Genomic DNA, 144,179 nt, shown 5'->3' on the forward strand with positions numbered 1-144,179 from the left:
GAACACACTGTTTGCATCGGAAGATGATCCAACATGTGATTTACACACAAAAAAACTATTCACATGAAAGTTTCATGTCTCTTGGTTGGACTCACACTGTAAGCTTCCCCTGCTGAGTATTACCCAGATCTTCAATGCACTCCTCATGAAAGAACATGGGCTGTGATGGAGAGGGAGTGATGGGTTGGTCACTTTTTCAACTTATTGCAAATGTGAAAAACCTTCCTTTGAATTCAGAGCACCACATCTGAATTCTGCTGGTTATCCTGAATGCAGCAGACTGAAGCCTTCATTCAATAAATCTGAATTTAGATATTTATTCATTTATCTATTAAACTACTTATTTATTCATTTTCATTAAACCTGCAATAACTGTTTTTAGGCCAGTTTGGAGCAGACCAACATCCACATATCACCTTTTACCTTTTAAGCTGATGTGACTTGACCCTGTTGTCTGTGCTTGCATATTTCTGCATTGTGTCAGCATCTCATTATCAGCACCCAGAAAAACAAACTTCTGTTTATCATGAGTCACAGCAACTGCAACGTGTTTACGTCAAGTCTTTATTGACTCTCCTGCATGCAAATCCCCTTAATGAAACACCCTGAACCTCAGGAGTAATAATGAGTCACCAAAGCGAGTTTTCAATTTAAATGCAGATGATGTTTTCAGGTGACTGGAGGCCAAACGTTTGGCCGGCTGTGCAGGTTCACAGTTTATTGCCGAGAGGCGGAGGGAGGGATGGAGGCTGCAGCAGCGTGTGGCAGGTGGTCAGGCCTGATGCAGGTTGCAGTGTTGGCATGTCTGAAGGGGAAGTGGGAGAGCTGCGGGGACGAAATGATAGTTTTTAAATGAGGTTTCCTGGCCGCTGCACAGCTGGCCGTTCCTCAGAGACTCATTACGAGTTCCAGCGGGGTCCTGGTGTACGGTGGCTCCACCGAGTTCAACTGACAAACACCAGAGAAACAAAGCAAACCCCCGACTGCTGCTTCACCGACAGGAAAACTGCTCTGTGCACATGTGTTTATGCACAGAGGATAATATCTGTGCATTAATGTGTGTTTGTGTATTGAACGAGTGCAAGGTGGACGCCGCTCTTCTGTTTGAGCTTTAAAAGAGGACAAGTCTGTCCTTTAGTGAGGACATCTTTGAAAAGGTGAAGACATTTTGCAGCTATGGTGTGTGTGTGTGTGTGTGTGTGTGTGTGTGTGTGTGTGTAGCAGATAAAGCTTTATTGTCCTCTTTTAATCACCACCCTCCCTCTAATTGGCAGCTCTCTCACTGAGGGCTTTTTAAGGGCCATCATCAGCATTTTATCACCATTATGGCTAATTCACAGCGCCGCACAGAGCGAGACGTGTTCTGCCCCCGTGCAGTTAAACGTCCTGAATAAATGGAGACAGAAGAAAGAAAGTCTGGGTTTATAAATAACCTCGCAGTCAGCCGGGAGCAGCCGGTGCAGGTAAAGTGAGAAAACTGGTACCGGCTCTGAAAGCAGCATAATGTTTAATAAGCACACACTCTGCAGAGGAGCATGCTGCTGTTTGACTCTAAAGAAATACCTGACGTCAGCAAAGACACCTTCTCCTGTTTCTTCAGTGATTTGACACTTTCACACAGTAAATGCTGCTTCCAACTGATCACGTGTAATTAAAACACAAAACTTTGAGTTTGAATGAACTTGCATTAAGCTCATGGCCTCGTTGGCTGTCCTGCCTCTTCCACCTCCCCTCGGCAAAGACGTGGACCTGAGGCGGGTCGGATGACCGGGCCATGGGGGTTAACACTTGGTTCAGCATCAAGCTGCCTCTAACATATTTTGTGTTTTGCTTTAATTTCTAATAACTTCTTTGTTTGCGGCTGAACATGTTTCTCTTCTTTGGGACGGCACTGCTTCTTCGTCCTCTCACGTTAAGCTGGTATATATATTAATTACATGATAGGATTGTCCAGAATCTGTTGGTAATTTTAGTTATTTTTAGAATGTCTCACATGTAGCTCCTTTAAATAATGAAGGAAATGAAATGTTTGCTGTAATGGAGTCGATGTTTTTAAGCAGAGTTTGAAGTCACAGCCAGTTGTTTTTCAGAGTTTACTGAAATGAAATGAACTCGGATGGCTCGGCATCAAAAATGTATTTGAAGTTCTGATTTTTTTTTTTTTTTTAAGTTTCAACTGAGGGAATATTTTGTTTTTATGTTTTTATGCTTTTTCCTGAAACTCAAGTTCATCCAGTCGAGTCTCAGGGACACAGAGAGGTCAAAGTTGAGATTCAGAGACATTTTTATGACGCCAGTCTCCGTCACTGCCAGTAGCCGCCTCAGGTAGGAAAAAAACAAAAAACGTAATGATTTGTGGATAATGAGTGTAAATGTGCAAAACCGCCAGCATGACGCTTTAAAGTGGCATCCAGCGAGCCAGGAAACGTGCCATGGTTTCTTTCCCATTTGGAACGTCGCACCACATTTGCTCTAAAAGACCAAATCTGGTCCCTCTCCAACAGTTTCCCATCGTGATAAGATGCTCTCCATGTTCCTCTATGCTCATGCTCCAGGTTCATCATCCAGTTTAGGCCGCGGCAGCATCATGAAGACTGCTCTCAAGGTAATCAGCAGAGATATGATGGAGTTCATACAGAGCTGCAGAATCCAGTTAGAAAGCAGCCTCTCTTTTACAGCACACACACACACCCACATCTCTCCCTCCTTAAAACCACACTACAGATGTGGTGGGAGCTCTGCTGTGGGAGAAGGGGGGAGAAATAAAAGCAACTAAATAAGACGGCTTGAAAGAGGAAGAACGCACCGACGCGCTGCCAAGAGGATATTTCCATCTTTCTTAAAAGCGTCTCTGTTAAATGGAAAACAAATGTGTGATTGATGTGTTCGACTTTGGCGATCACGTCAGACCAAAGAGAAGCGAGGCCGTCCCCCATCTCTAAACACTCACTTTGAAATTAGAGAGCGGCGGAGGGGAAAGCGAGAGTGAAAAGTTATATGAAGTAACAGTGGGGATGGAGAGGAATGTGAGGTCGCTTTGATGGAGAAAGACAGATCTGTTTAAAGCTCGTGATAAAAAAAAAATGCATCAGACATAAACAAAAGGTGTGAAAGTGAGACAAAGAAGATTTAATTAGTGTAGCCAACCTTGACGAAGAAGCACTTAAAGTACTTTGAATACATAAACAAATTGACCTTGATGGAACGGCTGCTAGTAACAGACTTAGAGACATTAAGGTCCATAATCCAGAGAAACGGAGACACCGGAGTCTGAATCCACAAATTAAGCCTCCAGAAATAACTCAACTCTAACTACTTATGCTAAACAAATCATTAGCTTTCTGTCACAGCCAAAAGCATCTCAGCCGTCACTCACAACGCCACGAAAACCTCCCTCTGGATTTGGAATCCAGCCTTTATTTTCCATTAGTTGCATAATTATGGCTGAAGAACGACAATCATCTTGTTGGTGGAAATTCCTGATCACCAGCAGAAACTGTTCTTTGACCCAAGTCTGTCCATCAAACGTCACGGGAATGTGTTGATCAGGTATCGAGACAAACACACTAATAAGGGTGAAAGATGAAACCTTTTTGGCAGCGGCAAAAAACACGTTTCACCCCCTTTTGCCAACGGATAAAGAGATTATGTTCGTACAATGGTTCCTTTCAGTATTTCCAAAGATATAACAACAAGTCCAACAGCTGAATTTGATCCGTGAGTCATTTTTAGGATTAGTGGTCACCTTTTTTCTAAATAAATAGCTTCCAATTTCAAAACAAAACCCAGTAAACTTCAAAAATATGCAGAGAGGGGACCTTGGTGCCAGAATATAATGGGAACGCATGCTTGATTTAGCTTCTTCTTCATCAGCATCTCCTCGTTTTTCCTCATTTTCTATCGTTGCATAATATTATTTTCTCCAACCATTGCAATTATTTCAGTGCCAAAAGTTTCTTAATCATAATGATGCCTGTAACTGCTGCAAAGGCTGATTCCTCTGTCCCATATGACAGTAATTCTGCTGCACTACAAGACCACGGCCTTATCACAGTCTTGAAATGGGAACATTAGTTTTTCGTACATGTTTTACAAAACGACCCATGAGGGGTTTTTTTTGCTTAGGTAGGACAACACTGTTTGTTTGTGCTTTTCCAAAATGCACGACCAAGAAAGTTTTATCACGTAGTTAACATGAGAGGAAGCGTTTACAAAGACAGATTTAAATAACGTTTTCTGTTTTAAAGGTTTGGTTTGGTCACCTGAAACAAAAAAGCAGCGTGAGGGTTCACGGCGTCTGAATCTCATGTGACAGTTGTGTGGACACGCTTTCCCAGCTGTCCAGCCAGAGGACATTCAGAGAACAGATGACTGAGCCAAGACTTCCTCTTCATACCAAGCAGCAGCCTCCATGACTGGGAAATGAAGCCAATGCCGAAGTGCTAAAAACTGCAGTTCCTCTAACGTCCACCTGAGGCTGGCTCCAGAAGTGAGTCAGTCTCCATAAGTCCCCATGTCCAAATGTCCAACTTCACAGCAGAAATAAACATGTTTACAGCCTGGTACAAAAAACAGTTTTGGTCTCTGTAGCTAATTTCCCCGTTCATGACAACTGTACTGAGGGTGAATTTATATACAACTCACCTGTTCACATTATATTAAGGCTTAAAGTTATGCAGGGTTAAGAGCGTGGACGCTTTGACTGACAGGTGGGTGTGGTTACAGATGGCTTGTTTGAGTCATTCAGCTCCACGTCTTTGCTGATTTTTATATATTCAGCTTAAAAACAGAAACCTGTGGGTGACGTCCCTCATGCTCTTTCTATTGTCATTGTTCATGAACATCTCATTGACATGAGACTGGATTGTTTCACAGGATACATCTTAAAACAGCCGATAAAAACTTAAATCTTTCAGGTGGTTGCTGAAGGATTGTACTTTGGTGTTCCACCTTTTTTGCTCTTCATGACTGTTTAACATGCGTGAAACTAAAAACTGCTCAGACATCAATCAATGATCAATACTAAACCAGAACGCAGAAACAAACTGAACCATCACATGACAACAAACTTTGTGATGAGCGCTTTCCTTTTTTAGGTTCACGAGGGGTTGGTGGGTAAAGTAAATATAAATGTTGGTTCTTAGTCAGACCAGTGTATGAATGTATGTGCATGAACCTCCACCTGCTCCAACTGCTGCCACACCTTTCCCAGGTGCTGCTCAGCACCGCCCTCTGCAGGCAGGTGACCAAAGGACACACGGCTGAGGACCTGGCCGAGCTTCACCTGGATGACCTGCTGCTGCCTTGGCATTCAAATAAACGAGACCTTCTGAGTGCTGATTTTAGGTGGAGGTGGAGGAGCACACACACACACACACACACACACACACACACACAGTGGAGCTCTCCTCCTGCCGTCGACCACCTTAACAGCAAAGAGGGAGGGTGGCAGGGTGGAGGCGCTTCTCCTTTGGCATCCCCACCCACCCAGCAACCACGAATTCACCCTCCAGTCTAAGACTCTGGTAGGATGGAGGAGAGGAAGCAGAGTGGGAGGAGAAATGGGAAGATGGAAAGGAGATTGGAGGAGGTGGAGGGGTGGAGCTCACCTTGTTTAGAAGGAGACTCCCCCCCAAACCCAACCCCCACCTCCACCTCATCCATTACTCTCACCCCCCTACACCAACACACCCACCCTGGCAGAGAGGGAAGACAGGTGGAGTTCCCTCCTTCTCTGCTCTGTGTAACTGCATTTTCATTCATACAGCCAAGTGCAGTGTGTTTGAAGGGCGACACACACACACACACACACACACACACACACACACACACACAAGTCTGCCAGGTTACTGCTGCTGTTGTTGGGTGGGGTGTGGGGGGCTTCTTTACAGTGACTGATGTAGTCCTGAGCCAGCTCTCATCTCCACCCACCCACAGCAGCACCGCTCTTTGTTTACCGCCTTGGACTCGGAGGCAAACAAAAGAATCAGATTTTCAGTTTAATGTCACGATCTGCACATCGAGCGGTGTCGAGAGTGACTGAGGTGCACGTCAGTGTCTGTTGTTGTATGCAGACTCTCGTCTTTCCTTCATGCTTTGGTCTGTTTTGCATGGACGACGCCCGTCACTCAGTTGATTGGTAATTTTAAGGCCCCAGCAGGTAAAAATCTGAGTCTAAGCAGCAAATGAAGCAATTTGCACCTCTCCTCAGGCTGTAATGGAGTCAGACGAACGCTCTATGTGCAGGAGAAGCTCATTCTTCTGTAATATATCAGATCCAGGTCGGAGCGATTGAATTTCATTAGGAAACCTTCCTGCTGTTGTGTTGCCGTGTTGTACTTTCTGATCTGGAATGATGCAGTGATGCAAGTTTTCACAGTGAAGTAGTAACACTGCTGTCAGATCGCTGCGTACGCAGGAAAGCTGCCACCATCTCATGCAAAGAAGGAGGGAGAATTTCCTCTTGATCATTTTGAATAGTTCAATTAATCCAACACTACGCTTATGTCATGAAGGAGCGTTTGAGAACCCTGGAAATATGAAAATTAATCAGCAATTTGCAAACAGCAGTCCGTTATAATATTTTTTGTACTGAAACTGTGGGGTCACTTTAAAGAATGTGTCAGTCACAAGATAAGGTCAGACCTGCTGTCTGCAATTTGAAAATAAAGCGTCTAGATAATGCATGATTGGATTTGAAAATGAACATTTGTTGAGCTCTCGAATATGTCTAGGTAGAGCTATTAGACGAGGGCACTGATGGGATCTTCTTTCTTCTTTTTGGAGCTTGTGTTTTGAATATTCCAGCTGATCATTTTGCTTTGAAGAAGAGCAGCAGACCTGCTGATGTGGACACACATCATTTGAATTTCTCTGGCACAACTCTGAGGGTTAGTACAAAGTCCTCAGATCAATTGAATTAAACACAGTGAGGAACCTGAGGCCAGTGTGGAGGTGTAGCTGCAGTGATGGGGCTGAGCTCTGCATCCTCTCTCCTCGATGGTGGATAGATCTTCAGATGGGGATGGATGAGGCTGCGTGCGGTCGCGGTGGCACGGCTACATCACCATTTATTTTCATTACGCAGCCAAAACAACCCCACCGGATGGAGACAGAGAAGACCACAGTATAGATTTTATAGAGTGCGTCATTGTTCACGTGGGAAAAGCAAAGGACAAAAACAGAAAACAAAGCTGCTTTCAGACTTCAGATTTCACACGCACATTGCTTGCAGGTTAGACTGAGACTTCAGCATGAACGGCACGACTCGACAGACAGCTGAGAGTCCATCTGAACCACCTCTGATTTCATCCCAGGCTCCTCACAGTAATGTGTTCTGTTTTCTGTGGACAGGCCGTGATAGACTTTCATTCTCCAAGGACGAATCTTCTCTCATCCAAAGACAGAAAGACTCGAATACAAGTGAAAAAACATGGACCACAAATTACAACTGGTTTTATTTTGGCACACGGCACAACACAAAGACATTTTGAAGCCTTCAGTAACGTCGAGACGATGCTCCCGGAGGTACTTCAGTGTCAGCTCCCTCGAAATAGATTACATTAAAACGCCTGTTTCTCCCTCTCATAAAAGTGTGACATTGTGTAAAGTGGAGAGACAGAAAGACTCGGGTGGAGGTTGGTATAACCACAGCCATAAAAAAAAGAAGTCTTGGATGTGGCAACAAAGTTTTATCCTGCAGTTAACAACAAAAGAACCGAGGCTAAACAAGGACAGAATACTAAAAAGGACAAAATAATTAAAACTTCTATAGTAAAGGTTTGTCAGCTTCCCAAGGTCAAGCGTTCAGACAGGTTGATTTCCAACACCTCCAACCGTTCAACACCTAAACGTCTCTGATGGTGCACCTTCAGGACAGAACGCATACCAGAGAAGAAGTTCACATGGGAACCAAACGTTTAACTGCATCTGATGAAGGCATCTAAACTTGAGGAGCTCTGTGAACACCACCCAACATTTATTTAACCTATAAAATGTATTTTCATTCACTTTGAAGTGTCTTTGCTTTGGTTTGGTCTTTTTGAAAGAGTCATCCATGATCCGTCCACACAGGTCTGACGTAACTGTACTCACGTTAGTTTGCATCATGTTTCCTGCACTGCTTTTCCAAATGGAGGATCTGCATCGGATAAACATTGTTTACTGATACATTTGGATGGAAACATGATTTTGTTTTAGCAGACTGTGTTTTGTCTAAAAAGTTTCATTCACAGGCTCCAGGAGCTGCGTGATCCGCACATCAACAAATCGACGTCGACAGCAACAATGCAGCAAACCAGCAGAGAGCCAGATGATTTGAAACCAATTAAAAAGTTTGTAGTTCTCACCTGTTCACATTATATTAAGGCTTAAAGTGATGCAGGATTAAGAGCGTGGACGCTTTGACTGACAGGTGGGTGTGGTTACAGGTGGCTTGTTTGAGCATCCAGGCGTCATTCAGCTCCGCCCACGGTCCACATCAGCCAGGAGGCAGCAGAAGCAGGACTGCCGAGGTGGAGACCAGCAGAGACACTGCGTCTGCACTGATGATACATTTTTCTGCATCGAGTAGTTGAATACTTTAATACTGGTAACAGTATTTTTACAGCGTGGCATTAACACTTTCACTTCCTTCACTGCTGAGAGCATTTAAACCATCTAACAGCACGGTGATCGGCCGACTACAGTAGATTTATTCTCTTAGTACACTTGACTGAAAATACTCACAAGGCCACACGAGAGTCTCAAAAGATTTCAGCTGAAATAAGAATTAAAGCCCAAGGCTTAACTTATTTGCCATGACATTATGCAGAACTGCTGGGCTAGCTATGATTGATTGACTCAGGCTTATCCTTTCAAGTGCGTGGGCACTTACGAATCTCGAATATTGGTTGATTTCACGGATAACTCCGACGCTCTGGCTTCACGTCACGCTCAGCTTTATCTCTCTCTGTGGATTTGTGCTACTACAGGTCAAAAAACCTCAAGGAGCAGTTGATGAAATTTCATGAAAGAACAACAAGGAGTTAGTCACACTGCTATACTGGGACACGTGGGAAAGTTGATGTGTTCCCCCCCTTGGCACTCCCCCTCCGGTTAGCTCATACTGTCTCAGTGTGAGAGAGAGACCCCCCAGATGTCTCATTAGGTATATCATTAGGGAGACAGCTGGAAGGGGGTGCAGACAGCTGACACGGGGCCGCCGGGGCAGGATTAGCTGTGACTTTTTGGAGGGGTGGGGTATATTCAGATCTCATGTCCAGTGTTTCAGGGTCTGACACGGAGCCAGTGAGGTAAAAGTGCTCAGAGCTTTTAGTGAAAATGACCCGAGACTACAAATCATATTCAGATTTTTGGTGAAATGTTTCAGTGGAAAGAGACACAAAGAACGTCCAAACCTCTGCTGCAGCATAGCACGCTCCTCAGCCACTGATCCGTCTGTTCTGTTCCTTACTCTATAGACCTATACTATGAATCCTTCATTGTTAACATCCACGTGTACTAGCCTGCAGTGTTCCCACTTTCTTTGCATTACTTGTCACGTTACTGCCGCAAACCGAGACCCACATGTGACTCCACAATGATCAAAAACTCTATTCTACTCTGTAGGGCATCTTTAAATATCTTTTTAGTTTGTCATTACTTAAGGCTGAAACATGCTTCTTTAAGCTTTAGGCGTGCACACAATGTTATCGAGGAGTTTAACCAACTAATCCAGCTGACTTCATCTGCTCCTCTGCGTGATGTTTGCTTAAACAGATATGCAGCACAAAGCAGAGACAAACCAGCATCAGCTCGGCATCGTTTGAGGAAGGAAATGGATTCAACACATGAGTTTTGGTGAATGTAAAGAGAATATTTGTTCCACGGTGCAGTGCTTTCTGTGCGGTGGTCCAATAAAGTTTAAATCAACTGTGGTCCCGTGCATTCAGGATCCTCCTCCCAGTCGATTCAGAAAGACCTTCAGGCTGCAGGCGTCCGGTCGATGGAGAAGGAATAAATAAAATAGTGAAAACAGCGTTTAGAGAAGTCACGATGGACAAATGAGGCGCTTGAAAGTACGTCGTGATAAATGAACAGGACGGGTAAACACTCAGTGGGTCATGTTGAGCGGGCTCTCGCTCTCACTGAGGCCTCAATGCTTCACCCAGTAATGCGCTGTGCGCTGACTCATGGATCACTCATGGCTAAATTATAGGTTTGCCTTTGCTTATACAGTCGATGGAGAAATTAATGACGTAGCAAGCCACAGTTAAGGCGTTTTTTACTGATGATCCGTTTACAGCTTAATATGCTTTTCACATTAGAACATGAAAAGTTGCTCCATTGCAAAGCCGAGGGATAAAAGCCTTGCTGTGTGTATGTTACTGCGTATAGAGTGATATATGAAATCTAACTGCTGCGTCTGAGATCCAAGTTTTCTGTGTGGCAGGTTTGTAAAAGTAAATATGTCAGAATTTCTCTTCATTAAGCTCAACAAGTGTGCACACATGATGAATGAACAAGCATTCTGGATTCTACATGGCTCCTCCAGACTGTGGCCCTATACATGTACATATGGGGCCCCATTCACCCTTTAATACATCCATTGTGATGCCTGTGCATGTAAATGAAACATGCAAGCGTGTGAAGATTACTGGTTATTCGGTAATGTGCATTATATTCCATTTAAGTCTGCAGAATTTGAAATCTCAGCGTAGTTCAGGCCTCATTGATTACTGTGTGAAGAACAACCACAGTTTGTAACTCTTATTATGGAATAAACTAATAATCAAAAAGGACAGCACGAGTACATCAGGACAGCTGACAGTCTGTACTTTGGATATATCAAACATGCTCCATTGCAAAATTACCTTAAACTCCTGAAAACAATCCACAAAGGTTTGATTTTTATTTCCTACAAAAATCAAGAAAGGTCAGTAAAATCCAGGTTACCAGTAAAATGTTTCAGGTTGTTTCAGTGCAAGCACCTAAACTTAGAGTTAATGTCCTTGTTGCAACAGATTCAGGCATCGCCCACAGATTAACTCCACTTTTAATCTCATATTTTTAGGACTCTCGCAGCTCTCTGTACAGTTATGTTGTTTTGAAGAAACCCCCCAAGCACAAATGCATGTGATGAACATGGGAGCGTGATTATTGTAAGAGCAGCGCTCGGCGGGGGCAGGGAGGAGGAGGGTTTGAGGGGGTTTACATTCTTGGGGTATTGCATTTTGCAGCACTTATGCTCCCTCAACAATGTCGTGCCTCATCGGGGCCACAATCCTCAGCGACCACAGGGCTGAACGGGGCGACAGCTGCCAAGCCAGAAAAACAACGGACGCCATTTTACTCCACGAGAAGCCATGAGAAATTCCTGGAATGGCCGTGATTGTAATGTGGTCCTATAAGGTTACATAACGAGGGCGCTTCATAAACATAATCTCCGCTTCCTTTTTGCTTCCTCCTCCCTCGATTTCACCTTCTCATCTCCTGCCCGTCGACAGGCTCACGTTCTCACGGCGTTGGATCCATTCCCCCCTCTGTCTTTTACATATTTCACATTATGAATTTGGATTTACACAACTGTGCTTACACAGCTGTTGTTTGATTGCAGTTGTGATTTTTCTTATGCACAGTGTTTTCTTTTTTTTAATTTCAGGCCCCCTGACATCAGCTCACTCGAGCCATGAAACAGTAAATATCTATAATCCAGTGTTCCTGGACTGAATGATGATTTCTGACTGTAGTCTATAGACAAATGATTTCTGGATTATTTTATGTGGCTGTTTATCTTGTGCCACCATGAAACAACAAACTGTAAATCTCAGAAAACATTTGTATTCCGCCTGCGTTCTGCATTTATGACAGTGAAGTCAACTCACTTTGATGAGTCTCTGTTATTGGCCTCCAGTGAAGTAAATGCAGATCTGTTAAAACTGAGTTTAACGTCAGAAGCAGCAGTGAGTGGTGACATATTGTCACTTTCAGTCCATACAGTAGCTGGATGCCTCAGTGCTGTGTCCCATTTGTTCCAGTTGCCACATGGCGAGAGAGACGTCTGTAAAGCTGCTGACAGACCTCCGTCATTTTTAAACTATGAAAGTTTCACGTTTGTAAAAACATGAGAACCATCGTGGAGTTCGGTAACCAGTTCTTGTAATGCATCCATTGGTAGCAGTTGATAGACGTGCATTAATCAAAGAAACGTCTGTTTGTGGACTTACAGCAGCGTTTACCACCTGCACCCATGTCAAGGATGTGTCAGAGCTTCCACCACCGCCACCTCTTACCCGGATGCACAGATTGGGGTATTGGGTCACTTTCAGTTCTGACCAGGCAAACGCTGGTTTGAAGATGTTTTGGTTCATAAGAACTGGTCAGTTTTATCTCAGACTGTCCCCCATTTAGTTCCAAGAAGTATTCATCACATTGGTCTTTAGGGGACTGAAAAGTTTTCAGCATTCGGAGAAAGATTCCCATGAACGTTCCTGAGCACCACGCTGAAGATCCAGCAGTGTTTCTTCAGATTTCACAATTTTGGCGTCCATGAGAAAACAGCTTTTTGTTTTCTGTCTCCGATGTAAACATGAAGTCTTTTAGGTCATTAGACCCTGAACTCATGTCTCGGGTTTACACAACATGTCATGGTTACATTCAGTAAAAAACATAAGTCATAACGGTTATGTATCAAATTTTTGGTCTCAGGACGTCAAACTATAAAAACAAAACGTATCAAAAACCTCCAGTTGAGTCTAACGCTCTCTCCTCCCATCCAACGTGGTATATCGTACTGAAAACCACTTGACCAACAGTGTTGACAGCATGAAATAACAATCATGTAACCGTGCACTTTTTCCACAACAGTTGGACCTACGGTTTATATCTGCGCTCCATAAACAAGCGAGCCCGGCCTCGACACAGAGATTTGTTTATGGTGCACTCGTCGTCCTCTTTGGCCCGGCTCCTCTCCCTCCTCTTTGTTTCTTGGAGTACTTGGAGTGGGTGTTGTATGAAAAGGCCTATTTAAAAAGGACCTGAGGGACCCTTGGCTCTCCCCAACAGCTGCCCAGCTGTGCCCCTTGTCGCCCGCCCCCACCAGCCCCACCACCCCCACCCCTCAAACCCCAGCCACTCACCAAAGCCTTGACATCACAGCAGAAACGCGTACAACAGCGCCAGCAGCTACTGTCCAGCTGTAATGAAAGGAGCTTTTTTTTCCTGGGTTCTCAGGGTGATGCGAGGGTCAGTTTTCAATCTGTGTGAGGTTATCAGCTCCGTCTCATAAAAATACACTTAGACACTTTCTGTCTGCTGCTGGAAATAAATAAATAAATAAAAATCCCTTTGAATGTGATGCAATGTGTAATGAATGTTAAAAATCTGCAGAGTGCATCTCAAAGCAGAAAGATTAACATTGATTTAATACCACTCTGCCTCGCTCTCCCTGCATGCATTGTGTCACTCCTCCTGCCTCACCCCAGAGATCCTCCCCCACCCTCCCTCACCCCCTGTTTCCTCAGGCAGGAGCGGCAGATGAAAGGAGCCCGAGCGAGCATGAAAGCAGCGTCTTGGCAGTCAAGTTGACCTCCAGGCTTTTCTCCTCTCCTGCGTTTTTTTAATCCGTACCCTCCTACCCATTCACCTGTAAAGCCCTCCACCTCTCCTTCCTAATGCCTGTCGGCTGCTCCAACAATCCTCAAAAACCTCTCCTCTATGTCCGTGGGTGGGATTGAGACATTTGAAGGAGGGTGATCAAGACTTCAACATCCCATTATTCCTTGTTTTTGCACCAGAGGCAGAGCCTTAAAAATCTGCCTGCAGAGGCCAGGTTTTATTTTTTAAAGCACAGCTGTGTTAACTGCACGGGGATGTGAAAGTGTTCCGGTTAGTCTCACCTTATGTTAGCACTCATCCTTTTGCTGATAAGGAAAGAGGATCAGGGAATAAAGATTAGTGTTTCTAAGAGGGTTGAGCGAAACTTGCTGATCTGGGGCGGTTTCCTTTGGACACGCCGTGAAAGGCAGCGTGCAGAGTAAGCAGGAACTCATTGTGTGCAGGTGTGAGTATTACCAAAGGTGAATGATGGAGAGCTTATTTATGGATATGAAACGGGGCCAGACGCTGTCTAACAATGAGATCTGTTTCACAGCATCACCATTCATGCAGAGAGTGCTTTTGGTAGATGCTGCCAGCATCACAAAGCTCTGTTAGTACTATCAGTACATTTAGGAGAAGTATAGTTAATTTAATTTGGTTTCACGCTGATAGTCTCAAGATCTGTGTGTTTCTTTTCCAAAGAGTCCACGATGAAAACACAATTTGAAGATTAAAAAAAAAAACCCAAACAGCAAGATACCAGAATTATTAATACTTATGCTGGAGGTTTGTCAGAATAATGAAAATTACAGCAGGTGATGTTAGAAAAGTCGACAATTCCCTTTATGTTTTGTTGTGTTATTGGTTTCATTTGCTCCTCGTGTGAGTCGTATGTGGGTTTGTCATCGTGAGGAATTATTTTAACGTCTTTTATCTCATTGTTTTGGTTTTTATGTCTCATAACTCACTTACGTTTTGCACACTCAGGCTCTGATAAACCTGCTGTGCACCAACTGCCCACGACCAAACAGCCAAACATCGACAGATACTTCATTCACGAGTTGGTGGAAACCAAAACAGAGCTGAAAGGAGAGTGAATATTAAACTTGTACACACGTTCACATGAGTCAAACTCATTGCTAAAGTGTCTCTTAGATGAACAACAGCTTTTATAATGTAGGTGATGTCAGTGTTTGCTGTACCGTGTGGTTTAAAAAGAAAGTGTGTGTTATATTTATAATAATCTGAATGAATAAAAAAATAAAGTCCTTGACTTTGAGACAAAGGCGTTTCCATGTGAGAACAGATGCTGAACTTTAAAGGGGGAAGAAATAACTGGATGAACTCGACATCCCATCCCTACAAAGCACCTGTCAGGCCTGCTGGTTGCTAGGCAACAGCTCCCTTCCCTCTCCTCCTCTTCTTTATTCTGAGTCGGTTTTGTTTTTTTTCCTCCCTCTTGCAGCACACACCCTGAAAAAGCCGGTGTTCTGCTTAGCAGAGAGGTTTTTATTACCTCGGGGATGGGGATCACTTTACCACAGCGAGACGGGGAGCTGCTGTGTGCTGCCGTGGTGTGGACAGGTTTAGCGCTGAGACTAACTAGGTTTGGGACCAGAGTGTTTCTCTCTCTCTCTCCGTCTCGCTCTCCCCTCTGCTTCCTTTCATAGAGATGAACAGCAAGGCGCTAACAGCCATAGGAAATCAGGCATGGAATTATTCAAAAAGCAATTCAGTCCAAACAGTGGGGAAGATGGGGAGCAGGCCTTTCACTGAAGCAGGCACCTACTGGAAAACACCCACTGCCCCCCTCTTCATTTCACCCTGTGAGTGATTAAATGTTGGAGCAACACGCTTGAACACTCAGTCTGTGACTTTACAGCACATCATTCATTCTGTTAACAAGCAATCATAACAGAATACATGCAGCAAGCTCTGACCAAACTGAGGTCAGACTTCCAGTTTTTTATCTAAACTTTCTTAAAAAGATCAGAGCGTATTAAACTGAAGCTGTAGACTCATTAAATACGAGTTCATCAGCTCTTATCAGTTTGTCTTGGACGTCACAGGCCAATTAAGACGAGCAGATTTAATGTAATAAAACGAGGTTTGTCGATGTGCATTTATGAAGCCCTCTAACTGAACTTTAACAGGCAGGTTAAACAACAGGCTGGCGGTCAGATAAGAGCTGCAGTAACTGGAGATGTCCGTGGCGATCTGACGAGGCTTAGAGAGGGAGAGAGCTGCCTTTATGCACTGTGCATGATGAGCCAACGAGGAACAGCTGAGCAGACAGCCGCTCAGAGGCATGATCAGCTGATGAGAGGCAGGTGTGCAGGAGCAGGACGCCTGAACTTTGAACACTGCATCTTGTTGGTTGTTGATATGACAAACGTTATGTGCTGCTATGCATAACTTTGTACGGCTGATAATGAACTTTAAGCAAACTCTGGTACGATACATACAGCAGCAAATAAAAGTTAATTATTATATAAGTTCTGCAGATTAAATTAAATAAATGATCAGGTGAGTTGACAGCAGGATCTATTCTTCATTATTAGTTTATTGCGATGAATGTGAGGTCAAATATATAGAAGTAATATATTAAAGTAAATATGGTATAAATATATATACACTATACGTTTGAACTTATGAACACCTTGTGCATCCTCTTCGTCATTGCATGTATAGCACAGCTGCTGTCTCTCAATACTTTTTAACCTCTGCAAACTAAAAACACAGTGAAGACGTTGGTTACAAAAGCTTCTCCATCAAGAACCGTAACAACTTTCCAAACACATCCCGTCTCCAAACATGCTTCTATACTTCTCATTTGGGATATATCAAATATGTTGTGGCAGAAATGTAATTATCTTATTTATTATGGAAATGGAATGGAAATTTCTGAAATACAGCAAGTGTGGCAAATATTGAAAAATTGTGTCTCGTGCTTGAGTCACTTTCAGTTTCCTTAATTTACATCAGGGTGTGTTGATGAAAAGTAGAATTCATGTGGCGTTACGTTTCCCACAGAACATGAGCTGTTATTCATACAGATGTTTAATGATTTAGCATTAACTAAAGCCACTTTGGACTTTGACAGGAAACTGCAGACACATCCTGAACGTACACATGTCCAGAGAAGGCTCCGGCATGTATCAGCATCTCCATCCATCCATCTTCCATAATCCTGGAATGCCCGGAGAGAACCAAACCTAAAACCAGGAACCTTCTTCCTGTTACATGACCGAGTTGTCTTTAGTTTGTATATTTTCTACAAAGCTCAGCTTTAGGTACAAAACAACAGCACACAGACTGCTACAGTTGCTCACGTGTCATGGCGTCTTGTACCCTGTATCTCATGTGTTTGTTACTAATGGCTGTATTTCTGCAAACTGCAGATAGACTCAAATTGCTGTTTCTGTTTCTGGAGATGTGACCTCATCCCTGCTGGTTTTGAGCCTCGTGTCCCCCCCAGAAATGTTTTTGTCTGACTCGACTAATACGCTAATGTAGTCTAAAGCCTGGTGACTTTCTTTCAACTGCCAGGTTTTTATAATCCCTACCACAAGATTTGAAACTAGTTTCAGTGTTTATACAGCCAGGAATGCAAAAACACTGCAGAAATCTGAAATATGTCATTTTCTTCCCAGACATGAATTTCAAATAAAAAAGCAAATTGCCGAGGGAGACGACGCTTTGTAGGAGAAACAAATGATGCAACACAGGAAAGCAGCTACGCAACATTTGGTGTTCGCTCTGCTGCTGATAAACAAAAGCAAGAAGGACAAACTCTGATTTGTTTGCACATCTTTGCACATAATCACCCTCAAAGATTTTCTGCATCAGTTAAGCTAAAGGTTCCAGATGCCGACATGACGGGGACCCAGATTAAAGGTGGAGCAGGTGGTGCAGGTTTGTTGATGCAGGAGCGAGGACGTCTGGAGGAATGTTCCAGATGTGATGATAGCTCACAGTCGAACGGGAGGAAAAAAGGAAGAGAAGCAGAAAAGCAACAAGCAGAGGAAGAAATGAAGGAGGTGAAGAGAGAGAGGAGGAGGAGAGGAAACCTGTGTGTGATATACTCTCTTGAGTTTGTGTGTGTCCTGTTACAGGTCTGCAGTGAATCCTCCAAACTTTCTTCATCTCACATATTCTCAGCTCTTCCTTTTCTCCCTCTCGTCTCGCTCTTCTGCCTGCTTTCATCTCTTCACGTCCTTCTTTGTCCCTTTCTTCTTCTTCACTGTCCCCACCTGTCGTCTCAGCCTTTCTTGTCCTCTCTTTACTTGTCTTCCTCTCCTTCCTGGTTTTTCTTTGATCTATATGTCTTAACAACTATTGGATAGGTATTCTTCAGACTGACTTCTCCTCCAGTGCAGGTCAGTGATTCATGTTTTCATATCTCAGCTGATGAAGAATGCGTCCAACATGGATCTACAGGTGTTCATGCAGACGATGAACCTTAATGGCTGTAGACTTTCCTCCTCCTTCCTTTATTTATTTCTTCATTCTTTCACTCCACACTCTCCTCCTCCTCCTCCTCCTCCTCCTCCTCCTCCTCCTCCTCCATCCTAGCATTCAGTCTGTCTCGTCGTCTTCATCTCGTCCTTTCTTTTCTTCATCATCATCTTGTCTCTTCTCTTCTTGCCGTATATCTGAACTCCTCTTCTCCTTCAGCTTTCCGCCTTTTGTCTGTTTTGACATCCTTCTAATTCCTCTCCCTCCTCCCTCCTCCCTCTCTCCCCTCTCTTTCCGTCCTTCCTCTTCTCTTCCTCTCTCACATCCTCTTCGTCTTCTCTGCTTATTTCTCTGTGCACTGCTGCCTCCAGGAAGTTCCTTGTCAATAGGAACTATTGAGCGTGGCCGGCCCCGGCCCAGTTGGGTCTCTCTGGGCCCGTCAACAGTTGTCTTGGAGAGGGACAGCAGCGGCCAGAGCTGGCGGTCCTCCCGCTGCGCTCCTTTGACCCGGCCCGGGCCTGAAGCTGCTGGGCTGCCCAGGCTTCCAGACCAAACAAGCCGGTCCAGAGCCAGCAGTGGTGGTGGTGCTGGTGGAGGATGTGTACGAGTGTGTGTGTGTGTGTGTGTGTGTGTGTGTGTGTGTGTGTGGGCTGTTTAGTTGGCTGAGCTCAGTGTCACAGCACAATGAATCGTCTGGCTCGGTCTGACAGTCACTGGCTGACCAACATTTCTGCGATTCCTGGCTTCATTCTTGACACGATGGGGACAAAAAGAAAAAATTGTTTGTTATATACACAAGTGCAGATTCTTTAAATGACTGCACAGAGTGTCAGGAGGCAGAATGTGGAAAATATCAAGGGGAAAAAAGACTTTTGAAGCCAAATAAAACAATCTAATACATGGTATGGAAAATATAAAACACAGAGTGCACAAACGAGCGGCGTGTCATGCAGCGTTCACCAAATATAGATGCAGACACGTTTGAATGAGACCTGAACGCCTGCACTTTAATCTCAGCTCTCTTTGTTCAGATCCAGCGTTGGAGCACAAAGAGAAAAGAAAACATATCATGCCCCCCCTCCTTGCTATAATTACACATTGAATATACAGTGTATGTATGTACTGTCTGGCTTCAGCCCTCTGTGACCCTGGATAGAATAAACAGAAGGATGGATGCACAGATCTACTATGTAATTATACTAATCAGTCACAGCCTCTGTTTCTGAGAGGGTCAGAAATATGAGATTTATGTGATTTTATTTTGCTCTCCTTTTAAACGCCACACAAAGACACAGTCTATCTGTACATGTGCACGCAGTCCTGAAGTTACACCATATAGAAACTATGTTCGCAGCCACAGTCTGTGGAGAGAGAGGGAGGGAGGGAGATCTCTGTGATTTTATTTGGCTCCTCTTTGGCGTGATGTAGGAAAACACACTGCAACTGTATGGGTGCATGTGATACTATAATTACACAATGTACATACTACAGTATGTAATTATACTATAAACCACAGTCTGTGGTTTCTTTCAACAAGGGAGGCTGTTGTTGAGAAAAAAGGGAAAAAGTACGAGTGCCTTCTTTTTGCTTTTCTTTGCCATGCAGCTGCAGGGACGAGACAACTTTACTACCAATGCTGACATGTCAGTGAAAAGCTTTCTTCTGAATATCTACATGTATGTATTTATTTACAGGGGTCGGGCTCTGTGGCTCGCTTCAGGATATTTAGACCTTCCTGGGAACGTGGAGCTCATGCAGCTGTGATGTACTGAAGGTAAATGTGACAGCCTGCCTTTGTTGTCAAGGAACAAAGATGCTTTGCGTTGCTTTATATACATGCAGAAAACCACACTGTGAATGTGAGCGTATAATAAGCATGTATATATGTACTGTATGATTATATACACCACAGTTGTGCTGTCTCTGTTGTTTACAGAAAAAAGAAGCCGGCTTTCTTTCTGCTCACGCTCATGTTGTAGCAGAGTGTGTAACACTATACGGTATTTACACAGTGTGTTGTTGCGTGCTTTTATTTTGCAAGAATGAGAGGACTACAAATGTACGAGAGCTCGTAAATCTCTGTTTGTTTACAGCAGGGGAAGCCTGTGATATCGAAACCAAAGAAAATCCTTCCTCTGCTTTTGTTTGCTTTGTCATGGTGAAAGAACAAGAATGAAGACACTTCACTGTAGTCACTCTAAGACATGAGAGAGATAATGTACAGTGAGCCACAAAATAAACCCCGGCTTGACGGAACATTATCCTGCTTCTTATACAGCTAATTACCAAAAAATAATAAAATATTGATTTAAAAATGATCTTATTGCATCTGTTGTGTCCTCCAGAGTGACCTGACCTGTGTCCAGAGCAGAGGTCTCACATAGAGAAGTGACAGACTGCTGTAATCGACCAACACGATATCTAGGAAAACAAGACGAGTGGAACATATTTGAAACTTTTCTCTCTATAATCACAGAAACGCTGAGTAAATAAAACCAACCAAACACTGTGGAGACACCTGCAGCCTGCGACCAAGGTGACGTAAGAAAAAAACAACATGGAAAGTATGAAACCGGCCGTAAATATGCCGCTGTGTAATCACTACGTATAAACACATTACGAGTATGAGTATATGTTTTATGGATTGTATGTATAATGATGCTAAATTACAGCCTCTGCGACTCAGACACGAGAAGATTACATGAAATCTGTAGTTTTTTGTGTACAACAGAGAAAATAACTTCATATGGCCAAAAGTATGCAGACAGTTTTGTGTACTTTTCATGTACGTCTCCTTTTCATAGACTCCATCCATCTTCTCCAACCACTAACACTCATCAGCTGACTCAAGCCGACCTGGACGGAAGTCTCCAGCTTATCACATGACACACAGAGACACACAAACATTCACACCTATGGCCTATTCACCTGTTCAGTGCATGAGTTTGGACTGTGGGAGGAAGCTGGAGTACCTGGAGAGAACCCATGCAGACTCTGTGAGAACATGCAGACTCCCCGAGCTGAGGTCCAAACCAGAAACCTTCTTGCTGTGAGGTGCTAACCGCTGCTCCACCGTGCCGCCCTTTCAAAGATTCCATTTAAGGTAGATCTTACTGCTGGAACACGGAATGATATTTTAAAGTATTTAATAGTGTACTTCCAATGTTGTGGCAGTTCAGGGAACTAGTTCCTGTTCCAACATGACAGTGCCACCGTGCACAAAACCACGTCCGTGCAGAAATGGTTTTCCCAGTTTAGTTTGGAAGAACTTGACTGGTTTTTGCAGAGAGCCCACACCTGAACCCCGTCCAACACTGACTGCGAGCCAGAACCTTTATCAGGTCCAACATCAGTGTTGGACCTCACTGATGCTCTTGTGGCTGAACGCGACCCAATCCCCGCAGCCAGGTTCCAAAATATGACGGAAAGCCTGAAACCAGAAAAGCTGAGGCTGGTTTAGCAGCAAATTAATGGTTTAGATGCATGGTCCGACACTACTCCAGAATATTCCATCACTGTAAAAAAAAGTAAAATGAAAGTAAAATATCATCAGATAAATCTGAAAAACTATAAATTTTCAGTCAGGATTTTCTCTACCTCGTGAAAAAAAGTCGAATATCGTGTCATTTTTGCTCTTTTCTGACATTATGTAAAAAGAAAAAGGTTTAAATTACATAATTAGACATTAGACTATCATAAATTGATAAATATTGGTGTATAAAAGCAGTTTGAAGTACAATAAATATAGAGTTACTTCAAACAAAGACAGATTCATGGGTTATTCTTCATCGTATATGTTCTGGGTATTCATATCATATAGTCATATTTATGTGGGTAACTGTGACTGATAAAAATAATGAAAATGACAAAATAAATGAATTGATTTTACAATAATTATGTCTTTTCTTATGAATTTGACATTTTTCATATTTTACTGCACTGTTCTTTTCTTTCCTCCAGCTGCTGAAATAATGTTAAAAAACACTGTATTATATGTTAAATCATTTTCAGACCATAAAATCACTCCACTGTGACACACTACATTTTGCCATCATTTTAATTGAACTCCCCTAACGGTGCTCGCGGTGTTCCTAACACTGTAACTCCATATTGATTGCAGAGAACAATGGAGGCCTGAAGGGCCTTTTGTAGTCCGGCTCTTGACAAAGGGCCTCGTGCCGCTCAGAGACGGAGAGAAATCCGGCGTGGAGCACGGCGCCGCCGGACTCGCCTGTCACTGCACACTGAGGAGCGTTTAATCTCCCTCACAGCTCATCCATCACAGCCTGACAGGACGCAGCAGCTACGCTCACATGCACAGAGCGCTCACACCGTAACCTGGTTATTCCAGTGTTATCACTTTTTAGTAAATAAAACTGAGATTCACCTGCAGATTCAGCTTGATTTTAGTCAGCGTGCATAAATGTCATAACCCTGAATAACCTTGCCAAGCTCATCATTTAATTTTGGGTCGCAGGTAGATTTGGATGTCAATAAAACAGCATGGCACGCGAGCAGTACACCTCCGATCACTGCCGCCATGGGAATCCTCATTTATTTTCCCTGTAGGCCATCAGAGGAAGCCGAACCCTTTCAGAAATTTTATGGGGCAGACTCGGAGTAGACTGGAATATTCTATTAATTTTTTTTGGACAGGAAGGAAACTCGATCCCACATTATCAAAGGTTCTGGCAGCTTAACCTGACTAATAGTTAAAGTATGAGCAGTACCACGGTGCCTCTGTTTCGAGGTATTCATTCTTAACCTGCTACATGAAGATGACGTTTTCCTCTCTGCTGCTCACTGGCCTTACACATCCTGAAGCTACTGTAAAATCCTGAGGAGCAAAAGATTTCATGTAATATAGAGAATAACTATTCTATTCATGCAAAACAAGGTAAACAGACAAGCATGAGTGCAGTAGGTGCAGAGCAGTAAACTTTCAGACATAACGTGGCAGCACTACGCTCTGAAACACATTTTCAGCGACTTGCACAGGTTGAACTGTGGGCGCAAAGTGAGCTGAACCCAGCAGTGAGCTGAACCCAGCAGTGAGCTGAACCCAACAGTGAGCTGAACCCAGCAGCGAGCTGAACCCAGCAGCGAGCTGAACCCAGCAGTGAGCGCACCACAAATCACATTCTGTCTGAAGGAGCCATAATAACTTAAAATCTAAGCTTGAAACCAGTCTGAGCTGACTCCTCAGTGCCTCTATAAAATGCACAGAAATGATCTTACATTTTGGAAGTGCCTGCTAGGTCGATCCAATAAAAGTAGAAACACGGAGATGTTTTCAACGTGTCTGATGACTTTAATGAAGTCGCACCTGTAGATGAATCTTTGCTACTGCTCAGCTGTGGTGGAAGAAGTACTCAGCTCTTTTACATAAGTGACAACAGCAACACCAGAGTGCAAAAAATATAAAAGCACTGCATTCAAAATCTTAATATACAGAATTCTACATTCATATTCATTCACTGAACTATAAGTATTGATGCATTCATCCTGTAAATCTGCATCAAATGGAAATACTCAAGTAAAGTACAAATCCTTCAGAATTGTACAGTACTCGAGTAAAGCTGCTGCTTCCCATTCTTCTCTGCATAAAATCTGAATGTGAAAGTGTGACCTGATCCGTCGAGGCTCCTGCTTCACGTTCGTACACCAGAGTGAGGACAGGAACGAAAAAGAAGAGATGCAAAGAGCTGATTTGCAAAGTTGCACATGTTGAAAAATACATGAGCCGTGCAGCTATTTTACAGAATAAATAAGTGTATTTCATCATGCTTACAGTGAGAACTCCAGGAGGTGATGTTTACATCCCGTTCTTTTATTGATCTGTTTGCGGGATGAGATCTGATTTGGTGAACAGATGCCCTCGGTCGGATAATTAGTCAAGTTTAATTTGGCCGTGATGCATACGTTTCCAAAAGAGATAAGAAAACATGAAAGTAGCATATAAAATATGAAAATACTCTCATGAAATCAAAACTTAAAGATGAGAACTTTTTGATAGTAATCAGAGCGCAACTAGGTCAGACTGTAGAAGTGGAGACGGACAACAAGCTGTGAGGCATCAGCAGGAAAGAAAGAGAAATCTGTGAGATGCTGACACTCAATATGTTTCCTGACAACCTGTAGAGGCTGAAGCTAATCTCGTTCACTTAAATCATTAATCACATCAGACATTTTGAAGTTCTGTTGCCATGTTGGCTCTCCTGACTCTTCAGCCTTGTGGCTAATCTAAATATCTGATCATCATAAATCCTGCATAACTTTAAGCCTTAGTATAATGTGAACAGGTGAGTTGTATATAAATTCACCCTCAGTACAGTTGTCATGAACGGGGAAATTAGCTACAGAGACCAAAACAGTTTTTTGTACCAGGCTGTAAACATGTTTATTTCTGCTGTGAAGTTGGACATTTGGACATGTGGACTTATGGACACTGACTCACTTCTGGAGCCAGCCTCAAGTGGACGATAGAGGAACTGCAGTTCTGCATTGGCTTCACTTCACTTGCTTGGTCTGTGTGTCAGTGAACTGGTCATCGGAAACTGATGGATGCATGGTAATTCATATGAATAATTTGGACATGGTAAGTCCATTTGTTACCACTAAGGTAAGCTCAAGATCATTAGAGAGTGAATAAAAAGCCCAAAGTTTGACAGTCATTTTGATTTATTATCTCATAATCAGTATTTTTATTTATAACTTATTTTTTCTAATTTTCTGGGTTTGGACATTGCTCACAGACAGTTTCTGGTGATGATCTATGAAGACGATGAATCTGAATGACCTCAAACTTCATTCAAGCGATGCCATGATGTCGCGTCTACTTTCCCACTCTTCACCTTCTCTCTGTGTCAAAAATCCCACATGACAACCAGCCACACCGAGGTCCTGCTATTTAACCCGATGACGCCGTCGTGCGTCAGCCTCTGTGAAAAACATCCTCCGTCGCCGTCTGCGTCTTCCTGTTCACACCTTCTGTCCATCGCGGCGCCCGACCCTGAGCACACGGGCCGGGCCGCATGAGCTCTTGTCTTGACGGTAGCAGCTAAGTTTCACAGGCCTGCTTTAAATTCCACAACGGCAGCATTGTGTTACCTCAGTGTCATCAGTCATGTTCATTTGTGGCTGACAGAAGTGGAAGAAGGAAGTGTGTTTGTTGTGTGTGTGTGTGTGTGAGCAGAACACTCTGCAAGGTCAAACACAAGTGTGAAAAGTGAGAGAGTGAGAAAAAGAGATGTAGAGTTTGTCGTTGATGCTCTTTTCTAGGTCAGATGTGTGGTGAAAGAGAGATTTGTCCTCTCAGCACGGCGACTGCAACTGGCTTAAGGTTATAAAAATAAAAGAGAGAGAGAGAGAGAGAGAGAGAGAGAGAGAGAGAGAGAGCTGTCTTTCTTTCTTTGTTGTTTACCTTGAACGTGAGATGGAAGACAGTTTTCGCATGTGGAACGACTTTCCCTCGAGCCTTAATGACTCCTAATTTCATGGCAAATAAACTAAACAATGATGCCTTTGAGTCTCGCTCCATTTGTGAAGCGACGAGACAAAATCAAATTCTTTTCCAGTTAAAGTGCAGCTCAAATGTTCCTTTCTTATCAAGCAGTCGACCTGCGAGTGCACTCTGTTGTGATGTTGTTTTTCTATCCAGGTCTGTTTAAGGTCCGCTGGAGGTCACGCCAACACTTCTTTCACTCAGTGATTTATTTAATTATCAGCACAGCGGCTCCTGCAGAGCACACACAGTCAGCAGTTCGTTTTACGTGCTGAAAGTTGTTGCTTTGACTCCTCAGACTTTTTCCAATTAACTGAGGACGAATGACAAATCTTTACAGTAATATATCACTATAGTGGGTATGTTGTTGGTTAGTAACATGGACTGATTAATTCACAACGGCGCCCAGGAGTTAAAATTAGCTCTCAATAAATTTGAACTTTACCGACTTTAGTGCTGAAGTTAATTTTCTGCTTTAGTAGTGCACATTCCCTAAACAGCAGTTTTACGTCACATTTGCAATTTGCAATTAATCAAACCACAAACCAGCTGACACACAGTGAATACACGGCTCACAGGTCCACACCACTGCATGCAGCTCATCCTGCTTTTGGCTTCCAGGACTGGCAACATGTAACATTTTTTTAAACGTTGGAGCAGTACCGTCGATGGAAATGTCATGTGATTTTAAGACACGCTGCACGCCGTGAGTTATGATTTGTTTGCACGACCTTTCTCTCTGTAAATCACTAAGAATACGACCAGAGGGGATTGTAAACACGCCCCGTCCTCCTTAAATCGTCCTGTAAAACACTATTGAACGCTCGGATACGGTGACCTACACCAACATTTTTCCCTCATGATTGCACATCATGGGTGAACATGTCAAAACAGCTCAGAGATGACTCTCAACAACCAGGGCCTTCCCGTCACCCTCTAATCCAGCAATTAGAGACAAGGCCAGAGAGATGGAACAGATGTTCCATAAATGGGAATGGCAGAGGGAGTTCTGGCCCGCCGATGGTATTCCTAATCTCTCCAAGGAGGACGACCAAGCAGGGAAAGGGAGCAGCCACCCTGCAGCAGCACAGACACACAGGTCACACAGTACTCTGAGTAATTCATGGGGCTTGTTTTAGGCACCATCAGTTGTCAGAGGGGTCACAATGCTTCAAGTAAAGTGATCTGACAATCACCTTATACCTACAATGCTTCAAGTAAAGTGATCTGACAATCACCTTATACCTCAGGGGGATGCGTACATTAATTTCTGTAACTTTGCTAAACCATCTGACGAGCAGAAGTGAGAGAGGAGGCAAAGAAAGCAGAATGTGAACGTCTGAAAGTTCTTTTAGTTCTTCATAATCATGTTTCTGACGTACAAAGCTGCTAACTGTCCAAAGACCATGACGGACTTTAAGTGTGCATAGTTATCTTCATTTAAACAATCACTGATGGCAGAATATTCACCTTAATATACAGCTGTATCCCAGTGATGGCAGAATATTCACCTTAATATACAGCTGTATCCCAGCTGTTTGCATGTGTGATGTGTCTGCTGCAGTGCTAGGACCCAAATGCAGACTTCAGTTCAGGGATTTATTGACCAAGATGGGGGTAAAGAAGAATATTGAGGCAGGTGAAGATCAAAACCAGACAAACAAATCCAGAGGAGCAGGCTCAGTTTCAGTGATCCGCGACACAGAGTCCAGACACATCGCAACTTAACAATCTGGCAGGGACTTAAAGGTAACGGGCTGGTTAAGTGCTGCAGGCTGACGAGGGAAAATGGAAACAGGTGAGGGCAGGAAGGTAAAGGTGTGGCTGGATGGTCGAGAGGCCATCTGGTGGATCAACCCAATATCACGCCAAGCCAACCTTAAACGTGGAATCAACACGTTTAATTCCTCCTCCTAAGGTCCAGATTTAAAGTCCTTTTTTAGACTTAATTTGTACGTGATATTTGAAGGCTAGTGGTCAAGAATCACTTAGAGCAGCTTTAAATTGTAGATTAGTGGTCAAGAATCACTTAGAGCAGCTTTAAATTGTAGATTCTGATGAGTCACTAACCAAAATTACAAAATATTGCAGCCCATACTTGTTGTTACTGTTATTGTGAGTGTATTTCCTTTAAAAACATGAAAATAATTTGAATGTTTTGGCATTAAAACAACTAAATGTATATACAATACAATACAAACCAGTAAATGTCCCATCGGCCTGTTGAATCTTCGTCCACCTGTTTTTCCGTTTTTTGTTGGATTCAGGTTTAAAACAGAAAGGAGCTTGTCTGCATGACACTGTTGCAGATGGAGCGAAACTGATTTTTACAGTCAGGGTCCAGTCCAGACTCTTCATGCTGCATTCTGAAGTCGTGTCCAGCACTTTGACAGTCCGTGCTGCTTTTGGCTGCACAGTCAAACAGTTTTATGTGTTGGTGCCGTCCAGAAGAACAAACGCTGTGAGATCAGTTACAGCAGTAAACCGCTGTGAACACAGAGGAGGAGTATCGTGAAATGTGTCGATGTTTTTATTTCATTGTTCATGTTTTCTTTGATTAATATGATAAAGTTATTTTACTCTTTGAGTATTTTGTCTCCTGTGAGCTGCAGCTGACGCCTTGTTGCCGCGGTGTTCCTTCACCTGTCAATCAAACAGTATGGGCAGGGCTGTGAAGTCTTTTCTCCTTAAATGGACTTCCTGTCGATGAGCTTCTATAGGTGGCAGTCTTTTCTTTGTTTTCCTGTCGTGCTCATAAATGATGATCAGCTGTACGGTAACAAATCACAATCACTCTGTTGCTTTTCTACTTTCTACTTTGAAAATAGTGCAAACCAATTGTTGAAGGATCCTGCTGTCAGATGGGCATCCACAACCTAAGCAAGCAAACAAACCTATGTTGGTCCCTAAACTATCATCAGGTCTATTCCTGCTGCTCAGTGGGTCCGGCGTTCTCCAAGGAGCGCTGAAAACCGGATTGTTTTACACACACCTGTTCCTGAACGTCACTCGGCTACACGCCTGTCTCAGAGGGAGCGCAGTTAATCGCTGATTTGGCACACTTACAGTGACAACATACCAAGGTCCAGTTTCAGGAACTTAGTACACACACACACACACACACACACACACACACACACACACACAAATAGATGGACAGTGCTGCGTACAACCTCTAAACAGACACAGCTCTACACACAGTAAAACACACACTTTCACTGACACATGCACACACACACACACCCACACACACACACACACACACTGGCACAATGGCCTCATGATGAGACAAACAGTCGGGCCTCTCTGCAGCCATCTTTGATTCTTTCCTCTGTTGACTCACCAGAATAACTTCAGCCTGTGCAGCTCACACGAGGCTTCGCTCTCAGAGCTCAAACGTGCAATTATTTTCAGTTGTGTGCAAAAAAAAAAAAAGAGGGTGATAGTTTGTGTATACTGGAACGCTCAAAGCTTTGTGGCTTTGCCTGAATGGGAAACAATTAAAGTGCTTCTTGGCAGCACATGAAGCCAGACGGTGATAAAAATGGCTTTTCAGCACGGACCGGGCCGCTCGGCTCGGCCTGTCTGCACTCAGGAGAATCTTCGAGAAAACTTTCTTCATGGAGTTTCTGCTCCTTTTTTTTGTTTTTTCATATTTCCTCCTCACAGTAAATTTGTACACACACACACTCTGAAACTATCTAACCGTCTAACTCAGCAGGGTTTCCTTCAGTCTGTGTGCTGCTTAAAGAGAGACTGTCCGACTTCTGATAACCAGGGCGTGCCGAGCCAGCACCACAACTAACTGTACCAGGCTGTAAACATGTTTATTTCTGCTGTGAAGTTGGACATTTGGACATGGGGACTTATGGAGACGGACTCACTTCTGGAGCCAGCCTCAAGTGGACGTTAGAGGAACTGCAGTTTGTGTCACATTCTGGAGAGGAGTTGGCCTCATCACTTTATAGACCTCCTCCTCTCCAGCTCCTCCTCCTCCTCTGGTAGGCCGGGCGAGAGGTGATTTAAAGGTTGTATAGCAGCCTGGACAGGACTGCTTAGCAGAGAGGGGAGAGGGGAGCAGGAATGGGGGGAAAGGAGAGGGAGAAGAAGTGGGAATGAGATGGAGAGAGGAGGAGGAGGAGGAGGAGGAATGGAAAGCGTCCACCAGCGCAAACACCTCTGAAACAGAAACATCCATTTAGCAGCGAAAACAAGCCCCCCTCACAAGACCTCCGTGAATGGGCCACTTCAGCCGGCCGAGGAAGTTCCATCGAGGGGCAGGATGTTCCCCTCAGGACGCACTTGAGACGGGCTGAGGGCCAAAAGCCTGAATACATAGACCCCTCTCTCTCCCTCTGTCACTGTCCAGCTTTGCCCTCCCACCCGGGCCGAGTGGCTTCAGAACCCCCCGAAAAAAAAACCTCCCCGTCCTCCCCAGCCTGCCCGCCTGCCCCTTCCCCTCCTACCAGCCGTTTACTGAGCTGCAGCCAGCAAGGCGGCGAGGGAGGGCGTGGAACTGTACTCAGCAAACAAAGACAGAGGGGCAAAGACTTTCCGTGATTAAAGAGCCGTTAAGATGCTATGAGAGGCTAATTTGTTCACTGTGTGACAGAATCAACAGGAACTGGGAGCAGAAATCTGCTGCCTGCATTTCCTGCAGCCATTTAAAAGAGAATACCGCTTTGATTTAGATGTAGAGCTCGTTCACTGATGTCAGCACAGGTTTACTTTACCTCACTGCATCCTTTATGCTCCTAATGTCGTTAGAGTTTTTAAGTTTCGATTTTAAACGTCGGTTCTGTCTTCAATGAAATAAAACGTTCTCATGCACACAGTTAATCGGATCAGATGAAGAAATGTGATCATGTATTTAATGCACTGCGATCACAGTTCACATGCAGGTGGCCTGTGATTCTGCTTCTTTGTATGCACACACACACACTTTATAACCCACTTCATCACGTGACTTAATTATCGTCATGTGATGACACCTGGGCCGACTCGCTGGAGACAGGAGGACGCAGTTAAAAGCTCTGAAAGCGATGAAGTGGACCTCTCCTGAGCACAGAGTGTTTTAGCCATGGCTGGTCTGATGGTCTGGTGGTCTGTTGGTAATTGCTCCAACACTTTGTTCCAGACTGAAATATCTCAGGTGGATTTCCATGAAACTTTGAACACATTTTGGTTTCTAGAAGATGAATCACCTGAGTTAACATTAATGAAACTTGGTACATAACTAACTGTGGTTTGACCTGTGTCGACACCTCGAAACTTCCCCAGTAACACCTGAAGGTTTGATAATACCTGAACAGTCGTTACCCCATAAGATCCCTGTGAGTCAGACACAAATGTAGAAACCAACCAGAGCATCATGATGGTTTAGTCCATGAACTCCACCTGGATCACGCTTTGTTTCAGAGACATTTCAGTTTGACTGGTTTGATCGTTGGACTGAGCCACGATCTCAGCTTCTCCACCGCAGGTTGCTGCATTTTAAAAAAAATCAGCATACCCTGCCGTCTGCAGCACCGCGTTTGTTTCGAACGATGGTGAAAACCTGCTGCATTTGGTCTGACTCGGGCCTGACATCATCCTCCAGAGTCACGAATTGTTCTGCAGACAAGCAGATTGGAGCATCGCTCAGGCCGCGGTGGCTCTCATGTGTGCCGTCCAAAAAGCTTGTTTGTGTTCGGTGAAATGACGGTAAGTTAGTTTGCAGAAGGATCTCTGTGACTGCGCTAACAAAGAGTTCAGACAAAACAAACTCAGACACTCTGCAAACAAATTGACTGTGCTGTGTATTCTGCGGTAACATCCGAACCTCTGATCCGCTCACCATGAATCACAAAGTCTGCTTTGTTTGACTTGTTTGTGCCACAGGACCTGTTTGTTTTCCCAAAAATATGCTCCCAGTGACAGAAACACCAGTGACGAACGCTATTATAACATGTTTATTGAAAACCTTTTTTGACAGCATAGTTTGTCAGGCACAGAGAGAGAGAGAGACAGAGAGAGAGAGAGAGAGAGAGAGAGGTGAAATACTTGTTTGCCTCGAGGGGTTGTTGTTTGTTGTGGTGGAATGTTACAGAGGATTCATGATCAAAACAGGTACATTGCAACAAACAAGCTATGAATTAAAAATAAAAAAACATCACATAATGCCAAATGGTTAGTTTCCACCGTTCTATGTTAGAAACATGAATACAGAGGGAGGACAAATAAATTATGTGGGACTGAAAAAAAAAAAACAAAAAACCTTTTGTGGAATGAAAACGTGACGTAACGGAAAGAGAACCAAATAAACGGTAAATGAAAGTCGCTTCCTCTCTAAGATTCGTACAAAACAGCTCACAGCTACATAAAACTCTACCCATGTACATCAGCAACGTAAAAGCAAAACTATAAATTAATCTGGACTAAATGTCAGGTTAGAACTGCGGCAGAAAAAATGAACACGGGATGAAAAAGCTGCGTGAAAACTAACCTGGATAAAACAAATGAAATAAATGTGGATTATTTGGATTTCTCTGGAAGAGACGGAGTGACACGCACGGCTCTCCTCCAGCTTCATCTTCACTCCTGATTCTTTTTGTCCAACAGAAAATCAGAATAAATTAGTCAGTCAGAGTAAAGACGACAGGTGGTTCAAGGCCGATGTGTGGCTGTACATACAGTAAGAGTCCCTCCCTGCTGAGGCTGTGCTGTTCATTCATCGATAGCAAAGAAAGCGTGTTCACCCTGCAAACCATTTGTTTTCAACATCTGTCTGTTCAGCAGCTTTTAAAGGCCATGGCTCATGTTTTTGCACCAGAGCTGATGATAATGTTCATTCTGAAATGACTCCTGTGTTTTGGCTCCTCCCGAATGTTTTGCAGTTAATTAGTTGTACATAACGAATGCTACACGAGCGAGTTAGCTCGCTGCGGTAATTGACAGCGTGGCCCTTAGCAACGCTGGCCCTTAGCAACGCCGGCCCTCAAATGTCAAGTCAACGGTTGCCGTGGGAAACGCCTCACAAGCTCGAAGCCTTGGATGATTTGGCAAATTGGCACAATTAAAAGTTATATAACTATTAGTGTTACGTCAATACTGAAGAAGCTTAATTCTAGGCAAGTCCTGGTATTATAACAATCATATTTTACTCTGATGTTTGAATATATGTTGATTATGTCTGTGTGTGTTCAGATTTAACTGAGTTATGACTCAGGAAAGGAGCGATGCTTGGACACAACGTGTTTTTAATCCATGAGCTGACTGCACTCATCAGGCCACACTTTGCTTTAGTTGCCATAAACAAGACAGATATTAAAAACAACACATCATTTTTTGATCTAAGAGACAGAGGCTGTCAGTATCAGAGCAGAGAGCGAAGAGGATACAGAAGAAAAGGCGAGGGAGGGCATCCAGATAAAATAAAGGATAAATTAAGCCGGGGCGAAGCCTGATGGGGCATCAGTATCTATTAAAATGACTACATCATCATCGTCATCATCATCGTCATCATCATCTTGTGGCTCTTTAATGAAAACAACACTGAAAAGCAGATAGCTATGAATAAAAACACTCTCACCATAGGGAAAGCTTTTACCCAGCATGGAAGAATAAATAAAACAGCATCCGTTTCATTAGATCCATCCAACCTTTACACAAGTGCCTTTCTGTCTGCCTTGTTAAAAAAAATCGAAATCGGGCTAATATGTACACATAGCCTGCTTCTAGTGAGAACTGCTGTTTTTTAAATTTTATTTTTGCACTTATACATTCAGAACGTGATCAGAATCAATCCATCAATCTCCTTTTTGTTCGCTAAATTATTCCAGGCACTTCATCGGGGGCCGACTGAAAACAGAAATATCAGTAAGTGTGTGTCACCTTTCACTTTACAGAGTTTGTGTGCATAAACCAATCACAGAGTTCATAACCTGGTGCTAAAAACACACAAAACTCTCCCAGTGTAGCAACAGAATTAAATACAAACGTTCACGCTTTAAGTACTTTAAATATTGGGGAGATTTCTCTAAGTACTGACACAGTCTTGTTGGGTAGATACAGATTCAGTTCACACACTGGAGTAAGGCCATCGCACAGCAAAGTGTTAGCACGGTTTTCCATTTAGCAGCGAGCGAATCACGTTTCCGAACTTTGCTACGAACGGACTGTAAACATTTCAACCCTTCGCTCTTTTTTCGGGGCTCAGCTGGAGAGACGACTGCATAAACGAAGGGGGAAATATCCGTGTGGCGATCCTGCACGTGCATCCTCCGCCCACCCGCCTACATTCCACAGTGCAGTATTTGGTTCAGAGATCTGGAGAACTCGGTGAAGGAGACTTGTAAGACTAATTTGGCACTTTAAAAAAAAAAAAAAAAGTTTTATTTTAGCACACTAAGCTTGAAGAAGGATCCACCACAGACTTCAGAGTCTCCTTTAACAAACCCATATATATATACTGTATATATACTTTATTTGCTGTGTGGTCTGTCAGCCTCACAGCATGCCTTCATTTATTTCAGTATTAATACTATAGAGCAGCGATAAAACCTCAAACGTCTGGGCAGTTTTTTTGTTTTTTAGTAACACTCAAGCACAAAAGGACATTGCAGCATTTCGGCCTTCAAGCTGAGTGTGCACACAGCTTGTTAGCATCGACCCTGTGACCTTTCTGTTACAATATGAGAGTCTGAAGCCTTTACAGAGAACGCTTTAACACACCAGATAACTGACTGATAGACTGTGTGACTGTGTTAACTTTCTTTGCATTCTGAGTCTGAAATTGCTCTTGTGCACTAGCTGACGATAATTTACATTGCATTGTGGGATTTGGAGTACAGTCGCGTACGTGCCATGGACATTTTCTGTTCCATCGTGGCCATTCTGGATATTTGAAATGAATATTCTGCACATGCCGTGCACGTATGAAGTGTTTAAAGTGTGAAAGCATGAGGGGGATGTTTCCTCGAACATGCTGCTGAGGTTCTCTGAAGGCGTTTTTATGATTCACAGCTCGTTGTTGTTGGTGTTCAACGTGTCTTTAAGTACTTCAGTTATACTAAAAGGCCTCTCTGGTACATATCAACCAAGCGCTGCCATTTTCTTGCCCAGCAAGAGTTAATCGTTGCTTTGATATCGCAAACGTCAACTTTTCAAACCAGAATTTGAACTCAGCGGATAAAAAAACATAAAAAAACGTCCGGCTCCTTTTCTGGAGGAGCGTTCGGTTCACGCGTCCTCCTCACGCCGCGCTCTCTAAAAAAATCATCTCCGCGTCTGTCATACATTCTAATTTCTTGAAACTGTAAACGAACAAACGAACAAACGACAAAAAAAAAAGATGAATCAAAAACCGGAAGAGTCTGCCAGCTGTGAAAAATAACGTCGCAGTTCTGTTGTAAAATAAGTTACAAAAAAAAATTGAAATAAAAATCTTTGCGTACAGTACTAAAATCCTAAACTAGACCTTTCGAACTTAAGAACCACATGTTAAGTCTATAAATATCTTTACAAATATACACGTTAATTATTCAAATAAACCTTTTCTTGATTAAATGATTTACACTTTCATGACAGTGTCTTCTAGATTGCAATGCTTCCATCCTAAAACAATACTTTAAAAAATGTAATTTTTTGTCTTTTAAGTACATGGCTGTGGACAGCAATATGATACATATTTGCATTTATATATTTACAATAAATCATTTTCTAGATACATAAAAAAAATCCCAACAACAACCTCTGAACCTTACTGTATTAATTATGAACAGCCCTGAAGCTTCGCCTCACGTCTGATGAGGAATTTGTTCCATGATTAACACAAAACTGTTTCTTTTGTTTTCGGGATGCGAAAAAAACGTGACGATGGCGTATGAATCATGAGAAAACATTAATATGCTCATGTTGATCCTCTCTGTTGTTGTTGAACGTCTCCTGTAAAAGCTGAGACAAGTTATCGAGTGTCTTCGGAAGAACGAGTCCCATCGTGGAGTTGATTCTGGCTTTGCTGGTATCTTGTCAGCGGATTTTTCTTGAAGACCTCGAGCGCTTATCGCGATCCTAAAGGTCCTCGCCTACTGGATCACCAACCAGTCACTGACCAATGCCCTTCATTCCCTCCACCTACGTCCCTTTTTTTCAGTCTCAGGAGGTTTTTTTATCCCAGTAGGCACGGAATGGTTTCCCCCCACAGATTGTCCGTAACAAAAGACTGGCCCAAGTACAAAAATATAATTTCATTTCTGAAAAGAACACAAACATGGTTCAACGGCAAAAAATAATCCTTCAATGTTTCAAGAGTCCCTTGGGAGGAGGAGGAGGAAGAAAACTCAGTCAAAGAGGATTTTCGACCGAGACTTTAAGACGAATCGAAGAGCTGAAGCACTGTGGAAGTATTGCATGCAGACTTTTCATTTCCATATCTTGAGGAGCTTGAGTCACTGAGAGGTGTATGTTAGTCACACAAACTGTGAGGGGAGGAGGTTAAAGTCCGACCGACCCCCCGGCCGCCCTCCACAGTTCCGGTTTTATGTCCTAATCACCCCGTTACTGGGGAGCTGTTTGGGAAGACAGGGCTCGTCAGGCAGCGGGTCGTGGGCGAAAACCGAGTCGTCTCCTGAGGAGCAGGTGCTGTTGGAGTCCTGACAGGTGGGTGAGTACTGCTCGAAGGGCACCGCCAGGTCCAGGTACTCCTGTCAGGGGAGAGGTCAGAGGTTAAGATAATCAAGTGAGGAGTTTTATTGTATTTGTAGTTCTACTGTTATTATCAGAGCTGAATGTTTCCGTCTCACATAATGAACATTTTTAAATTTTAAATAAATCCTGCATCCTCTTGTTATATGCTGAATATGTGACACAAACTTCTGATCTGTAAAACATTAAAACATGTTCGATGACTCTGGTGACTGCTAACGTCTCTTTCGTCCTCCAACTTCTGATTTAACAATGTGGGTAAAGTTTCTCAGCCACGTCTGATCAGACCTAAAGGAACTGATTTAAATCCCACTTGTGACTGAACTCCATCCATATATTCTGTCTCACTCAGAGATGTGTCACATTACAGAAGATGAAGTCGCTGTAAGTGTCTGTGTTTTCCAGTTTAGGTGAGTTACAGCGGTCCAAGGTGGACCTGAAGCATCCTGATGTTTCCATATTATCAATGAGCAGCAGCTGTGCGGGGAGGGACTCACATCGGTGGAGGTCATTGATAAAACCCGGTCGTGATCTTCTACCAGCTGTCTGAAGGTCGGCCTCTGTGATGGCACCGCATGCCAGCACTCCCTCATGATCATGTACCTGAAACACCCACATGAAGGTCACTCTGCGTCTCAGACATTCAAATCAAAACGTACATTTGCAATAAATATCTTCAGATCTTGGATGGACTGTTTCCAGAGATTCGTATTGGTCTACTTGATCTGCAGCTGGACTGCGATGGTCTGTAATTAAAGTTAAAGCTCGTCGTTTCAGTTTTTTCTTTAACCAGTTTTCATCTGTTGTGTTTCCAGCTGCAAGAAGACACTTCTGACCACAGCTTACAGTGATGGAAGTCTTCAACAACCACAGAAAGGAGGAAACCCAAAGGAGCTGCTGATCATGTACGATAAGTTAAAGTGTTTCCAATCAGAATCAGTATTTTTTAAAGTTCTAAATTAATGCCGATTGACTTTTTAATGATTTAATTCTATTTAACATTCACTAAACTTCAGTGACTACATCAATTTAAGGCCCTGGCTGCAGAACAGTGAATGTTTTTTTTAATATGCATGAAAGAAAAAGGTCACGGATGACACATTTAATTAATAAGAGTAACATTATGTAATTACTATCATATTCTATCAATAGGTCTACTGTTTTATCACTTTTCTAACAAAACAAACTATAATAACATCCAAGAATCCAAACACAAACTGAACTGTGACTCGTGGAGACACCTACAGTTCATGGGTGCAGTTGGCAGGTTTGTCCATCCGATGTCCCTCCTTCAGCAGCTTAAAGAGTTCCTCTACTGGGATTCCTGGGTACGGCGAACCTCCCAGGGTGAAGATCTCCCACAACAACACCCCATAAGACCACCTGAACACACACACACACACACACACACAATGAATACATTAGAGGTCAAACAGCACTCACGGCCTGAAGCAGCTCCACAGATAAACCAATGAGACCGGATGGGGAAATATTATATATTGACTGTGTGTGCCGCACCCACTTTAAGAATCAATCTGACATTCTTATTGTCGGGGTCAGTCAGTCGATCAACAACTTTTCCTTCGAGCCAAAAAACAGACGAGTGAAGACAGAGGAGAGATTTCAGGAGCTGAATAAAGATATTTAATCACACGGACAGAACTTCCTCTGCGGCAGATTCACTCATTGATGATTCAACCCAGTGATACAGATTTGTTATTTATTTCATTTTACAGACAATCCATCAAATCTAATCAATCATCTGCAAGTTAGAGTCATCTTTTCTGCACTAAAGGATTAATCTTTAAATAAGTTTGTGTTTTGGGTGTTACACCGTTTCCAAAGAAATCCGCCCTCTCTTCTTTCTTTCTTTCTTTCTGAGTTTACTTCTCCTGCATTATTCTTAAGCGGCTAAACGAAGGACGGTAATCAGATAATGGCGGTCTGTAAGCCAGTGTACTATTGTTGGGCCGTTTGTCCAGTGAATCAGAATCGGACCCCTCCTCCTCCCACTGCAGCTCAGCTGGCTTAATCTAATTATCCACGCTCCGGTCCAGAGGGCTGAAAAACAGCCGCTGCTGGCCGAGCCGGCTAGTCCTCCGAGCAAACAGTGAAAACGTGAAAGGAGACTGTGGTGAAAGAGAAACGTCTATATCCAGAGGGAGGGAAGGGGAAACACAGACAAACTGTTGTAGTGGAGTTCAGTTGTCTCGCCAGTTATCACAGTTTGTGTTCTGGACGCTCAGGCTCTTATTATTCAGTGCTCGTCAGAAGCTATGAGCTGGTTAATAGGAGGAGGCAAACACCTGCAGCAATAAGAGCTGAAAAGAATGTGAATGAAGTTTGATTCTGTGTACGAGAGACGCTGGGTAGAATTCAAAGAATACTGGTTTCTTAAAGGCTATCATCTTATTTATCTTCAGAATTTAACGTGTTGAACCAGCTCCTGCTTTAAAAATCCCACAAAGACTCATCTATCTATCATCGTATCCTACGAAGTCTTCCCTGGTGATCAGGCCGAAGGTTCTCTTGACATGGCACCACCCTCACCGAGTAACTAAAGACGGCAGCTAGCCTCCGTCTTTTTTTGTACTTGGTGTCAGTGAACAGATGTTTTGACGTGTCAGCCAATCAAATCAGCTGTATTACTGTAGTAATCGACTATCGTGAAGTTTGGCAGCTGATCCTGCTTCACGACAGACATCGCTGGATTTTTCCATCTCTGTTTGGACATATCTGGATTTTTAGGTATTTTTATCACTCGACTGGTAAAAACATCTGGTTGAAATATATCACAACATATGTTGAAGCTGTGATGCACGGATGCTTGTGCTCATAATGCCATGTGGTTGGTTAGTTATGCCATAGTTTTAGAGCTTCCCTAAACCTCCCAGCATCGAGATCTATTGTTCTACTGATGCATTTATTCGTGGTGTGACTTTGGTTTTTACTCTTAAAGTGTGCGGTCAGGTTTGTTCTGCACAGACTTCCACCTCTGAAGCTGCTCAGGATAAAATCCTCACCTCCATGATACCAAAAACCTAAATTTCTTAGCAGAAACTGTGACTTGGAATCACAACATGTTGCAAATGACTTGCAGGCTCGCTGTTTGTGTGAATCCACACTGTGAAGTTCAAAATGGCTCCCTGAGTGTTCTCACCGCCTGTTCTGCCTTCAGAGCAGTAAATGTTTGGAAGGCTGCTCGAACTGTCACGCCAACTGTGCCGTGTGAGCTGCAGCGCAAAACTTTCCCTTAAATTCATCCCTTCTCTCGCTGTTTGCTGGTTTGACAGCGAGCGTGTGACAGGTTTGCTTTAATGTGTTTTAATGTCCCCCCGTCTGTCCCGGCGTAACATATACCAGTAAAAACCATCACAGGTCAAAAGTCAAAGTCCCCCCGGGTGTGGAGAGTAAACTGGCTGCAGAGCGACTACTGTATAAAGGGAGGAGGAGGTTTGGCGGGAGGATCGACTCTGTAATCCAGACCTGCTGAAATAACAGAGCAGGCTGATTCTGCTCTCGGCCCGTTCCCAGTCTAGTGTAATCACACGGCGAGCCAGTGTTGACAGGGGCCCGTGTTTGGCTTGGATGGCTGTGCTGGGGACACAGCGTCTGGCTGCAGCCGCCGGGGGTGGATGGGTGGAGGGGGTGGAGGGAGGAGCAGTTTACAGGGGTGGGTGGGTGGATGGGGGGCTTCAGCTACCGCAACACAGATTGACTTTGTGACCTCCTTGTTTAAACCTGCCTTTCTTCTCCTGATCGCAGCCAACACAGGAGCAATCAGAGGTCGCAGAGGCTGCGTTTATTTCCACCGCCCCATTTACTTCAGTTGTTGTGGCGAAGCTCCCGGAGGGGAACACCGTGTGATGAATCCACTGACCCTCTTATCTCTCGTCTGTTCTGGGGCAGGTTGGATTTACGCTGATGAAACGAGTAAGATGTTGGAGCTCCGCTGTGTTTCTGTCTCTCTCTGATGTCGTGTCGGGAGATTAAAGAACAAACGCAGCGAGGAATGTGGAGCCGCTGATACACAAGGAGCTCGGGATTATCAAGCGAGCGCAGACGACAGCGAGCGGGAGATGTTTGGTGAGGGAACGCTCGGATTCCATATTCGCACGCACAAACTCCAGCTTTTGATGCTAACGCGCTCAGTCACGATATTTCAACACCCGGATTCCTGCGCCGTACAGCGGCTCCACATGAGTGCGCAGTTGGCATGCAACGGTCGGTTTGTGCAAACTCACACATCGCTCTGGTGCGTGTAGACCCGGTCGAACAGAGCCTCCGGAGCCATCCATTTCACGGGCAGACGGCCCTGCAACAATAGAGACACAACAGAACCGCTTCAGTCAGCGGAACCATTCTGTACAGAGCAGACAGCAAAGCATGGACACAAACACAGTTCACCCTGTCCTGCCATGACTGTCTCAACCACATCCACAAAGTATTCTGTCTATAATCTTTAAATACAGTTCTAAAAGTTTCATTACTGCAAGAAAAATCTATTAAAGATTCATCATATTGATGGTATAAGTATGAATCTTCTGAAGTTCTTTCAATGACAAAATCTCATTTTCACAGGTAAGAAACTCACTCAAGCAGAATATTTAATGTCCATACCATCCCTTCATGCAAGTCTAACATCATTAACCATACAAAGACTCCTGATGGAGTGAGACTCACGTTCGTGGTCTTTTTGTAGTAGTCTATATTGTGCACGTCTCTGGCGAGACCGAAGTCGGCGATCTTCATAACGTTGTCCTCCGTCACAAGGACGTTCCTGGCAGCCAAGTCTCTGTGGATGCACTGAGGGAAGAAATACAGACGCATCAAACACACGTCGACACAATGCACTGCACCGCGCAGAGGGCTGACAGCTTTCATTTGCATTTTACATGGTGACCTTTACTCAAACTCTAGACGCTCATTCTATCTTCTTATTGCAATCCATTGACTAACATTATAACTTGACTCCTGTCCACACTGAGGTGGTAAGTTTAAACATTTATTCAGCAGACAGTTCGCTGGCTGGTCTGAAATGCCCCAATTCATTCCCATATTTTCTTAGGAAGTTTAGAAAGGTGAGCACTGGCCAAAGCATTCTTATCTTGGACGTCTTTTTATTTCCTTTGGGATAATAATTAAGTTAGGGCAACTAAATTCCTCCAAAATCACACATGCATCCACACACAGAAGCGTTTTGAGCTGTAGCGACAGCGTCTCGGCGGCTGACCTTCTGCGAGGCGAGGTACTCCATGCCTCTGGCAACCTGGTAGGCGCAGGACACCAGATCTTTGAAGGTGAGCTGCTCGTCTGGGATCTTACAGGTGTCGAAGGAGTAGTCCATGCCCGGCGGCCGGCGCGCCCGCAGGTACTCCCTCAGGTTGCCTTTGGAGGCGTATTCCACAAGGACATACAGAGGACCTGCACGCAATACAGAGCACAGTCACTCTCACAGCACGTCGTTAATTATCATGCTAATCATCTCCGTAATGAACCGCGGCCTCACCGTCCTGCGTGCACGCTCCCAGCAGGTTGATAATGTTTTTGTGTTTTCCAATCATCTTCATCATCTCCATCTCTGACACCAGGTCTGACAAATCCTTATCTGTGGCATCGTCTGAGACAAACAAAACAGAACCAAACAGTGATGAAGCACAAAGATAAAAATACTTCAGTCTGAACATAGGACTGTAAATTATTTTGTGTACAGGGAAGTGGAAGGTATGTGGAAAAAGAACGACAGATTGTTTCTGATTTCCTTCATGAATCACGAAGCAGCATACCATCACTGTCACCGTCAGGGTCGTGCATTCCTTCCTTCAGCCACAACAGTCACTAACCTTTCAGCATTTTCACAGCAACAGTGAGCGGCTTGTTGGGCTTCTCCTTGTCGATGCCGACAGCCTCGGCCATCACCACCTGACCGAAGCAACCCTCGCCCAGAGGTTTACCCAGAGTCAGCCTGGAAACAAAAAGCAAGACAGTCTCAGAGCTTTGAATTTCTCTGTGAGCACTGTTGAGGGCTGTTCTTAATTTCTCTGTACAGTTTTAAACGAGACTGATTGACTGCCAAGTGCAGTAAGCGTGGAGGAGGGTGTCGCGGTGCCCTTGATGTATTGATGGCTCACATGTTTTCGCAGCACAGAGCGGGTACAAGGACAACAAGCTCAGTATCTGTCAATTCTGAAATATGTTTCTTGGCAGCATGAAAAAAAAAAGAAAAACAGACCGCCATGTTTTCCTGACAGGAGTTTAAACTGCGGTGATGAATTTAGATCTGAAAGAGATTTTTCAGGGTTTCCTACCGTGTTCGAGGAAACTCCCATTTGGGGTCAGAGGGCAGTTCCAGCTCCGAGACGTTGGCGAGCATCGGTCCGTCGCTGGACGACAAGCGGGCGATCCGGACCAACGGGGTGTTGGAGTTCATGGAGGAGTTGGAATCCAAGGACACCTGCTTGGGTGCAAAAAACAAACTGTTATAGTCTCTGAAAAGGACGAGATGATGTTTGAAACAAGCAGACAGAGAGAAGAGAGAGAGCCCAACGTGACCTTTGACCCAACAGCTACCAGTCCACGCTCCATACTGTGATCTGCGCTCATCATAATTAAAAAAAATATCAATTTTATACTGAAAACTCTGACTGCAGCTGTTTTTAAGAATCTAAATTCATGTCCTGTCATTGCCAGATCACTTAACTGTAAAAAGTCTGATTGATTTTAAAAATAAAAGACATGGCCAATAAAACAGAAACTGAAACTGTGAATGGAATTAAAACAAAGATTTCCTCTTCAGATGTCTGCAGAGAAACTGGAGGACCTTCACGTACAGAACACCAGCTGACCTGAGTTAGTTTCCTGATGTAAAAACAACATCGGAGGACTGAATAAATGACTGAATAACTCGTTGAGATGGATTTGCTTTTTGGCAGTCACACATCTCGGGACCAACGTCAGAGCTGTTTCGGCAGCTCAGGGTTTCTCTGAAAAACAGCCCGACTTCTGACGCCAGCGGTGACTTTTACAAACAGCCGGCCTGTGGCTGTGCACAGGAGGAAGCAGGCAGTAACAAAGACAAATGAAGGAGGATGCAGAGGTGGCGAGCACACGGCGAGGTGGGATGGACGTCTCTATCCATCAGCCAGTTCCATTCCCAGACCGGCGGTCCTGTCGCCGAGCCGCAGGCTCGACGTCCTCCCACCATTTATCTGACTGCTGTGGGGAGCTGATGGCTCCGGCCCTGCTTCTGATGAATCTGTTTGTGTCACAGTCTGCCAGCTCAGGCCCTTCAGGTGGGGTCCTGAAACAAACATGTCCACTTACCAGACTTCCCTCCTCAACTCCTCGACTGGAGGAAAATGAGAAAAAACAGCCCTGACCACAATTTCAGAGGCATGAAAAGTAATATCTGATAGAACATGCCAGGGGTTTATGGGAGATTTACTGAGAGTTATGAAAACGAAAGGAGAGAACCACGAGATTAGCTTTACAAAAACTAAGCAAAGATTAGAGAAAAATGCAATAAGATCTTTCTTTGTGTTCCTTATAAGAGCATTTATGTGAAAGTATTCAGAGGCTACAATTATCTTTCAAAAGACGAGCTTCATACCTGATACAAGCCTGCTGTTATGCAACAAGGACTAATTAGAAAAAAGACATCATCCAGCTAAATCCCGACATTGGTTTGATTTGTTTTCCAAGAACTGAATTGTGACTCTCGAGTCATAGTTTTCTTTTTCTAAAAATGCATCTTTTTGCATTTTTAGGATCACAACCCTTCAATTAGGAAGCTGGAAAGCTGGAGCTCGCAGAACAACCACACAGCGGCTGTGTCCTGCAACACACCGGCGGGAGTCTGGCGGGGCGGGGCGAGACGGATCTACATTCTAGACATTGGGACGATCTCTGCGTTCTGGGACCAGAAACCAAAAGAAAGAGAACAACACGGCACTGTGTGGTTGTTTTCTGAAGATTATATAAGACAGAAGTAATAAGAAAAGAAACAGAAGGTCTGGAGCTCAGATAGAAGTCGTTTGATGAGAGAAAAGCCAGTGAATAGAGCCGGAGACGAGGAGAGGGCAAACTAATTAGTGTGGAGAGGGAAAACCTGCAGAAGGAAAGGTACTCTGGCCTGGTCTTCAGAAGACTTTTTCCCTCCTTGGACATGTCTGATTCTCATTCCTGTTTTGACTCAGACGTGTCCAGGTCCAGCCACTGATGGATGTTGACTCAACTTTTCTTTTTTCCTGCCCGTCTAGAGAGCGCGACCCCCCTGAACAATCTTGCAAAGCCAAAGCTTTTCCTAAAAAACATCATTCCTACCATCAGTGGGACGGAGAATTAAATTGATTTCTTCATCTGACAAAGCTGCAGGTGCAGAATTTATTCTACGCTTCTACGTGTCAACTACCAGGATCCTCAGATCTGCATCAAATTATAATCAGCTCTACCTACCCAAGGAAAATCTTTCCATAGAAATTCAGCCTTCCTGATTTTTTTCATGCTCGGTTCAGTTTAGTCCAGGGATTTCAAGCTGTAGCAAATATATAGACATGAAGTGGTTCAGTCCGGGAGCTACAGCTTCCATCCATCTATTGTCTGTACCCGCTTGTCCTCATTAGAGGAGCTGGAGCCTCTCCCAGCTGACTTTCTGCCCCCCTACATTAAACTCCCATTAGATGAGGAGATTGATAGTTTGCTTAGCTTAGCATAAAGACTGAGAGCAGGGAACAGAGCTGATACCTGTCCCTCCTGTCTTTATGTTGAGCTAACTATCTCCTGGCTCCAGCTTCGTTTAGAATCTAGAAAGCAAGAAAACAAATGTGCATATTTCTATTTTCCTCTTAAATACGACTTCTCCTGCTCTGCATCCTGTTTGACCTCTGCTCTTGGACTTGACTGAGGCCTTGAGACACGATGACGTGAGGAGCTGTGCAGACTGCAGGCGGTGGCCATGCAGCTGCTCCACTTCATGTTCCTCTCCAAACAGTTGAGGGGCGAGTGTGCGTTACACAGAGAGTGAAATCTAAGACTAACACTGACAGTCACAGGAGGGCATAAATATCCCTGCACTGACTGTGCTCCAAGATAAATGTGAACACATGTCACCAGTGTGATGCCTTCCAGCGTCCGCACAGCGTCATCCAAACAGCAGGACGAGATGCACGGCAGATAGGCGCACAGTAACGTCTCTCTTAGCTCGCGTGAGTTCTTTCTCATCGTGGCACTGACGCAGAAAAACTGCACCATTTTTCCATGACTCTCCATAACTAATTCATGGTACTTCCTCCAGTTAATAATATTTCTCCATCCTCAACTGTTGAAGGTTGTTTTTCAGAAAGAGTCAAAATTCTGCTGAAAACTGCTGCAATCAAAGTGTTGAACAAGTTCCTGATATGTTTCTGATAATTTATGATTTTTCCCAACTCTGGGATGTGCGTCTGGAATACTTGCTGGAAATTTAAAGGTTTTCCAGGAATTCCAGGACTCTCAACAACCTGTAATGTCTCCAAAACCTCCTGATGAAGCCAAGTGAGTTCACTGAAATGTTGATGAATTAAGAAACACTGACAGAAGTACCTCAGTGCCTTCGCTTTTTCCAACACAGTTTTATAGGAAAAAAACACAGTGACACGACTTCAACACGTTGGATCAGAATTATTATCCGTGCACTAAAAGCTAAACTAAACAGACAGACAGAGAAAGGAAAGGGGGGAAAGTGTTTATACGAATCTTGTATCTACTTTCTGTTACCTGTCTCTTGAGGGGGAACTTTGACAGTTTCTGCACGGGCGGCGTCGGCAGTGTCTTCTGCGTGGTCATCCTCATGCGGCAGAGGACGACGATGACCACGGCGAGGATGAAGAGCACGCAGCCGGTCACGTAGATCAGGATGTCAGCATAGTAGTCCTCCTTCTCCGGGCTCACTGCTTTAAGGAGGAGGCGGTCAGAAAACATGAGACATGAGACAACAACATATTAAAAGAATGATTTTTTCTAAATAATTAAAATGAAATATTGCTTTGCTCAGTAGCACGTAGCAGTTTTCTGAAGAACATCTATGAATCAAAACAGAACGCAGTTTTATCCTGCAGCAGGTAATTGCACCTGTGACATGCTTCTCCCCAGGGAGGTAATTATTGTGTTGAACACCTAACACACAGAAACATCTTTAAATTGCTTCGTAGCCTTGAGACATTTGAAACAGACGATCTGCTCTGATTAAAAAGTGTCTTTCGATGCAGGCTGGATTGCATGTTTGGTTCGTCCAATTAAAGGGGTGATAACAGCGCCGCCGCGCACTTAAAACGTGTTAACAAGTAGCAATCTACGATAATGTACGATAATTAGGTTTAAAAATGAACGGCAAAGATCGTGCTGCAGAGCAAAACATGACAGAACAGTGGCAATCATGGTTTCATGGAGTGTGATGACATCTGAGGGGGAAGAAAAGGACGATGAGAGTCCAGAGACCCACAGAGAGAAGAGGAATATACCTGGAAGCACCGTCAGCCAGGCAGAGTGGTAAGTATAGCCGATAGAGTTCCCTGCCAGACAAGTGTACTCGCCCGCATCCTCAAAAGACACATTGGTCAAGAAGAGAACCTCTAGCTCCTTATCTGTAGTGTTAATACCAGCCGTCTGTGGAGGATGAGAAGGGGATGAGATGGAGGAGGGAGGAAAGAGAGAGAGAGAGAGAGAGAAGAGATATTGTGATCCCAAAGCTTCTTAGAGGAAACACCAAATGTACCCTGAAGGAAAGGACAGGAGTGAGCTCTGGTTTTATTCACCAACACCTGGAAACACCCAAGCAGCACCTTCACCACGCTGTGAAAGAAGCTCGCCGGTTTAATCTAAAAACACACAACCCAGAAACTTTTCACACTGCAAAGAATTATTTCTTATCTCAGTTTGACCTGTTATGTTCTCAAAGTCTCAAAAAAAAAAGACCAACTGTATTAAAATCAGATTCTTTGAGCTCTCTGAGGGACAAAAATGATTTGATAAGATGAAAATAAGTTTTTGCAGTGGCATTTTTTCAGGTTGCTTCTACGACACGTTTAAATTAAACCAGCGTAAAGTTTACCTGATAAAAGCAAAGCCGATCCCTTCACCTTCACCTTCACGAGCGATCCTCTCAAACATTCTCATCTTTGAGCTTCATGTGGAGCGTGGCATGTTTTCAAATGTTTCGTGGCCGTATGTCTTGACAGAAAGCTGCTTTTATATTTTCGGTGTGCCTCAAGGATCCGTTAGGGAGCCGCTGCTTTTCTAAAATAAACTTGTTTGTAAAAATCTTTTCCCCTTGTTGTAGAATCCACATGAAGATATTAGTTCCCTAAACCAAGATAGAATTTAAGAAGTACATCATAAAGACAAGATTTATACACTGCTGAGATTTGTGGTTACATATATGTATAATTTTGAAATTACTTAAAAAGGGACATCGCTGCAGTTGTGGCTTTTCGCCTTTGACTAATGGTCGGTGTGATGACCAGTGGGGGAGTTTGTTTCAAACCCGCTGTCTGATGTGGCTTGGCGGGGGTGGGGGTGGCGTACTCTCTTTCCCCAGGCCTCAGTAATGAACAGTGACATCCAGACCAGCCATGAATCAGAGTCCTGCTGCATGCTTTCATATAAAAGAACATTAATACAGCTGGAGAATGCACTCCCAGGGAAATCAATACCGGTCTGTGTGTGTGTGAGGCATTATTTGATCGGTGGGGGGTATATGTGGGCTTTTATATGTGTGTGTGTGTGTGTGTGTGTGTGTGTGTGTGTGTGTGAAGGTGGTTTGTGGGAGAGTGAGGGTGAGATCTCAGAAGTCGTTGCAGTAATTGAAGGTGTGAAATTGTGTTTGTTATCGATCGGGAAGGAAGACAAAGTGGCACCGGGCGTTAAAATGGATGAACAGAATGTGAGCATTTAAATCCAAGCCAAGGGATGGGTGTGTGTGTGTGTGTGTGTGTGTGTGTGTGTGTGTGTGTGTGCGTTTGACCTATTAGCAAGCCAGTGAGCCAATCAAACCAAAGTGAAACCAAGAGGAGCAGGAGGAGGCGTGGCAGAGGATCAGGTGTGGCCCTGACTCAGGATTTACCTGCTCTGTGCACCTTAAGCCAGAAAGCGTTTTCCGACTTGCCTACAAAGTTGGAGGCTCGACACCAGTACTTCCCAGCGTCTTTCTCTGTCACGTTGGACAGTTTCAACTTACTGCTGGCCTCAGTGTGTTTACTGACAACACTCTGTGAAGGGAAAGTTGAGAGGCACAGTGAGGCCTTTACAGCGAGGACACACACTCACACACACTGCGAGCAGACACACACACGGTTTGTGTTTCCAGTAAGCATTCAGTGCAGTTTGTTGCGTTGAGAGCTTTTACATATGAGCTTTAAAGCATTACAACGGCAAAGCTTTAATATTGCAAACACACACAGTAACACAGGCTGTCTGATGGGAGATTAAAGCCATTACAGTGTGTCAATCAGTGTGTGCACAGACACACACACACCGCTCGTGACAGGCTCTCCAGCAGAGAAACTGCCGATGAATAATTAAACGTGCAAAGCGCATAAAGGAGAAAACATATCATGTTTTATGATTGCTTAATGAACATCCAGGGCCCGGCTCCAGACGCCGCCTCCCTCCCCTCTCACGCCGGGGCGAGTCGCTCATCGTTAACTTTTTTTTTTTTCCAGGCATCAAAAGAGCGATTCAGGCAAGAAAAAGAAAATCCTGCATGACCCCCCCACCTCCCACCCACAGCTGTATTTAACTCCTGCAGTATATGCCACACATGAGATGTCGCAGAGTCTGAATGAACTGTGGTGGGGCCAGAGAGAGGCACACACACATCTCAGTAAATACTGTTTCAATTATGTGGTAGTCGAAAATAGAGCATGGAGCCGCGGTCTGGGCTTACAGGCTGCTTCTCCCCCCCTCTCGCTCTCTTCGGTTGGCCTGTCTTTCTCCTCTTTCTCTTCATCTCTCCATCTTACCCCTCTTTCTCTTTGCGTGTCCTCTCGTTCTCTGACTCCAGATCAGTTTAATGCAAGTGAAGGCTACGGCACGCAAAAGGTTAAATGAACCGAGGGAGATATTAGATCATAAATCCATTGTTTTATTTAACTAGGACACAGAAAATAAAGTTTCGTGTCTGTCTGAGTCGGCGTAATGAATCAGCTTTGTTTTGTTACTTCACAAAGAGCTAGGCTAGCTGTTCCCTCTGCTTCCAGTCTTTATGCTAAGCTAAGAGCAGATCACAGCAGTGTCAGTCTTCTCAACAATAATCATCAGTCTGAACTTTCATGCCAGCTGTTCACAGTATGAATGTATTCTTCTATTTTTTAATTTAATAAATGATTAGAACTGATCAGACGCCGGGTGATGAGCGTCCCTCCTGCAGGTTCATTAATTAAGGCTTCACTGACTGAAGTAAGAGCCTGAGGACGCTGCTCCACCTTCATATCTTTATTTCTTTGCTGAATAACGTAGAAATAAAAGCGTGAATCACTTTAAGGAACAGATGAACCCGGCGATGTTGCAGATTCCACGTCTGAAAATACTTTTTCTGTCTCCTGTCACTCTCTTTCTCTCTCGTCTCTTGTTTCAGTTTCACCTCTTATTTCTTCCTTCTGCCTCCCTCGCTCCCCCTCCCACTCATTCTCTAAGTCTCTCGCCCTCCATCTTTACCCACCACTCTGTCACACATTCTCTCTCTCTCTCTCCCTGCTGACTTTGCCCTTCCTTGTGTTCCTCCACTCATTTTTTCCATGGCTTTTTTGGGTGCCTCTTCCCTCTCTTTCCTCTCTCCTCCTCCTCCTCAAACCACGCGACGCAGCACATCTGACGGCAGCGGCGGTTAACAGAGCCCGTCTCTCTCCCTGCGTTGCCGCCACCGCGGCAGTTAACTTAGTCCAAACCAGATGTTTGTTTTATTCCCTCGCTCTCTCTAGAGGCAGAAAAAAGAGAAAAGGGAGAGGCCAAATAAGAAAGCAAACAGGCCTTCTCGGTGCTTTGGATGGGAGTCTTCCTCTCTTCACTCCAAATAAAAAAACACGCCTCACAGTGGGTTCAGGGTGTTGTCCTCCTCGGCGAGGAATGATTTCTATATTCTCTATTCCTGAACGCCAACGCAGCACGGGGAGACGGTGACACCTCCAGGAGTTTCTCTTTAACACTGTCTGACGCCTTCCCGCTGCTCTTATTTAACCGTTATTTCATGAGGGAGTCTCTGTGATTGAGAAATGCCTTTTAAAGAGCGACCACATGACACAGGACAAACACACGCAACACGGGAGAGCCAAGTCAGGTGGACTCTGAGAGTTCATTCCAGCCAGGCGAGACAGAAACAAAGCACATCATCGATTTAAGCAGGTGTCTAAAATACGACCTTTAAGGTGGATTTATGTGTTCGTCAGGGTGCTGCTATCTCATATACCTGTTTTTGTTTATTTGCTCTTCTTATCTCTCAGAAAGCAAAATGAAGCCGTCCCTTCTTATCGTTATCATCTGTTATTGGTGTGAAAGTTCAATAAATAAAGTTCAGGGAGGAATATATATATATATATATACGCATGCCGCCCAATAACTGATGAGATCAGCCTCGTGTTTGGTCCTGCATGTACAGATTGTTGATAGAGAAAACAACGTGGAGCCAAATGAAAAAACGCTCGGCGATTCTAAAAGTAGCTTCAGCAATAAGCCTGGAAGGTGTGACCTCGATGGAATAATCCGGGCGTGTGCTTCCAGCAGGACCAGCTAAAGACACTGGGCTGCTGCCTGACTGGTCTGATTATCATTATCAGAACAATATGAATACATTTAGGTTGGCAAGTGATTTATACTGTTGGTATTTTGGATCATGGACAACACAAACCTGTTGTCTGGAAGTGAAGGAAGGAAAGACAAAGATCCACCTTTAATTATGATTTAATTGACTTTAATCTACCTTCGCCACGCTAGAATTAAGAAAATGCTTCATCTCAGCAGCAGCACAGGTGTCACATATAAGACCAGAAAGCCCGGATGTAATTCACACTGATATTATTTGCTTAATGAGTGTGTATTTATATAAGCTGCAGCATGTAGGAAAGTGCAGGTGAAGCTTTTCTTTTCCGTAATGAAGGTGTAGTGTTCGAGGAACGAGCTCGTCAATTACACGCCGCAGTGAAAAGAGCCCGCGGGCCCTGCAGACCCACCTACTGTAAAAACTCATTAAACAATACATTTAGGGGAGATTAATTATGAGTGAAATTATCACAGGTTGAAGTCGACTCCAGGCTTGAGCTCATTAGAGCGTCGGGCCCCAGACCCACCTTCAGGATGTTGACGTAGGGAACGCCGTCGGGGCTGTAGCGGCTGCCGTTGACCTCGATGTGTTTGAGCCACTGGATGTGCGGCTGGGCGTCGCTGTACACCTTACAGTGGAACTCCACGTCACTGCCCACCACCACCGTCTGATTGGCCGGCAGCCCCGCCTGGAGGATGGGCCTGTGAGGGGAACGCTCTAGAGGAGAAAACACGTGGTCAACCGCACGACAACGTGGACGTGAGCTTCAAAAATGTTCCATCAACAAGTCTTGTGGTTTTATTTTTTTCAACCGCTTGTGAGCGTTAATGAATTCATCGTTTACCGAGCACATCCAGCTGGTACGTGTGGGTGATGGCGCCATACTTGTTCTGCACCACGCAGGTGTAGTTTCCCCGGTCTGACGGCACGGCGCTCTCCATCACCAGACTCCACTGCTGGTGTCTCAGCTGGAGGGAGGAAAGAGAGCAGAGAGAATATTCAGGAAATCTGTTTGAAGAAATCTCAGGTTGAGTTTGGAGCCTGACAGACGTCACTCAATGATAAGACGCAGAGTGAAGTCAAGTATATGTTTCATATCGCACTTTAAGAACATTTTGGAAGCAAAGCAGACGCCTCACTAACAAAGAAGTCCTCTCGTCTGTCCCCTCCAGCTGCTTTCATATCCTCTGGTGTAACACATCACAGAGCGTCCAGGCTGGTGAACAAGAGCGCTGCCGTGTGCAGCACGTGTTTACCGAGGTGCAAACATTTCTAACTTTAAACCTCCTTTTATTAATCGCACGCCGGTTGATGCAGAGCAGATGTGATTAGCAGAAAACAATGTGAATGCCTTGACGGGAAACAGTTCTTCATGCCCACAGCGGTCGGATTAGTCGTCTGGTGCAGGCTCTGGGGTCATATTTTATACGAGATGTTTTTACACTGAAGATGACAGGAAGAAATGAGACATGCCTAATAATTCTCAAGACGCGTGATTGCTTAACGAATTGCTAAACAATGATGGCAAGGGGATTAAAAACAGAATGCCACAAAGCCCAAAATGTTTGAGCAATCAGTTCAACTAATTGAAGTAATGATACACAGAACATTTCATATGGGATCATTTTCATAAGAGAGCGCTCAGTAAAGTCTCTGCAGAGAGAGCAGGCAGATTTTTCTTTTTTGCACCTCTGAAATTGGTTCCACTCTGCCAGTCAAGAGCAATCCATCCCTGGAGAGTCGAAGGGTAAATTTTGCGTAGTAATTCAAAGCAGGTGTGGCTGCATGGCAGCAGCAGCAGACAGATACTAACTTGACAGATTCAGAAGCTGCCCAGAGGCTGAGCGAGCAGCCCAGCACAGCGAGGCGAGAACAGAGAACCTGCTACGCATCGATAGGCAGAGTCTCCACGGGCCAACGGGGGACGACCTCCGCAGTAAGTGGAAACATGCGGCGCAGATGCCTCCGCCTCCGCCGCCGCTGCTGCCGCCGTGCGACATGCATGGAGTGAAGTGAAGGAGGTCAGACTTACTAAAGATGGGAGTGAGTGATGTCAACAAAGAGGCTTTTCAGGGTGGAACACTTAACATCACCTGCGTAGGAAAATGTGTCGACCCAGAGAGCGCTTAGTGTTTTCACAAACGTTTAACCCCACGCGATCAGCCGAGCGTGCCAGCCATTCACAGGACGTATAGAATGGCAGATACTCTCCTCCCTCCTTCTTCTCCTTCTGTCTTACAGTTTACACTCCTCCACTCTCTCCCCTCTTGGAGGTGCATGCGGAAAATAATGTAGCAGTGTAAATATTATGCCTGTGTGTGCTTTTTGCAGTTGCGTGGTAACATAGACCAGGCAGCCCGCTCGACGCTGGCAAATGGTTTTTCAGAGCTGGCTGGCTCCACCCCGTCTACCCCCTCTCAGAGCCGAGGAGTCAAACTGAAGTCAATGGCTGCTCTCATGAGCAGATGAGTGACGCCTTCTGCTGCGGTCGCTGAGCCCAAAGAGGAGGCTGGGAGGAGGGGGATGAAAAAAACACAGCGATGCATGGGGAGGGAAGCTAAAAGGTGGTAAAATAAGAGCTGAAGCTGATGCACAGACGAGGCCAAGACCACCAACAGAAACTGCGATCAGAGTCTTATTCAGGTCTTCATTTCATAACAACTCAAAGCCTCAAAAGTAGCTTCTAAGTACTGCTGCTTTGAAGTACTTTCATTTTGGACGCAGGCTTCACTTGTACTTTTGACCCCTCTGCATTTATCTGACAGCTGGAGTTACCGTGCACGTTCTGGTTTTCACATTCAGCTTCGGGCAGCCATGGCTGCCGTCAAGGAAAAAGTCTTGCACGTTGCCACTCGGGGCTTAGCTTCAGCTCAATAAAACACAAATGTTTGACACAATCTGTGGAGTGGCATGTAATCCTTTAATTTAATCTGACAGCATGAAAATCCCCCCAAAAAACTGGAGATACAAGATTTATAACCCAGGTTTTATCTCCACATTCTGAGTATTTCACCAGTCCACGGTGTTCACTGTAGGGGAAGTCGGAAAAGGGGAAATCTTCAAAATAAGAGCTTCTCGGAAACACAGTATACTTTGGATCTTCTTACTTTGACCCATTTCAGAGCAAAATGAAAAAAGACGACTTGCCACCTTGCTACAGCTGCTTAAAGTGTTAACTGTTAGAGAAAGGCAATTTTCAAATGCAACACACGCTCAGTGTGAAATGCTAAAAGTTAATCATTTGTGGTAATAATGACCTTTGACTGACATTTCTACTTGAACTCCCCTCCGTCCTTCCCTTTTGGCACATTTAATTATTTTCTCCATACATGCCACTTGCTTTTATTACCATGTTACACTGCCTAACCCCTGTTGAACCTGCAGCATTAGTCCCCAAACGTGATAATCCCATCCATTCCAATCACGCCAGATTCCAAACAGAATTAAATTATTAAGGAGCTTACGTTAGAGTCATACGAGGCTTTAAAGGTTTTAGGGCTTTGGCTGTGGACCTACAGAAGGGCACAAGCCATGGGAATGGACATGCAGTCTCACACTGCAAAAAGTGAGACATTAAAGCAACACAGAGGAAAAAGAAATGAGGAGGAGTTCAGGATTTTTATTGAATTCTGTGTTTTGTGTGAGAAATATCTCGACACCAACAAACTTATCTGTCTTATTTTAAGATATTTAATATTTTAGCTCGCCTTGCAGAGCCTGCCATGGAAAACATTGAAGTTACCTCACCATGCTGGCAGATTCTTCACTTTATTTTAATCAAAACAAGAATTCACGACTCCACCGCCAGCTTAAATGGCTCATAACGACGCAGACATTTTTTGCAGTGCAGCAGTTGTCTGAGAAAACACAGGAAGCTCTGCTCCCTTTATAGTCCAAACCCTCCGTCTTCACCTCGCAAAATAGCCCTGTCAGAACCAGCGGGGCCAGTTACCAGAATTTATGACTGTGTCAGAGCGGACCAGTGGCCCGGATCTGTGCTACCGTCTAATTTGACCCACAGAGAAAGCGGAAGCAGATAGAAGCAGTCCTGAGGGCTCTCGCTATTAAAGCTGGCAAAGTTTGTAGGTCTGTTGCCTGAGTTTGGCTCTACACGCCGCTGCACCAACCCAGAGGAGAAGAAAATTGGAAGTGGAAAATGGGTAAGAAAACCAAATAAACAAGATAATCTGTCTTTAGATATCAGTATGTATTTGGATAAAACGACAGGGGAGACAAGTGAATGACCGTGTCAGGTCTAAAATGAAAAAGGAGTCCAAAAATAATCTTTGCAAAGTGTAGGAATTCCTACGCGGCCTACGGAGACTCACAATCCGGGCTGTGTTAAAATCTGGATTGGAAAAACAAGGATTTAAAGTGCTTAAAGTCTTAAAAAGTAACAGTGTGGAGCCAGTTTAAGAGCCCTGCCTTGGAAACGCTTCAGAACACGGATTGAAAAATCAGTTAAGCGCTGAGCGACCTGGACGGAATCAAACACAATAATTACATTGTCAACTTTTGTCTCGCTTGTGCCGCCGCGGTTTAGCATGAACACAATAAAAACCCTTCCGCCATATGTGGCAGCATACAACAGCATTGGCTTTGGCTGTCAAGGACTCAATAGGCTGCCGGCACGCCCACCTCTCCCCACCTCCATCTGATGGCTCAATAGAGGAGTGAACTCTGACCTTTAGGCCCTGCCCCTCCATAATGGAAGGAGGCTCCGAGCGGCCACAGTTGTCTGGGAAGGCGCACAATGCTCCGGCACGTCGCCCTGCTGGAATTTTATTTTCCATTTTACAAATGAGCCACACATCCTATTTACCGTTTCATTTAGTTTCAACAAACGTAGTGTTTAGTTCTCTGTGGTGCATTTCAATGGACTTACAAAGTGCCTGTGAGATAGAAGTGAAGGTCTAAACAACCTCCAGTGTGCTCATGGGAAGAAATACACTAAGAGGATGGTGTACGACTACGTATGCCTGTGGCCTGACGTGATAATTACACAAAGAATATTTGGTGCTGATTTATTTAGCTGCATAACGAGTAAACCTTTCCTAGAAACACGTTACTTCCAAAAAAAATCACTGAAAACTCTCAACTGAAAATAAGAGTGACAACAACTTCTAGGAGACAAAGCACCAAAACATGCTCATCCTGAATAAAAGACATTTTTTGGATCTGAAAATAATTAAACAATAAAAGCATCATAATCATTGGACCTGTCATGTATGACAGTGTCTTTATTCTGCCGTGCAGCATCTTTGTGTGTGCAGCTCTCCTTCCTCGCTGACATTAACACCACCACGACTTAAACAAAAAGCACATTTATCCGTGATTATACTGTCAGCTTCAGAAACTGAAGAAGGTTTTGTGTCCATTGAGACGATCGCAGGACAAATTACTCTCACAACACTGTGAAAAGTCTGATACGGTGTCACATTCAGGTTTAAAATAGGAGCAGACAGGAACAGGGGGACCAATCTGCCTGTGAGCTTTGTCACATTTCAAGTGAACCTGATGAGACTCTCTCGATACATATATATCTTCACATTTTGGTGAGTGTGACTTCAGGCTGTATAGAAGCTGACACTGCAAATCTTTAAGGAACAAAGAAGGGACACAGTGCATCCTCAGAAAGGACACTTTGAACCACTCCGGGGTGAGGACAGCAGGTATTTTTGCAGGCAGGTAATGGACCCTAATGGTCCGTTCAGACAGTAACTTCCTCTCATACGAGCGCAGATCTGAAGGTGCTCGGAGTAAATGACAAACGTGCTGGTATGCAGTGCCGAGCGGAGTGGACTCCATTGTGCTGATCAGCATGGATCCGTCAGCAGGTCACAGTTTACAGCCACATGTGCACTCTGGAGAAGCGTGTGACAAAACTGCTTAAAAAAAATAAGACACAGCTAGGAAATTAACCACGGCTGTCAAATCAAAAGTGATCGGGTCATTTCAGTACGGCTGCGAGAGGAAGACGGCTTCACCTTGAGGACCCTGTTGGTGGAATAGAGTCTTTCGAAGGCCATTGTCAGGCTGTCAGGACTCAGGGTGCCCCCCGACCCGCCGCCCCATCCACCCCTAACCCTGCTAGATGAACTCATCACATGCAGATGTGATGGTGGACTGATGAGGGCTGTGACACGCAGGGACTGAATGTCTGCGCTGACAACAGATTGCTGCTTTGTGTCTGTGACGTGTCTGACACAATGACGATTCAATCAAAGTTTGAATCGTCAAAGTTTGACGACTGAGTCTTAACCGATGAGTCGAATATCGTGACGCGGCTTAGAAAGAGTTTCTAAAATAAGACGGTAGTTAGCATGAGCAGCATTTTCCACCGTGACTGAAAGAAACAAAGACAACAGAGACAAAGGACGCATCCATCTGACAGGTGACCTCAGCAGACAACAGAGAACGTGTGGAAGAAAAATGAGGCTGTGAAGGAAAACCACGTTAAAATTTAGGTGATGACATAATGGCATTAGGCACATCACTCAATTTTATTAAAGATAATGTGACTGTGCAAATATCTTTCAGAGCAAAATGAGTCACTGTGCCCAGCCAGTGTGCAGGGTGGTGGTGGTGGTGGTGGGGTTAGCAGAGGTTCTGACATTAGGACGGGGGTGACACTGTTAACCCTGACCTCCCCCTGAAGCCGGGCCGTGTCAGAGGCTTGTCTGTCACCCAGCAGCCTGATTCTTTAGAGGATGACCTCTCCGTTCACCTCCCTCACGGTCATCAGCGGCCACATGGTGATCGGCTAACTGGATTTTAAAAAACAGGAGGGAGGGACGTGAAGACACCTCGATGAAGACACAGAGGGAAACGTCTCAATGACCGACACCTCCACTGTTACATCTCCATCTGATTAAACTGCCCGGGCGCCTGCTTTAACACAAACTTGTATTCTGACATTTTTAATGTAGTTTGTGGGATGTCTTAATAACTCAGCAATATTAGAAGTGCACCAAAATCATCTTTGGCAGGAACATTTGAAGTTCTATAAAGCCCGGTTAACTGAAGGTGAGCTCAGTTCTGCAGGACGAGATGAGGGACGCGGTGAACAACAAGATAAAGTTGTTTCTTAATGAACCGATCTCTGACAGTCAGCACCGCAAATATATGTGAGCAATGTCCTGTTTGGTTGAGACACTTGAGTTGGACCATGAGTTCCAATACTTGGGTGGCCACGGTGGTAACTACACCCAAGGCAATGGTCGGTGCCAAGTCTGACCCGCTGAGCTATACAGAGCGGAAAATGTACAGGAATTCATCTTAGTGGCTTGCTGACAACTTCTAATGTCACAGCTCACACTGACACAACACAGTACAAGGCCAACTGGACCTCACATACGCTGTAAGAGGCTTACTATGGATACTCAGCTATACATGTCGCTCTCTAATTATACGTTTAACATCCCGGAGGAGCATGTGTTAAAGCAGGGGAGCGTACAAAATGTCTACGGCTGCAGAGGGAAATAAACACAGCGGTAAACACTGCACAGGTCCGATATCTGAACGCCGCCTCGCAGCATAAAGACTCTGCTGTGCTCTGAATCTGTTTCTTCAGAAAAGAGACACAAAGGGGGGATTTCGAAGTCCGAGACTCGGTGAACAGATGGAATAAACTGCTGAAGTGCTCGGACCGGTCAGTCTGGGACCGCAAACTTTACAATCAGCAAACACGCTAAAAGTTGCTGTCAGGGAGCCACTTCAGTGTCCTGAGTGCTGGTGACAGGTGTGTGTGAATCTGTGTGTGTGTGTGTGTGTGTGTGTGTGTGTGTGTGTGTGTGTGTGTGTGTGAGAGAGAGAGTGGGGACAGAGGGAGGGAGACAACTGCTGTTGGTCTGCTGGGAGCAGATGTTGGAGATCTTTGTAAACTGTTAATAGCTGCGGGATCTCATTACATTTAACTCTTTAAATGCCAAAGCTCCACTGGGGAGAAAGCGTCTCTCATTGCCTCGCTACGACGCCCGACACATGTTTACTCTGCCCGACTTTAAAGATGCAATTTCAGAAAACCATTTCAATGACCGCCGCCATGTTAACTGTCTCTGCAGGAGTTCCTGCAGCGACGTGAATGTAATGTTTTATTACAAGTTGTTGTATACGAAGCTGGATTTGTTGCTTAATATCATGTTTAATCTATTTTTTGTGTTTTCATTAGATCCTGATATGAATACGGAGAAACACTGACCTTTAAGTCAGAGGAACGAATCAGACCTTAATTGCTTTTTTCCTGTAAAGTTGCTCTGCGTTGAGTTTTAAAGTGCCGTGTCAGGGTCGCTCTCATTGACACACAACAGTTCAGTTTTGAAAATGTGAATTGGAGTCGATGCTTTGCTTTTAAACTGTGCGAACATATTAAGGCAGCGTGTGTGTGAGGAGAATAAGACACAGTGCAGAGCGACCCTGGAAGAATTTACATCTCTGGGCAAAATTTGAGGATTTATATGTCATTAAGTTTGAGTTTATTTTCAAGCAAAACACACGTTTTGACTGTTTGAATTCCGATCTTCTTACCACACCGAGTTTGTCTTTTAATCCTGCAGCTCAGGGCCATTAAAGGAACACAAGAGTAAACCAAGCTCTGTTACTTTAAGCAGTGCCATTCCACATGAGAGCTCAGTGTTTAGAGCGAATCCGATGACAAAACTGAGTCCAACAGCTGTTTGCTGCACCACATTACTGTCAACACCGAGCTATCACGCGAGCATGCATGTATCTCTATACCGCTCTCTTTTCAGCAACGTAGCTCGACCCTCTAAATTTATTTCGGTCACCTCGGCGTGGCCCCGAGTCCTGCTGGGGTGAATTTTCTGACCTTTATTTACCGTGAGAAAATTCAGCGAGCATGAGCCCTCTTTCAACACTCTTCTTCACACTCCTCCAGTTATAGAAATTCACACCAGGGAGCATCGCAACACTCACGCTGATCTACTGACGGACACACAGCAGCTCCGCTGGACTAGCGGGGGATTAAGATGCCTTGCTAAAAGGCACTTTGATGGTAGCTCGCGAGGGCAGAGCTTCACCTTTTCCAGGCAGATTTCTTTTGGAGCCGGTATGCGGATTAAAATCTTAAACTCACAGCGCTGCTCTCGTGACCTTTCCGTGTTAACATGTTTGAAGTTCCCTCACCTTGATGCCTCCCATCCTCTGTTCTCCCTTGAACTCTTTGCCGTTCTTCAGCCAGTGGATAGTCGGCATTGGGTTTCCGGCAGCGGCACAGCGGAATTTGACAGTGTTGGCGGCTGGAACGGCCAAGAGCTTCTTGTCCATCCGGTCAGGCCTGGTCCAAAATGGAGCCTCTGTTGGGGAAACACAAAACATAGAGTTGCGTCAGTCACTGACAAACAAAGCCTGTGCTTTACTAGGATAGAACATTTAACGGATAGTTGTATACAGAGCTGAAGGGTCCCAAGTCTCAAGTCGTTTATATAAAACTTTTGAGTTATTCGAGACTTCCAAGTCAAGTCAAGCTATGTGAGACGAGTTTCAAGTGATTTGAGATAATCCACGTCAAAGTCCTTTCAATGGAAATGTGATATCACCGGACCAGAACCTGAGCCTTGAATGTTTTTGAGTCAGGTCTGAAACATTTTTGTAACTGGAATCTGACTTGATTCTGCCAAGATGAAGCGTGTTTTTATCCCGGCAGACCAGTCCTGAGTTGTCCCCTTTCTGGTGTATTCTTAGATCATAGACGTTTTGATTAAGACCCTCCAGGAATTCTGTTACATGTTTTGGTAATTGCTAAAAGATGGCACAGACGGGGAAACTTGCTCCTCTGCCCTGTCTTCAAATTGGTCCATCTTGGATGAGTTATGTTACTTTGCCAGAACAGATGTGAGGTTGTGGTTTAAGTGGAGGTCTCTCCTTCCCCGCTCTGATAAACACACAGTACCTGCACTCATCTTTCTCCAACCCTTCTGTCTTTAGAGATACAGTTAAGTTCAGGATGCGTAAACGGCGTAAAACTCAGTTTGACAGGGCACAAAATGTGGGCGTGAAGCGTCACGAGGACCAAACAACGCTCATCATCTCCTTCCACCCCTCGATAACAATGCAGGAGTTCATTTGAATCGTCCGATCCTGAGTTTGGAAACCTGTCAGGGCGATTTATTGAGTTGTATTGAGAAGACGGAGGACAAAGAGAGTGTAGCGAGTAAGAGAGACCTATTGTTCCTGCTGGGTGAGAGCACTGAGGCATGGCTCGCTCACTCTCTTTATAGGCCTGTGTGTGTGTGTGTGTGTGTGTGTGTGTGTGTGTGTGTGTTTTTTCCAGGACAAAAGCTGGGGAGGTGGCTGACCGGTCATCAGATGTCTCTTTTACTTTCTAAATGCAGAGAGAGAGACGAGCTAATTAGCATCTCAATGTCTGCGCTTGTGTGTGTGTGTGTGTGTGTGTGTGTGTGTGTGTGTGTGTGAGTGCGATCAGACTCAGGTCTCACCCTTGAGCACCACATGGACAGGTTTTTATCTCGTCGGGACAAACCCAGGTGAGATGTCAGTCAAAGAGGTGATGCTGTAAAATATCACCTGTCAGTGATTGTCTCTGATCTGTTTCATATGTGTGTGTGTGTGTGTGTGTGTGTGTGTGTGTGTGTGATATATTCCTGACACACATCTCTCTGGCTCCTGTCATCAAACTTTGGCTTCAGCTTCACAGAGTAATCACAACCAGATCGAGGGAGCGACTCAGCGATGAAAGACACAGACGTATCTTCTTAGAAAGCAAACAAACCCAACGTTACTTCACTCTGTCAAACAGACGATAAACTGTGTGTGTGTGTGTGTGTGTGTGTGTGTGTGTGTGTGTGTGTGTGTGTGTTTACAAACTCTAATGGAGCAGCTGAACACAGCTCCCTGCTTGAGTTAGAGACTCCCCAGCTCGCTAAGACAAACGCTCTCCACGTGCAACCACACACACACACACACACACACACACACACACTGCCTCCACCTTAAAAGGGAAATATCTGTTAGATTTCATCACTTGTCTCCGTCTGTGTCTCCGTCTGAGCGACACTCGGCGCAGTGTGGGACAACTCTCCGAGGAGTCTGAACACATTGTTTTCTTGGCATCGTAATCAGCCACACACACTCGGTCAAAGAGGAACACACTGAGTTTTTAAACAGTCTCTGTCCTGATGTGTGGTCCTCCCTCCTCCTCCTCCTCCTCCTGTTGCTTGCTCCTGAAAACACCTTCCTGCTGCTGCTGATCCTTCAGCCACGGTTTTCTTAACCTAAAATAGACGCCTGTGTGGATCCAGCACGGCCGTGGTGCTCGTCTCGTCTCGTCTCCATGGTTTTGTCCCAAAAACACACTTTAGAGTTTTTAAGGTGACCTTTAGTGGCCAAACGCTAACTGCTGCTTTCTGCACCAGATCATCTGTCCGTCAAATCAGCATCAGTGCTGTGAATCTGTGCACACATTTCTTCTGTCTGTTCCTTTGCTGACCACCCTGTTCATCTTCTACCCCAGCAGAGACACCATCACCAGGTCAATCAGTCTGTTTGAACCATTTCACGCTTGTTTTTTAAAGAGGCAGCTTTGAACCGAACAACCAAAATCATCCAACCGCTTCCAGACATCACGGCTCAGAGAACGTTTCAGGGAATCCAACTTAAAGGTGAAAGGACAAAAGCAACAATCAAAACTAAAAGTAATTATGGAAACAAGAAAATGTTTCAGCTGCAAATGGAAATCAGGGATCAGGGGCGTTCACAGACCTCCTGAAGACCTCCAGCTCTTCAGAGAGGACCTCGTCTACAACACTACCAACAGCTGGACATGAGAAATCTAGAAAATAGATTATTACTTAATACAGACGTGATCTTCTTATCTATATTTATATAATAGTGCAACAAGAGATTTCTTTCTGATGCTTCTAACATGAACATGTGAGTGTTTGCTGAGACATTTTGTGGCATCAAAATAAAAAATAAACTGCAGCAGTCGATATTTGGATTTCAGCTGTGAGTCCTTCTCTCTCTCTCTCTCGTGGGCTCAGCAACACACAGGAATCCCATCCCGTGTCTAATTGGCTGGATGGTATTTCCTCAGCGGAGGGGAGCGGGATTTTCTAGGAGGAGGCGAGTAGCCGGGAGGGGAGGGGGCCGGAGCAGATACCCCTCAAACCCCACAGGGACACGGGGGGTCTTGAGATAACCCTACCCTGCATGGATATACAGTCAGTGTAGTGGAAACTGGTTTCTGTCTCAGCTCAGCAGTATCATGTCCACCTGTCAGTCGCAGAGGGTTAACCGAGGAGGGGAATCTCTCCGGGAGCCTAAAAATACTCGAGTGTTGTGCTGTTTGTTTGGTTTATGTCCGATAACAGACTCCATGACGGAGAACGCTGAGCGCCGACAGAGGTCAGTCTCTCCATACGGGATTTGATTACAGCTACCGGTAATACCGTTAATCCTCTGCAGCGGCATCCAAACTCAAATGAATTGACAAAGATCAGCGTACATATTTCAGGTTTGCGTATAAGTTCTGCACACTTTGCAACATCTGCTGCTGCTTAAAGAGCCGATTGATTTTCCTTCTTTCCCTTTGAAAGTTGGACGAGATGCAATCAGTGTTCAGGCTCGGTATCAGGAGGAGCTGATGCTTCACTCACTGCAGCTGTTTGTCTGTTTGTTGTCCCAAAATTGGAAATTTGGTGGAAAAAACTTTTTGGTGGAGATCCAGAATTCTTTTTTCCAATCATTCAGTTTTTTTTTGCTTCAGTATTTTCTCATGAACTACTGCACTTACTCAAAGGAGGGAAAATCAGGCACAATCCCATGATTGTCTGCCACTGTGTGTGTTTTGATGCAGATCCAGATGCAGATTAAAATGCTCTAAATGCTTTCTGTTATTAGAATAACAAGTTAAGAGGACTGTGCAGCCTTGGCAGCGGTTGGTGCCGTCTGAGTGTGATTGCATTTTCTTTGTTTGTGGACTCGGCGTTGCTGTCACAGGAGTTCCACACACATAAAAACATGCAGCACCCCCCTGCAGCTCTCTGTTCACTTTCCCTCTGACTCCTGGCTCTGTGTTGCGGGTCGGAGGAGCGTGACTGGTGGCTCTGTATCAGCCCGACTTCAGTGCAACAGCAATTAGCTGGAGCAGGACACACCGCGGTGCCGATCGCCACGGCACAAGGCCCTTCAGCGCTCAGACACCGATCTGGGGAAAAGGAGGAGGAGGCGGAGGGGGAGGTCTAATTGTGTAATTGTATAATTTGCCCTCGCTGACGCCTGCGAGCACACAGGCAGATTTCATTACAGATTACACTGGGGCTCTTTGAAGGCACGCTGCCCCGGAGGGCCTGCAGGGACTCAAGGCAAACACAGTCGGAGGAATGGCGGCCGCGGAGCAGCGTAGCGTGGCCCGGCGTCCGGCTCTCTGCTCTCCTGCCAGGGTAAACAAGGAGGCTGCATAGCTCAGGAGCACAGCACAGCACAGATTAGGCTCTGTTAACATTCCTCCCCCCGACACACACACACACACACACACACACACACACACACACACACACTGCCCTTTCACTTCACACAAGCTCCGAGTGTGTACACCGCTTTCCATGCTGCAAAAAACACCCAATCTAATAACTCACACTCATCGTGTGAGGGCGGGCGGTGCTTCCATCGCTGACCTTTTATCTGCTCTTCTGTCAGGTCCACATGAAATGTTCAGGTCAAAGGAACTTCAGGACAATTCAAGTCAGAACAGATGAACTCGTTTCTCTCATGAGGGATGACGTTGCTCATTTTCTGGTGTGACCTGAAGAAAAACTCTTAGATGTTTGTTCGTCCAATCGTGAGCGGGGCCATCATCGCTCTCAGGATCCATTCTTACACTTTATTTCTGCATCACCTTCCCAGACCAGATTTCATGGGAAATATTCCCATTCTTTCCCCCCAATGTTTCCTTGTTTCGTTATAATTTAACTCACACAACTTAAATGGAATTTATGAACTTTCTGCATCCTGTGTGCTGCAGACGTGTCCACCTCACAGTTTGCTCATTAACAGTGCGTCATGCGTGTGAAGGCCGGCTGCTGAACCTTCGTCTGCTCGAGGTTTTCACACGTGAACTGGAAAGATCCAGAGGTAACACACACACACACACACACACGCAGCTGCTGACTTTCTTGAAACTAAAATCTGGCGTGAATCTCACAAATTGTTGGATAATATCATTTGTGCGTCTCCGCAGGATTTACTGAGGCTGTCGGGCAGGCGTCTATCTGCTCTGCCTTTTTTCCCAGAAGGCCTTGGGAGACAGCTGAGCGAGTTCTGGAGGCTGCTGAAGAATGAGCTCATGACTGCAGCAGCCTGTCTGTCTGTCTGTCTGTCTGTCTGTCTGTCTGTCTGTCTGTCTGTCTGTCTGTCTGTCTGTCTGTCTGTCTGTCTCTCTGTGTGTCTGTCTGTCTCTCTGTCTCTCTGTCTGTCTCTCTGTGTGTCTGTCTCTCCTCTGAGAACCCTCAGCTGTGGCCAGCAGCATCACTTCAGCTGGCAGCCTCGGCGACAGCTCCGAGTGACTCAACTCCTCAAATCTTCTCTTCTTCTCCGTGCCATCTTTCTCTCCTCGCTCTCTGCCGTCGCCTCTTTCTCGTTGTCAGTCAGCAAAAATGTTTTCCCTCATTACTGCCTCCTCTCCATTACCGTCCTCCCTGCGTGCGGAGGTGGACGTCTTTCCGCTCACCGACAGGGACCGTCCGTCTGGCCGCCGTGTGGCTCGTCACATGGCTCCTTCCTGCTGCAGCCCGGCTAATTAGCGGTGGCTTAGCGGACATTAAGCAGCGATATGGGGTTTAACGTTTCTGGGCTAATCCCTCTGCTTTTGGCCAGGAAATCGGAGCCTCGTATGTCATGAGGTAGACTTACATCCAGAGATTAAGTCTGGCAGTCTGAGGCTATTTACTGGCATTCAGGATGTCTGCGAGTAAGCTGCAGCCACTTTGGAGCGTTTAGAAACCGCTCCATTCAAACACACTCAGGTTTTACATTGCAGGTGTTAAGCTGAGCACAAAGAGCCACAGGAAGCTTTGTGCAGCGTTACTCTCACAGCCTGGTCTAATCTCTCTGATAAGAGCAGCAGCCTCAGAGAAAAAGGCAGAGCTGTGCGAATATGAAGCCAGATTACATTTTTAATCCTCCAACATCCAAAGGTGAGCAGAATGCACTGAAACAAAGACTTTAACAGATATCCCTGTGATATGATGAGGATCAATCAGGACGATTGATCTGTAACTCTTTATTCTTCTTGTTCCAATCAGCAGCTTCACTGTTTGTGGCAGTCTGAGCTTCCTTTGCACGCCGTCATCAGCAACAACACACATTTGTATTTCCTGCCTCCTGTAACACTGAGGAAATATTTAACATAAAGAAAATGCAGCAGCTCTCCTGAACCTGTTTTTTAAGGTTCTGTTTTATCTGATAGTAGAAACAGGGGACACGCTGCAGACACCGAGCTGAAACTGATGCCATCCAACACACAGACCTGCACTGAGCTGCCTGCATGAAGCTGACAATCAGCCTTTGTTCAGACTGAGAGCTTCATTCAGCTGATGATCATCGTGGAGGCTGCAGCCTGTGGCGCTAATGAACTGCATTGTGTTATACAGACAGGTGTCTCTATCAGCGTTAGATTGGATGAAACATTAAAGGTGACCGAGGACACGTATGAGACGATGAGGGACTTTGATTTCAGTTGGACACTCCATCACTGAAGCTGTTCTGTATTTGGCTTCTGGCGCCAGTTTTGTGAGGCAGTTAAGGTGGACTGGGACTCTTTGACACTGCTGGCACGTTTTTTCAGTTTCCCACTGACGGCTCCAGCTCCACTGTCAAGACTCGTCTAATCAAATTCTTCTTCTCTGAAGGATTGTGAGTCATATGCAAACAGAAATATAAAGTTAAATTCATGCATCCAAAATATTTCTGGAGGTTTCTGCGTCAGGCTCTCTATTGTCTCCTTCGCTTTGCTTCTATCCCGTCATCCCATCCTTTCACCATATTTCCATCATTTCATTACTTATTTTTTTTCATCTGTCTCTGTTTGCTTCCCTCTCTGCACGGTACAACAAAGGCAGCACAGTGTGGCGTCTGGCTGGTCGAGAGCCCGTCGAGGGGGTGGAGACGCTCTCTGTCTCTCTGGAGTGATGCTACCTGACAGTACAGAGCGTGTGAACGTGCACGCCATCCCTCGCCGCTCTTTGTTCACCTGCACCTGAACTCGGCAAGCCCCCGAATGCCAAAGCAGCTCACATCACATCACATCACACCGCCGAGCGGGGTGTTACCTGCCGGAGAACCAGCGGCTTTTGATCTGTGCGACAGCGGCGTTTAGTTTAGTGCTCTGGGGAGACGCTTTAATGTGAGCACAGCGAGACAGCGAGCGTTTAGAAGAGCCACAAAATCCCAATTACAGATATTAAACTCTAATCAGCCGCATAAATCCAACGAGAGTCGTGGAAGTGCCAATAAAAAAACTCCTTTCTGAGCAATTCTGCAGCCAAAGGCTTTCATCACGATGACACGTGAAATGAGTCCAAGTTCTAAAAAGCAGATTAACTGTTGACATAAATGACGAGATCACAGCAAACACTCAAACACACACTAATAATTTAGGGTTAGCAACAGACAGTCAGCAAGGCGAGCATCATGCTGCTTTATAACTATGAACTAAATTAAAGTTACAGTCAGATAATCAGAAAAAAGTTACATTTCATTGTTTTGTACTTTAAAATTAATAATCATGGTTTCTAATAAAAGCCTAAAATGAAATGTGAAGTAAACTAAACTACAGATCCGTTTAGTGAATCGATCCTCTTGCATCTTTTCTCACTCGTACGGAGATAACACGAGATGTTTCAGCACCTTCATCTTTTTTCAATCTACTGGAAATAAAGTCGTAGAAAAATGAAGTAAAGCTGCGTGTATGTGTGTGTGTGTGTGTGTGTGTGTGTGTGTGGCAGCAGGTGCTGCACATTAAGCTTAACGATGTAGCTCACAGAGCCTTAATGAAACTCAGCTTGTGTTTCTGAGCTGAAATTTCCATGCACAGAGGTAACAATTAGAAACCGACTTTAAGGCACAGCCGTAGTTTCAGTCAGTGAAACATCATCTTTGGTGGTTTGTGGTGAAAAATACGACGTACAGATGTATGAGTCTCCAACCCTTCTTTTCATTTTAAATCAAAGTTCTGTCGCTTTAAAACTTTGTGAGATAACTAATTAGTTTTTAGTTTAAGACTTTCTTAGACAAAACAAAAAAAAAAGTAATTAAGAATTCACCATTTCCATTACCTCCATCTTCTGGATCTTCGTCATAATCTTCGTCATCACCAGACGACAGAGAATCTGAAGAAGAAAAGACAAAATGAACAAATCTTATTTTACGTCTGCGCTCATTCACCTGGACAAGCTCATTTGAATAAAACGTCTTTGTTCTTTCCACTATTTGAACTTCTCCAACATCAGATGAGACAAAAAGTTCATCTGGAAAGGTTGAAGAGCACGATCTGCTCCGTGCACGCCGACAGAGGGAAAAACAAAGCAGGAATCTCGTGCATGTTCAACGCTCAATGGAGCTTAAATGGTGTGTGTTCACAAACAAGTGTGGTTATACAAATGTACACACACACACACACACACACACACACACACACGTCCGTGAATGCATATTAAACGTGACTCTGCTCATTGAGAAACTCATGAATGAGTCTATAGTTCTCTGAAGCGTGGTGGCTCGCTCAGATATTACAACCAAAACATTTCCACAGACGTTAAAAATTAGAGGGTCATTAGCACACACACACACACACACACACACACACACACACAAAAACAACTCTTCCTATCTGTGTAACACACACTAGCTGTTGCTTGCGTTTCAGATGGCGTCTAATTATTCTCCAGCCGCAGATCTGACTGTTTAGATCGGCTGCACGTCACGTTTTCACCGCGCCGCGTTGTAATTATTTTTAGATGTGACCTTGAAGTTTTCTGGTTCAGCTCCACAGGTCTGGTTAATGAGAGCCAGCTGTTACCTCGACAACCTCGGTGAGCTAAAACTGCTCCTGAAACAGTCGACTAGCAGGTTTTTAGTTTGACACCTCAGTCCACCAACACTCCAACATGCTCGTGTTCAGGTTTCAGGTTCACCAACTTTGTTTAGCTCGTTGTTGGCATGTTAATATAATCAGCACTACACACAAAGTGCAGCTGGGGCAGGTTGGGAATTGTAGTTTCTGCAGGTATCTGCTCATTAACTGAAGTACTGGGGAGATATTTCAGGTTTTTCCTGTTAGTTAACATTTTATAAAACAACTTTATTGATGAATATGGAAATGAACTAGAATGCAGTCCATCAGGAAAGATCAGATCTATCAAATACAAACCCCAGATTTGCCAAGCTGAGCTGAGCTTATCTTTTTCAGATACAGAAAGATGAATGAGCACACACAGTCAAAGAAATTATTTTTTACAGTGATCAGAAATATATCACGTAAGAGGAAGTTGTAATTTACTTTGTTAAATTATCATTTCCTGGGTCAGTAATGAACCTTCAGACTCAATAAATTCAACATTTACCTTGAGAACAAGTGTTTCCGTAACACAGTGAGATCTGTATAACCTGCTGCTCAACTTTAAAGGAACAAAAGTTGGATTTGTTGGGTAACACAGGAAGGACAAGGCTCAATGGATCAGGCGCTGGTGCCAGAGACTGTTTAATCTGTCCCAGTAAATTTGGAAACAATTATCTGAGCACAGCTTACTGTTTGCTTTGGCTCCAACGGATCCGTAACTGTGTATGCACACAACATATTCACTAGTTTTAGTCAATTATGCGATAACCTTTCCAGATATTGATGCTGCATCTACAAAAACGGAATAAAAGTTTCTAATTTTCACACATTTCATGTTGCAGATTACGTCTTTCCTTCACATCACGGCCTCTTGCCTCCGACATGTGTACCGGGTGTGTGTACAACGCGAGCTGGCCCACTCGCCGCCGTCTGGACGCCGTCCAGGTGCTAAATCTGATACCGCTCCTAAATATCTGACACCTTACTCAAATATTTGAGGAAAAACACAATAGTCCATGTGTGTTTTAGACGGAGCTGAGGCTCTGTGTTTAGAGTAGAGGGAGGAGAACAGGATATTGCTGCCACATACTGTAAAAAGTCTGATTCAAACGCTGTGAAACGTCGACAATGGGCTGCGATGAATTCTCTCTGTGTGGTTTTTGTGCTGGAAGCCAACGCAGTTATTTCACCTCGATGGGAGATTCGAAAGCTGACTTGGAAAGATGGATGTGTGTGTGTGTGTGTGTGTGTGTCCTCCTGCAGCCTGGAGATGATATGTGAGTCCAGGAGGAGAAGCTGTCCACCTCTGATCAGTTCTGGAAAAGGCCATTTTCTCTCCAGCTTGCAGCCAAACGCATGCATCTGTGTGCGTGTGTGTGTGTGTGTGTGTGTGTGTGTGTGTGGAGGTGGGGGGTGAGCTGAGAGGGAGTGAATTCTCTCATTTCTTGCCACCCCATCTGTTTTCAATGATGAAATGTTTGGAGCTAATTGCTTTCTAATTAGCTGTCAATAACAGCCTCAGCTGGTGTCCGTGAGTTTTACGGGCAAGAAGCCGCCAGACTGTTAAGCTACTGCTCGCTCGCTTCTGACCCCCCCTCCTCTTCCACGCCACCCACACGCCTCACCTCCTCCCCTCACCTCCTCCCCTCACCTCCTCCCCTCACCTCCTCCCCTCCTACATTCCTATCAGAGCTCTGTTTGCATCACACACTTGTTTGAGACTTTACTCATCCTCTCGTATGATAATGAATTTCACCTTTGACTGTGAATCAGGAAGGGGAATCTGTGTGAAACTTGGCTCGGTGTTAGCCGGTGAAAGTCTGTGCCAGTGTGTGTGTGTGTGTGTGTGTGTGTGTGTGTGTGTGTGTGTCTGTGTGTTAACCAGGAGATGAAACCAAACGAGGAGAAAATAATGGAACTCTCCTGAGCCACGTTTTCGCTGTTTTTCTACGAACCGTTGTGAAAAGTTGTCGTGTCGCGTTGCCGCGGTGACTGATCGATGTTCATTCATAGAAAATAGTTTTCTTCTCTGTCGTGTGTCAGGTGATGTTCTGTGAGCTGCAGTGCCTGTTTCCATCGGAGCTCCACGAGTGACTTTAAAAATAGTTTTTATCTTGTTACTGAAAATCTGATTTGTTTAGTTTCATTGAAGTCTGAACCAATAAAACTTTAATATTTATATGATGACCTTTTTCAAACACAACCATTTGTCACCTGTACGTACCATAAAGTTTTACTAGTGACCCTACAACGCCTTACAAAGCATAACACTTCTGATCTATGGGGAACTAAATATTTCAGCGCACGGCGTTTTTGTTGGAAATCTCAGTGTTGTTAGCAGCATGTTGGCTTGTGAATGAAATCACAGGTTATGGCAGCGGGGTGGATATTAACCAAGAGCAGTTCAGCAAAGGTTTGCGCCTGTTTCCTCTCACAGATTGTTGAAGGATTTCTGGATGGCTGAAGGATGAAAGTAAAATGAGAGAAATGAGAAAAAAGCTAATTTGGGATATGAATTTGTTTAAAATCTCATTCCTGGTCTAACATGCAGCTCCAGCCTCCCGTCCGTAGTATTTTCCCCATCTCTCCCCCTGGCTGTGAGGACCACAGGTTGAGAACCCCTCACCTGTCACTCGGAGGGTGTAGTTGAGCAGCGTGTTGCTGTGGGCGAGCCGGCACGAGTAGACGCCCGAGTCCTCGTACGACACGTTGATGATGTGCAACACCCTCTGGCCCAGCCGCGTCCGGTTGCTGGGCATCAGCCCGGTGCCATCTTTGTACCATATGACAGGCTCCGAGTGGTCTTCCAGGTCACATGACATTTCCAGGTCGTCCCCCATGCCCCGAACATAGTCCTCCAGGAAGGCTGTCTCACTGGACACAGAGTCTGCACACAAGAAGAGGACACAGAGAGTTTTCATCTTTCTATCTGCATGGTTACATGATTCAATCTTTGTGTTGGAAACTTGAGGACGTCAGGATGACTTTAAGAGAATCAACATGTGAAGAAAAAAACAGATTCTCTACCTGCAGAAATCACTTTTCTTGCTGACAGGTTTATTTTGTAGAATTCTAATAATTAAGGGTTTAGGATTTTGTGTAAACACCTTCTTACTTTTTCCACAGTGTAATTAAGAGGCAAACTCCGTCATAAAGTTTTCTCAGTATAAGAAAAGACCCCCCCCCTCCCGTGCAAGACAAAGAGGCAGTGATGCAGAATTAACCGCCGACCTGCTGGCGAGCTATCAGCTAATCTGCCTCTGGAAGTCAGGAAAGTGAAACTTTTTATACCAGCACGACGGCGGAGACAGATCTGGGCTGTGTGGATATGAACCTCCCCTCCCCTCCTCTCCTCTCCAACCTTCCCTGTCAAACACCAGCTCATTTACTCCAGCAGCTCCGTGCGCCAGCTCGGTCAGAGCCAGGGAAAAATCAACATGTTTACCAGCTTCACTGAGGATGCCGCTGGAGATGGAGCGACACGTCTGGATAAATAAACACAGGGTGCCCTTGTGCATCCTCACGTCCTTCAGTTGGAGGTGTCTCCTCATCCAGACCTCAATTACACATCACGGCCGACAGACAGAAACAAAAAAAGACGCTCTGGTCGCTCTGGCAACCGTTCAAGGGAACGCCACGATGTACACAAACACAAGGACACTCATAAGCACACACACACACATGCATACTGTCACATATGCAGGCGTGTAGCACAAACGGCCGCTGTGAAAGTCTTTCAATGAGCTGCTCGGGCAACAGAGCACACAACACACACTTTGTCTGCACACACAAACGCACACCCAGCCACCCATGGGAAAGACTGAATGAGGTGTGTTAAGAGCGTGATTTATGACGGCGAACACACCCACTGTTGACCCGCTGAAAGGCCGGCGGCCTTACAGGCGCTCGCTGACAAGCAGCGAACGTGAACGCAGCCCTCTCTCTCTCAGACAGCCTCGAACTGAGATTAGGAAATTGGAGTTGAGAGGCAAGGTTGAGATCAGGAGCAGCCCAGACGAGACGCTCTTCACGGGGAATACGTAATAGGCGCTCTAAATTATAGATGCTCTCTTTCAACGTGAGGCAGGCTGCTGGTGCGGACCGAGGCGAGCCAAAGAAGAACGAGGTGCTGTTTATGCAGGAGAACCAGCAGGTAACCGGGTTTCTTTGAAACACGTCTGGATGCCGGCGTATCATCAGTCCTCCACCACCAAGCAACAGAGGCAGGAGGAGTGTGACCACAATGGAAAGATACTCATACTGTCTATTACCCAAAAAATAAAAAACTAAACAAAAGAACTCTTCATTCCTCATTGAGATCGAAGAATCTTGTGTCTGAAATTTGGGGAATTTTACAGTTTTCACTAAAAATTCAAACCCAAAGATTTGTGAATTTAGTCAAAAGGTCAAATCGTCTTTGACCTCTAAGTCACCAAATCAGAGCTCATTGGAATATTTTTTGAGCTCATCTTGTCTCGACAATAAAAACCTGAATATGCGAAGTAAACATTTGCAGCCACTAGATAAATGTAACGGGGTAAAAACACGTAATTATCCTCAGAAATGTACAAAAGTCTTTGAAGTACTTGATGAATGTGCAGCGTGGTGTGCCACATGCATGCAGTGGAAAACACGACGTCCTGTTCTTCTTCTGTCGGCTTCATCTCAGCCTCGGATTCTTCAGACGTGGAGACGCTCTCTGACTTTCTGCTCTTAAACCAACTCAATAGATGAGTTGTGAATTGTTTTCTCTGTTTTATTACAGCCATTAAAACTACTGGAGATGTGAAGTGAGTAGCGTGGCTGCGCAGCCTCTGGCTTTGACAACAATATTTACAACTTTTTTTTTTTTAAGCAAAAAGGCTCATTCAGGGGAAGAAAAACAGCGAGGCGACGCGTACAGAGCATAAATTCAAGCCCAGCGTGAATGGCTCGCTACCTATTACTTACGACCTTCTGTGAGAGAAAAGGAGAAAATGGGTCTTAGAATATCTTCAGGTCTTAAACATGGGGAATTGGGCTTTATGGGGTAGATATAATAATCTCCGGAGACTCGTAGCTCACTTTGGCTTTATGGAGCCCGAGCACTCGAGCACGACCTCCTCTGGCAGCTCTGAATGAGCAGCGGCAGCAGCGAGGACTGACTGTTTCTTTGTATTAGGCACAGATTTCCTGCTTAAAGGGGTTAGTTCCCCTAAATTACAAAAGCATATCTTCTCACCTAAACTTTATGCTATCTAAGCATGCACAAATCTTCAGTTTTACATCGAGAGGTTTTGAAATATTTCTCTTTAAACAACTACCACTATTTTTTCATGTATTTAAAGCATATTGTGGCCTCTTCTGGGGATATGGATTAGACATTACAGCTTATTTAATTATGATTTGTTACCAGCAAAGCAAAGCAATGTGTGTGTGTGAAGTTGGAAGAGGAATATTTTCGCTTTGATCCTGGGAAAACAGATATGAGGAAACGCTCGTGCACCGCTCGCATGTTTACAGCGCCAGAGGCCAAACTAATGCAATTTAATGAACGAACAAAACAAAACAAAAGATATATCCCGCATACATTAAAAAAAATCCATTTCTCAGGTGTCACACAAAAGAGCAAAGCCGTGTTTCTGTGGTCACCGTCGATGACAAAGTATCCGCTCCTGCTTCAGATCCTGCACTTTGAAATGCAGATTCAAACGTGGAGGAGAAAAAAAAGCTGCTTTGAATAAAAGTGGATTTGGTTTGAAAGGCTTCTGCAAAACCTTTCAGGACACGAGCAGCCAATGAGCTTCAGCACAGACTCGTTGTACCTTTCGAATGAACGTCCTGTAATGCACGGTCACAGGTTTGATCACGCTGACACTTCTCTGAAATGTGCTCATGTAAGTGTGTCACAGAGAAATGTGCTGAGAGGAATTCCTAATTAGTACGCGAGCACTTTAAATTCCTGAAGAGAAAATTCCAGCTGCTGTATGTCCGGCTGAGCAGCTCTGAGGTGGGAACATGTGGAACTGAATGAACCTGAAACAGGACTCGCTCAGTCACCTTCCTCTGCATGTGAGTAAAGGCTTAAACTGGGCCAGTGTGTCTCTTGTGGTTCTGTACATCTGACAGCTCGTCTTAATGAACCAGAGTCCTGGAAAGACTCAAATTAGGTTTGACCACAGAAAGTTTTACAGAAAAGGAACTCTGACCTGCATTTAACTGCAACCTGCGCAGAGGTGAACAGCATCAGTCAGCAGTGCTACCTGCTGCATGCACACACAGAGGCATGTAAACACTTTGTGAAGTGCCTGTGTACGTACTGAACATCAGGAATTTCTTTCAATATATCCGACACAGTTGAAGCTTCTAAACTAGTCATGCGACTGCTTTGCATATTTCCACATTGAGTCACCTACAATAAACGACCAAGGAAACATGATTCTGTGCAGTTGTTGTTGTTGTTGTTGTCACGTGTGTAAATATAATAGTATGAATATGTTAGACTGAGTTTAGTCTGGGACTATTTTCAGCCGCAGAAGTTTCCTAAAGAAAACTACAGTTTCAACACTTCCATGCAGATGTTCATTAACCTTAAATGAGGTCGTTTCCATGCCAAACAAAAAATGTAAAATGACTTCATGAAAAATCTTTGAAACAACATTCCGACCATCATCACAGGAGACTTGTCTTTAAGACAAGCTGAAGCTATCGACAACCTGTCCTCGGGGACGTTTATTTTGAGGAGATTCTGGCTAAAATCAGTAACAACACAGAGACATGATCATTGCAAAACAACAAAAAGAAGAAAGACATAAAAAAGAAAATTCATTTACGATGATGCACGACGATGTTCTCATTTAACGCCGTGATCGCCCAGCAGAAGACAAACTCTTGGACTTCACTTCGTGTGTGATTCAAAGACTTTTTTGCTGTTTGTTATAAAAGAACCTCGTGAATAAATCAGAATCTGATGAAGCCGATAAATCACAGAAAGCTCAGCTGCAGCGTCCTGGTGCCGTCCAGCCTCTCTTATCAACTTCTAGACACTCCTGCTGTTTTCTCGTCCGCTACGGCATGTGTGAGCTATCGGCTGCCTGTGTGTGTGTGTGTGTGTGTGTGTGTGTGTGTGTGTGTGTGTGTGTGTGTGTGTGTGTGTGTGTGTTTGAGGGGGTGGGAGCACTCTCGCCGGAACCTGGAGCCAGCTGGAAGCAATGTGTGATATGTACTCTTTGAGTGTGTGTGTGTGTGTAAATGTGGGTTCTGATATGTGTGTGTGTATCTGTCAATGTAAACGTGGAGCTGTGTGTGTGTGTGTGTGTGTGTGTGTGTGTGTGTGTGTGCTGTACAGGCTGGACGGTCACTCCATAAATCAGGGGCCCCTGCCCTCCTGGCCCCTCCTGCCCTCTCGGCTCGATATCATAACAAATAGCCCTTCAGAATAATATAAAGTCTCTCTTTGAGATGCTGCGTCCATTTAACGCGCCGCTTACAGACTCCATCTTTTTCTGTGCGTCTGAAGAGGTTTATTTATCCTCTACAAACTTCTCCAGGGGCCGGCGGGCAGGCTGCGGCCCTGGGGATAAAAAGACCTCTTTATGTGGGAAGCCTTTCCACGCCTGCCTCTCTAACACACACACACACACACACACACACACACACACACACACAGGCACTAACTCATACACACCCACTAACTGAGGGATTGCGTGAGGGATCCTGGTAGAACAGGAAGAAGTGCAGACCAGACCGAGGAGCCGTCGCCACGGCTGCTGTCGTATCAGGTCACAGGAGGGAACGTGGATGACGTTTACTTAAATCCAACTTATGCTCGTTTTTAACAGTGACTGAGCATCTGCAGCCTGTTAATAGAGCTGTCACATTAATGTCAGTGAGTCAGAAGATACATTTCTTTCTTTTTGAGCAGATATCTGAAGCTACGTTTTAAGTAGGACTCTAAAAGCTGCTATCTGATTTAAGTTCAGGGTCAAATAAAGAGAAAGTCACAAGGTTCTGGTGCAGATTCATCTTTTTAAAAAAGATTTATAATAATAATATAATAATCCTGCACTTGATTTGACATGATTGATTATTTAGACAGTGAGATGAAGATTAAACATCTACTCTCAGCTCATTTCCAGCTTTGTTAACACGTCTTCTACATATTTTATCACCCTGATGTCACTGTCTAAGTTCAATGTTTGAGTGTACAGGAGGTAAAAATGTAAAACATCAAGTCCAGATTAAAGTTAAAACGTGAGAACTGTTCTGACTTTTCTCGATGTGTGTCCTGAATGTCACATCTGTTAAAAAAAGACTGAATCATGTCATCTGTGTGTTTCTGCTCTTTAAACTTCTCTCTGACTGATCTACAGTGTTCACAGCAAACTTTTCCTGTTGGACCAGGCCGCTTTGCATAAAGAGGAGCATCCCTGCAGGTTTAAACAGGCTGTCAGGAAGGATCATAAACACTAAAAGATTTCAGGACTCTTTTCTTCAGGTCTGGTAGAAAAGCAGGAACACAAACCTTTTTAAAGCGTATCTGCATTTAAAGCTCTTTTGAAAGTGATGGATTCCAGATGGGCCAGAGAGACATTCATCTTCATAAAACTTCCTTTTTTCCTCCTCCTCACTACACTCAGCTAATAACACAACAATGCCATGTTTCCAACATCTGCAGCGTGGGCAGCTCCCAAACCAGTGGCAAACTATTTAGCGATAAATGGCTTTTTTTATTGCAGGTAATTAGTTGTTTGCTTCCACTACTGAAAAAAGAAAAAAGACCGGACTCTCCTTTTTTTCTGTTTGAAAGAAGCGAATACTTTCCACATTTCTGTGATCACTTACGGCCAATTAGTGCGCGCGTGTGAAGCCGGGGTGTTTACAGTACGTCTGTACACATGTGTTTGAGTTCATCTGTGTGCATCTCTGCAGTGCAAACACATTATAGGAATCAAAATGTGTCTCCGTGCAGCTCGCACAGAGAAAAAGACCTGAAAGGATCATTCTGGTTTACCACAACACTGAAGTAATCTTGGAAACACGGCGACATCACGGCAACAAAACCCAACACAGGGCAACAAACAAGATTCAGTTTTAAAATCAGTTCTTGTAAGTTAAAATAATTTGAATCAACTTGAATCAAAAATTCACTCACTATTAAAGCTGGCTAATATACGTAAGGCTGTAGCAGAAGAATGAGTTGAACTGAACAATGCTTGAAAGTTATTTATATATTTGTAACAGGAAGAATGTTATTTTACTTTCCAAAGGCGAACATGAGACTCTGATACGGTTTACTTGGTGAATTTTATTATTACCTGATAAGAGTGATGGAAAAGATAAAAACCAACTTGTAATAAAATATTTATAATTTCCTGAAGAGCTGAGGACACAGACAGACAGACAGACAGGCAGACAGGCAGACAGACAGACAGACAGACAGACAGACAGACAGACAGGCTGGTCCAGAGTGTGATGTCCTCCACAGCAGCCCGTCTGTTCGCTGCATCCCGCCAACAGATTCTTTTACTTCTGCTTCCTATGCTGAAAAACTGGACCGGCTGCCAACCGTTTGGCACACTCAACACCCAATCAGACAAGCCAGCATCACATGACCTTCAAACAGGATCTGTGCAGCCACCACCACCAGCACCAACCATGACCCCCACCCTCTCCATAAAGAGCACATTTCTCTTCCTCCATTTCACAGCTATGCCAATTGTAAATCCTGCTCTTCCTGGAAAAGCTCGCTCTTCTTTTTTCTTTTTTTGCAATGTGCAGTGAAAACCCTAATCTCTGTTTAATATGGTTTGGCCGGATGTAAATACCTTCGGACAATGCCCTTAATCTGGGCCAGCCTGACAACCTCACACCGTTGCAGGGAAGCCTGCCAGGAGGAGACGGAGAGAAAGGAGGGATGGCTCTCAAGGAGAGGAGAAAACAGGAGGGAGGGCGGGTTTCCCCAGCTTGTTGCCTCTATTCTTCTCCGAGCTGAGCCGCGCTTTATCAAAAGAGCCTCTAAAATCAAGTTAAAGATAGACGCTGCCTCTAAACATCCCGCCCCGGCCTGTGCCAGCCTCCTCCACCCCCCCAGTGCGTGGCCCTCCGCTCGGCTGCGCTAACGAGCATCGGAAGCTACTGTACGTCCAGAGCATGTTGGCAGCGTCCAATCGTCTTTGCTTCTTTGCTCCTTTCATACCCGCATCATCACCCCCACCTGCCCTCCATCCCTCCAGCCTCAGAATAGGGCCTGGGTTTGGTCCATGGTAATTGTCATTCCAAAGACGAACTGGCCTAGTTTCAATTCAACAGACAAGTGTAAGAAGCTCGGCCCACAAAAGCCAGGATGTCTGCGAAGTGTGTATGTGTGTGTGTGTGTGGGGCTACTATACAACATAATTACACATCCCTTACAAACACGTAGGAACCAATCCGATTACAAGGCGGCTGAGCTTCTTTTTCTGCAGAGGTGATATTTTAGGAGTCAGCTGTGCAGTTTATTGATTTAAGGCCACTCTGGGGAAGCCACATGACTTCACACACAGACACTTTGGAGGGAAAACTGATGCTGGGTCAGCACCGCTGTATCCGGACTGACCTGCTGAATCAGGGGAGTGATCAGAAACTAAAGTTTGAGCTGGATCTGGAGGAAATCTTCCCAAACTGTAACTTCACTGCTATCTGTTGTTTTCTAGTGAACTCCTCTCATGATGGTAAATGTTGATTTTCTGTGATTTCATGTTTTAATGGCATTGGATTAAATGTTCCCAAGGGTCAGGGTTACATATTATGTAGTTCATTTCTTGGAAATTTAATTGGGAACTTGTTTTTTAGATGAGATAGCTGGATGTCAATGTCAGTGTCTGAAAAATCAAAGTACCAGCCAGTCAACGAGAAAGATTACAGGCACAGTTAACGGGACATCCAGTGTTCAAACTCCAAATTATGTGAATTAATTACAGAGAGTTGATTGATTGATTCTGTGACTTCAAAGTGATTCTGAATGTTTTAATGGAGGAACATTAAACAGCTGATGGAAACCATCTCTGAACACAGTGACACAGCACGAGGAGGCGCCTGATTGAAATGTTAAACTTTGACCTCCGCTGACCCCGACCCCTGCCCTGACCTCTGAGTGTGGCAAGTACCCCCCCTCACACACACACACACACACACACACACGCACGCGACTTTTGATACCCTCCAGCTGCGATGTGTACGTGTGACAAAGACATCAGTGTCATGGAGTGTATCAATGTAAAGGGAACCCTGGTCTTTTTTTAACTTTTGAACACACACACACACACACACACACACACACACACGCACACACACACACACAGACTAAAGCCTGACTTGTTCTGCGTCGAGGCGTCAGTGCATTCATCGTATAAGAAAAAGCTGCAGTAATAGGCGTCAGTGCATTCATCGTATAAGAAAAAGCTGCAGTAATCGTGTTTACACTCTCACACTGACTCACAAAGAAGCTTTGAGCTCAAAGTTAAAACCTCATCGAGACTTTAATTAATCCATCGAGCATTACTAAGACAGAGCTTTTCTTTTTCTCCTTTGGACAAACACGAGACACTAAAGTCAGCAAGAGAAACATGTAGCAGGTAGAATGAAGCAGCCGGACCAGACCACGAGGCGTCGAGTTCAGTTTCAATTCAAGAGTTTAAGACTTATCCTGAAATGTTGGAGAAGACTGTGAAACAACACTCAGACTTTCATGTCAGGACAAAATATAGAAGTTATAATTAAAAAAAGGTAACTGAATAAATTAAATCTTAATTAGAAAATGTTTTGGTGTCTGATTAAACATTTCTGATGGCTGCATTGGAGACGTAATTAGTTACCCCTCAGTCGGTGCGGCATGAATTTGTAAAGCAGTTTGATTTGACGGGTTTGAAGGTGGAGGCAGGGTGTGTGTGTGTGTGTGTGTGTGTGTGTGTGTGTGTGTTGGGATCAGCAGGACATAAAGGCGTTTACTGCTCTGTTTATGATGCTGTTTATTAGTGCGCTGGGACTGCGTGGGTCCGTCTCTCTCTCCGCCGGGTTGTTACCTCTCTACGTGAAACCTGCTGCTGGTCTCAGCTGCCATGTGCTTCTGATCACCAGGAGCAACCCGCAAACACTTCCTGAGCTGCTTCCTGTCGCAAAGCGGCGGCCTGCTACCGAACAACCAAACCACCAAACTCTTCCTCTATCTTTTAACTATCAGCGTCACAGCTGAGGAATGTGAGGGAAAATGACAATGTTATTAACACTAACAGACTCCCCTGGGTCTCCGTCTGAACACACGACTGGTGTGTTAAGTGTGTTTGCTTCTGAGTGCAGGACGAGAGCAGGAAAGCCTCTAATCCCATCATCCCTCCCTCCTGCTTCCCTCCAGGATCTGCCTTCACTTAGAGCACAAACAGGCCACAAAGAGGAGCCTCTGTTTCGGAGCGAGAACAACTGGAGCACAGTTGTCCTGAGACATCTATAGCAGACATCTATACTAAACACTGTCCCGTCCTCTGGAGCCACGGTGAACATGAAATAACTTTAAAACACCTAAAAAAAAAGAAGCAGCGTTTGTTTCATCATTCATTTAACGAACGCAGCTCACAGGTGAGTTAGCCGTGCCCTGCAGGTACACCCGAACAGCGCCGCGTATCTATGGTGACCGCTTCAGTAACCACGGCGACTGCGCCTGTATGCGCTTCACTCCGCTGCGGCCTACAGCGCTGCTCTGCCATTCACTGCACAGTCAATGGAGTTTCCTAAGGAGAACAATGCGACAGTGTAGTGCCTCACACACGAAAATGTTCAACTGCTTTCCTATTGAGACGGCGCCAACGTGCCACCGAGCAAAACACTCGTACTTGACTTCCAACCGGCTCCAGAGAAGCAGCTGATTGGCTGATGGTTAAGAGCTGGACAGAGTGATTGTTTTGATTATTTATTGATCCTTTGATTATAGGATTTATGATAATGCAGTCATATGGTGTGCACCTTAACTATTAGATCCCTTTGGGATGCTCCCTCAAGGAAATTGATCAGGCTACCTGGGTGCCCCATTTATTACTTATTAGTATTAATAGTTCGATCTATTGATAAATGACAGGAGATCAGGAATCCCTCACATGTGAGGAACCAGAGAATATTTCATATATTTAATTATTCCAGTAAGCTTCAGATCCCCTCACACTGTCTTTATAAATGTGGATGAACAAGACTCGCTGTGGTGTCAGAGATTACTCAGAGAGGAGTTCAGCTTCTCCTCGTCAGCAGTCGAGGTTGATAAAAGTTAAAAAGATGACTTCATGCTTAAATCAAGCGCACACACTGTAAAGTAGAGCTCTTTGCTGGATAAACAAAATCTAAACTGAGAGTTAAAAATAATCGAATGTTTTCCGTTTCTGACTTTGCGGTGATAGACAGAAGATAAACCGCCCAGCGATGAGGAGAGAATTGTCATATGAGGAAAAAATGCAGCCAATTACCAGAAACACCGCACTCAGAAATAACATCTCATGTGAATTGTGAAAAAAAATAAAAAATTCTGACCCGCGTTATTCTAAAAAAAAAACAAAAGTCAGCTCGACTGTCACTGCTTCGCTGTTCGCCAGCACAACACCGACGTCTCTCCTTCTCTTCTTTCCAGGAAGAAAAAGAACTTCCATTACGCTCTGCAGACGGTACAAGGGTTTATTATTTTAGCTCTCCTGGCAAAATAACATAAGGGAGAGAGGAGGTGAGGGAGGGAGGGAGGGGCGTGGGAGGGATGGAAGCAGAGTTTGGTTTCAGTATTAGATGTGTCAGCTGCCCTGGATGTGGGGGGGCTATAAACAGATGTGAGGGTAAGAGCAGAGCCCGGCGTGAAGACGTGAAGATGATGGATCAACCAGCTGAGAGAGAAGACCGGCGAGATTATACCCACGCTGTAAAAGCTCCTATCTGCAGGCACTGTGCTTAATTATGGTCAAGCCAATAAGGCTAATTTGAATTTGTCCTGGCACGCACAAAGAAGAAGAGGAGGGACCGAGGAGGAGGAGGAGGTGGAGGAGGAGGAGGAGGAGGAGGGAGGACGGAGCAAGCAGATGTGTCAGTGCGAGCACAAGGAAGGAGGAGAGAGAGAGAGAGAGAGAGAGAGGAGGAAGGAGATGAAAGAGACACTCACACTCACCAGCAAGGAGGGAACACATACTCACACACACACACACACACCAACACAGACACACACACACCAACACACACATTGAACACTGTCTGTTGGCTCTCTGTTTCCATTCACAGAAATGTAAATGGGGTGCAGCAGAGCCAGACAGGAGAGCTCTGCTTCTGGTTAGTGGTGAGAGAAAGAGAGAGAGAGAGAGAGAGACAGAGACAGAGACAGAGACAAACAGACAGACAGACAGACAGACAGACAGACAGACAGACAGGTGTGGATTATCTTAAATATTAAATATTTTTGCCGTGTGATTTTGTGGAGAAAAACAGAAGGTGGCCCCTTCTTTCCTTTTTTTCTCGGCGCAGTTTGAAAGCATGACGGATAATTGGTAATTAAGGGGAATTTGGTAATATTAATAACACCAGTCACACAGAGAAATGCAGCTCACAGAGTTTCACAATAAGAGCGCATTCAGACTGAAAACTGCCTCGGTGGGAGGCGTGGAACAGAACCCATGAAGTCCAGTTTGATTAATGGATCCAGGAGTTTAAATGCGTACAGAGGTTTGTGACTTCGGTCACAACAATGACCAGATAAAAAAAAAAAAAGCACAGACGCTGTGTTCACTGCAGCTGTGTGTGTGTGCTCACACACCGACACGTAAAGTTACATCACAGACGAGTGTTTGTGTGTTTGTGTGTGTGGCTGAAGAGCGATCCGGGGTCTGAGTGATGGGTGAGACAGATCAAGCCTGGATTGTCTCTTTGTGTATGTGTGTGTGTGTGTGTGTGTGTGTGTGTGTGTGTGTGTGTTGGACTGCTTACAGCTCGGCACACAACCTGCCATCTGTTTGCCTCTGCCAGCAACAAAATACACTCTTCCAATGGGGTTGGCTCGAAGCTGGAACACACACACACAGCCTCACACACACACACACACACACACACACACACATGTGCAAACATGTTTACACATGCACATGAGGGCAGTGTACATTGGCTCTTTGTTGCAATCATCATTTATCATAACAATTCAAAATGATGCAATTATAGCAATGGTAGCCATAAATCCAGGTGTCGGTGTCAGAGAGCGGAGATGGATGAGAAGAGGCACGTAACTTTTAATAAAGTCACAGCACAATAATATTTTGTCAGATTTAACTGCTCCAGCTGACTAACCCCCGCGCGCCCTCCAAAAACAGTCCTCCCGATACGACACAACGAGCCTCTCTGTTCCCCTCCATGTCTGTCTTATCTGTTAAGTATCTCAACAATTTCCTTAAGGGGAGCTTTGTAATTAAAACCTCCCGTATGTCAACGGCGCTGTCAGCCGGCGGGATAAGAACCGCCCTGAACCGCAGCCAGAGGTAGAGCAGAGGACAGGTACGTGTGTGTGTGTGTGTGTGTGTGTGTGTGTGTCAATAAAGCAGAAAGAGTCGGGACATGCAGCCATCAAAGGGCTCAGAGACTGATGGAGATTTGAAAACACGCCAACAAAAATGGAGAAATCGAGCAGATATGAGGCTTAAAATGGATTTGTGTGGGTGTCACATAATGTCTGTGTGTTGGAAGGGAGTGCAAGTTAAAAGAAAAGGTGGCAGGGGTGAAGACGTGAGCAGAACACACAGACAGGTCTGTGTGTTCATCCATAATTCATCGAGTGACTCGCGGAGGCGGATTCAAAGGGCATAAATGAGGTGTATTAATACATACATAGCTGTGGCCTGGTTTGTATGAAGGCCGCTGGCTGACAGTGACCTACTGATCTACAGCTGTCTGCTCATTTTTTCCATGCACACTGAGGGCTCGCCTCGTGTACGTTCAACCCAAACTGAGAAAGTCTGACGACTCCTGGGAGGGTTTTACATTCTGGAGAGTGAGAACAGTGACAGTCTAAATTAGGTTAGCGTCACATTCAGTCAATAAAAAAGGCATAAATAACCAAAAGTGTCTGACTTTAAAGCTATCAATCAATATTTCTACTTTTAGCCTGTTTTAACTTATTGTTTTGGTTCCTCCTCATCTCAAGCTCTGGTAAATCCACCATGTGCTACCCGCCCAGCACCAAACCAAAGGCAATGTTCTGAAAAGAGCAAAAGAAAAAAGTACAACATGGTCCATGTAGTGTCTCCTCTTAATGACGGCGCAGTCAGCAACTAAACCGCCACTAAATCCGACTCTCTGCTCCTTTAATCACTCCTGCTCCGCTCCTGCAATAACTCATAACAAAATATTGTTATATGCTGTATAAGTAAAGTTGGAGTATTCGGTTCTACAGACACGCTGAACTTCAGTCCGTATCAAAACAGTTCTCAGGTTCAGTTCCCGGCTCCGGTTCTGAAACATGAGGCACATTTTATCTCACGATTTAGTCTGATTCAAGCCGAACCATTTTCACTCCAGTCTGTGATCTGATATGAAAACCTTTAATAACATTTTGCTTAGCAACCGGCTTTTTCCACTCGTGCTCAACTGTGTTATCCTTGGAAAAATACTGCGTCTAGACAGTAATACTCTGAAAGTGCTTAATGAAAATCTCCCTAATGCATGATGTGCTTAGTGAAAACACCCAAATGATGTTGTAAATAAGTTGTGTTGAACTCATTGTGTGAATTTAAGACCATCTGCAGGTTATAAATATAAATAAAAGTATTTTCATAGGTGACATCATTTTGCTGTAAACTGTCTTCCAGGAGTTCTGGAGAAGCATCCCACTATGATCCCTCGGTAAATGAGACTCTAAGCTGTGTTCGCTGTTTAATTCACATCCAACTAAGTGTCCGACGTGTCTGCTGGATTAAACGGCTGATGGGCTGAGGATAGACCAGCCATTGTTAAATGAATCGTCATTCTCTCGAGGCTCACGGTATTTGGCCTGCGTGCTTCCCAGATTTGCCAAAAGATTTCTTGATAGTGTTTCCAGGGAAATGAACGTTCATGCAGAGTTCGCTGCAGAAGAAGAAGAAGAAGAGAAAACCGCTTGGAGTAACTTTACACTTAAGTTGTGATAAACGCTCCAATTTTCAGGGAGTCGTAGAAAAGCCCACACATGGAGCTCATCTACATAAATGGATGATTAAAGGGTAGTGATGCTGAGTACTGCCATCACACTCGAGAAAATAAGCTTTCTGTAAATGCACGCTGGAGAGGCAGAGCTGCACAGAACTGTCTGCAACATGCAGTCCATGAACTTCTGAACGGATCCTTAAAGAGCGATGACCTACAGCGCTGCGTGACAACTCACTTTAAAGAGTACCTGGGAGAAAGCTGTCGAGCAGACAGCTGAGTCAAACTGGACATTGAACCTGTCGGCATGATGGACAGTCCAAAACGTCTCTGCTGCAGTGAAATACGAGACGACGCCGTCCCTCAGTTTGCTGAGTTCAGTAGTAGAACACAAATAAAACTCGTTTTGTTGGAAATATATTGAAATAGATTTTAATTACGGTTGTGCAGGAAGCTAGTTTCATGCTGCCATACAAGCCGAACAGCTGAGTCTGAGGCTGTTTGCACAAACTCCAGGCTGACTATGAGAGTCACTGCTACAGACTAGAGTGCACTTGGACGGACTAGAGGGGGCAGAAGGGTAATTTGGGGGTGACATGGAGAGCAATCGAGCAGAAGAGATGGACACTTGTGACGAGAAGGCCTGAGTGTGAGAGACTGAGGAAAACAAAGCGTGGAGCAGATTCAGATGAATCCACAGTGTTTCCATTAGTCTGTTTCCTCTGCTCTGACACACTGAGAAGTGTGTGTGTGTGTGTGTGTGTGTGTGTGTGTGTGTGTGTGAATTGTCGAGCCCGAGCGTAAATCTGTGTATGGTGTGGTTTTAACGAGTCTCCTAACGACCCAAACAACCCCTGCTGACATTTACAGTCCTTGCCAAGGGGGGAGGGCAGAGGGGTCAGAGGCCTCACACACCCTTCTACACACAGAGACTCACACACACACACACACCTACGCACTAGAACACACACACACATACACACACTCTGTCTTTTTCTGCCACGAAAAATGACACACTGGAAGGGCATACTGACCACACACACCCACGCTGTCTCCCTCTCCCTCTTTTACACACACACACACACACACACACACACAATCCTTTAATTTTTACGTTTCACTCTTTTCATCTTCTTCTGCAGCCTCCCTTTCATAATCCACCTCTGCTCGTACAGACATAACATTCACTTAACTGCAGACTCCACGTAGGCCTGCTCTGTCACACACACACACACACACACACACACACACACACACACACCCTCAGAAGCAATGGCAAACCTGAATGAGTTTATATGTCTGTCGTTTCACAGCGAAACGTCAGAGCAGAGGAGCCACATATTTCATCTGAGCTCCACGGGGGCACCAGTGGGGAGTGTGTGTGGTCAGTAAATACAGAGGGGAGAAGAATAACACACACACACACACACACACACACACACACACTTTTTGTCATCTCTCTCACATCGTGTTAACTTGGACTCACAAACATTATTTCACCCCCAACACATTTGGAAATGCCACCAGGCGCTGGAGAAATAAACAATGCGGCGCTCTGAGACAACATCACGGTGAATTTAATGAAAACAGGGAATTACACATCACACACACACACACACACACACACACACACACACACAGTGCGTCCTTACATCACATATGCATAAATACAGAGCAGGGCATTCTGGGAGATTAACTCTTAGAGACATTTTTATTTATTAGAAAGATATTTTTTTACCTACGGTGGCCCACACGGTCACATTCATACATTAATCTATGACAGCTCCACAGAAACAAGTTTGACATATTAATGAGCAAATCCAAATCGCAGCTCACTTACTTTAAATTCAGATTTACGGCCGTGCTGTAAACTTTCAAGGGCATTTTTGTCTTTGCTAATGTCTGACACAGACACACATTCATCTGCACACACACACACACACACACACATGCAGCATTACACACACAGAAAACACAAACCTCAGTGAGGACTTCGCAGGCCCAGTGCTGCGGCGGCTGAGGGGAAATTGTGCCATCTGCCAGTAAACGACAGTCATTTTATTCCTACTGCTCGTCCATCTGTGGACGTGGGGAACGCTGCTGGAGGCCAGGGGGCCGCGGGGAGGCAGGACGCAGGCCGGAGGTGCCTACCAGGCCCAGAGGCAGCTGCATGTGAGCTCTGCTTTACCTCTATATTATATAGAAACAATTCACTACTGCAGGGTGGGAGAGGATGCTGAAGATTAAGATAAGAAACCGTCAGGGACGAGTTTTTCTTTCTTTTGGAGTCTGGCCATGAGATTGAATATCTGAGGTTTCCACGGATCAGAGGCAGTAAATTCTCAGCTCAGCCTGAGAAAAGCTGATAAATTATCGCTGTTGCTTGGTGAAATCCTTTAGCAGGACTGCAATTAATCTCAGATATTTATTAGATTTCTCAACTTGCAGAGGAACATGTGACCCGAAAACATGAAAACTTGAAGTCATAAAAGTTTTAATTAGTTCAATGTTTTGTCTTTTTTTTGTCTTCTTCTAACAACACTGAACATTTGCATTCAATACAGACAAGAGAAGCTTTCATGAGATTTAACCTTTGACCTCTTGGACGATGTGCTGAATCACTTGATGATGCAAGCTTTCTTCCTCAATGCACAGACAATTTTGTTATATAAAAGCAATGAAGTCATTACCTTCAGTGTATGAAATGAATTTCTCCTGTGACTGAGAGAGCAACCCGAGCTTGTGTCTGCACTCAGATGTTTCTGTCAGATATTTAGGATCTAAGTTTGACGTCAATGTTGGGATGGACATGAAAATTCCAGGTTACCAAGGGGACTGCAGGTTTTCAGACATCTTCAGTTCTCTGACCTCGATCAGGATCAGAAAAATGAGCCGAACCCTTTTTCAAATGAGATTTTCTCAACATGAAACGTCTCTGCTCGGCTACACATGTTTCCCGTCAACCCCTCACTCTCATCAACTTCACATCAAATTCATCATCACGCTCTAACATGACAAACATTAGCAAACCTGAAACAATATGGTCTCCAGAGAGCTGGCTGCCCCGGCCTCTTCATACCGTGCAGGTACACAGAGATCACAGCCCGAGCGGCCGCCAGAGAGCCACGCTCTGCTTTCTGGATGACGGCAAGCATGATGGGCTGTGATGGCTCCCCACGGGGGAAAGCAATCAGGCGGCAGAATCACAACACGTCTATTGTAACATTGGGGCTCACACGAGAGGGAAAGGAGAGGAGGGGGGTCTTCTGGTTATGAAGAGTGGAGTTCACACACAGGTAGAGAGGCTGTCAGACCTGAGCTGTTTGTAAGTGCATGCATGTCAAAATGAAGTCATAATGAAAGTCTCTTAAGTGTAACTGAGGGTAAATTCTGTTAATCTGTTTTTTTTTGCATCATTGAGACCAAATCCTAAAACTGAAACAAACAAGCTCAGTTTTTATTGTTCCAGTTGTTTTCTAGGTCAAAACCCGAGACTAGAACGCCGCCAAGTCTCAAGTCAAACCTCCAGGTAGTTCAGTCTAAAGTTAGTCAAGTGCAACAGCAGGAAGTCAAGTCCTAATTTCACACACACACACAGACTCGTCTTTCTTAATGCACTGTAGCGTGTAAAGTGTGTCAAAGACTTATTTTAAATAACTCTCACATAAAAAGAAAAAAAAGAGCACTTGGCGCTGACGCCTCAGAAAAAGATTACTCTGCTCTGTTAGTTTTTTTTTGCACAATATGGAGAGATTAAAGCAAACACAGTCGACGTTTACTTTGGAGTGATCTTTGGGTATTTCGCTGCCTCCAGAACAAAGAGGGAAAATCGCGCTAAGCTCAGCGAACCGAGAAGAGTCCAATTAAATCCTCCTCATAAAAAAAAAGAAAGAAAACTAAACCACATTTGTATAAACAATGAATGTTCCTTTTGAAAGGACTCTATCTGCAGCCATGAGCACACAGAACATGCTTCTAAGCAGATGTTGTTGTATTAGCACGGAGAATGAGGCGAAGCGGAGTGTGAGCGCCTCAACGTATCTCTGAGTCTTTGGACGAGCGCCCTCTGAGCCTCGTTTAATCGAGCTTCATGAACGCGAAGACAACACGAGCTGAGTTTTGTTGTTGTGCAGTGATACGAGACAGAAAAGCAGCAAATCTTCTCACTGAGTCACTTCAGTCGGTTTTTAAATGACTGGCTAAAAACAACCAATCAGAACCTGCGACACGTTGTTCATTCATGTTTTTTTCAGTATAACAGCCATGATGCCTTCATGAACCACTGGGACTCCTTCAGCAGTGGCATCACCAGCACGTACAAGCGTTCTACAGTTTGATGTCTTACCTGTCGGCTGAGCAGTGGGCAGCCTGGCCGGGGTGACGACGAGAGGCAGGAGGAGAGAAATCCAGAGTGAGCACCACAGAGCCGTCATTCCTCTGGACGGCGAGTTGAGACGCAGAGCAGCAAAGCCCGACTCGGACTCAGACAACATCCTCCGTCCGCATGCTGTTTGGCAGAAGAGCGGCCTCCGACACCGCAAGAAACTATCCGACAACGACTCCCCGCCACTGACCTGCAGGAAAACAACAAACGTGAGGGAGAGTTAATGAGAGCTGAAGTCTGGAGGTTCAGATCTGAGCGTGGTACAACATGCACAAAGCAAACAAACTCTCAAATATGAAGAATAAGACTGTGAATTATAGGCAGTGCCCCGGGGTCTGCACACAGGCTACCATATTCTGACCTGACATTCCAACAGATTTCAAGGATTAAGGTGGAAATCCGTCTTTGCAGTTTTTCTCAGAAATGTTCTCAGAGAGCCTGATCATTAAGACAGGTGGATGCTGGAACAGCTTAACAGCATACTACTACTACATACAGGTTCGTTAACAAACCAATTAACTCTGCTGCAACAGGATGAGCTGATGAGAGAGAAGAATCAGGTAATTTCAGAGCTAAGCAGCCCGTCAGCCTTCCACAGGACTCCTTTCTGCTTGAGAAACTCTTCTGCATGGTTTAGCAAGACTGACACGGATTCACTAATCTTCCCGCAGGATGAGGAATGCCGAAGTCTACAGTATCAGTTGCCCAACGTGCCCGACGGCTGGTAGGAGGAGGAGGAGGAGGAGGAGGAGGAGGGAGCGTGACGGCTACGGCGAGCGACGGAGGAGTGCTCTGCTCTCTGTTTGCTTTAGCAGGGAGAAGCTGGAATGCACTGAGGTTCGCAGAGAAAGCTCTGAGCGAGGTGCCCAGAAAAGCAAAGAACAAACCCCCCACATGCACACACACACACACACACACACACACACACACACACACACATAACGACTGTTAGTTTAAACTTTAGTGGCTCTGTCCAGTTTCAGAATAGCCTTGGCTGCGAGACGTCCACCCCGACAAAAAACCCACGCACACACACACACACACACACACACACACACACACACACACAAACATCTCAGACCGGGCTTTGCTTGCACACACAGAGGTGTATTGTACACACACACAGCGTCCACAGAAAGGTGTGTTGTCTTAACAGAGCTGTTTTTCTTTCTCTGTGAGGACCTGTGACCTCCTCCTTGCTCAGCACAAACTGAGCCCGGCCCGGCCCGCTCAGCCCGGCCCGCTCAGCCAGGTTCTGTTTGCACATTATCACTCCTCCGCTCAGAAAACTTCACGTGGATAGATAAAGCAGCACAGACACAGAGTTTCATCTGAACACTGCCACTGCACCTTCCAAGGTTCAACATACTACAGCCTTTATGTTCTCCACACACACACACACACACACACACACACACACACACACACAGCCCATCCTCACCTTCTTACAACACAACACGCCTACACGCTGCGGTTTGTTTGTACAGCACGATAAAGCCTTCGCTCTCCAGGCGTGGAGGTGGCTGATTGCAGGCCTCTCTCCGATCTGAAACTTTTGTTTTCTCTGGCACACACACACACACACACACACACACACACACACACAAAGCTCTTCAGTCTGAGGTCAGATGAAGCGTCGCGGTCGGACAGATCTCAGATCTGTTTAGACAGCGTGACGTGTGACATGTGAAAAACTGGAAAACTAACAGACTCATTTGGTGGCAGGTAATAGTTAAAGATCACCTTGTGCACAAAGTGAACGCTCGAACATGAGGAGCAGCCAAGTGTTGCAACATGACTGATAGCATGAAGCTGAAACAAATTAAATCCTGTGGAGGAGAAGCAGGTAATGTGCGTCCTTCCTTGACAAAACAGTAACCTTATATCCTCTTTTTTTATGAAATACTGAGTGATGAAACCAAAAGCTTCTTACAGCAAAGTGGACATGTTGAACACTGCAGATGAACTCCTCACAGCCAACGAGAAACACTTTGATTTCACTTAACAACCTCGAGAAGCAGAGAAGAAGAAAAGGAGGCGGTATGGATCCCGAAGCCCGAGCCGAGGAGTTCAAAGCCTGCAAAGTGTTTTCATGCTAATATTTTCTTTAAGCATGAAAGGGAAACACAACCAGCGCAGTGAATAATACATGAACATTAATCATGCAGAACTATCTCACATTGTAATAGCTCGGAGGCTGAAAAAAAAGCAGCAATGCTTTAACCGGGGTTCAAACCCCTGCCATCCCTCTCCCCTCAGTGAGGATCAGTGCGAGCCGGTCACATGCTGGTCACACCTCTCTGCAGTGTCAGTAATCTTTAATAATTAAGCCGGAGAATCAACAGCCGGGGCTGGATCGACTTTGCCATTTTGGGTAAAGGCGATTAGAGGGTTTTTTTGGGGGGAGAGCACAAGTGCAAACAGCAGCCGGGCAGAGGGCGGATGGATGAGGCAGAGACAGACAGACACTCCAGAGGGTAATCCTCCATATCTGAGATCTTTACATTTCTTCTGTTTATTCCTGCTCCTCTCCTCTCCTCCCCTGTCCTTTATCTCACCACATCGCCCCTCGTTTCACTCAAACACACCCTGAGGTGAGAGCAGATATCGATCAGCTCAGAGTGGCAGAGGGAGCTCGGCGTTCAGAGGTCCAGGTGTAGAGCCCTGCAGGGGACCAGCTCACCTCGGCCTGACACTCAAGAGACGGGAGGGGTGTAAAACATCTACCCGAAGACCACAATGCTGGTTTGTCCTCTGCGTGAGGACAGAGGGGGACGTCCTCATGAGAAACCACAGTGTGTAAATGAAGAAAAAAAACAAGTTTTAAACACTCTGAGGCTGAACTGTGAGCATTACAGCAGACACCAGGGGAAATTAAAACGCTAGAAAGATTAAGAAGGTCTGCTCTAACGGCCTCGGACACTTTATAAGAGCTCACAGGGAAATTATACAGGGACTACAGAGCCACTGTTAACTTCTTTTGAGTGTTAGAGACTCAGACTTATAGTTCAGAGTGTCAGAGACAGGAGTCCATCAGAGATGCAATAAGATGTAAATGTGCTACAAAGGCAGACACTGTCACTGCTGCAACACATTTGCTGGTTTTTATTACTGGAATGTGTCTGTGCATGAAAAAAAAAATCAGCTTTTCTTCTCAAATTAGACAAGTTGGAGCCAATTAATGGAAGATCCCTCTGTTTGTGAAAGAGGAGAAGAGAGAAAAAGGCAAACTGTTTGCAGAGGATGGGCTCAGGCCAATTTGGGAAATGAAAAGAGGCAATCAGAGTCTCATTTGGAAGCGAATGTGTGTGAGGCGCCTCTGATTGAAAACGCTGCGCGTTATTTCTCGGGTCAATAGATGCAATTAATTTGCAGCATTAGGCCAACTATTATCACTCAGCTTGTTTTATAGCAGAGAAATTTAACAGGCTAATCAAATGTCATTTCAGACCGCCTCTCCTGTGGGAGGCTATAATCCGGTCATTTTCTCCGGGGATGACTTGCCATGGTGCGGAGTCGAAGCTGAGCTGAGTGGCCAAAAATCCCCCATCTGAATCCCATTGAAGCGCGTGTGTTTGAAGAGAGGATGACTGATCTGCTGCTGAGGGGAGAGAACCGCACAGCGCGTTCATCCGAAGGGAGGAGAGGAGGGAAAATGTGCCGCTTTCTGGAGAAACTTCAGAGATGATGAGAGGTATTAGAGACAGAGCTGATGCGTAATTCAGATTTCTGCTCCCAGAGAAAGAGAAGACGTCACTGCAGTGAAGAGAAAAGGCGTGTTTCGTCCTAACGAGCATAGGATGGCGATGAAAGTCAAGATTTGACTTTGTGACGCTGAAATGAGACTTGAAATGGAAACCAAACCCAGACCAGACGCTTCTAATGTCTCAGCCCGTCCTGATGGACAGACGAGCGCGCGTAATTCCATAAATCAAACATCTGATTCTCTTTTTCCTTCAGATTCAGACTCTGGGTTTCACAGATTTTCTCTCATTCCAGGAATTTTCTCGAAGTGTTAACATTTTCAAAGCGGACGGGCTGAGGCAGTTCAGTGATTTTTGTTCCATTTTGAATGAGCTCACGCAGACACATTAAAACTCATTTTCATGCTGCGTGATTTCACGAACCTGCGCCACACACCGCGCAGCAGCAGCGTTAACACGAACCTGCGCGCTCTTTCTCCAAAAAACCAACATGGTACAAATACGCACAGACCGAGGCCGAGACGCGCCGATTACGCACAGAATGCAGCCGGACGAGCCGTTCCCTCTGCGGCACTTGTGCGGTGGCACGACCGCTCCACGCTTCACACACACACACACACACACACACACACACACACACACACTTTAATACAACACGGCTACTTAACGAGACTGGAGAGCTCAACCTGTCTGACGCACATCTACAAGGAAGTGGAGATATTTCTCTCATGGCTCAAAGGCTGCAGAGAGTTCTGAAAAAATAATTAAATATAAATAATAATAATAATAATAATAATACTAATAATATAATAATAATAAGAAGAATTAAAGTAGAAGTGTGTTACTTACCCAGAGTATCCCGTTGTGACAGTCACAGCCTCTCAGATGTCACCGAGCGTTCAGAAGAAGAAAACCCGCCGTTATTCTCCGGTAAACTTCACAAAAACCCATAAAACTACTTTAATATCCGCAGGTCCTCGCGCTTCAGGCAGCGGTTTGGAGAAATCCTCCTCACGACCGGACCGGACCGGACCGAGTCCTCGGCTCGGGCACCGCCGCCGCTGCGAAGCAACTTCTCCACTAAATCCCGTTTTCCACCGAGCGCTGCTGTCCGAAGTGTCCAAACCTCCAGAGTGCGTTCATCATCCTGGCGTGCACGGGGTGATGTGTGTGTTTGTCTGTGAGTGTGTGTGTGTGTGTGTGTGTGCAGTGAACGCGCTCTCGGTCCTCTCCGGCGCGGATGCCAGTCGGTGCTGCTGCGTCGCCTCGGATCAACCAACTCGGACTGGTGGCTCTCCTCCGCCGGCTGCCCGTGAAGTACGAGCTGCGTGGAGCTGCGTGTCAAGAGACACAGGCTGGGGAGACAGCAGGACTTCCTGTGCACACTTTCAAAATAAAACCGTAGGGAGGGGGGACGAAGCAGTGACGCAATCCTGCTCCGGTTGCGCTGAAAGTTCGTGCGTGACGCGAATCTGCAGAATCTGCAGTAACAGCATCAATGTTCTGCAGGGCAAATAAAATGAAGCATTTTATACAATTTAAAGTGGCTCAGCTAAAAATGTTTCTGTCCACAGCTGCTGAAACATCTTTAAATCAGATGTTGAATTTTAAAAAATATATTTTCTATTTATCATAATTTATCCTGTCATCACTCTGTGATTTCCTTTAATCAAAGTATTTAATGAAAACTAAATATAATATAATTAAATATAAAACTGTAAATATTTTTTAAAGCACTATGTTTTTTTTTTTATAAATGTGCTAAAAAAAACAATTACGGGCTATAAGTTAATAAAACAAAGTCAGTGAAGTGCAGATACCTACAGTACAAGTGTTGGGGATCATAATTAAGCCATCAGTACTGCCACGCAACTTATACAAAAAGACTTTTATTTTGAAGGCTACGCGATTGCGTGTGTGCGTGTGTGTGTGTGTGTGTGTGTGTGTGTGTGTGTGTGTGTGTGTGTGTGTGTGTGTCTGTGTGTGTGTGTGTGTGTGTGCGTTGCGGGCTTGACGCTCCTCTCCTCTCTCCGGTACCGTCTGGGTCCGGGCTGCGCGCCGCCGGGACAAACACCAGCAGCGGAGGGAGGGGATCAGATTTCGGCGCGCCGCCCCTCCGGGCCCGCTGGAGGCAGCAAGTGAGACACAGTCCAAGCGCCTCCTCCCATGCACCATCACCCCCTCCACCAACACCACCAGCACCACCTCTTCTCTAAACTTCAGAAAAACTCAGTCAAGCTGCAGACTCCAGATCTGCTGCATGACTGTACAGACAGTGGTGACCAATGTGAGGTCTGAGAACCAGGAGGGACCAGGAGGAGTTTGTTAATATTTCACTCTGGTGTTTAATGCAGTGACTGAACGTCCACAGAGTGGATTTCCTGACATAGTTAGATGTGTCCAGGGGCGCCACTAGGGAATAAAATCCTAAAAGAATCAGAGCTGCACAGGGGCCCCTGAACACGTCAGGATTAGAGATCATTGCAGAGCTGTTTTTTGGACGATTTTCTTGGGGACCCCAGATTCTTAACAGACAAGTGAAATAAGTCACAGGGCTCATAAAGAAACTGTCTGTCAGTGTGTGGAGAAAAACGAGAAATCAAAGTAAACTCTGCTGTCAGCACTTGTGAATAACTCGAAGCTGTTGGGAACATTTAGGTATTTAAAAACGTCTCAGGTGCCAGTTTGTAGAAACAGAACCAGATTCTTCTGGCACATTATGCAACTGGTAAAGATGTTACCATTTTGTTATTCTAGTCTAATTGAATGTGTTTTATTCTCTCATTGAACTCACAGACTGTTCCTTCAGTTTTGTGGCTCTCTTACTGTAACTCTTGCACTGCTGCTAATTGTCAAACACCATTAAAGTGTAAATGATGTCATGTTCCGTCATTAGAAGACTACAACCAGCTCAAAGCAGCGTTTGACCGTCTGTGTGTGCAGAGTGAGCAGTAAATCAGCATTAACCAGCCGTTTAACCTGCAGCCTTTGGGCTAATTACTGCTGTCAGGACAGAGGTGATGGCACTCCACGCCGCTCTTTACTGTCATCTCTTAAAGTGTGTTTTGAGAAGGCGATTTTATGACGCCATAAAGCCGAGCGGCCCTCAGCTGAGTGGCTGAGGAGGCTGGGTGGAGTGTGCCGTCCATCTGTGTTTGTCCAGCAGAGGTGAGCTCTTCACCGCGATCTGTGACAATCCACGTCAACACGCCATAAATAACAGAAGTAGGCCACGGACAGATTTCTCTGTTTCAAATCATTGTAGATGTGATACATTTCGATGATCAGGGTCATTTCTGGACCTTTTTATCCACTAAGTTTATTCATGATGAAGCCACGTCCACTGGAGGCCTCTGGTAAATGTTTAGGACTTAAATCGAGCTGACTGTTTCATTTGAATAGTTTTAAAGTCCTGAAGAGCTGAAATGATTCACACACAAAAGAAAAAATCCAGAAAATCTTGTGCAGCAGAATTTTTCACATTTCCTAAGCAGGTAATCGTCGTGCAGCAACCAAGGTTGAAGTAGCAAACCTGGTGGAGGTTCCTGGCCTTTAGTTTGGCCTCAGCGATGAATTTATCATCTTCAGTGAGTGAAATGAGTGTGAATGATGATAAATGTGTCAGATTGTATATTAGTTCCTTTAAGTGACGTGAGGCTTCCCAGACATTTCAAGTCAGATTTATTGGATCAGTAATCACGTCTGTGATGTCGCCCTGAGTGGTTTCAGCAAGTGGTAAAATTAGATTTATTTTAATTTTCATATAACGCGACTCGTATGTTTACAGCTTCACGTTAGTTTCCTCGTTTCATTTCCTCTTTTCTCTGAGCTTCAGTCTTTTAATTCTTCACACACGGAACAATAGTGACAGTAAACTTCATTTCTGATAACTAAAAGTGGAAGTTTTCATATTTTATTGTTTTAATGTTTTAATCGTTCCCTGTGTGCAGATCCAGGTGACACAGCTTCAGTGTTTAACCTCATGGGAAAGTCAGACAAGCCGCTCTCATTAAAGTAAGACAGTGAGAGAGCAGACTGATGATGATGATGACGAAGGCCCGGCTCGGTGACCCTGTGGACTGCAGCGCTCTGTGAGAAACGTCGGAGGGAGGGAGGCGAGCTCGGGAACAAAAGCCGGCCGGTCAGGAGGAGAGGTCATACAGATGGTGAGAATGCTCAGTCAGACAGCTCGAGTACTGATGGGCACACTGACCAAATGACCTCCTGTTCACACACACACACACACACACACACACACACTCTCCACAACTGCTCATGTTAGCAGGAATAACAAACTCCTCCCCGCACCCCCGCAGCACCCGAACTTCTAATGAAGACACACATACACAAACACTCCACTTACATTCCACGTCCCCCCGGGAACAGAGCAGCAGGAGATGGAAGGTGAGGCCTTTTCATTTAGAACAGAGTTAAAAATTAAACAACAACAGAAAAAGCCTCCGTGTTCAGTCTGATTATGAAGCTGCGATGATCCAAAGCTGGAAGCATCCAGAGAAATGTGAAAGCTCTGCTGTTATCAGGACGCATACCTTCACTGATAACCCGAGGAGCTGGCAGCATGGGCTGCTGTCTCCGTGCTCCTCTGTGGGCAACAACCAATTGACTTGTGCTGGCTTTGCCCGTGAGAGGTGGACAAAGCAGCAGGACTAATCATTAACACGAGTGACTCTGAGCAGACAAAGATGCAGCACAAAGGGAGGCAGCGGATCACTGAGGCCACTTCACACTCGACTAGATGCTGCTCTGCTCTCTCTGTGCTGCTGCTGCTGCTGACCCAGATACACAGCGACTGTCAGGGTTCTGCCACGCACAGACATACTGTACATGTCAGTGATTCCCATTACGAGGTTCAGGACCCCTACAGGGGGTCGTGAGAGGAATCAGAGGGGCCGTGAGATGATTAAAGGGAGAGGGAGGACTAAATCTGTATTCATTCATCATGATCGGCTGATTGGCGGCTCCTCCAGTCTGCATGTCGAGGTGTCCTCGGACAAGATACTGAACCCCAAAGGTTCCTGAAGGCTGCACCGTCTGTGTGTGAATGCGTATGATTGATTAGCTCCTAATAATTAGTTTGTGAATTTATATGCTGACCATTTTCTTAATGAGTCATTCTTGACTGATCATGACTCAGTTCTGCCTCAAAGCATCACTGAAACTAAAGTTTCATTGTCCTAACTAACAAATTACCAATGAGTTTTTACTGGGAATAAATTATTAGTTAAGACAAATGAGAGTTTTATGTTTAAACAATGAGACCTCAGCCAAAGCCAACATAACTCTGTACGTGCAGTGCTATAAAGGTTTGTATTATAATGGGTCTATTTCTCAGATGAATAATATTTTTGCGTATCTGCCTCATGATTTGGATCCGCTCCAAAACTGAATGTGTTCTTCGTCGGCCCATGAAAATCAGGCAAGAACTTTTTCCACAATTCTGCTGACAGACGAACAAATGAAGCCTGAAAACACGAGCACCTTGGTGCAGGTAATGAAACAAGAAGGTTTGGAAGGAAAACGTCTCTCAACAACTCAAAGACATCTGCAACCAGTGACGAGGGGACGCTTCTTCATTTTTAGGAGCCATAAAACATAAAGTTTGGGATTCATTAGTCAATGCACGTACGTAAAAACATATTTAAAAATGATTGACTGCAAACCAGCCTCATCTCAGCCTCATTAACGGACCAGAGGTGAGTACTGTCGGTTTTCAACTGGGTAAATTTGGTGAGTCAACATTCACGGAAACTGAACTGTACAAGCGGTGATCCACTTCAAGTTGTCAGTTAATCAGATCAGGCTTAAACGCAGGTTGCTCATCATGTACTGTGTTAGGATGATGTAGATAGAGAAAAGATTTGTTTTTAAAATCTATTAATAATTTGTCTTAGTGAGATTTAATCTGCTCGAGGTGATCAGAATCACACAGTCACCGCAGACAGACGCCTGTTCAGGAACTCTTATCTAATCTTATAAATGATTACTCAATGATACAGATATATCAGCCTGATACCAGCACATTTTTTCCACATTACAGAATATTTAGTTTGTTTGCAGTGTATCTATGCACCTCAGCATCTGCACATGCATTCATTCACGAGCATTTGATGTATGTAACGTCACCCCCCAGAGCACAGGGAGAGGCAGTCGATCAGGGAGAGCGTGCAGGGACTCCCATGGAACCGAAAATTACGATGAGCACCCACACTTCAAAACGAAATGAGATCAGCAGCGTGGAAGCGCGATGCTCGCTCTGCAGGGTTCCAGCACACCGTTTGTGTTGTCTCTCTGTCTCCGTTGGATGTAATGGCCTCAGTAACGGGAGCTTTTGGAGGAGAGGCGACAGAAGCGAGCCAGCCCGCCTGCTTGGCAGCCATTACACCGCTCTTGAACACCACGAGCTGTGAGTCATTTTCACGCTTCGGCTTTTCTTCGCTGTGAGAGAGGAGGGCTTGTTGGTGCAAAACAGTCTGACAGCTTGACTCTGAGCTTCTGGGTGTTTGCACAGAGAAATACATCTAAAGACTGCAAAAATAAATCAAAGACACAACTGGATCACTGTGCTCAGAACCCAGACTGCGATCCTGTGTCTCCTCAAGGAGAAAGTTTGAGCCTCCTGGGCCTCCTTCCACATCATCAGTTATGCATTTGTCAATAGAGCTGCAGAGTTTGAGGAGTCACTTTGGACGTTCAGGCTCTTGAAGCAAACGTGTCAACATTGATTTTCTGCATTGACAGTGTTCATGTGATTGACAGTTGAAGAACTGCATAGACATGAAACTCATCGAGTCATTAGTAATAAAGAATCATGTTTCTAAAAAATCAAAGCTGCAAGCTTGTGTACATACAGATGTAGGGAGGGAAGTCAAATATTAATCCCAAGGTGCATTTTGGGAAGAAACAACCAATCAGGAGCTTAAAATTCTGTTGCATGCTTCGCTGGTGGAACCTGAAGGCTCGGCCTCGGAGAAACCAGGAGTCAGGAGAGAGTCAACGTGGTATTGATCTTCTCATCCAACTCTCTGCAAGAAAGTGAACAAGAATATTTCCAAAAATGTCAAACTATGCCATTAAATTATGCACAAGACACCCGAGATTCTATGTTAGGGTGCAGTACATTGAGAATATTGTTAAAGCAAACAGAAAAATACCAGAACCAGCTGTTCTTATCACAACGGACGAGTAAACAGTGAACATTGAACTGTGTTTCCATCAGCCTCACCCGGCTGAATATGAAGGTTTAACGTGCATGTGGTGTCGTTTGGTAATCATTGTCATATCGTGTTGCATTCTGGGTCATTTTGTGGCTCATCCATCAGGCTGTTTGTGTGTTTGAAGTGCAGTATGCAGGTGCTTACTCTACACACACTTTGCAACAGATTTTTCAGGGATTACACGTTAAATAATAAACACAGTAATCAGCACGTGGTGATAACGTATCAGGACAAACTGAGGGAAGGATTCTGGGGAGCGTACAGCAGGCGAGTGGCACATGAAGATAAGTTGATGTGTTTACTTCAGAGCAGATGCTTCCAGTAAGAACAGTCTGAGAGAAGTTTGTCCTGTATAACAAAAGAGCGTCTGCTGTGCTCTGCTAAAAACTTACTTCACCGTCACTTGAGGATCTGAATCGAGCCGATGCAGCAAAAACCCACCAGCGTGGTCCTCACAGTAAATTAAGAGAAGTTCGTTAAAGATTATTTGCAGCTATTCAGAGTCAGTTTGGCATAAAAGCACCGAGATGCTAAATCTTGTCTCTGTTGTCCCAGCACACAGAGGCTGGTTGTTCCACGTCCGGGCCTTGGCACGCTCCGTCCGACTCCGTCTCCAGCTCGGGCTTTACCTCCCTTCTGCTCTGATTATGAGCTGAGGTGTAAAAGTGAGAGTCAACAGAGCAAACAAAACCAGCCCTCAGCTGTGTTTGCACTCACACTCACCCAAAAAAGCTCCAATTCAAAAAAAAAAAGCAGCTCTCTTCTTTTCTTACCGACCCGCCGTCCTCGTCCGGAGAACTCGGAGAAAATCTGCTGTTTACAGCGGATAAACAACAGAAGCAGCACGCCACACATATGCATTTATATTTAAACTAAACTCAGACTAAATCAAACAATCTGCTGAGGCCAGAGAGCAAACTGAGCGTCTGGCTTTGAGACTTTCTGCCTGTTTGCATGGCGGCGATAAAAGAAAGATTTGTAGAAATGAGACCGGGGGGCAGAGTCAGATTAAAGAGGCAACATTTCTGCCACTTTTCTCTTCCCATGCAACTTTTCTTTCATTCCAGCGCAGACTTAAACACTCCAGCCTGATCAAACAAAGCAGCGTTATCTAATCGTTCGACCTGAACGTCAAGTGATATCTTGCTTAAATAGGCAGCTGCGAGTGCTTGGCAAGAAGCAAATGTGGCCTCAGCCTGCTGCGTATCAGCTGAAGAGAGGCTGGAGGAGCTGGCTGAGTGCCGCGCTGCCAGCCAGACAGTGTGAAGAGAAGAAAAAAGATTTATTGAACTTTATTGAACCAAGGTAGAGATGCTGCAGACGCCGATCTGTGCTCGGATTACACAGAAAACCAACTTTTCTTCCCTTCTCACCGCTCGCTCAGTCCAAAACAGATCACAAGAACTGCAACAGAACTAATGTGAGGGAAACTAACCGCACTACAACAACTCTTTCTTTCTTTCTTTCTTTCTTTCTTTCTTTCTTTCTTTCTTTACCACCTTCCTTCCTTACATCTTTTATGTTTTCATTTACTTCTTTACCGACTTAGTTTCCTTCTTTGTTATATCCTTCTTTCCTAACCTTGTGTTCTTCCTTCTTCCTTTCATCCAATAATTCCTTCTTCTACCTTCCTTCTATAGGTTTCACTTATTTCCTTCCCACCCAATATTTCATTTTCTCTTTCCTTCTATCCTTCCTGCAGTCCTTTTCTTTCCTTTTTAAAAATTTTATTTTATTTTCCTTCCTTCCTTTGATTCCTTTTACTTTTTGCCTCCTGTCATCCACACTTCTTCACTTCTCCTCTTCGCTCTCTTTCGTGCTTCCTTCCTTCTGTCCTCCTTTGCTTTCCTCTTTCACCTGTTGATCTTTTTCTTTTCTTCCCTGCTTCCATCCTTATATCTCTTCTTTTCCTCTTTAATCTGAGAGTATTACAGTAAACGCAGACAGGTTGATGTTTCTGTGCTACAGTACATTCAGTGTGCTGGATTTGTTCTGTTAGTGTTCCCTTTGCTGCACTGACTCATTTCAGTGTTTCTTCCATCACTGTTTTGTGGGTCGAGCGGATGGTGGTGTTCAGTTCCAGAGGACGGTCCAAGACACACAGCAGACAGCAGACTATACATTTCACTACACAAACACACAGTGAACACAGCGGTGAGCAGGCACCGAGCCAAAACAGTATACAAGCTGTTCTGCTGAGGTTACATAAACTCAGCTGTCGCTCCTCCTCCCGCGGGGTCAGCTGCTCCAGTCTCACTTTATCAGAGTCAGACTCTGAGTTTTATCTTGCAGACGCTCTGATCACACGACATCCGCGCTACATTGGTAATGACACACAGGCATCTGGGTAGTGTGTTCACCTGTGGCTACTGCTGATGTAGCGGCAGAGAAGTGGAGCAGAGAGGTGGAGGCCCTGCGGTGAGGAAGATAAGCTACGGGAAAGTGTCATTAAAGAGAAAGATGAACGTGACCGGTGCGAGTGTTTCTGTGGATTCATGTGGTTAAAAAGAGTCGAGAAACAGCAGCTGGATTTTTTATCATAACTCGACCAACACGACTGACTTCACATCATGGTGACACTACAGCTGAGCTCCATCAGAGTCAAAGAGTGAGGGTTTCTGTCTTCAACGCTGAACAATTATAGAAAGAGAAATCCACATTTCAACACCAACTGTGTGGAACATGCTGCAGAAATAGAGCTGGATCCAGAGCAAATACCACCTGAGCCCTGAGGTCTGATAAGTCTGACCACACCTCAATGTTTGTGACTTTCTGTAACTCAGCTGACCTGCACAGCTGTTTTAATTATTATTATTATTTTCATTTTTAATGTAGATAGCTTCCACACTTTTAATCCTGCCAACAAAACTCTGTTTGGTCTCTTAACTGTTGGACAGATGTCAGTGAGCACAATAACAGAGCTATTTGAATAGCTGATTAAATATAAGGTGTGGGCAGTGAGTGGAAGGTCTGGTTCCACAATGACAATGTCTGAGTAAGTTCACTCATGTACGCACACACTAATGCTTTCATTGTCATTCTGACACTAGATGGAAGGAACTGGAGTTTGGGATGACTGCTGATCTCCCTTTACGGGCAGTAATCGCTGATCGAAGACCGGTAACACGAGTGGAAGAGACAAAAAATCCATGGATGTATTGCACATTATAAATATGGTATAAGGTGGTTATAAGTTATGGGGACTTCATAATATGCTAAGAACTTTCAGATGTTGTGCCTACGACAGATTCTTTCCATAACAGGGGTGGGACTAAGAAAGGACTTACAACCCACCTCTCATTTCAATATAAAAATGCACTATCAGGTTCAGTCTCTGCAGGGAAAACATGGCTTAGAACAAAATGATTTTTTAGATACCTTCAAGGAAGACTATTTTTTAAAGAAGTGCAAACTGAATCTGAGTTTTATAAAATCCCGAAGTCAGCTTCTATTTCGTTACCAAGCGAGTCCATTTCTAGACTGTATAATGCTCTTTTATAAGAAAAGTGGGGAAAAGAAGCAGGAACAGGGATCTCAGAGGAGGTTTGAGGGGAAATATGCAGTTTTCATGGAGTGGAGAACATTGTTGGAAGAATATTAGAAGGCTTTTTAAAACTCCACATCAGGAGAAATACAGAAATATGAGCTCGATGTGTTGGACAATGTGATTCAACTGTAGCAAATCATTATCACATATTTGGGACTGCCCCAAACTGAGTGTGTATTGGCACGGTATTCAGAAAGCACTGTGCTCGGTATTCAAAGCTCAGATACAAATGGACTGGAAGAATCTTTATCTGGGACAGGTGTTAGTTCTGAAACAGAGGACGGATACAAAGCTGCTGCAGGTCCTTCTAACGGCAAGTAAAAAATCAATCAAGTCCAGTGCCACCTACATTGGATGATTGGTACGGAACAATTTTAGAAATATTTCAAATGGAGAGATTGACCTTTTCTTTATGGATTCAAAAGGACAAATTCTACCAAATTTGGAATAAATGGATTGAATTCATAGCCCGACGAGAGCAGACTTTATATGATTTTACTGCCACTTAGTACAACGTCCTTTATGTCGATCCTTTGGTTCTAGTGTTGTGATTTTGTTATTCATGGTGAGAAAAACAAAGCTATGTATGAGGTTCAAGCTGAGGTACTTTGAGATAAATATAAGGAGGTACTTGGGTACATATTCTATTTTTTTATTATCTTATGGTCTGAATTACAGCTCAGAGGATCAGAAAGATGTCATGCTTTGAGTACACATGCAGATGGAAATGTTTGCATGTGAATAGGAAAGTTTTTTAGTATGTGATCTAACCTAAGAGCTAAAGAGAGACATGTTCTCTCAGAGTCAAAATGTTTTTCTGTTTGACTGCAACATACGAGCAGCTCCTGATTTCAGATCATCAATTATCATGCATGTTCCCAGCTCAGGGTTTCCTTCTCTGCATCTGTCAAGGAAAGAGACAGAGAGGGAAGGCGTGCTGCAGAGACGGATGAAAGGCTATTTTCTGCCCGCTTCTCATCCAAACACTATTTTTAGCCTGCTATTTTTTTTCTTCACAACCACTGCTTCAGTTTCTAACCAACATCAAAAAGCCGCTGCTACAACCGAGGGCTTGAAAGGAAGATGGAGCCAAGAGAGGAGATGGGTTTCAGAGAGAATATGCATATGCATGTGTGTGTGGGTGTGTGTGTGAGCAGGTCAGCTCTAACACGTCGACGCAGCTACGGTGGAGGTGACCGAACAGGTGGGGGGATGGGCGGGGTTTATGTTTGATTGTGTGTGTGTGTGTGTGTGTGTGTGTGTGTGTGTGTGTGTGGTGATGTGAGAAGGGTTAAAAAATGGAAATGAGACTTTCTCCCATGATTCAGTTGTGCTGCCCTTTCAACTGCTGCCAGTTCTGATCACATGAACACATTATATGTTGCCTTCATCTGACAAGAGCGAGATAGTTTCTCCCTCTCTGTCTCTGAGTCTCTGCTGCATGTGGCTGTGTGTTAATGACTGCGTGGGAGGCCGGCGAGGCGGATCTCTGCCCCGGGTTTCTCGTCCGCTGGATTGCAGGCAGCGTGGGTGGAGGAGAGGTGGAGGAGAGACTCACGCAGCCAGTCAGACCTGTTCGTGAAGCCGGGCTGAAGGCAGCACACCTCGATGACTGACTTCACTGACTACATCTACAATCTGCCAATCAAACTAGATGTTATCTGCAGTGACACAAGGCTTTGTTAATTCATCGCCGTCCAAACAGGAGTGCATTATTCTGTGCTGTCCTAATAACTTAATCCCCTTTAAACACAGAAAGAATCACAGGTATTGTGACTGAATCTGAAAACCTGTTCCCATGCTACTGTTTGTTGATTACCTCCGTACATGAACCCAAGCTAAATAATCAAGCTCTCACTGTGAGGCACAGTTGGCTTCAGTTAACCAGGACTACAATCTTTCCCTAAACTTAACCAGACCTGGACTGAAGCTCTTTGGTAAAGGTCATCATCAAGAGACAAACACGGAGCTGTCACCTCCACACCTACGGATTTAGTCACGGCTTAAAGATGAAAGCGTGTGACTGAAACTGCTCAGAAAGGTCTTTTTGAAACAATACAACTTTAATCTTTATTGCCACTGCATGATAATCCATTGTGAGGGGGGTGAAAGGCAATCTTCACGTTACGTAATGTGTGATCTGGTTTTTAAAGACTTCATGAGTCTGTGTAGGAACTCATTCACAGACTGAGTGTCTTTGTAGGCAATCTGTTCAAACAGATGCAGGATGCTACTGATCTTATTCTGTCACTGATGAGTAAACAAGTGAAAAGCCTTGTGTATGCATAAAGACCATGAAGCCTTGTGTATGCATAAAGACCATGAAGCCTTGTGTATGCATAAAGACCATGAAGCCTTGTGTATGCATAAAGACCATGACGCCTTCTGCGTGCACACAGAAGCAGAGTTTTTTGTTTTACCTGCGTTCCTGCTCTCAGGCCTGTGAGGGAGTGTTGCTGGCAGCTGGCAGGTATGTCACAGCGTTTATCAATCATCACTTCACGTCAGCTGGCCCCGATCTGTCACAGGAAAGCAGTTGAACGCCTGATGTGAGCTGGCTGTGTTGTAGGTGGAGGTGAGACAAGCTGTCCTCAGGAGATGTTGCACAACTGATAGTAAGTGCTTCCTGTCAGAGAACACACTGTTTGTTTTTCAGCTTTAGATGTTTTAATGGTTGACTGGTTTTAATTTCAGTTTGATAAATGCTCCAGCTGATGTTCATATTTATTTATGGTCTGTGTAAGAGCTGATATGAAGCTCCTGTAATGCAGCTTATTAAACAGTATGTTTCAGCTCGGGTCCTGTTCGAGTATCCAAACATGTATTTGTTCATCACATGAGTCCAAACAACAAGACGCAACTTCTGTGGCTGTGAAGTGAAGCCAGTGCCAAAGCGTTAAAGACATGATGTGCATGTTTTTTATAATCAATTTATTCATTCATTTGTGTCTCATTCATGTCGCGCATCTTTCAAAGTGTTTTCGTGGTGTGTAGTTGCTCGCTCTGTCAGTCAGTTGGTGCTTTGAGGGTCCACGACAGCTCACCTGGTTGGGATGTTTGTTTGGATCGTGGTTTAAAAATGTCTAACGTGTTTCACTCTGCGATCTTTTTAACTCGACCATGTTTGGAGGAACAACAGTCTCCATTGATTGGATGTAATCTACCCACATGTGTGTTGATTGCTACATCACAGCCAGGTGATAAACAGCTGTTATCTTGCCCCCATTTGGGAATGTGCTATAGTGTTGAAATCCCATTTTGCATGTTTGTTTGCGTTCGCCCCGAGCTGCACCTGAGCGCTCCGTCACATCAGCACAGAAACACTGAACTCCACATGCAGATTGTGATCTCTGCTCCCAGACGGAGGGAATGTGCCAGAAGCAGCTCAGCAGAGCCGGGTGAAGCTTCCCCGAGGCCGCTCAGGATCGAACACCGAGGCCCCGTCAGCAAATTCTTCCAAAAAGATCTGACACAATGACATTTTTTGGATCTGAGAATAAAAGGCCAATAAGCCCTGTGATACCTGCACACCGGCCTTTGGAGAAACTCTGACAGCTGATGAATTTGCCTAATTCTGATTAGCCTCCCGCTGGTTTGCCTCTGTGTTTGTCACTGGAAGGTAAGTCTGATTCAGTGGTTTCTTTGAGTCTGTGAATGGGACAGGACGGGTGGGAGGGTGGAGGAGAAAAGCCCCTCGCCAGCTCCAAAGCTATTAGCTCGCTCTCTTTCCACCTGTCACACATTGGTGACTTTATTTCGACTCGGCCGAGGCCCCCTGGCAGATATCAGAGAGATCATCTCCGTCTTAAGCTAAACGACTCCAACAAGCGTCGCGGCCCTCCCCTCCGGTCCACCCCCCCGTGACCCCCGCGACCCCTTGGCACCACGGGCCGCCCGAGGAGCAGAGGTCTGAGCCATGGGGAGAGAAGGAGATGGGCTGAAATGAGCTCTGTCATGCAGAAAACTGCAGGAGGGGGAGGCGACGAATACACACACCCACCCCCCACAGATATGCACACACAGCTGGGACAAAGAGTGTGACACACACACACACACACACACACACACACACACACACACACTAAAAAAATAGACTCAACAGCAATCACGCTCAGTTTTTCTTTCTTCCTCACACTCTCTCCCTTGTGTTTTCTCTTTCTGTCTCCCTCATGTTTCCTCTCTCTCTCTCTTTCTCACTTACACACACACACACACACACACACACACACACACACACACACACACACACACACACACACACACACCACACAATGGCAGCTGCGACAAAGACCTCTGCAGGATTAGCCAGCCTTTGTTGGCAAAACACAAATTACAAGTCTTTTAGCGCTGACTCCTCCCTCCCTGCAAGTGTGTGTGTGTGTGTGTGTGTGTGCGTGTGTGTGTGTGTGTGCGTGCGAGCCAGCATGCACATGTGTGTGCTCGTGCTCCTTCATGTGGGTGTTGTGGTGCTTGTGTGTCATGTTGTGTGCAGGCAAGTGAAACCGAGTAGTGTGTGTGTGTGTGTGTGTGTGTGTGTGTGTTTATGTGCGGGGGCATGTGGAGTGTTTTAAAGAGCAGGTTTTGTTATCAGACCCGGGTCAGCAGAGAAAACAGGCGGAACGGAGAAGAACCCTCGACGAGACGCCGTCTCAGACCCAGAGGAGGGGCAGCTTGTCAATTAGAGACGTCTCTTTTTAAGCCGCAGTGCAGCTGAGTTTGTGATTCTCCGCCTGCTTCTTTTAACGAGTGCAAACCCTCAAATTTACCCCCCGATGGTTCTTCACAATCTCTGCGTAGTCACATCTGAACATGATGAAGCTCTGGAGGAGTTTGAAGATAAACCAAGACGGAAAGATGGCAACGCTGCAGGCTGATTCAGTCACTGTCATTTGTCTTCATTCAGACGCTGACAAACTCACAGCTAAGGTGCAAAAACAGGCTCACTGCTTCTGTTTGAGAAACAAGGTGCAGTTAGCTGAGCAGTGAATAAAAAAGACTGACACAAAACCACAAACGTACGAACAGAGACCAAAAACTGATCTGTTTCATTTCTGTCTCTACGCGAGTATCTGGAAATCTCCGAAACTCTGAGACTCTTTACTAAATGAACCAACTGTCGACTCTGTATTTAATCCATATTTGTTTTATAGTTTTTGTCGACCGCTTTTATGAGGCAATATCTCTTGTCCACGTTTCCTCTGTGAGTGTACTTTGTCCTTCAGAGTCCTCCACAAGCCAAAACAAGCAGAGGAATTATTGAGTATTGATCCGTATTGATCAGCACAGCTGAGGAGCTCAGTAATCACAGTGGTTGTTTTTCATACAGGAATGAAGGGAGGGTGTTGGATGTGAAGACAGGTTCCACTCTTTTCCTCGTACATTCATCAGTTTTAAGTCTTAAACTGCTTTACATCTGAACAGAGAATTGTCCTCGAAATTTAATTTATTTGTCATTTCCGTATGTTCTAATAGTGACTGTGCAAACCTGGAAAGTGAAGAAGAACTTCACTTTTCAGCCAGAGCTCCTGTGTTTTTTCAGATGCATGCAAAACTGCTGCACAGTTGAAACTGTCCCAGAAATCACGTACATCATGTCATACCTCAACAAAGGATGAGAAAGGACTGTGAGGAGCCGACTGAATGATGCCTGGGTGCTCAAACAAGCCATGTGTGACAGCACCCACCTGTCAATCAAAGCGTCAATGCTCTTAACAATGCATAACTTTAATTATGCCTCAGTACAGTTGTCATGAACGGGGAAATTAGCTACAGAGACCAAAACTGTTTTTTGTACCAGGCTGTAAACATGTTTATTTCTGCTGTGAAGTTGGACATTTGGACATGGGGACTTATGGAGACTGACTCACTTCTGGAGCCAGCCTCAGGTGGACGTTAGACGAACTGCAGTTTTTGGCACTTCAGCATTGGCTTCACTTTAGGTGGCACAAAGAAAATTGTTCTATAGTGCCCCTAGTGGTCAAAAACTCCACAGAAAACCTTTAATGTTGGCAGAGAAGTGGCACTGAACACTCGACCAAAGAGTTTTGTGTGAGGCGTCTTTTCTCTCAACATATCTGAACATACTTTAACTTTAATAAACATGTGCAGATATTTTTGGGAACAGAGTTAACGTTGTTAAAAATCACACTGGTAGCTGTTAGGTAAACAGCTGTGAGATGTTACCGGCCTTAATCAGTTAAGCACGAGGTCAGCCGTGTCAATATTTTCCCATATCTGCTCAGCATTGTCTCCTTTATTTACCTTCCCTCTCCCCTTTGGGAATAGCATTCCACTCACATCTTAAGATGGCCCCAGATCACTTTAAGCCACTGACCATATGTCATAACTCTGCACGGGATTAGGCACATTCTCCACTTTATGGGCTAACTTGTGGGAAAGTGTGTGCAGCACCGGACTACCAGTATTACTTGGAGAAGATCCACCGCAGATCAGAACCGCCTGAAGCTTTTATTCAGACCTGTTTTCTAAAGTGTTTCAGTGGCTGAGAATGAAAGATAACCCACGAATAAACATTCAATGACCACTTATTAACTCATCATAAAGACAGGCATATGTAATGTAATAATGATGCCACACTGAGTTCACGGTAACTCCTTTCATGAAACACTTTGTTCATTCTTGTTTTGTTTTGTCTCCATCCGTGTTGCTAAGAGCTAATCTCTGCAGCGTGTCTGCCCTTTATTCACCTGTCAGTCAAAGACAGAGCAGGTTATTTTTTTAAATAAAGTTTCTCTCAGGTACAGACACAAGTAGCGAATGTAAACACCTCTATGAGCTGTGTGTCCCATCACCGCATTGATGGAGCCAGCCTCACGTGGACGACAAGAGGAACTGCAGTTTTTGTACTTCAGCAGAGGTTGCTGCTTGGTCAGACCAAACAGATTTAGTCTGTGTTAAATGAGCAGCCTTTGTGCACCTTCTACAGATTTCTGTACTTAATGTCGTGAATGAAACACCGACAAAACTTAAAGAAAGAGATCTAACCTGTACTTTAGCTTGTGAATTCAGGGACAAAGAGACTTAACCCTGATATATTACCACTTTGCACTGCCGTTATTACAGATACATTAACCCTTGGGGAGGCTTGTACGGTCACATAATTCCGTATAAATACCCCAAAGTCCTAGCAAGTAGATTTTTCTGGTTTCACTGCGATTAGGACGCTCAGTTCAGACGAGTAAATTAGGCCAGCAGGGACGACGTGCAGCCCAATAATGATGCTACACTGTGATGATAATAGCAATACGAAGATAAATCCCCCCCATAAAACAGTTTTAGTGCTGCGTTCATATAACACATAAGCTTTTATGTTGAGCCTTCAAAGCCTGATAGAAATCTATGTTATACATTATGCATGTTGCAGCTGAAGATGAAAAGCAGCGCTGTGGTTACAGTTACATGTACGGACAGTTTGTTGCTGGCTTGAACCTCGACACACAGTGATTCTATCAAACATCACAAACAGTTTGGACCTCTGTAATGTGATGTCATGTAATGTGCATTGTATAATTTTGCTGTTTATTATTTCATATTTCTGTTGATTACAAGTTAAAAAGTGTCAGTGAGTCATCGGGATCTTTGAGTTAGCGCTTGCTCGTATTACCTCATAATTTGCAGACACCAGTTGTTCAGGATAAAGTACTTTTACTTTTATATCTTTGTATTTTCATACATATTGTAAGCACTCGAAGCTAGTGAGTAGCTTGCTCATTAGCAAATACTGTGCAAATAAACAAGCCTGCAAAAACTGTGCGTGACTTTCTACTGAACAGAACTTCTTTTGTTGTTGGTTTGAAAGTATTTTAAAAGCAAAGGAGATGCAAGAAACGGCTTTCAGAAACTGGAACACTAATCATCTCTTCCACGGTGAAACTCGCTGACCCATCACTGCAAAACTTTTTGGTTGTTTGGCAAATCACCGGGGAACTTCCAGGTGAATTTTGCCCACGTTTGCATAAAGTTAATGTCTTGTGGAGTGATTCCCAACAGAAAATAAATTGGGTGAATTTATTCTCCGTTACGATTCACATGTAAGGTGTCTGAATGTGCCTGTATGTGAATTAATCGGTCAGCTGCAGCTCTGTGTGATGAACGTGCTCACTTTTAGCCACTTTTCCGGCGGCTGCAATGCCATGACAGACGAATATTATTTATTGTCTGTGTTTGTCATGCAAAGGTGAACAGCAAGACACTGAAGTAATCTGACAGGTTACAGGTGTAGAAGTCATATCAGATGAATAGGAGCTTACTACAAGAATTACCCTCATTCCTACTCACTTGTTTACAGGTTTAATCAGAGACGTCAGCAGAGTGAAGCAGAGGTGAATAAGAGCTCAGCACTTGGAGCAGATATGTGACTTTTAGTCTTTAGGTTCTTTTTGTGTTGAACACCTGTGTTTGTGTCCAGGCGACGAGCTTCTACCTTCAAACAACCTGCACGACAAACAGAGGAAGTTTGTGCATGAGATAACTTCCAAACTTATGGAGGAAACGACCTGATCTGTGTCACGATATTTTCCTGCACGTGTGCAAAAATAAAATCGGGATGGTCAGAAAGTTTCCATGTTTCCATTATTGGAATGATTGTTGAGTCAAAGCAGCCCACGACACAAAGCATTACAGTTATTAAAGTGCTAATTTCAGTCCAGCAAACAAGTGAACTTCATTAGTTGGCTGTAAAAACGGTCTCATTAAAGCAATCACGATGATAATACTCCAAATCTATTTCTCAGACTCTCGGCAGTCCCGAGGGTAATGGTGTGATTAACAATGGCGGGTAACCCTAATTGGAAATAAACACAGAAAAAACGCGTTATGGATGTTCGTGTTGTATTGTGGATGATGTTCACTGGGATGGCAGCTGGCGGTTACCTTGGAAACAGCAGAGGCTGGTCCTTTAACAGGGTGGATATTGGCCTTTAATGCACTTAGAAAGAATGAGAGGAAAGACAAAGGCAATCCGTGTAGAGTGTACTGCAGGAGAGACTTGCTTAAAACACGGCGCTCCACGTTTTTATGCCTTGTTATTCCTTTGATCACTTTATCGTCATGCGCTGACACAACCAGCTGCAGATTCATCTCTGCATGTTAAGTATTTCTGGCTGTTCTGGTGAGTTGAGAAGACTCAAAGTGGGCTGATATAATCTATTAACTCAAACAAAGTAAAGTTGAGGAATGCCACATAGGAAATGAACCAAATATTGAATGTAGGAGATCCGACAGGACAGAGCTGAAACAAAACATGAATCAATTAGCTCAGCTTAGTAAAGACTGGAAACAAAAGGAAACAGCAAACCTGACTCAGTCTTCATGAAGCTCGCTCATTAACATGTTAGAATTCATCTGGGCGAATCAATCAGTCAATTTTCCTGGAGTCTCAGCTGTTTGTATCCAGATTTAAATCTGTCAACTTTGACTTTTTTAAAGTTTCGTGCATAAGTTCACTTAAGTAACAAAAAAGGGAAAAAGAACGGTCACATGGTCACTGGCAGCAGAAACAAAAAACACAAAATTAAAACATCTAAATTAAAATAAATAAACTCTAACCATACGTTACATATTTATCATCTCTAACTTGACCCAGCGTGTGGCACGTACAACATCATCTTTTAAAAATGGAGGGCTGCTGCAACATCGTGCCACCTCCACCTTTGTTTCTAGAAGACAACAGTCATATTCAAACAGCCACAGGTGCCAGGGAATGTACTCATTGGTCAATTTTGGTTGGAAGTCCAAATTGCACCCTGGAATCTCTTTGTGTCTAAACCTGCTTTTGAAAAAAGCCTTTCAGGTTTTTAGCAAAGTAGAAATCGATCTGTGTTTTCTAATCGATCTTTGGCAGCGTTTCCAGGTTTTCTGCTTCATTTAAAGCGTTATCTGTGCACAGGAGGGACACGAACACTGATTCAAAGCTGGGTCAGAACCAACACATCCCATGGATCATCCATCATCTGCAAAAAGCACAAAGTAATAACACCTCAGTGGACTTGGCTCGATGGAAGTGGATAAAGGAGCTCGCACTGATCAGGACTGGTTGGCCTCGGTCTGCTCCTGGTTCACTCGTTCTTTCGTCTGGATCCGGCTCCATCAGTCTGGGTGTCTCTGTCTGCCTTTCTGTTTCCCTGCCTCTCAAAATCTGAAGTGATAAACAACGTTCAAAAGCATTCTTTGAGAGCGAGTTCAAAGTCGGTCCTCCCCCTCCTTCTCTTTCTCCATCTCCTCTGTCTCGCTCTCTCTCCATATAGATATACATATATAGATATATATATATTTATATATCTTCCTCCCCTCCTTCTCCTTTTATTGTCTGGCATGAGTGGACGTTTGCCCGCCTTCATGCTGTTAGCGCTGCTATATTGCAGCTCAGCTGGCCGCTGCAGTTAAACACGGGTTACTATGTCTGGTTAGTGGTTTTTGTTCAGTGTGACAACCTGGCCTGTTTTCCACGAGCCCAAACATTTGGTGTTATGACAGCTAAAAGCAGGGAGCGTAATTGCTGTAGCATAGTAACCTGAGTGTTTCTGTGGGGGCGAAAGGGCTGCATAAACACACACATCACTCTTAAATAGGTCGCATCCAAAATAGAAGACCGCAAATAACCCACAGTAATAGAAAGAGCTCTGAGAGCACTTCAGCATGAACAACACTAGCTGCAGAGTGCTTTAGATACAGAACAAATTCTGATATAAAAGCCTCCCGTCTCTCTCTTAGAAAACAAAAAACACCTAAACTAATATTTCATATAAACAGCTGGTAACACTAACAGCAGCCTGTATCTCACTCACACATAATAGATGTAAAACAACAGAATATAAAACACACTGAAGGCAGAGCAATATTCTAGTCTTGTTCTTTTTAAATCAGCGTCTGGATGTCTGCATCAAAACACACAGTGATCCTAAAGACCCATGGCATACATATGCATGTTTTTATTCTTCAAGAGAGCGCATTCGTTTGTGAGAAAATAGGAAAATAGTGAAGATTTTTTTTCTACCAAACTTCAAAATCAAATCTTTGTTTTTAAGATATCCAGCAAACTAAAAAACAAAAACAAAACCTAATTGGACAGAAATATTTTACATCCGACACGGCACAGTAGAAAACAGTATATAAAGTCAATAATGAATTAAAAGTCTATAAAGACATTAATAATATAAAGCTTGAGCAGGTTTGTGATGAAGAAAAAATTGCAGCAAAAAGTTGTTTTTGCTTCCAAAGATGCATCAACTAAATACTGACTTATGCAGATGAGTATTTAGTATTTCATATTTGTAATTCATTTCTATGATCCGATCAGTAACTCACACATTATTTTGCACCTATCAGCATGCATACTATCGTGCATATGCATTTATTGTATGTATTATTCCATGTGGTTCAAACTGACCACTGTAAATTTAACCTTCAGTGAGCTGTGATTTGTTAAACTACCTCTGCTGGTCTTGTGGGTTGCCTTTCCTCTCCCCTGTGCCCTCCAATAGCTGGGCCTTGCATTCTCACGATAGCTTGTTTTGACAGGAGTTCCACACTCCAGACCGACCAAGTATTACTTGACTCCAGACCTCCCCCCTTTAAACGCTCTGAGCCTCTGCCTCAGAAACCCGATTAAAGCCTTGGACAATAATCTTCCTCAATTTCCACCCCCTCATCTTCGCTCTCGCCTCCCCGCTGCCCCCTCCGAGCCCCTCGCTCTCAGCCAGAGCTTCTCGGTTTTGGTAAAAAAAAAAAAAAAAGGCGCAGCGAGATCACTGGCGCCGGGGTCCGTGTGTTTTCACAACTGCTTGGCTAAGCACTGGGAGCAGCCTGTTAGCTGTGCTCTGTCTACCACTGAACGCTTAAGACAAAAAGGAAGGGGTGTTAATGTCAGTCAGTCCATCCCACCCTAAACCCCAAAGTATTACGTTTCAATCCTGGTGGATTTACTGAACCGATCGACTACTGCTGTCCAAAGACAGAGCCCGGTTTGACTCTGAAGCTGTTTAACCTGTCTGTCTCTACCTTTATTTACCCATCATTCACCTGGGCGGGCATTGAGCATGCACGCTTCTTCTCGAGTCTTTAACTGTCTCACAGTTTTCTGACGTGAGGCCCATTTTCTGTCTCACACACGGAGCTCCAGTCTGAAGAAGCTCGTCCCCCTTGTCCACTTGACCCACAGAGGAGAGGTGTGAGACCCACGTACACCTGTATATTGGCAGCTTCAGACCTCGTTAAGAGATAATTGATGCCAGCAGACGATCGTCAGATCCCCTTTAGTTTGTATCAATACCACCTACCACAACACATTTTGTGACTACATTTCTGCCGCCTATTATTCTTTCATACTGACATTTCAACATGTTTGCATGATCTGCCTTAAAGCAGCGTCATCATTCATGCCGGAGAGGCGGATGAGAAGCAGCTTGAGTTTAATGTCATGCAGCTTTGAACTGAGGAATCATCTGATTTAAGGAAACAGAAATCTATGGAATTCATAACCACACATATTTTAAAAACAAATCAAACTAAAGACCATCTTGTGGCTGCGACACCCATCAACATGTTGACGCTCCCTAACCCTACCGAGCCCTCGGTACTCATTACTACATTATGACGTGAATACTCATGGGTGGGATCACACCCATCTTGGAACTCGGCCTTAATTTTGAACTCAACAGCACGTCTGAAGCGTTTCGTGACTGCGTCTGTGATGGAGACATAAAGACCGGCCTCTGTGGTACGACAGGAGCACACTGACACAGACTAACAAGGTGAAAACAAAAACTCGCTGTCACTGCTGGTAAATATTCAAACCAAAGAAACAGCGAATGAAAAAGCGACTTGTGCTTCTCCTCCAACTTGCCAAAGATACTAATAACACCGTTCAGCTCTTTCTATTCTCCCTCCTCTCTCCGCTGCCTCTTCTCCTGCCTCGTTTAGATAAAATACATTCTTATATTTTTCCATTCTGGCCCTTTGGAGCCCCCAAACACTTGATTTGGAGCTGAAGAACAGGTACCAGGCTCAACTGCTTTAGCAATGATGTTAAGAGACATCATGGAGTGCAGAGCTTTGTGCACTGACTCAGAGAAAGGCCAGTTCCCAGCTGTCGACCCCACCCTTGATTCCCGATCCAAGAAACACATGGTTAAATTAACACATTACATCTTTTAATAAAAGCTTACTGATTATTTATGAGGCTGGATCTTCACAAAGATCAGTATAAAGTAAATTCATTCCTCAGGCTAGATAGTGAACCCCAAACTGCTCCCGACGGCTGTGAAGCTGGTGTGTCAGTGTGTGATCAGCCTCCGCCATCACATCCAAAAATGTCAATAAACGTTTTCCCATTTCTGTGAGATCGTTTTCCAATCTCGTCTCTTTTATGAGAAAAGAGAAGAAAGAAAAGCAAAGTTAGAGGTCCATTATGTGCTGGGATAAAACACACACACACACACACACACAGTGTGTCCGCTGTTTACAGTCATCATTGTCTGACTGAATAATCATGAAGTGACTCTCAGGTCTTGTTAGATGTTCTCCTTGTGGTCACAGTAATGCTTGTCTAACCTGTTCAGGACAGCACCGTGCAGATCACTGCTGTGCAGATTAATGTTGTAAAGACACAAAGGCTGGGAGTGGCTGCAGTAACTCTAACCCACAACATACAGAGGTTACGAGGCAACGTCACTTTTTGATGAAGTAACTCTGCTCAACCCTCATAAAACCTTCCCGTCGACTATGCGGTGTGTTCCTCCATCGTGAACTTCTGCTCTCTGAGTGGAAACAACCTGAGCAGGTTCCTCTTCTTCCTCGGATGATTCATCCCCCTCTTCAGTTGAAGCATGTTCAGTGTTGTCTTCCATTTCAGACACATCTTCCTCTTCTTCTGACCGTCTTCCAGTTCCTCCTGGTCAAGTTCCTCTTGGTCCAGTTCCTCCTGGTCCAGTTCCTCCTGAACAGGATTCCAAATGAGCTTTTATACCCATTTATATGTCAACAATAACAATAACAATAACTCAATAACACTGTGAGTATGTGTCAGCTGGTCACCTGTAGCTTGTGCGTGTGTGTGTGTGTGTAAATGTAAATGTAAAATGTAAATGTACTTTATTTATAAAGCCCTTTACAACAGTCCTTTCGGTGTACCAAAGTGCTTTACAGTAGATAATAAATAACAAGAACAATAGGTACAAAACTAACAAAATAAAAACAATAAAAACAATAAAATGCAACAAAATCAAATAAGAAATGATAAAAGTGTTATCATACTACTGGGTGTTAAAAGCCATGCTAAATAAGTGGGTTTTTAGCTTGGATTTAAAAAGGTGTGTGTGTGTGTGTGTGTGTGTGTGTGTGTGTGTGTGTGTGTGTGTGTGTGTGTGTGTGTGTAGTTGTAAATTATGAAAGCACACACTCAAACACACTTCAGTCCACTAAGCCGTCTCACCTCGCAGCATTCAAGGTGTGTCGGAGCGATCAGCGGAGAATTGCAGCAACACGTGTGTGAGGCGGCAGAAGAAGCAGAAGAAGCAGCTCATTGTGTAGCCACACCTTCAGGTGAAGGGACACAGAGGAACCACACATATCAATCATGCTCCGGCTCAGCTGCTGCTGCCGGGCCTGCACCGACACTCCCCGGCAGGTGTGAAATACCAGCAGTGAGAAATAATTCAGAGAGCAGTGAAGCGCCTGTGATGGGCTTTCTCTGTCCACTGGCTCCTGAGTTTAGATTGGACTTCCTAACATAAGCATGCACTAACCTCCCCTGGTGTTCTGTGTCTGTTCTGTCTAGTCTCCCCTGTCTGGGCATGGCTGACCTATTTCTCCGATCACTCCTCCATTGATCCTCACCTGCTCTGCATCACACCTGCATCTCATTATGTCATCAAGCTCCTGCAGTATTTAAGTCTGGTTCAGCCTCCCACACTCTGCCAGTTCGGTTCTGTACCGTCCGTGGTAACGACTCACGTACCAGCTCTGAAAACACTGAAGATTCTTTGTTGCACATTTTTGTATTCCTGCTTCTTATGTCTGTCTGTCTTCAGCCTCGTCTGCTCAACAGTCCTCGTCGTCCTGTCTTGAAGTTTCCCCCCGGTCTCCTCCTGTATTGTCTGTTCGTGTCTCAGAAAAAAATAAATACCTTCAAAAGTAATTCCTGTTAGTGGCCTGCATTGTGGATTCAGGTTTCTGCCCAAGCACAAGCTTAACAGCGTCACGAAAAAAAGCGTTTCATTAGATGCAAAAGTGTTTTCAGGGCGGCTCAGGAAGAGAGCCGGGTCGTCTACCAATCAGATGATCGATGGTTTGATCCCTGGTTTCTCCACTCTGCATGTCAAAGTGTGCTGTAGCAAAACACTGAACCCCTGCACCATGATTAGCCTGATTAAAACAAAAAGAAACAGAGCAGTTGGCATCTTGCATGGCAGCCAATGCTCTCAGTGTAGGACTGTGAACGAGATGTGGTGTAAAAACACTTTGAGTGGTTGGAAGACTAGAAAGGTGCTTTATAAGTACAGTTCATTTAGAATAACTATCATTTACCCGGAAATGACACATGAAAATCCACTTAAAATGACTCTGATAAAGGTGTACAGGTGAATACAGCACAGACAAACTGTTTCGAGGTTAAGAATGATCTTTGAAGCTAAAACAACTATCATGTCACAAAACAACAGAATCCATGTTGTAAAAATGTCAAAACATATATTCATAAATATTTTACGTATTTGGCCTGATGCTGTTTGTTTCCATTCTTACAAACTGACACAGAGCACATTCACAGCAGGTACGTGCACGCATGAGGCTGCATTTCTTTATTTGTAAAGTGTTTCTCTGTGAACTTTTGTGTTTGGACCTGAGTTCAAGCTGAAAGAAAAAAATCATCACTCAGTTCTTGTAAAGTTTTCATTACTCCATCATCCAGGATTAAGAAGAGTTTTCTTAACAGGTTTATGTTTGCAGTCAATCATGTTTTCATTCAAGTGGGTGGATGTCTTTGGCTCAAACTGGTTGTAATTGCCAGAACACATCAGATGTAAATGTGAAAACGAATGAGGGAGGAGGGCGTTGGCTGACAGTTCGGCCATTCAGGTGAGCGACTCCCACCACAGGTCACAGATTTTTAATTGCATCTGTAAATCCTGGTATCCCCAAACCCCTTTACACCCGCGTTAGACAGAAAACACTTAAATAAAACGCTTGCTGTTAGGAGAGTTGACATTAGTAATTACATATTTTGCAAGTCTGTGCCTGTTGCACTTAAAGCGATGGGACGCCAAGTCCTTTGGCAGTGGCTGTTTCGTTTTTTGAACCCCAAACGATACAACACTTAAGAAGAGTGTAACTGCACATCTCAATACACACACCAGCCAACACCCTGTAAGCCACACATACTGTACCCTCGTCTCCTGGCTGCAAACGCCTGCGACAACTCATCTCTCTGGGAGTAGTTCAAGAAGTCACATTTGTTGCTTGCACATGCATGTGTGTTGGCGGCAGCAAAGTCTCTTCAAGTATCTGGTTCCACGGGTGAGCAGTTATCGACTTCAAAGATCTGAGGTTGCTCGAGCCTCCAGGTCATCAGAAATCAATGGAGCCGCTGTTGTCAGTAGCTAAATGATTCTGCGCTCAGATTATTAACTGTGGGTAATTAGTCCTCATTTCATGACTCCAATCAATTTAATTGCCAAGACAAAGATGTGAGGAAGTGGAAAATCTTTAATTCATAAAGAATATATCTGCATTTATGGAAGATATGGAGAAAATCTTTTTCTTGAGGATCTGTGCCTTCGTGATGCTCTGCAGCTTCAGAGCTTCCCCAGCTTTGTCGGCCTGGAGGTGTAGCTGCATGCGCGCCCCTCCCAATTAAAAGAACTAATGTTTGTGTATGACTCCAGCAGCTGAGGATCTCCCAGTCAGCCATGGCTTTTCCTGGCGAGGACACACATTGCTTCAAACCACAAAGTTAATAATGCACGATGGTGCCGGCAGCCAATTTCAGAGCTATGTGCTGAACTGATGACCTGCTGCTCAGAAGAAACACCACGAGGTCACAGAGAGAATGAAATGGATCTTACACTGGAATGTACAGAGGATTTCTGTGATTGGCAGCTTAAGATCCTGACAGGACACTTTGATTGGTCGCTTAATTTGTAAACACGGATGCTCCTCACCTCGTTACCGCTACAGATCGGAGAAAATATGAACATGAAGAAGATGTGCATAGAATACAGCATCGAGCCTAAAGCAATCATTAATATAGTTAGTTTGTGTAAACTGTATGTGACAAAATGCAGAACAAAAAAACAAGGTGAGGTTTGAAACCTGTCCAGGTTCACAGCATCTCTGTGTTTTTGTGACCAGGACTCCTTCCCAGGTCAAATGAAAGGTAATTAATTAATGGTAAATACAAATTCTGCCTAAGTTGGTTTAACTTCATGATAAATGTCACATTACAATGTTATCAGTACTGTAAATCTTTTATAATAAAGTGCTATTAAACTTCTAACCTGTCATTTTTTATGTTTTCTGTTATTATTGTGCTCCTTTGTCCATGAGGGCAGCACGTAAATAAAACCTGTGCAGTCTAATAAAGTCTTTGTTGTAATCTGTGTCAGACAACACAATATCAATAAGGCGCCAGTTGAATGTAAACTCACTTCATCTCTCTGTGCCGCTTCAGAAATGTAGCAAATTATTAAAAGAGGTTTGACAGTAGAGCTGGCTCTGTAGAGATCAGCCCGGCGTCCTTCAGTCAACGCTCCACGTCTCGGAGGCGACCGGAGCCATGACACAACGGCTCCTCAGAAACCTGTGGATGACGTCATGGATACAATGTCCATGTTTTATACTGTCTATGGTCTTTAGGCAAACCTGGACCACCAGAAGAACAAAATAAAACATGGGTTGGAAGTTGAATTATTATTAACATTTTGGAATCTGTTTGTGTTAAATGTATCTGTTCACAGAAATCTAATAAATGTCTTCGGGACTGTTGTGTTGAAATGTGACTGTGATCCACATTTAAACCCAGTGTAACAGTTAAAAGTGCGTGTACAGTAACACACAAAGTGTGATCCCTTCAACACTCATGCTTTCCACAGATCTCAGTTTTCAAGAACGTCTGAACTGATAATAGCTCAATAGAAAGATGAAGTAAATGAATCCGGGGAAGCTCGCGCCACATGAAAAGCATTTCATCCTGGAAGTGATTGCATCTGTATGTGCACGGAGGGTCAGCGCTGAAGAAGCCACATGAAGAGAGGTCATTACTCTGAGGCATTTTGCTGTCAGTGCTATGATTCATATGGGATAATATATGGAAAGTAGCATCACTGACTGTATGTGTTGTGGACGGAGGGCCAGCATGGAAGGAAATACTAAGACGAGCTCAGAGGAAGATGGAGAACACGTGTAAGAGGAAAAGATGTTTGCATTACGTACAGACAAAAACTTTGAACTCGTTCAAACGCAGTTTTTATCACTTCACATTCGACACGCTGACTTGTTATATCAGTTGTTCAGAAAATGAATACACGGCAGCTTCCACACAGGCTCTTTCATGCTCTTTCTCTTGTACTTGTTACATTCATATTTCTGAGCAGAGTGGGAAACATGCGTCCATTAACTGAGAGGAAAAATCCTGAACAGACTGAGAGCTGAAGTTCACAGCAGCACAGTGAGGAGCTCCCTTCACTGACCTGCGTCAAACAAAGGTCTCATCACTTAGGAAGGCAGCGCACGATTCGTCAGTCCTAACTTGGCCCAGTTTATTTCAGATCGATGACTTGACACTTTCAGTAAGCAGCCGATTTGTCCGCAGCGTGTGTTGTCACTGTGTAGTTTACAGTCTGGATGGTAATGAATATGGCTCTTAGGCTACATCAGATAATACAAACACACACACACACACACACACACAAACACACACACAGCGTGAGCTCTGAACGTGTTTTCTCCTGAGAAGCTCCAGATTAAAGTCTGAAGGATTAAACAGACTCAGCTTTGATGAACGGCGACACTCCGTAGACGAGTTTATTATATAACCCAGCTGCAATATTCTGTTATTTTTGTGCATTGTGAACTTAAAGTCGCACGTCGCTGTGTTCTATATATACCAGGTGAACTCACATTTCCTGTCATTCATCATGCTGAGCACTGTGGAAAACCTCGATGTTAACAAACTGCTGTTGATACCTGTACCTGTTCACCAACATCCAGCTGCAGGTTAGATCTGATGCTTTGCTGTCAAGAAAGGTCTCACTGGACTGAAAGCTCATTTGATCTGATCTTCCAAAAGTCGCAGTTTGAAGTTTTAAATCTACTCTGTAAGGTTTAGGAAATAAGTTTGTTAAACATACGTATGCAAGTCGGTGATACCAAAGTGTTTATTATGGAAAAACAGACTTTCAGAGCAGTGGGCTTCTGTTTTCAGGATAATGGGCTGTAAAACAAACAGGCTTTTCCCAATGGGACCGTTTTCAGAGTAACGGGCGGCTGGAACAATGGCATGCCTCCCATGGCCACCTGAGCCTGATGGTCTGAGTCTTTCCACTTGAACTTGAGCCTGAACCTCACCCTCTGTCTGAATCTTTCTCTGATCCTAAACTCCAACCTGTCACTCTGACTGAATCTGGGTCTTTGTACGAGTCTCGAGCACTTTCCCTGCAGACTGAACCTCTGTCTAACCTTTCTCCCTGTTCGAACCTGTGCTTAAGCTCAGTGAAGAACAGTGAAGTTGTGTTGTGCATAATTATAAATGATGGGAAATCAGAAATAATGGATTTTAATAAGACCTATCCAGTAACATCCCAGCATGCATTCAGACAGGCAGACAGCTGAGCAGACACAGGTAGGGAGAAATGTTGGCAAGCATGTAGCCAGGTAGGCAGAGACAGATGAGCAGAGGGACAGGCAGACAGTTATTACTCTTACAGCACTAGTGATCAACAGTAATTATCTTTTCTGACCAGGGGAAGGCTGTCTGTCTTTAATGCCTCCCTCGCCGCTGACAGCTCATTAATCTCCAGCAGCTGAGCAGAGAGAGCCGAGCTGCCAAGCATGAGAGAACAAACCTGTTCCAACAGCCTAGATACATACCTGAGAGATGACAAAAATAAAATCACTCAATAACGTTACCTAAAGAGGCTCGGCTGCACAGGACCGTGTTTACATATATAACTTCATCGGATCAGACGGGTCTCAGATTTGTGTCAGATAAAGCGATCGGACTGAATCAGTCTGCTTCCAGCTTTTAACAAGAGAAAGTATTCAGAGATGTTGTGGGAGTGCGAACACAGCAACGACTACATTACAACCCAAATGACAAATGTATGGAGGAAGTTGATCCTCTTGTTTTTCAGATATCGGCCCAAAGTGCTTCTGGCTCAATGCTACGATATAACAAGTGGAAGTAGGTGTATGTGGAAGTAGGCGGATGTGAAGAGTTTTATTACAAAGGTAACTGCCAACAAAATACAGTATTATTTGGACACTATTACTAAAATGTTCCCCTCCATTTATTGCACATGCAGCAGCTTTAAAAACAGACACACACGAGTGAAAAGATTACAGCAGCTCTTCTTGCAGACACGGTTTAAGCTCCTCAGCGATAGTCTGTTGAGACTGGCAGACACATTCTTCCCCATTAGAAGCAATCTTAGAAACTGAACCAGGACCAGATGCTGTTGATACAATCTGAGTTCATTTTCAGGCTTAACAACTCACATTGTGCAAAGGAACAATAAAACAATGTCTCTTTGGCTGGGTGGCATGCCATAAACAGGCAGGCATGCACGCCTGCTTACTGCTTGTTGGAGGGAAAGAGCTGGAGGGGTTCCAGTCATTGTTAACCAGCCGTCAGAAAGCAGCACGCCGCCGTCAGGCTGCAGCATTTACCTGCACAAAATGCAGATCTCTTAAAAAATGAATCCTTGTTCTTGCTGATCCGACATTTCTGCTTCTATCTTTGTTTTTGTTTGTTCCTCTAAGGTTTCAGCTCGCTGCATAATTCATCTGCCTGTTTGACTTCATGCTAACACTCATCAGCCCAGCTTGATACCAGAGACACTAACCGTTCTGATTTGTTGAACATGTAACGTATGCAGAGCGTTGGAACACAAGGCTTCCTTTATAATCATGGAAACCAGTTACACCAGGTGTAAGAGCAGAGTGCGTAAGTGGCTCATATGTTCCATGAAGATGTAAAAATAGTGCCAGTGTTCTATTTATGTTTTTCATGCGAGATGTGTGCATGTCCTTCTACACAGAGATGATCATAACGTATATTGTCTAGCACTGGTATGGAAATATTATTTATGTTCCACTCTGGGGTCTTGTTGTTATTTTACCAGCCTGTGATAACTCTAATCCTTTCAGGAGTCTGCAGATGTTCACTTACCCATATTACACAAATTCTGTAAAAAAGTTTCACAGCGCTGTGCGGCTGTCACTCACTCACTCACCTTTACACTCGGGTGCAGCCAGTAAAGAGACTTTCCTCAGCACGTTACCTGTTCAATGTAGCCAAAGTGTCTACATGAAAACCAAGTGCAGCCCAGCGTGCAGCACATCACACACCAGTTTAATTTGCTCTTGTCCAAACGTCCATAATGCCGAACCTGAAGCTGCCAGTGGGTCGTGTCACAGTGAGTTTACACTTGGATATAACCTTTAATGACCTTTATCGGGAGCAAGCTGAGGCTGGGAGTCAGTTATTGCCCCAAGCGACAGAGTTCAAGTATCTCAGGGTCTTGTTTATGAGTGAGGGCGTGAGATAGACCAGGAGGTTGCAGTACTGGGGACTGGCTGTACTGGACCGTTGTGGTTCAGAGAGAGCTCGGCCAGAAGGCAAAACTCTGGATTTTCCAGTCCATGTACGTTCCAACCCTCACCTATGGTCACGATCTTTGTAGTTAAGACTGACATGACGGCCTCAGGCTAAAACTGGTTTTCAGTCTTTGTGCTAAGCTAAGCAAACTGACTGCTGGCTCCAGTTAGTGTTTTCCCACCTGAAGCTCTGTGTCATGAACCACAGAAATGTTTGATTAACCACCTCATGCTCTTGTATGAGTATGCTGATTGAAAGACTTTCTAAAAACGTAATATTTGTGTGCTGCTGTAACTGAATGACCCGTTCCCATTAGTGACTAAAACTGAAATGCGAACTTGACTTGATTTCCCCTGGCAGTGTTGAGTTCAGAACACATAATGAGTTTATCACAGAGATGAACTCTTGTCTTTATTGTTGCACAGACCTGCCTGGGAAATAAGCAGGAAAGTCGAGTCACGTGTTTTTTACCTGACAGCCGCTCGTCTTTGGAGGCAGGTCTTCAGTCCTCTGACAGCCTCACTTATCACTGAACTGCAGAAGTGAGAAGTGAGCTCCAGCTTTGCCTCTTACCCCCCTCTGTCTGAGCCGGTGCCCAGAGTCGCTGGATTGGCAGGCCCCTCGCTGTATAATGACGGTAATTCATTTCTATTAAACAGGTCCGTTATTATTGTTAAACCATTAGAGTGGCGTCTGGGCGATTAACACACGCTTGCAGACAGCAGGCTGAGCGAGACAAATTAAAATCCTGTCACCTCGGTGGCCACCACCGGCACTGTCACCGCCTTCACAGCTTACAGGCTTTATCCACTGTACTCACGGTAAACTCTGAAATGAAGACACATGGTGTGCAGCCGTATGTTACAGCATGTGCAATGATGCAAAAAAAAATCACATAAGAAAATATTCAATCAGTAAGCAGGACTGAGATACCCACCCCCCAGGAGATGAGGAAATGTGTCATCACTGAAATAAATCACATCAACAAGAACAAACAGAGCTTTCCTCGGCTCAGAAACAGCTGCCTTTAATCAGAAAACCTCACTGACAACTGAAGAGAAGTTCCAGAAAAACAAGCAACACCAAGTGACAAGGGGAATAAAACGGATAAAAGATATCAACATGTTCACCATCGCACTGTTTACTCTTTTTAATCTGCAAACTATTTTTAGCCGTGCTGGCAGTGGCGCTCTCGGGTGCTTCTGAGTGAATTATTGGATGGATTGGTATGAAAATTTGTACACACACACACACACACACACACACACACACACACACACACACTCATGTCCCCCCTCAGGATGAATTATAATGCTGTGAGTGACAGAACTTGCTGGCATGGCTGTAGACTTCAAGGCGTCTTATTTTGTTCACATTTTTACACCTTTTTTTTGTTATTATCATAAAGCAGGTGTAAAAGTATCAAAAGATTCAGTCCATACAAAAATACACAGTGATGAAGGTTGTGACGTCACACCTGGACCTACCTGGACAGGCTACAGTCTGTTACCTGGTTGGCCTGGCTGTGCATCACTCAGAAAAGAAGCTCAGTAATTCTTAAAATTAAAACTACATGAGAAGCTTTTGTAATTAAAACCACAACAACACATAAATTATGGAAATCTAAACTTCAAATAGAAGAAAAGACCTTTAAACATATACTGTTTTGTTTTTCTGCAGATTTATCTTTCTTTACCATTTCACAATGTTTCATCAAAGTGTACAAATAAACTTGAACTTACGACGACGCCTTTTTCAGAACAAACCTGGACGTGTTTTATTCCTCAATGGCATTATGAAAAAATAACTCCAGACACATAATGAGTATACCAAAAAATAAAAAAACAGCATTTTATTTTGCTGTTTGCTACCCGGGGACGCATAAATCAGCTGTTTGTATCCTTTATTTCACACAGCAGGCTCATTCAATCTGTGCACGAGCTTCAGCAGTAAAAATGCCTCCTCTTGTTTCCTGCCTGCTGAACGCTGTCGTGTCTTTGGCTGATGTTTTATTCCTGGATTATAACGATTTTATTCAGATCCCAAAAGAAATATTTGCAACATTAGATGTGAATAAGTCCCTTTAATAGATTTTCCTTTCCACCCCTTCGGTTTTATTTTTTATTATGTCTGTCTGGCACCCGCAGAAATATCTCCCAACCCTCCACCCCACCCCAAAAGCCGCCACAGCAGCAGTATGGATGCTATGATGGTGGTGGAAGATGGGAGGAGGACTTCGGAGAGGTGAAGGAGAGGGATGAGTAGGAGAGTGAGGTGCGAGGGAAGGTGAGATGAGGAGAAGAAAGTGAAGAAACAGAAAGCAAGGGAGGATAAGAGAGGAGGTGACAGGGTGAATAGAAAAGGGTTAGGGGCGTGAAAGTATGAAACAAAGGACACACAATGAAAAGAAGTGAGAAACATTTTCATGTACCAGTCTGAGATAATCCCTCGAAATGGCAAGACATGATTCACCCACTGTGTGACTCATATTGCAGATCCTCACTAATGGAGCCAAAGGAACAATTCAGTGCCGTCGACTACAAACTACAGAAAACACTCACGTCGTATACGTCTGTGTTGTTCACAGTGGCCTTTGACACCAGATCGCTCGATCATTGGACGCTCATTTCTTCAGCCTGAAGCCAAACGTCTCCCAACAGCCTCAAGCTGGATCGTACACTTTTCATCATGTGACCCAAATAACGCCTTTTCGTCGATCCGCCCTTCCCGGTGATTGCTCAACTCAAACCCCACGGTGTCGGTTTGTAAAGCCGGTACTGTAAGTCCAAAGATAACCCATATGACATCGTTTGGGGACAGTTTCTTCTACAAGACAAAGTTTCAAAGTTCCCTCTCATGACAGGTAAATGATCATGTGCACACTTGTTCTCAGTCTTACCTCAATCACAGACGACGACTTCGAGAAGTTAAAAAGGTCACGACTCAAAGTCGGTTTAAAACTTGGAAGAAGAACAATCTCTTCTGTTCGGAGACGTTCTTGGCATGTTCGCACCTCATCTATTTTTAGCAATCAGAGCTCAAACTCGATCTATTTACAACGAGTTTAATCCAACGCATGTACTGCTGCACCTTGTTTTGCCTTCAGCAATGCCACAGTTTGTTGGATGTGCCTTGACTCTTCAACATTATTGCTTTCAGTCTTTTCCTTCAGGACACACTTCTCAGAGGTTACATACGTAATCTGTGCAGGGAAAAGTGAGGCAAGAGCTCCAGGAGAGTTTAACACAGAGGAGCGAGTCAGGAAAACAATGAGAAAATTGTGATTCTGTGATTCTAGTGAATCTGTGATGAACAAATTCCTCTGGAGCCGGAGTGGAGGTATTTTAGTATAAACCTAAATGCCCCTGTGTGCAGCAGCAGCAGCAGTTGCGTGGTGTTGATGGAAAAAAGTTTTATGTCCCAATAAAAGCTGGTTTACAGCAGACTAACTGGGTGTGTATTTATATCTATAAAAATAAAATAAAAACAGAGGGAGGATTCAGAGGCCTGTGCATGTTTTGTAATTCAGAGAAATGTGCACATGTGTGAATTAAGACGGCCTCTCGAAACAAACGTGTACCCTTAAATGCCCCGCTGGACCGAGCTGAGCTTTACAGCCGGGCAACGGAAATTTGCTGCTGAATTTAAGCTTAAAATAATCCTGTATGGATTCAGTCAGCTCTCAGTCACAGTTAGCAAGTCTGTGAGTTGAGGACAAATAGCCCAAAACAAAACCAGACTCTTCTCATTCACCCCCCAAAACTGAACTAAGCCTCCACCCCAAATTTAAAGTGGGATATCAAAGACTTTCATCTCTGACATTCTCAGTTTTATTTTGAAGGGATCCAGGACCGGGCACCTCTGACCACTTTCTGTGAGGTTGTAACAGGACGGGGCTGAGTCCATTCGGGGGCCCAGAGGGATGACTGGGAGACAAATAGACCTAAACTGGTCTCTGCAAACAACCGCCCTGCGGCAACGAAGCCCGCGGCACAGCTGCCGTTCCCAAAAATGGGAGAGTAAAAAAAAAAAAACGAAGCGCTGCATTGGTTCTTGTGTGAAAGTATATAGCTGTTATTCAGGATGCAAACCATGTGTTTTCTATGTGTGCATGTGTGTGTGTGGGGGGGTATTTGGGCCGCATGTTATTCTGGTTTGCTGAGCTATAACTGGACAGCAATTCAGAGAGCTCCTTACCGTAACCTCCAACCAAAACACTGGCTCCAGTTTACTGGATTCACCCCACTGTTACTGCCCTGCTATAGAATTAAAAGGGCCAGACTGGGTCATTGAATAATGGCAACCAGATTCAAAGCGATGAACAAACTCATTTCAAATAAGTTATTTAAAAATATTTTGAAGAAATGGAACTTTAAACAATATGTAGAACAAATAAGACACATGTCTGGCAGAAATACATGAAGAAGTAATCATTTAGCATTAGAGCAGATCACAAACTAGACCAGACAAAGCACGTGTACAAATAAAATAATATGGGAATTCTGTGGCAGTCTGGTGGTCAGAGACAGAGTACAATCACAATAACCAATAAAATCTAATTTTACTAAGAACAAGCTGATTTCACAAGTTGCATAACTCTGAACACAATGAAAGTAGAAAACATCAGGTTTTCTTCATTCTTTATTTGACTTATGGTCGCTTTAAAACTGACCGTGCCATCTGGAAACTTTCCTCCTCACGGAAACCTTATGATGAACTGTTAAATGCACGTAGGTCATTTGAAGGTAAGCGTCTCTCGTTATCTCCTCCACCTTTACTTCTCACTCGTATTGACGAGCTTACTTTCTTGTTGAGACTCCTGTGAGTGATGTGGGAAAACATTTCTCTTGCAGGGAGCTGTGCTCATTTGCCCAAATGTCACAAGAGCGCTCTGTTCCATTTTCAGGACACTCAGAAAGTTTGAAAGTTCAACAGCTGCCAGAATATTCCCGCTCACCAACTCGCAACAATATAACCAAATATTCAGATTGCCCAGTGACAGCTTGAAAATATTGATTTTTGCGAGAATGCCCAATCTATCCAGTCATGTTCTATGCATCCAACCCTCCTGCAGGGATGCTCGACCACATCTGCTGTCGTCTTGATTTTCTCTGTTCCTCCCAGACTCTGTTTTTAGCCTCGAAGACGACGCACAGCCAGGCAAAGTTCTGCAAGCTTCTCATTAAAGCTTCACTTCAGCATCACAAAATATTTGCATAACAGAATCTTCTGCTCAATTTAAAGTCTGCGGCATTTCCACCAAAGCACCCCGCGGTTAAGTTCTGGTTTGGTGCTCCTCTTTCTCATGAGCACACAGAGTGAAAGATGAATAATGTGCATTGCAAGCTTGAATGCACTACAGTCACTGATGGTGGTGGGACTGATGCTTTTCGCTGTGAACGAACACTTCTCTGGAAGAGATTGAAAGTGTTCATAAATCACCCCACCCGCATCCTAACCTTCAGCCCGAGTGTGTGTGTGTGTGTGTGTGTGTGTGTGTGTGTGTGTGTGTGTGTGTGTGGACTCGATGCAGACGAGGCTGTGATGACATCGTCGCCCCTGCAGAACAAGTTGGGCCTGTATGACAGAACAGCCGGACCACCCACACAGGCCTACGCAAGCGAGCTCTCTGATACTGCAGGCCGAGGCGCTGAGGCCCGTCTGCTGAATCAATGAGGACGTTTTTACTGAGGCTGTTTAACTGCACGAACAAAGAAGTAGCATCACCACAAAAATGTCGAACATGGGAAGCGAGGGAATTTTTTCGAAAGGATTCAAAGCGATTCTGCAAAAAATGACAGAGAGAAGTTTAATGTTTCTTTAAATCAAACCGCTTTGTAATTCCAAGACTTTGTGTTGACATTTGTTTTGTGGTAAACACTGGAACACAACAAACTTGTATTTTTAATGCTGAAGATGAGAGACTGCTGAAAAGCCCATCTCCATCTGCGGAATCCCAAAGGCTGCAAATTGCACTCTTTGACATCCTCGATGACAGTTCTGCATGGTTCAAAACAAGGTGGAATTTGAAGCTTTGCATGAAATGAAACCTTTAAGTTCGAGTCCTTTAGCTGACACATTTATCTGGAGCATTCGGCTGAATTTACTGCGCTAATTACTACCATGCGCAAAAGCTCGACAGACGCAGCTTTCCTCAGTTTAGCACCTAATTAAATCCACTTATGTAAATGAAGTCAGTCACGGTTTTCCAATCAGAATACCTAAGGCTCATTTTAAGTACAGATTGCTCATGTCTGCTGAGTGAAACATATGGCAAGCTGCTCTATCAGGCTGTGATTGCTCACTGCAGTTGAGCGGAGGCCAGCAGAAGAAGTGTCAACAGAGAGTTTTCTGGCATGAGTCCTCCGGCTCTGAGATTTAATTTAATGTCATGAGGCAGTAAAAATATAATGAGGCTCTCCACAATTGCTTTAATTTCTGACAGAGAGAAAATCTCAAATGTAGCACCATCATTAGATATCCTTTCTGACTCAGAGTGAGAAGTTCCGAGTTTTGCCAGTTACATATCATCATAGGATCTCTAAAGACTGCAACGTTTGAGGTTTTTCCACAAAAGCTTGTGCTTTAAAAAGGTCCAGCTTGTCAAATTTAGGGGTTTCTAAATACAGAATATGGCAGAAATAGAACATAATATGCAGAACTATGTTTTCATTAGTGTATAATCACCTGAAAATAGGATTCGTTATGTTTTTGTTACCTTAAAATGAACCTATTATATTTACAGACGCTGCAGTGAAACTGTTTCATGACCCAGCAGTGACAAATTCAAATTCATTTTTTGTGTTTCTCCTTCATGCACATAGAGAGGGTGAAGCCAGAGCGTTGCAATCAGCAACTACACTGCTACAGATTAGACTGTTGTCGTGCATTAAGAAGGTTCCTGGTGTCCGTGTGGGTTTCTTTCAGGTACTCCGGCTTCCTCCCACAGTCCATGCAGACATAACTGAATTTAAATTGCCCGTAGGTGTGAAGGTTGATTGTCTTTATGTGTCGCTCTGTGATGAACTTGTGCAGCTCCTGCTCGCGGTGGACGGATGATCACTTGAATGAACTCTCTCTGACAAAGTTAACATTTGCATTTTATTAACTATGACCACAATCTTTCCCTAAACGTAACTTTCGAGTTGCCGAACACTCACCAGCACCGTACTGTTTTATTGTGCCTCTACACAATTCTTCCCGGACCTACCATACTGTAGTTAGACAGATAATGCAAAAACCAAGAATCTGAAAATCCTTGGCATTGAATGCAATCTGGGGTTTTGCAGAATTTTCCAATATTGACATTCTCATCTGGCATGATACAGAGAAACTGGGAACTCTGTTACTGTGAACATGGGACATGTTTTTGAGATGAATTATCTCAAATTGTCACTTTTGACACGTTCAGTCAAATTCCTGCCAACAGAAATGCTCAGCGATGCTTCAGAAATACACTCCACGGCTTTGCCAGCTCGGACCTGTTGCATTTGACACTTTGTCCCTCGTTGCTTCTCATTTATCCAAACACCATTGTGGGACTGGAGCCATCAAACTGCTCGAGGTTAGACAAGCCTCAGTAATTGTCTGCGGCGTGATCGGTCACACCTCTGCAGTCAGCAGTGTGTTGCGTCTCTGCCTCTGAGACTTCGGTCATACAAGTAATTAAATCCCTTCAATGGGCCGGGCCTGCGAGCTAGATAGAAACCACAGACTCCCTCCCTCCTTCTCTCCTTCTCTTCCTCCCTCCCTCCCTCCATCCATCCCTCTGTCAGCCTCCTCCTCCTCTCCTCTAAACTCGACTTCCCTCTGTCAGCCTCCTCCTCCTCTCCTCTAAACTCGACTTGCAGGCTCCGGCATTCCTTTGGCCTGACTGCATCAAACTGTGCTGAATTATAATTAATTAGTGGTTGGAAAAAAATAGAGACTCGGCTGGCTTAGAGAAAATTATATAGTGTGCTTCCAACGAGTAAAACTTAGAGAGAGTGAAAGACCTCTGCTGCTGGAGAACAGAAAAACACACTAACTTTAGTCTCTTCAAAGCCGCCATCGCTGCAGCATCTGTACGTACTCACGGACAAAAAAGAGGAAAGAACACATTAGAGGAGAACCCTGTGAGTTCCCGTTCAAAACATTTTATTTAAAGATCTCTGGTGACCCGCATGATGTTAACCAAACTGCTGTTCACAGCAGAATCTGACACAAAATACAGCTTCACTTCATCTTGACTGAAGACGCTGAAATGTGTCGACAGTTTCCGTCAGTTTGGTTTGTATAAAATTTGTCTTTATTGTTTTTATTCTGAATTTGTGTGATTATTATTATTATTATTATTATGCTGCACCTGTTTCCCTTTATGAATCCATCCAGGTCATATTGAGTAGAACATTGGCTGGCTGATATTTAAAATTTTAAAGCCAATGATTGGTCCAGTAAAATCAGCTGTAAAACGGATGAGTAGCATTGCGATGGAGTTACGTGTCTGGGATTTCGTATAGGCGGGGACTGTTTGTTCCAAAACAGATTAGTTTTCTTTTGAAAGCCAGAGGTTTCAACATGCTGAAGCAATCTTTGAGTCACTGGTATTGATTCACACCCTTTTCAACTCCCACAGGTATATAAACGACGTTGATGTTGTGCTGTACGGCTCACCTGTTCCCTTTGAATGAATCCACATCATCTGGCTCCAACCTCAGCAGGTGAAGAGATGACTCTGAGATCAGCAGATGTGGGTTGAACCACTCTGATCCATTCCCTTCACCTGGATTCATCAATCTGCTCTGGCGTGATTAGATTTGCTGCATCCCTGAACTCCACGCAGACTAACTCATAACACCTGATGGATTTATGAAGAAAAATTCATGTGGAGAAGTTAGAGTTCTGGTGTGACCTAAAACTTTACAGCTACCAACATGTAAAAGAAGTGAATATATAACAATGCATATTGTTCACTCCTCACTATCATCCTGGTTAATGCTTTATGTTTATGGACACGTTATGTACCCGACCTAACTTAACTTACTATCCTTCTCTCTTCATACCACAACATCTACCACTGAAGGCACGTTAAGATACACGAGGATCCAGAAGTGACAGCACAGTCTGCTCCTCTTCATAGTCTTCATTTGCATAAACATCAGTTCCAATATCTGGCTGCCTGACTCAATTTATATCAAGATTCCAGTGGAAATTCTGATCAAATGTCATATTTTCTGAGAGCATAGATGTACCCAATGTAGTGCTGAGTGTAAACAAACACGAAATACTCCTGAAATGTAAGATAAAGATACGTATTCCAGCTGTGGACATGTTGACACACATGATTTAAATAACTCTTTACTTCACATTGTTGGTTTAGGATACAGATCACATCACAGTGTCTCCTAACACATCACATCATTGTTTTAACACCAAGATCTAGGTCTCTTGACGTCAAACACTTTCTCTTTTTGGACACACACACACACACACACACACACACACACACACACACACACACACACACTTCAAGACCCCTTGAGCCAATCAGGCATCAAAGCTGATGTTCGTCTTCCAAACCTCAGCTGCTCTGAGAAAGATGCTGACAAAGACTCTAATGCAGGATGACCTAAATTACTTTGAGGCGAGCCCGCTCAAAGTCATGAAAAATGTATCACCGCATCTCCATCCGAGTCTAATTTAGCTTTGCTGGGTAAACTTCTATATGTCACAGTTGTTTAAATCAGTGTTGGAAAGTTGTCAGGCAGCTGGAATGACTGACAACTGTGATATCTGAAAAGATTAAAGATTTATAGTTTCTTCGTTGAGTTGACCATGAGTATTATTTTTTTAATGCCTTTTGTGCTCGTAAGAGAGCAGGAGAAAAGTCATGACCTTGATTTTGATGCAACGATTCAATCTTCATTAAATTAGTTAAAAATGTAGTTTAAAGTAAAAAAAACACCAAACTGTAGTATTGTTCAATAAAGATAAGATGTTTTATGGATTTGTAATAGAATATTCAACATTTAAAATTAAAGTTTTGGGCCATGCAAAACTTTGCTAACTGAAAACTTAATTACAAAATGAAATGTGCATCCGTGGAGGAGAAATAACAGAAGACAAATGAATCCAAAGATTGTAACCAGGTACTTTCCAGGTCTGTTTATGACCAGCGAAGGTCACAACAGGGTGAGTGTATGTGGGGGTGTTGAGGGTAAAGAGAGCACAAGAGAGCCCTGTTAGTACCGACTGAATACAGACCATTCAAGGTGAGTCACACAGGCGACAAACACAGGTATTTATTCAGGAGTTTATTTATCCAGTTTAATATGTTTCCAGCGTGGGACTGAAACCTTGTCCTACCTCTTGTAAAAACGCTGAGCGATGATAACGTTCGGACTTGTTCGGGTCGGCGCTCGCTGCTGTGACTCCTTGTGGGGTCAAAGCTGTCGAATCTCTGAGCCCTATAGGCTCTATGTGCAGCCGGAGAGTATCCACCACAGGCCACACACACAAGTTATATTTATCCCCCCCATGTCTCCAGCTAGTTTTCCTTTCGTCGCAAGGTCTCTGAGGCTCTTTTCAAAGTGGCTGTAAATGCTCCCAGTGTAGCCCTGCTCCCTAATAACACAGCATTTCTTTTTATTCTGAAAGTCACCTCTGTATATCTGAATCACCGCCTCCACCCTGCCCCACCCCAGCCCCGCTATATAAAACAGTATTCCTGTTTTATGCGCTCTAATATATCAAACCTTTCATTTTATTTTATTTTTTGCCTCGTTGTTCCTGACCTCCTGCTATCCTGTCACCATTTCTCAGGGGGGCGGGAAATCATGTCAGATTTATTAGAAATATCAGTTGTGTAATGCACACCTGGTGTGTTAGAGCTGGTATCTACGGCATGATGTCATACGTGTGCATATCTGCATGTTTGAGTTTGATTTAGTGACATCTAGCAGCTGCAGGTAGGCACCCTGTTGTTTCATCACTTGCGTGAAGGGGAAACTATAAAGGCAGCAAAATACACAGAAAACTTGTTTGTCTGTCGTTTGTCCATGCTATTCTTATTTTCAGGTGATTATGCACCAATGGAAACATATCTGTAAATATTATATTCCATTTTCTGTAGATATACGCTCTGACACACTGGACCTTTAATTTGTGATTTTCTGAAAGTTTGCAGAAACAGAGAGAAGCAGTCGAGTTGTTTTGGTGAAATAAGCAAAAGCCAAAAAACAATAAAAGCCTTATACTTGATCCTGCAATGATCCAAAAGCTAATGCTAATAAGAATTCACTCCTCCCTCATGCTGAGTTCCACTGGGGAGTTTTAAAGTTGTATGATGATACTAATGATAATTTACCTTGACAGGGACAAAATTCTGAGGAAAGACCGTAAATACCTGAAGCATTTGTCAGTCCAGAGAGAGAGACGGCAGTTAATTCACTCGCTTTTCCCCCTTTTGGTTCCACTCCTGTTGATCTAGAACTTGGTCCTATACATAAGAAAATAAGCGAGATTCCTGAAAATCTGAGTCAAAATGAAAAAGAAAGGAGTGAGGCTGCTGAGTGACGCAGTAAAGACGAACGTTGGTACATTCGGCCTTGAAGTGTGTGTGTGTGTGTGTGTGTGTGTGTGTGTGTGTGTGTGTGTGTGTGTTCCTGGAGGATGGTGTTTATGTTAAGCGGACAGCCTTTTCTCGAGCAGTGATTAATGTGCTGCCCCCGAATGCCACGGCTTCCACATCACAAAGATAACGGTTTTCTGCCTCCTGTCAAAGTCCCGGCCCGGGAAGAAAGTGAAGAGTAACACTTACAGGTATGTGCTGCTGGCTTCTGTCCACAGAAACACAAATGCATTTGTAAAACACACACACACACACACACATATACATACATGGATATGAACTGTACATGCACACACACACACATATACATACATGGATATGAACTGTACATGCACACACACACACACACATATATCGTGCTCTCTATCTGTCTCTTTCTGTCACACACAGTGAAAGTCATGGCTTTCATTTTCCACTGTGCGACGGGTGACCCTAAATATTTACACTGCTTGGCAGAGGCAGTGCCCGGGGATCTGGGTCTGGGTGAGCAGTGAGCTCCCATTACGGAAAGACAGGGGTCCAATAGTAGCTGTGAATATGTCGTGTGTTTATTTGTGTAACCAGCCAAGTGGAGTTAACCACACTTCATACTGTGCTTCATTGTGGATCGCATGAAACTACTCTGACTTTCAAATTCTTATCTTTGATTGTATAAACATTCTTGGTACACGGTGATGTCTGCCTGTTGTATCACTGACTAATGTTGGACCCAGTCTTTCCAGTCCAGACTAGGATACACACAGACAGCCAGACTGGGAACCTGTGCCAAATCCATGTGTCAGCGTCACTACGCCAACCTCTTCGTTTTGAATAGCATTAAAGCCGTATATAAGATTTATGATTGGAGTACACGTCCCTTATGACCGGAGAGGCTTCAACGCTGTGAGGCTTACTTCTCATCAGACAGAGGTTGATCTTGGACAAGTCTGTGAGACCTCAGATTATGTTGAGTAAAATCCTGGTGTGGCCCGAGGGATGGCAACCTCGTACAGTCTATCCACCACTTTGGTCCAGACTGAAATATCTTGGCGTCTATTGGATGCACTACCACAACATTTTGGACGGATTTGAAATCCTTTAACTTTTCATCTATGACCACTGTTGGGTCAAAACATGAACGTGTCCAATACTTCGGTTTGTGACTAAATACCTGCAAAGCTAACGACATAACCATCAGCCTGCACTGTGTTTAAGGCTGAGCGGCTGCATGCTGAACTCAGACAGTGAACATATACCTGCTGAACACGATCATGTCGCTCACAGAGCAGCTCACCTGGCTGCAGACCTTTAAGTTTTGTGTAATGACCAATGGAAACATTTAAAAATAAGTTAGAGGTTTTTATCTGGAAGTGAACTCTGCACTTTGGCATAAACGTGAACGTCCTTATTTTTTTGCCCTGCTGTGTGCTGGACACTCTACTTCCTGCACTGGCTCGTACGTTGGAGCCGGATGTAAATCATGCTGCAGAACTGTCCAGTGTGGTCGTAATCTTTTGGCTGAGCAGGCTAAGATCACCTGAACCAGGAAGGTCAGTGTCTTGAACTCGTTTTAAGAGTTAGATAAGAAGATTCAAAACTACAGGAAGTCATTATTTTTAAAGCATTAAGATAAGCAAGCTACAAGATGTCTGAGCTGCCTCGATCTGAGGCTGGTTTCACCTTCACGTTCTGCTGACTTTTAGCAAACTGTATTTCTGTGGAAAGTAACCAGCCAGATGTCGATTCATGGCAGTCTGCCACAGGACACGGTGTATGACAGAGGCTAAGAGGACAGGAGCTTTGCCAGGACACTTTTCACCCTCTCAGGATGTTGAAGCCAGGCTTCGACAATGTCTCACTCATGCCAGGAGTCAGTGTGTGCACATTCAGGCTCGCAGACTGCATCATTCCTGCAGAGTTATTCCTGCGTGATGCAAGAGTCCTTCTCCTAAGACTTGAAATGCTGAACCCAATAACAAAATGACTCCGCTGTGCCTCTTTTTCTCTGATATAATTTGCTTGAGTTTTATTGGTGTTGGCCTGTCTGGGCTTCTGTGCTTGTGGAGAGCTATTAACTTTAACAGGGCTCAGTCAGGCTACTTTGTCTAGCAGAGAGTGAGACAGACAGACTGGTGGGCAGAAATGTCATTAGACAGCGAGACAGGGAGGCAGACAGCTAAAGCACATCTTACTGTACAGCATAAATCACTTAACAGACCTTTTAAAAAGATACGAGGTGGCTCTTTCCACTGGTATCTGTGACATGTAAATGTTTATTTCACAGCTGTGGCTGAGGCCTGTGAATGCAGGCAGAGCTGAAATGAAACCCAGAGCGTGGAACACACTCGGTTAGCAGTTTTCTTTTCCTGGGAGAAATAATTATCAAAATCTGAATGAATTACATCAGGAATGAACACTCTACACGCCCTGAGAGGTTTCCACTCTCTTTCAACGTGCATTTAAACAGACTGATTCAATATTTGCCAAATCTGTCTCACATATCCGTATGAGAGTCACACAGTTACATCCAGACACAAAACAATCCGACAGCTCCTTCGACTTTCTTTGCACTTTTGTGCTCAGGCAAGAAAATGTCTTTCTGCTTTTGCAATTCCTAAATTCAAGTTCATTCATGCTTCACTATTGTGTGCACATTCCTCTACAAAGTGCAATACATCAGAAGTGACACGGACCTGCACATTGTCAGGAAAAAAGGAGAGTTCTCTTCCAAACTGTGAGAGTGAATGATCAAAGTGCTGAAGGTGTCAAGCAGGTGCTACAACAAAACCGAGCCCACAAAGCGGTTTGGGATTACACTATCATTGATTGGTTCTCTGATGATTTTTGATCATTTGCCGACGAGTTCTCGGTTTCCACCTCGTTGTGGCGAGGCTCCGCTCTTGTTGTCTGTGTTGGAGCGCTGTCTATGCCGACCTGTTGGTTCTCAGCCAGCTGCTGAGTGAATGAGGACTGACTCACCCTGCATTTGGCCCATTGTTCCCTCACCGGGGGCCTTGGATTGGAGAGCTTTTTGTTGGCAGCTCCTGACGCTGCTGCCCGGTCAAAGGCATCTCTCCTGGGCTGTTGTAGACCATCTGTTTGCCCCCCTGTGCTAAGGAAGGCCGTCACCTCGGCAGTGCAGCTATGTGGCATGTGTGAAAGGACGATGTACAGAGTGACCACATGGGGCCTGAAAACATACAAGTTTGAATTTTCTGGTAATGAAAGGACAAATCTTTTTGGCTGGAGACCACAGGCCGACATTTAACGTGTTTCACAGGCTGCTGGCCCGAAGTGGTTTTGCACTGTGAAGAATTTCAGTTTTCAGTTATTTATAGATTCCTAGATTAGGTGTAAATTTCATTGTTTTTCATTTCAAGGATTTCCACAAGCATCTGCAAAGTAACAAGGGAGCCAGCTTCACTGGAACCACAGCTACTTCATACTGTAGTCATTTATTAAAGGAGGACCAACAGTCTGACTCAATAAGGTCACCGCACGGTGCTGTCTCTTAATGAGAATTAAGTGTGATTTCAGTAGCTATTCATCAGTGTTTTCTGATGTCCCATCAAATGAGAGACGTGCAAAATAAATGCTGCTTTTGTAGAACTGTGCAGAAAATCATTGTCTGATGCTTATTTGAAGGGAAATGGTGTCTATGTAATGCTTCACTTCTATAAAGCAGGCGACTGGTGCAGAAGAGGCAGAGCTGACTCGACTCATATTGTCTAATATGAGAAATAAAGGATGCCACACAAACATCCATCACTACTCTGCAGTGTTTCTGTGACTCCCGGATCTCGACGTGCCCAGCTTTGGTTGGTCACAGCACATAACTCCTTCCAGAACAGCTGAAGTCTCCAAACCAAGTTAACATTGCAAAGCTAAAGTAATGGAGTTCCCAATTAACGCCTTCCTAAAAATGGCACTAATTGGACTAGTTGCAATCTAAACTACCTGAATCTGATGCCGCCCAATTTGCAGCGAGCTCCCTCAATGATTAAACTTTAAGTGACTAAGAATTAGAACTAACAATTTGGTCCCAGATCAGCGATTCCCAAATTCTACGTGAATACCCCCCTCGGTGCTGGGTGCCCACAATGGAGCTGGTATAGTGGGTGGGGTGGCCAATGAGCTGTGGGTGGGGGGGTGATCGTGCTGGTCCAGCACAAAAGCTAATCCACGGACTAAACACTCAAAGCCCGGATCTGTGGGCTCTGATCCTGGCTGTGTGAACAGTAGTCACGACTTGGGGGGACGCTGGATAAACAAACCAGTAAACCCCCCGCTCCACTTTAAACCTCTGCAACTGTTCAGTGATAAATGAGTGATATAAGAAGTCTGTTCTCTCTCGACCTTTATTAACTTTATCTACCTGCAGATGTTTTTGTTCTCCCAACAAAAAGAGCAACGACTGTTCAGTCGGATGCTGTGGAATGTCTTTTTCTCCCTTTTTTTAAGATAAATCATTAGAGTGGTTGTGAATTATGTGTTGGAGCCTGAAATGAGGTATTGACCTACTTCCAGTGGGTCCCAACCTAGCATGAAAAATGTTTTATTATTCTCTGCCCAAGGCAAGAGCCAATATATAAGTTTATTTTTTTTTTAACTTTAGTTAGGAAGAAGTCATTATTAAAGTTATTTTGACAAATAATGATCCAAGATTTCATTTTTAAAGCTGCAGAAGGCTAAAGTAATGTAAGGTTAGCACACAGCAGTCTGCTCACTCTTTGGTTCATGGTGTAAATAAGGACACGTTCCAATAATCGGGTTCTTCTGGTTCTCCATCAGGTACCCAGCGTTCAGCAGACTTCTGGGTTTCAGCTGCTGCTGTCAGTCGCTCTTTGTAAAGACATTTCGGCTGCTGCTTGGTTAATGTGCTCTCTTCTCTGTCTGTAATCAAAGAGATTGTCACAGACAGTTGAGATCTGAAAGGCACCTGAGGGATTTGTTGGTTAGTTAGACTAAGACACACATCTTCACTCAGTGACAGACATGAAAACAGAACCTGTTCCCTCAGAAGCTCCACAGCCGGAGCCCTAATTTGTTTTGGTTATGTGCTATGAATTATTTTGTAGGTTTTGTGTGTTTCAGACTTCAGTCATTTTGTGTCGTATGTCACCATCTCTGACGCCTGAAAAATGTTAAAGAGCCTTTGTTGTATGAAAGGTGGGACCCCGGGCTGGCTCCATGAAGCCCCTCAGTCACCCAGCAGCCCCCCCACTCTCATGAACCCTCTCAGGTTGTTTGCTCAGGCTGTCGCTCTGAAGACAGCCCACTCAGTTTGGATGTTCTTTTCCCAGGCGAGAGCTGCCGGCTACATGTTTGCTTTCCCTCCACTCTCAAAGGCCACATTCACCTCAGGCCCCGAGGAGAAAGGGAGCACGGTATATGAAAGTATGCAGGCCATAGCGGGCAGCGCTACTTTGAAACTAAGTGCCCGTTTGGTATGTGCAGGAGCCGAGTTGTCCTGGCGCTTTTATTTATTTGCTTTTTTATGTGCGGGGCGCTTACATTCCTTATAAATCATGATGCGTCTCAAAGGTCTGAGTATCTATCTATCTATGGGAAGCATTAAAAGACGAATGACTAATTTTCTCGTCTTTAAATATTCACACCAGAAGCTGCTCTCCTCTCTGACGTTCGCCT

The 144,179-nt window shown here is 44.3% G+C and overlaps 1 protein-coding gene across 9 annotated transcripts; it reads right to left on the minus strand.

Annotated features, from left to right (window-relative positions):
• Positions 1-31,853: 31,853 nt before the first annotated feature.
• fgfr3 (fibroblast growth factor receptor 3) lies at positions 31,854-95,669 on the minus strand. Of its 9 annotated transcripts, none has more exons than XM_019260658.2 (18): positions 95,182-95,669; positions 90,590-90,818; positions 71,732-71,992; positions 68,324-68,377; positions 60,156-60,325; positions 51,856-51,979; positions 51,538-51,728; positions 46,720-46,864; positions 45,977-46,152; positions 42,532-42,680; positions 42,067-42,188; positions 41,733-41,843; positions 41,457-41,647; positions 40,907-41,029; positions 40,468-40,538; positions 37,469-37,606; positions 36,721-36,826; positions 31,854-36,222 (listed from the first exon to the last, which is right to left on the minus strand). In XM_019260658.2, the coding sequence occupies exons 2-18, from the start codon at positions 90,735-90,737 to the stop codon at positions 36,058-36,060; spliced, it is 2,445 nt and encodes an 814-aa protein (XP_019116203.1). In that variant the 5' UTR covers positions 90,738-90,818; positions 95,182-95,669; the 3' UTR covers positions 31,854-36,057. The 9 variants fall into 9 exon arrangements, with proteins under 9 accessions (XP_019116203.1, XP_027130735.1, XP_027130733.1 ...); XM_027274934.1 differs by having other exon boundaries at positions 42,532-42,677; positions 45,971-46,152; XM_027274932.1 differs by having other exon boundaries at positions 42,532-42,677; positions 45,971-46,149; positions 68,312-68,377.
• Between the last annotated feature and the right edge of the window lie 48,510 nt (positions 95,670-144,179).

The sequence above is a fragment of the Larimichthys crocea genome, chromosome XXIV (assembly GCF_000972845.2).
Source record: "Larimichthys crocea isolate SSNF chromosome XXIV, L_crocea_2.0, whole genome shotgun sequence".
NCBI lineage: Eukaryota > Metazoa > Chordata > Actinopteri > Sciaenidae > Larimichthys > Larimichthys crocea.

Coding starts and splice junctions, on each gene's coding strand:
- fgfr3 (XM_027274930.1), bottom strand. CDS start 90,737: ATGTTGTCTGAGTCCGAGTCGGGCTTTGCTGCTCTGCGTCTCAACTCG. Junction 71,993..90,589: donor GCCCACTGCTCAGCCGACAG/GTAAGACATCAA, acceptor TCTTGTGTGCAG/ACTCTGTGTCCAGTGAGACA. Junction 51,980..60,155: donor AGAGGATGGGAGGCATCAAG/GTGAGGGAACTT, acceptor TCCTCCCTCCAG/CTGAGACACCAGCAGTGGAG.